This window comes from Hypanus sabinus, chromosome 1 (assembly GCF_030144855.1).
Source record: "Hypanus sabinus isolate sHypSab1 chromosome 1, sHypSab1.hap1, whole genome shotgun sequence".
NCBI lineage: Eukaryota > Metazoa > Chordata > Chondrichthyes > Myliobatiformes > Dasyatidae > Hypanus > Hypanus sabinus.
In genome coordinates, this window is record NC_082706.1 from 168,994,548 (window position 1) to 169,138,726 (window position 144,179).

Genomic DNA, 144,179 nt, shown 5'->3' on the forward strand with positions numbered 1-144,179 from the left:
CAATTCCTTTACTCCATGCTGCCTATATCTATTGTAGACATTCCTCTTTTTCTGAACCAAATTTCTAATATCCCTTGAAAACCATGGTGCTCTCAAACCTTTAACCTTTCCTTTCACCCTAACAGGAACATAAAGATTCTGTACCCTCATAATTTCACCCTTAAATGACCTCCATTTCTCTATTACATCCTTCCCATAAAACAACTTGACCCAATCCACTCTCTCTAAATCCCTTCGCATCCCCTCAAAGTTAGCCTTTCTCCAATCAAAAATCTCAACTCTAGGTCCAGTCCTGTCCTTCTCCATAATTATATTGAAACTAATGCTATTGTGATCACTGGACCCGAAGTGCTCCCCAACACATACATCTGTCAGCTGACCTATCGCATTCCCTAACAGGAGATCCAACACTGCCCCATCCCTAGTCGGTACTTCTATGTATTGTTGCAAAAAACTATCCTGCACACATTTCACAAACTCTAAACCATCTAGCCCTTTTACAGAATGAGCTTCCCAGTCTACGTGTGGAAAATTAAAATCTCCCACAATCACCACCTTGTGTTTGTGTTTGTTTTGAATCTTCCTAACAATTTATGCAGAAAATACAAAATTGGAACTGTTGATGTTGCATATCATTCTAAGTGATGCCACTCCTGACATCTGTTTGGAGGGTTATTGTAGGCTGCAAAGGGACATTGACACGATGCGGAGCTGGGTTGAAAAGTGGCAGGTGAAGTTCAACCCAGAAAAGTGTGAAGAGATGCATTTTAGAAGATCAAATTTTAAGGCAGAATACAGCATTCTTAGCAGTATGGAGGAACAGAGGGATCTTGGGATCCACGCCAATATATCCCTCAAAGTTGCCACACAAGATGATAGGGTTGTTAAGAAAGCATATGGTGGAAAGCCTGTATAGTTGGGGAAGTGAGCTCAAGTGCCGCGAGGTAACGTTGCTATTCTATGAAACTCTGGTAAGATCACGCATGGAGTATTGTGATCAGTTGTCATTACTTCATTACAGAAACCTTTAGAGAGGGCACAGAAGAGATTTACCTGGAAACTGCCTGGACTGGAGGGCATATCTTATAAAGACAGGGCTTTTCTCTTTGGAGTGAAGGAGGAAAAGAAATTATGTAATAGAAATTTACAAGATGATAAGAGGCAGAGGTTGAATGGATAACCGGAGACTTTTTCCCAGGATAGAAATGCCTAATACAAAGGAGCATAATTTTTAAGGTGAGAGGAGGAAAGTATCATGGGGGATGGGGTTGTCAGAGGTATGTTAAGAGTTGTGGATGCATGGAACCTCTTGACAGAAGTGGTGGTAGAGGCAGATACATTAGTGGCATTTAAGAAATTCTTAGATGGGCATATGGCATATGAAAAAATGGTTATGTGGGAGCAAGGGCTGGATTATCTTTGAGTAGTTTGAGGTAGGCACAGCATCTTGGGCCAAAGGGCCTGTACTGTGCTGTTATGTTCCAAATCTCATTGGACTGCAAACAAAGTTGGGTGTTTGTGCATGGACTCCAGTGGGGGAGGGGTGCACAAGAATGAAGCAAGGTGGGTTTGCATTTAGAGTTTGAATCTGCTTGTACTCCACTACCCACAGCAGCATCCTCAACACCACCACAATCAGGAGAACTTCAGTAGCAACAACCGGCAGCATTCCTTTGTCCTGAAAAGAAAACTTCAGGTTGATGAAGTCTGGCATTTGTTCGTTCATTCACTACATGAATTTGCTCACAGAAATTTCCTGTTATCCAGTGGGGACAGTGAATGGCATCTTCCTACTCCAGGAGGAGATCAGAGAAAACCTGGGTGGTATATTGTTGTTCATTTAGAAATGCTCCAGTGTGGTGCTAACCAGAGCTCCAATTTCATCAGGGTGAGAATGCATAGAAGCGGGAAGAATTACCCGGTTTCATCAAAAGCTCCACAACAGCTTTTACCTGCTTCTCCAGAAATTTCTTCTAGAAATTTTGGAGACAGATTTCTCATTTCTCCTTGCTCTGGGTCATCATCTCTTTGTGTATTTGCATTAATATTGTGGATGAAAACATTCAAGTCATACTCTCCATATGACTATGTAGTATGAATCCACAGCCCTTCCCTCTGACACAATTTTCTGTATCAAGAAACGACTGCTGGCCACTAGAGCCTGGCGCATCTCCTTGTGATCAGTGTCCCTCTATGCTAAAGGGTCATTCCTTGTGATCCCCAATGTTCATTCCTTGTGATCCCCAATGTTCATTGCAAGAATACATTTTGGTCATTATCTTCTTTCTCTCACTCCACTCTTGCCTCCTGCTCCAGAAGATAGTGTACTAAAGAGGTAATAACAGCTGATACTTACTTCCTGATACATGTAGACTGCCCCAAACCACCTTTATGGTGTTTTGCTCTCCACTTAGTAATGATGATGTTTGCTTTAGATTAATGGATTACATTATTAGCTGCTAGATTTCTTCTAGGTTCTGCTCATGGAGTGTTTTGGGCCACTGTTGCCCCTTTACTCAGAAGCAGAAGGATGGTTTCTTTTGACTTAGTGAAGTGTTGAGTTTATTAATTCTCCCCTTTATAGGTGTTTTCCCTTCAACATTTTCTGTCATTCAAAATGGAGGAAAAGCCTTGAAGGCTTGTTGTCTGCAGACAGTTGTAGGGGATAAAATTGATAAAGGCAATATATGAGAGATGAAGTGGGTGGGAGCATGGATGTGATTGTTGTAGAGCAAAAGAATCACTCACACAAGTCTGACCTTGAGCCAAACTAGTGTATTTATTCAAGTTCTTGCACCTACCAGAGAAAGATTCAACACAATGACTTATTGGGTGCAGTCCACACACTTTGCTTTGGTACAAAGCATGGTATTTTGGAGATCATGCACATTTGTACCAAAAGATCAGTTGATGTCTTTTAATTAATCCTAAACAAGAAACTGCATGATCAGCTGCTTCTGACATTATTTTTCCTGTATGTTGCACATGTACCTTAGAGACGTTTGCCTCTGATCAATATCCAAGAAATCTCATTTAGTAAAAAACATCTCTTTTACTAAATCAATAAATGTCACCTACATCTATCTCTTCAGAGGTCACTTGAGGTACTTAACAAGTCTGTTATCCTGGGCAAAATTCCACAATCAGAATCAGGTGTAATGTTATTTGCATATACCATTAAATATATTGTTTTGCAACAGCAATACATCTAAAAAAAACTAAAATCTAAAAAAAATCTAAAATCATAAATATATATTTATATACACATATACGTGCAAAAGGAGAGCAAAAACTAAACAATTGAGAGTATACATGGGTTCTTTGTCCTTTCAGAAATCTGATGGCAATGGGGAGGAAACTGTCCCAAAGATGTTGAGTTTGGGTCTTCAGACTCATGGACCTCCTCCTTGATGGTAGCAATGAGAGAAAAGCAGGTCCTGGGTGATGGAGGTCCTTAATGATTGATGCTGCCTTTTTGAGGCATAGCCTTTGAAGGTGTCCTAAATGCTGGGGATGCAGTGCCCATGATGGAGCTGGCTGAGTTTACAACTTTTTGAAGCTTTTTTTCCAATTCTGTGCAGTGACTTCTCCATACCAGACATTATTGTAACCACTTAGAATGATCTCCATGCTACATCTGTAGAAATTTGTGAATCTTTGGTGACGCACCAAGTCTGCTCAAGTTCCTAATGAAATATAACTGCTGTTGTGCCTTTGTATTTGCATCGATAATGTTGGGCCCAGGATAGATATTTAGAGATGTTGACTCCTAGGAACTTGAATCTGCTCATCCTTTTCATCCCTTTTACGACTGCTGTGTGTTTCCTTGAATTCCCCTTCCTGAAGTCCACAATCAATTTCTTGGTGTGGCAACAACATTGTGACACCACTGAATCAGCTGAACTATCTCACTCCTGAATGCCTCCTCTTCTCCATTTGGAATTCTGCCAACAATAGTTGTATCATCAACAAATTTATAAATGATGTTTAAGCTCTGCCTAGCCACACAGTTGTGGGTATAGAGGGAGTAGAGCAGGGTGGCTAAGTATGCATCCTTGAGCTGTGCCAGTGTTGATCGTCAACAAGGTGGTGTTACTTCTGATCTGCATTGACTGTGGTCTCCCGATGAGAAAGTCAAGTATCAAATTGCAGAGGGAGGTACAGGGGCTAAAATTTTGGAGCTTGTTGATTAGTACTGAGGGTGTGATGGAGTTGAATGCTGAGCTGTGATCAACACCATTCAATCAATCTATTAGGTGACCATATAGACCTTTAGAACTATAGTGGATTCCAGTTAATTGGGCCATCAATTAATCGGGGAGGGTGTCTATTTGGGACAAAGAATCAAAACAAATAGAGAAAATAGCAAAAATCTACATTTATTTGGGACACTATACTGTTTAACTGGGACAAAAGACTGTTGCTGAACAGTTTCTAACTTTCGTGCATGTTGTGCGGCTGTTAGACACACCACACTTAGAGCAAAGTTTTTAAGTAGCATCACTTGCGTGTGTTTGCATTCAAAAATTTGTGAATTTTGTCACTGCTAGTTGGCGAATACTAAGCAGCAAGACAATTCAGAACTATTTTGCACACTGCAGTTTCAAGCTTTTGGGCTTGAAATGCTAGAAATGGCCAGGAGTGAAAATAAAACAATTTCAATACTTCAACTTAGGAACTACAAAGAATTTGAAGATATTGACAGTTATCTAGAATGTTACAATGAAAAAACATTTGGAGGATGCAATTGTCAAAAGTGTTTGAAGGCAATCCATTATCTGCACTAGGTGTCTGTGCTGATTTTAATTTACAATCAATCAGAAGAACAAGGCTGCATACACAGGATTAATTTGTGAGTGGACAGCTATTAGGATCTAAAGTTTTTAGTACTGTAGAAGTTTTGGTAGTGTTCTAATTTGTTCTGTATCTCATTAAAATACATAACAGTTATAGCTTGTCTTTTAAAAAAAAAACTTTATTTCCATGAAACTAATTGGGTCACCTGCTTAATTGGAGCAAAATACATTGGTCATGATGTGTCCTAATTAACCAGAATCCATTGTATTTCCAAATAGACAATCTTTTGCAGAGATTGTCTTGGGAACAAGCATGCGACTTTAATTCCCTACGGGGACCATTTATCTCCAGTCCAATTTTGTTTTTTCCATTATTTTATGTGCCTTCTGCCCTTGAAACAGAACATCACTTCAAATTTCTGAAAATATTTTTTGTTAAGTATTTTCGTGAGTTCCACCAGCATTGTTGTGTGTTGCTGTAGATGATAACTTCACTATGCTATCACCTGTTGCTCTATATATCCTCATGCTAATCTGGGTCTCTATTTGGAATATGGTAAAAAAAAATTAATATAATCCTATGACCTCTGGTGAAGATGACATTATCAAGAGAATATTACAGGGATGTTTGAGTCTCATACATACTGCTGCTAAGTCTGCTGGCTACATTACATATGGCAGCTCTAATTTTGGTGGGGCAGATACTTTTTAACTATAAGCGTTTCCATTATACATACTCTGCAATGTTCCATAGTCCATTATGATCAGCAGTTTATGCATATAGAGGCTGTATGTCTGGAAATTACAATATAGGAAGATTTCAGAAAATCTGTAAGGTCCTTCCTGCTCTGAATGGTGGCCATAGTTATGAGTTGCCAGTCTCAGACTTTAAAGGGTGAAGACCATATATTATTGCTGGACAAAACGTTCATTGGGAACTATTCAGAATCCAATTTGACTAATTCTTTGTGTAAATTGGCCACTCGTTTGGGTATCTTTTTGAACACGTTTTCTATTTAATCACTTTTTGCATTTGTGTTGAATGTAGCAATGTTTTAGTGCACAGAGAATAGACGAAACCCAATTTATTGATAGGCTTGCCGACATGCTGACTTTCATTTCTGTATGCTACCCTGATCTTCCTGAACATACTGTAGTTACCTACACAGCCTAAAGTTACCACACTTCAAAGGCATTTAATACATTCATGCAACCTAATAAGTGCTTGTTGAACAGTGAAGTTTATTTTCTGTTCCTGATTATTATTTCATGCTAGCATGACATTTGAAAGAATCAAGACATTACAGATCTTCCCTTGTTTATTCTTTCAATGGGATTTCCTCATAGCTGTCTCATAATAGCTTTGATTTGAATACAGTAAATTTAAATCACACAAGTCTTTCACAGTAGATTGCTTGATCAATGGTTTACAGTGAACAATGGGCAAAATTTGTACTGTTGCTATTGCTGAAGTATGGATGTCCTGGTTTAATGAATGTAGCAATCAGTAAAGTCAAGAATAAACTATTATTAAGATTTCTGAGAAACTGGTGCTCCAAGAACCTTTGAAGAAAGATAGATCTTTATTGATAATTGAAATCTGACTTTTTCTATTTGATTCACTGATCATTTTCAAATTGGATTTTAGATTTATAGTATCAGCGCTATTGTACACCTACATTTAAAACTCAAGCAAAACCTTTTCACTATAGTTTATAAATGGGAGGGAGGAATTTTGATGTGACTTGTTTAAATATACTTTATATTGTTGCCAAGCTTGTCTTCCAATAAGACAGGAAACACATGCAGAAGACCTGAAAGGTGTTTGAAGCTCCCAACCCCAACTGGTTGGCCAGATGCAGCTCAAGCACCATCAATGACACAAATGTTGGCAGAATTTCAGATGGTGATGAGGCATAGAGGAGTGAAAGAGATCAGCTGGTTGAATGGTGTCACAACAACAATTTTGCACACACCATCAGTAAAATCAAGGAATTCATTGTGGATTTCAGGAAGGGTAAGTCAAGGGGACACTCATCAGTCACTTTGATTGATCCACAGTGGAAAGAGTGGGCAGTTTCATCTCTCGAGACTCTGAAGATCTATCCTGGCCCACCATTTTGATGCAAATATATTTTTTAAAAAATGCCACGACAGCAGCTTAAATTCATTAGGTGTTTGAGGAGACATAGTATGTTAGCAAAGACTTACAAATTTCTACATATGTACCATGGAAAGCATTCTAACTGGTTGCATCAGTGTCTGGTACAGAGGAGTCACTGAACAGTATCAGAAACAGGTTGCAAACTCAGCCAGCTCCATCATTAGCACTAACCTCCCGAGCATTGGGGACATCTTCATAAGATGATGCCTCAAAAAGGTGGCGTCTGTCATTAAGGACCCTCCATCACCCAGGACATGATCCCTTCTCATTGCTCCCATGAAGGTAATGATACAGGAGCCTCGCTGCCATCTCTTACTGTGAACTGATGAACACTTAGGTCTTTAGATTATTATTCTCAATGAATACATTAAGTATAATGCTTTTCATGTTATTTAATTAATTGGGTTCTCTTTATCTAGTTTTAGGATTTGGGTGAAGATCTGATCACATTTTAGGTCATATTTATAGAAAGAGAAAATTCTACAGGGTTCACAAACTTACTAGCACCACCATTTTTCCTTTTTTTTAATCTTTGTGCACCACTAATTTAACTTTATATTTCTTATTGTAATTTATAGTTTATGAATGTATTGTTACTGCAAAACATCAAATTTCAAATGACATATGCTAGTGATATTAAACCTGATTCTGATTAAAGTCACCACTAATTATCCAGGACTAATTAAACATCTTGAAACATAACAGTATTTCTGGTGAGGACACTCATACAGTGCTGCTGTTTGACAGGAATTTTGGAAGTTAAACCCAATTTCTAGGAAGGGACAGAGGAATAGAAAGGGGAATGTCATGTTTAGTTTCACTTGTTTGGTGATGTACATACAATTACCATCCCTATTTCAAATTAAATTAATTCAGCCCATCAATCTTACAGAGCAACTCAATGGGCCAAAGGCCCTAATTCTGCTCCTATCTCTTATGGTTCAAATAGATTAATGGATGCACTAAATTGCTGCTACCAACATTTCCATTTGGCTCTTCAATGATAATTATAAATTAAAATAAGGTGCACTAAGCCCGTAACGATACCAGTGTTAGATCAGTATTGAGACTTGGGAAAACCAGTTACCTACAAGCACTGTTCTCTATAAAGCTGCATGTGTGCTCAGCCACACAATGACTGAAATGCTACAGCACACGTAGCCTTTGTTGCCGCAGAGATGGATTTGGATGCAGATAGGAAAAGTGTTTGAAACTTGAATGATTCTTTGTACTGTACTTCATTTTACCCTTCATTTAATAAGATGAATGTATGTGATTTTTCAATTTTCATTCTAAATATTCATAGTATGTATATTACAAAAACATTTAGATTGCCACACAAGACACAAAAATGCTGGAGGAACTCAGCACAGCAGGCAGCATCTATGGAAAACAGTAAACAGTTGACATTCAACAGGACTTCACATCATTTTTTCCAGTCCTATTGAAGGTTCTAAGCCCAAAACGTCGATTGTACTCTTTTCCATAGATGCTGCCTGGCCTGCTGAGTTCCTCCAGCATTTTGTGAGAAAAGGAGTGAGACAGAAAACAGAATGGGGAAGGGAAAAGAGAAAGGGAACACAAACTACACTGCAGATGCTGTGTTCAAATCAACACGTACAAACAAGCTGGATGAACTCAGCAGGTCGGGCAGCACCCGTTGACTGCTCATTTCAACGGATGCTGCCCAACCTGCTGAGTTCATCCAGCTTATTTGTACGTGTTGAAAATAGAAAGCGAGGTGGGCAGTGAGTCATTACTGGAAGTTAGAGAAATCAGTGTTACTCATTCTCTTTAACAAAGCCCAATGCAACATATCTTGCAGCATTTTGACCATGGTAATTCAGAATGCCAAAGATCTCTATAAGTAGCATCCAGTGCACTTGAAGACAACTCCTTTGATTTCAATTCTGGAAAACTATCCTTGGTCTAGTTTGGCAAGCAACATAATTAATATTTTCAACTGTACAACTCATGAACCGATTTCGAGGCAAAATGGGTTCTGAATAAAAAGTCTGGTAGCTGAGGCAGGTAAAGGCCATCTGTTATCTGGACTTCAATAAAGCATAGTGTATTTGTTTCTATGATCCTCAGCAGCCAAACAAGGTGAAATTAATCTAAATGGCCCAGATACATAATACAACTGTCACTCATTTTTAGACTTCTCCATTTGTTTAAAAAAAACAACTTACAAGCAAAATGACAATATACAGGTTCTATAAGTGTGTTCACCAAGTTATTTCAAGCAAAACATAAGCAAAATTCTTCTAGCATTTTTTCTACCTTTAAATAATCAATGTAAAATTATATACTAAACAACTTCCTCCATGTGTTCAAGATTTGTCTTTCAGATTGGTCGTAAAAAAACATTTCCAATAAGTTGTCTTATACATGTCAATCAATGGCATTAATGCAAGTAATATTTATCATTTCCATAGATGCTGCCTATCCAGCTGAGTTCCTCCATTATTTTGTGTGTTGCTTTGGATTTCCAGCATCTGCAGAATTTCTCATGTTTATAATAGTTAACTAGCTCATTATGTTTCTAGGATTTCAAAGATTTAGTCAGAGAAATGCAAGTTTAAATGTTGATTTTTCATTAATAATTTACTGTATTTAAATCTGTGATAATCATCAAGTTACAGACAGCACCAAACATTGATATACAGGTGATAATCTGATGCTATGAAGCGCAGTTACTTTTTACTGAAAGCATTTAGATATCATAGTAACGAACTAATCAAACAGGTCCTTAGGTTACTCAATGTATTTCTGACAAATACAGCAAAACATTTTATTTCACCAGAATCTTTTAACTATATTGCCAAGTACATTGAACTTTACAGAAATGCACCATGCCAACAAATAAAACAATGACATTATATTATATCCTTAATTTAATATATCCAGAGAGATTCCATATACCATAAACAAAGAAAGAACATTTTCAATGCAGATTGCAGAAGTTTTGGTAAGATTCAGCTTCTTGTAGTGACAGTTGGAGCTTGCTCTGACTGTAGCTGTTTTCCAAGATATTCCCTAAAAATAATGGAACACGTTTACTATGTTTTTAAACGAACACACATTATTCATTTAAATACAAGGACTTTATTACAGACAAATGCACTGCTTATTTCCTTCACTATGCTGAAAGCAATTAAACATAAAAAATGGGAGTTTAAGAGAAAACATCTGCTTGATCTACCAATTCACGAACACATCTGTGGTATTACTAAATCATGGACAGAACTGATTGTGGACTTCAGAAAGAACAAGATGAGAGAACACACACCCGTTCTCATTGAGGGATCAGAAGTGAAAAGGGTAAGCAATTTCAAGGTCATAAGAAATAGGAGCAGGAGTAGGCCATCCGGTCCATCGAGCCTGTCCTGCCACTCAATAAGATCATGGCTGATCTGTCCGTAAACTCAGCTTCATCTACCTGCCTTTTCCCCATAATCTTTAATTCGCTTACTATAGAACCATAGAACACGACCACACAGTACAGGCCCTTCAGCCCTCCATGTTGTGTTGATCCATATAATCCTTAAAAAAAGTACTAAACCCACACTACCCCATAACCCTCCATTTTTCTTTCATCCATGTGCCTGTCCAAGAGGCTCTTAAATGCCCCTAATGTTTTAGCCTCCACCACCATCCCTGGCAAGTCATTCCAGGCACTCACAACCCTCTGTGTTTTTTTAAAAAAAACAACTTACCCCTGATGTCTCCCCTAAACTTCCCTCCCTTAATTTTGTACATATGCCCTCTGGTGTTTGCTATTGGTGCCCTGGGAAACAGGTACTGACTATCCACCCTGTCTATGTCTCTCATAATCTTGTAGACCTCTATCAAGTCCCCTCTCACTCTTCTATGCTCCAAAGAGAAAAGTACCAGCTCTGCTAACCTTGCTTCATAGGACTTGTTCTCCAAACCAGGCAACACCCTGGTAAATCTCCTCTGCACCCTCTCCATAGCTTCCACATCCTTCCTATAATGAGGCGACCAGAATTGAACACAATACTCTAAGTGAGGTCTCACCAGAGATTTGTAGAGTTGCAACATGACCTCTCTACTCTTGAACTCAATCTCCCTGTTAATGAAGCCTAGCAACCCATAGGCCTTCTTAACTACCCTATCAACCTGCGCAGCGATCTTGAGAGATGTCTGGATTTGAACCCCAAGGTCCCTTTGTTCACCCACACTCTTAAGTAACTGACCATTAATCCTGTACTCAGTTTTCTGGTTTGTCCTTCCAAAATGCATCACCTCACACTTGTCTGGATTGAACTCCATCTGCCAATTTTCTGCCCAACTCTGCAGCCTGTCTATATCCTCTTGTAACCCTTGACAACCTACAGCTCCATCCACAACTCCTCCAATCTACATGTCATCCGCAAACTTACTCACCCATCCTTCCGCCTCTATATCCAGGTCATTTATAAAAATCACAAATAGTAGGGGTCCCAGGACAGATCTCTGCAGCACTCCACTAGTCACTGACCTCCAGGCAGAATACTTTTGTATTGCCCTTAAGGCATTCGTTTAGTTTATCATATTTTCGCTTTAATTGTTTTCTAGTTAAAGTTAAGGTTGTTGAAAGTAAATTCGTAGTCTGTGATATATCGCGGCATGCGATGACATCACACCCGGTTTCGCTGCATCCTGTGGGAAAATACTGGTTTGGAGAAACGGGAAGGAGGGGGCTTGTGTGTGCAGGATCAGCGTGAGAAAAGTTTTTCTACGCACTAGAAACATCATAGAAGCAACGCCGTAAGTTCATAAGATAATCGATATGTTGAAGTAAAAATGTTAACGTTGATTCTGTTAAAAGTAATGACGGTTGATAAAGTTTATGTTCTTTGTTATTTAAAGAGTTGCGGATAGTTTGTGTTGAAGTGTATTTAAAGCAGTTATTGGCGTAGGTAGATTCTGACTGTTGTACTTTAATGTAATATAGTTTGTTGTAGTTTTATTTTTGCAAGTATTTATGATGTAAATGTGATATCAAGAAGGAAACAAATACTGTATATATTTTGTATTGTTTCATCAACAGTTTTCACCAGAGTGAACAGTAAATGGTTAATCTTACTGGAACCGCACCTCACTGACTACGGTTTATACCTGCTGTTTAGTTCAGAGTTTTTACACCTGTGCGAGAACACTACAACTTTCCTTCCACAACTACCCTCTGTTTTCTTCCTTTAAGCCAATTTTTTATTCAAACAGCCAAGGTTCCACTTATCCCATGCCTCATGACTTTCTGGATGAGTCTCTCATGAGGGCCTTTGTCAAATGCTTTGCTAAAGTCCATGTAGACCACATCCACTGCCCTACCCTCATCAATTCCTTACCTCTTCAAAAAACTCAATCAGGCTTGTGAGGCACGATCTTCCCTTCACAAAGCCATGTTGACTATCCATGAGTAGAATGTACTTCTCCAAATGCTCATAGATCCTATCCTTAAGAATCCTTTCCAGTAGTTTGCGTACCACTGATGTAAGACTCACTGGTCTATAGTTCCCAGGTTTCTCCCTATTACCTTTTTTAAACAAGGGAACTACATTTGTCATTCTCCAGTCCTCCAGCACTTCCCCTGCAGCCAAAGAGGATTCATAGATCACAGCTAATGCTCTTGCAATTTCTTCTCTCCATTCCCACAAGAACCTTTCATATCCGGCCCTGGGGATTTATCAATCTTAATGTTTTTAAGATGATCCAACACTTCTTCCTTAATCTCCACAATGTCCAGTACACAGGCCCGCTCTACTTCGACCTCATCCTGATCAAGATCCTTTTCACTTGTGAATACTGAAGCAAAGTGTTCATTTAGGACCTCCCCAACCTCCTCCACTTCCAGGCACATGTTGCCCTCTTTATCCTTTAGTGGTCCCACCTTCGTTCTTGTCATCCTCCTATTCTTCACATACGCATAGAACGCCTTGGGGTTCTCCTTAATCCTAAATACCAAGGCCTTCTCATTCCCCTTTTGAGCTCTCCTAAGTCCTTTCTTTAGCTCCTTCCTGGCTACCCTATATTTCTCATAAGCCCCTCCTACTTCCTGCTTCTTATATCTAACATACGCTTCCTTTATCCTCTTGACAAGTTGCCTCACATGTTTTATTAGCCACGGTTCCCTTTTCCTACCATTTTTTCCTTGCCTCAGTGGGACAAACCTATCCTGAACCCAGCTCAAGAGGTCCCTAAACCTCTCCCACATTACTTCTGTGCTTTCCCCTTTAAACATCTGTTTCCAATTTACTCTCGCTAGTTCCTGACTCATCCCTTCAAAGTTAGCCCTTCCCCAGTTAAGCTCTTTACCATTTTGTCTGATTTTATCCCTTTCCATAGCTATGCTGAAGCTATGTAAAAACCTATCTAACTTTTTCCTAAATATATTTAGTGAAGAAGCCTCAACTGCTTCCCTGAGCAGAGAATTCCACAGATCCACCACTCTCTGGGGGAAAAACAGATTCTTCTCCCAAATCTTGATACAATGTCCCCTAGTTCTAGTCTCACCTACCAATGGAAACAGCTTTCCTGCTTCTATCTTCTCTGGCCCTTTCAAAATTTTGTATGTTTCTATCAGATCCCTTCTCATTCTTCTGAACTCCAGAGAGTATAGTCCCATGTGACTCAATCGCTCCTCACAGTTTAACCCCTTCATCTCTGGAATCAACCTGGCGAACCTCCTCTGCACTGGCTCCAAAGCCAGTATATCTTTCCTCAAGTATGGAGACCAGAAATGCACACAGTACTCCAGGTGCGGCCTCACCAGTAAGCTGTATAGTTGCAGCATGACCTCCCTACTCTTAGTGCCAACATCTCTAAGGATCAATCCTAGGCACCACATATCGAGGCAGTTACAAAGAAGGAATAACTGCAGCTGTATTTCATTTAGAGGAGATTTGATATGTCACCAAAGACACTTGCAAATTTCTCCACGATACATCAGCAGAATTCTAACTGGCTGCATCACTGTCTGGTATGGGGCAGGACAGCGCTGCACAGGATCAAACTAAGCTGCAGAAAGTTGTGAACTCGGTCAGCTCTATCATGGACACTAGCCTTACCAGCATCCAGGACACCTTCAAGAAGTGATGCCTCAAAAAGGTGGCATCCATCATTAAGGCCTCCCATCACACAGGACACGTTCTTATTGCTACCATCATGGAGGTGGTACAGGAGAATGCAGGCACACACTCAACAATTCAGGAATAGCTTCTTCCCCTTTGCCAACAGATTTATAAAGTCATAGAGAATGGATATTGAACCCATGAACATATATACAAACGCAAAATATATATGAACGCAACCTAAAATATCTGCTTTAGTAGAAACTAATTATCTAGAATTTGCTAGGTAAGCACAATCTTAGCTGTTCAAAAAGATTACAGGCCACCCCTGGGTTAACAGAATCCTAATTTATGGATACCCCCATATCTTTAAAAACTTCCATATTAAATTCAAAAGTTCAACATCTGTTCCAACTATTCGCAAAATTATTTTCTTTCCTTTCTCTACCTTCAGGAAATGCTCTCTCTTCTCAGTCTTTACTGTTTAAGGTATGGTTACCATAATCAAGTGATTTTTGTGCATTTTCTGACATTGGAAAAAAATACACATGGACATCTGTAACAACATAATCCATTTGTTAGCCAGGGTGGTCTGGTTTTAAAATATTCTTTACAAAAAGAAAAATATTTATAGAAATAATTCTAGTTCAATTCATCTGGGTAAAGACTGTCGCTAAGCATCAGCACATTAATATTAAATGGTGCCAAAGGTCAGGGTTACAATTACTATATAGCCTTTACCTGAAAAGTATGAAATGTCTTTTGCTGAAATATGGAACAAATCACTATCAAGTAATCTTGACAAGAAGCCGCATCAAAAGACCGTAATATAACACCACTGTCCAAAACGGGTATTTTTAAAAGGTAAAAGGGAAGGGATAAGATGCTCAGAAGACTGCTAGAGAAGAGCATTGCAGAAACAGTCAAGCTCTTGAAGTTGCTTTATTTTTCATATATTGTTATTTTAATTTGGATTGAAAGGAATTTAAGCTCTTTTTACTTGATGTTATTGTATTGAATGGCAGAACAGTCAGTGATACAGCATAGAAAAGGCACTTCTGTCCACTGAGCAACAACCACCAGTTCATTATACTCCTCTACTAAGTTAATTTAAAAAATTCTCCCTACCATCCCAAATTCCTGCCAAGCTAAACCACTCAACAACAAACTGAAGGTAATTTGCAGTGTCCAACTGTCCTACAATGTCTTGGAACGTAGTAGGAAACCAGAGATCCAGAGAAAATCTAAGGAAACTTAAGTGTGGGCACAGAGAGAACATGCAAACTCCAGCACCCAAAGTCAGGATTAAACCTGGGTCTCTGGTGTCGCGTAGCAGAACATCTACCACTTGTGCTTCAATACTGCCTTTACTCAAAATTTTAAATGGCCTATCTGTACTCCTGAGTCTAACAACAAGCCAGATTCTACAGAACTGAAGAGTAGCCAATCTGCTTGTTTCTTTAAGAAGGGCAATAAGGATAATCCGGAAATTATCGGCTGGTGAAATTTAGGGAAGTTGTTGGAAAGAATTCTTAGGAATACAATTGTCTCACATTTGGAAAAGCATGAGTCTGCATGGGTTGCTTAGGGGCAGTCTGCATGGGTTTGTTATACTTAAAGTTGATTGAACTTTTTGAGATGATGAGGAATGATGATTGATGAGGGTAGGATATTTGATGTTCTTTACATAGACTTTAGTAATGCATTGACAAGATCTGTCATGGTAGAATGATCCAGAAGATTGAGAAGCATGGGATACATAATGACGTGGCAGACTGGATTCAAAATGATGGCCATAAAAGACAGGGTAGTGGAGGGAGGGGTAGTATTATTCTGACTGAAAGTCTGACTTGTGGTGTCTTGCAGGGATCACTGCTGGAACCTCTTGTTTATGATATATATAAGTGACTTGTATGAGTTAGTAAATGGCTGATTAAAAGTTTGTGATGACAGATATTGATGGAGCTGTTGATAATGAAAGTTATAAAAAGACACAACAGGATATAGATCGTTTGCAGATATGAGAGGAGAAAAGACAAGTGGAGTTTAATCCAGGCAAGTATGTAGTGTTACAATTTAGAAGCTGAAATACAAGGAAAAGTCTACAATAAGTAACAGCATCCTTAAGAGCTCTGAGATACAAAGGGATCCTGAGGCCCAAGTCCATAGTTCCCCGAAAACAGCAATACAAGTAGATAGATACAAGCAATAAAGTATATGGCATGTTTACATTCACTGGACACAGCATTGAGTATGAAAGTCAGAAAGTCATACTGCAACTATACAAAACTTGCATTAGGCAACATTATAGGATGCTTTGGTGAGGCTGGACAAATATGGATTGTTTTACTGGAGATCAATGGCTGACAGGAGACTTGATAAGAACATAGAACATAGAATAGTACAGCACATTACAGGCCCTTCGGCCCACAATGTTGTGCCCACCCTCAAACCCTGCCTCCCATATAATCCCCCACCTTAAATTCCTCCATATACCTGTCTAGTAGTCTCTTAAACTTCACTAGTGTATCTGCTTCCACCACTGACTCAGGCAGTGCATTCCACGCACCAACCACTCTCTGAGTGAAAAACCTTCCTCTAATATCCCCCTTGAACTTCCCTCCCCTTACCTTAAAGCCATGTCCTCTTGTACTGAGCAGTGGTGCCCTGGGGAAGAGGTGCTGGCTGTCCACTCTGTCTATTCCTCTTAGTATCTTGTACAACTCTATCATGTCTCCGCTCATCCTCCTCCTCTCCAAAGAGTAAAGCCCTAGCTCCCTTAATCTCTGATCATAATCCATACCCTCTAAACCAGGCAGCATCCTGGTAAATCTCGTCTGTACCCTTTCCAATGCTTCCACATCCTTCCTGAAGTGAGGCGACCAGAACTGGACACAGTACTCCAAGTGTGGCCTAACCAGAGTTTTATAGAGCTGCATCATTACATCGCATCTCTTAAACTCTATCCCTTGACTTATGAAAGCTAACACCCCATAAGCTTTCTTAACTACCCTATCTACCTGTGAGGAAACTTTCAGGGATCAATGGATATGTACCCCCTATCTCTCTGCTCCTCCACACTACCAAGTATCCTGCCATTTACTTTGTACTCTGCCTTGGAGTTTGTCCTTCCAAAGTGTACCACCTCACACTTCTCCGGGTTGAACTCCATCTGCCACTTCTCAGCCCACTTCTGCATCCTATCAATGTCTCTCTGCAATCTTCGACAATCCTCTACACTATCTACAACACCACCGACCTTTGTGTCATCTGCAAACTTGCCAAACCACCCTTCTACCTCCTCATCCAGGTCGTTAATAAAAATCACAAAAAGTAGAGGTCCCAGAACAGATCCTTGTGGGACACCACTAGTCACAACCCTCCAATCTGAATGTACTCCCTCCACCATGACCCTCTGCCTTTTACAGGCAAGCCAATTCTGAATCCACCTGGCCAAACTTCCCTGAATCCCATGCCTTCTGACTTTCTGAATAAGCCTACAGTGTGGAACCTTGCCAAACGCCTTACTAAAATCCATGTAGATCAGATCCACTGCACTACCCTCATCTATATGCCTGGTCACTTCCTCAAAGAACCCTATCAGGCTTGTTAGGCATGATCTGCCCTTCACAAAGCCATGCTGACTGTCCCTGATCAGACCATGATTCTCTAAATGCCCATAGATCCTAACTCTAAGAATCTTTTCCAACAGCTTTCCCACCACAGATGTAACGCTCACTGGTCTATAATTACCTGGACTATTCCTACTACCTTTTTTGAACAAGGGGATAACGCCTCCCTCCAATCCTCCGGTACCATTCCTGTGGACAACAAGGACATAAAGATCCTAGCCAGAGGTTTAGCAATCTCTTCCCTTGCCTCGTGGAGCAGCCTGGGGAATATTCTGTCAGGCCCCGGGGACTTATCCGTCCTAATGTATTTTAACAAATCCAACACCTCCTCTCCCTTAATATCAACATGCTCCAGAACACCAACCTCACTCATATTGTCCTCACCATCATCAAGTTCCCTCTCAGTGGTGAATACCAAAGTATTCATGGAGGACCTCGCTCACTTCCACAGCCTCCAGGCACATCTTCCCACTTTTATCTCTAATCGGTCCTACCTTCACTCCTGTTATCCTTTTGTTCTTCACATAATTGAAGAATGCCTTGGGGTTTTCCTTTACCCTACTCGCCAGGGCCTTCTCATGCCCCCTTCTTGCTCTTCTCAGCCCCTTCTTAAGCTCCTTTCTTGCTACCCTTTATTCCTCAATAGACCCATCTGATCCTTGCTTCCTAAACCTCACGTATGCTGCCTTCTTCCACCTGACTAGATTTCCCAACTCACTTGTCACCCATGGTTCCTTCACCCTACCATTCTTTATCTTCCTCACCGGGACAAATTTATCCCTAACGTCCTGCAAGAGATCCTTAAACATCGACCACATGTCCATAGTACATTTCCCTGCAAAAACATCATCTCGATTCACACCCGCAAGTTCTAGCCTTATAGCCTCATAATTTGCCCTTCCCCAATTAAAAATGTTCCTGTCCTCTCTGATTCTATCCTTTTCCATGATAATGCTAAAGGTCAGGGAGCAGTGATCACTGTCCCCCAGATGCTCACCCACTGACAGATCTGTGACCTGACCCGGTTCGTTACCCAATACTAGATCTAGTATGGCATTCCCCCTAGTCGGCCTGTCAACGTACTGTGACAGGAATCCATCCTGGACGCACTTAACAAACTCTGCCCCATCTAAACCCTTGGAACTAATCAAGTGCCAATCAATATTAGGGAAGTTAAAGTCACCCATGATAACAACCCTGTTATTTTTGCACCTTTCCAAAATCTGCCTCCCAATCTGCTCCTCGGTATCTTTGCTGCTACCAGGCAGCCTATAGAATACCCCCAGTAGAGTAACTGCTCCCTTCCTGTTCCTGACTTCCACCCATACTGACTCAAAAGAGGATCCTGCTACATTACCTACCCTTTCTGCAGCTGTAATAGTATCCCTGACCAGTAATACCACCCCTCCTCCCCTTTCCCCCCCTCTCTATCACTTTTAAAGCACTGAAATCCAGGAATATTGAGAATCCATTCCTGCCCTGGTGCCAGCCAAGTCTCCGTAATGGCCACTACATCATAATTCCATGTATGTATCCAAGCTCTCAGTTCATCACCTTTGTTCCTGATGCTTCTTGCATTGAAGTACACGCACTTTAGCCCTTCTACCTTGCTATCTTTATACCCTTTATTCTGCTGCTCTTTCCTCAAAGCCTCTATGTTAGATCTGGCTTTACTCCATGCACTTCTTTCAGTGCTCTATCGCTCCGGGTCCCATCCCCCTTGCAAATTAGTTTGAACCCTCCCGAACCATGCCAGCAAACCTACCAGCAAGGATATTGCTCCCCCTCGAGTTCAGGTGCAACCCATCCAATCTGTACAGGTCCCACCTTCCCTAGAAGAGATCCCAATGGTCCAAAAATCTAAAACCCTGCCCCCTGCACCAACTCCTCAGCCACGCATTCAACTGCCATCTCCTCCATTTCTTACCATCACTATCATGTAGCAGCAATCCTGAGGTTTATAAAATTATGAGAGGCATCAATAGGTTAAGTAGTCAGAGTCTTTTTACCAGGGTAGAAATGTCAAATACTAAAGGATGTACTGTAGCTTAAAAGTAATAGGGAGATATGAAGTTATTTTTTAAAAAGTCAAATACCTGATGAACAGGCCTGATGAACAGGCATTATATTCAGATAACCTGATGGACGTACAGGGAATGGAAGGATTTGGGTTACCGTCTGTGCAGGCAGAATTTATTAGGTGATAATTAAATAATGGTACCAAAATATGGCTCATTGAAATGCATTTCAATTTGTTGCACAAAATCTGTACTTGTAAGCAACACAAAATATCTCTCAGAAATTAATAATAATCATAAAGGAAACCTACCCTTTGTTTTTACCATTTCTCCACCTCTCTACAAAACACCTTCAAGTACTGAAGCAGGATTAATGATCTCAAATGTTGACTGTTCCTTATTCCACTGATGCCAGCTGTTTCATCATTTTAGTTTTTTAAATTTTTTATCATAATAAATTGTTCCTGAAATAAGTCAACTGTTTATCATTGTCAAATTATGTGTCATATAAATAGGTTTTATTTATTTTTAAAGTTCTAAACCAAGACTAACATGTCAAGGTTGATTTATCAGTATTTTAAAAGTTTTTTGAATCACAACTACAAATCAAATATCTATGTCACACTGGCACAGGTACTCCTTGAAATAACACAATTACTTCTCTGGGCCCATATTCTCAATTTGTCAAGTTATTGCTCTAACAAACAAACTTAATGTTAGAGAGTACAAAGAGATATAGTCAGTTATAGCTAATTGGAACTATTAATAATATAATCATTTGCCAGTCTTGGACTGTTTTCTACTGTAAGAACCACCAGTTCATCTTTAGATTTTATTTTAAATACTAAGCAGCAACTGAAATCATAGGTATAGTTGTGTCAAAGATTGCTATCCATCTGGTAATAGCTGCACCTGTTGAGTCAGATACCTTGAAATTACAGACTGCAGTTATTTGACATGATGGACTTAGAAAGGTAGCATTTGGAAAAGATTAATAGGTGCCTTTAGATTTTGCAGAACATGGAAGGGAGTCTTGTTATTCATATTACTGTATTAGAAACAGACCTCTAATGGCTGCAATAGAAAGTTACCCTGGAAATACATCATGTATTCAGAAGTAAAATAGACCGGATGAAGTGTCATGGGTCATGAATGATAATCTCAGAGCCGGCAGAAATTGCAAAGTACAAATCTCTAATCTAGTATAGTTTATTCTATGTTCACAATGTGCTCCCCTCTACAGTGAAGAAATTAAACACAGACTGGGTGACCACTTTGCAGAGCATTCACACTCACTCCACAGGATGAACTTGAGCTTTCTGTTGTATGCCACTCCCATTCCAACCAGCCTACAGCTCTCTCCACTGGCGTAATGAGATGCAAAGCAGATTAGAAGTTTATCATCTTTCTAGGCATTTTGCCACCTTTTGGAATGAACATCCAACTTTTCAACCAGACAATTTGCTTTAACCTCTTTAATCCACCCAGGATTAGTCACAGAAAAACTCTTGACATCAGTGTTTCAAACTTCAATTCCAAGTTCATCAGCATCACCATAATCTGAACACCAGTCAAAATGCTGCTTTTCAACTTCCCCACAACAGGCAACACAACCACTTGCAGACAAAAGAACAAAATTAGAAGATATTCAGGCAGTAAGACATGATTTCAGAAAACCATTCAGGGAACATATCTTGATGCTTGCATCATGGGCAGAGATAAATTGGGTCGGGAGCCATTATTAAAAGCTTCAGAAAGCTCTATTCTTGCTACCCAGTCTACACCTGGTCTCACTGGTGTCCCCTTTGTCAAGCACTTTCGCTATATCCACTGTGCCAGCCAAGCCTCACTGTGGCCAGCCATTTTAATTCAACTTTACATTCTCACACTAATATACCTGCCTCTAGTCTCCTCCACTGCCAAGTTGAGGCCAAATGAAAATCAGAGGAATGGCACCTCATTTTTCACTTGGGCACTCTCCATATTGGCAGAATGAACACTGAATTCTAAAACATATGATAATCACTCCCATCTGTCCTTGTCCCCCCCTCCCTTTTATTTCACTTCATCCTGATCTACCTGGCCCCCACTGCCCTCTCTTTTGCCTCCCCCACTCTGTCAATCTACCTGACACCCATTCCTCTCTCTTTATTCCCTAGTCCACCTTCCTCACTACCTGAGTCCATCTTCAACCCTTTGTCATTTCCACCTATCATCTCCCAGCTACTAACATCATTCCCACTCTCCAACCTTCCGCAGCTGCTTTTCATGCATTCACCTGGATCCACATATCACCTGCCAATTGTTTACTCCACTCCATCCCTCCACCATTTCATACTGGCCATCTCCTCTCTTTCAGACCTGATGCAGAAGACAAACGAACTCCTTGCTGTCGTATGCACGTGTGAAGCAAGGCATTCCTGATACAAATCCTATCATGCAAAACAAGCCAACATAATAGCCCCAGGGTTGTCATGTTACTGGATAGCTTAGCCTAGGTGTCCAATGCCTTGAATGTACCTGAAATTCAGTAACATTAACTAAAGATTGGCTTTAACATGAAGAAAACCTAAAAATAATTTAAAACAAATTAAAAATTCATGCCTCAGTCCTTTGCAGCAGTTCCTTCTCAATGAAATTAATCGTTACTGATTTAGTTGCAATTTGGACTGCTACTAGTTCAGGCGCCACTTTTTCTACCTCAAATACTATAGGAAGTTCATTCTGAGCTGCTGGACTCTAAGAAAGGGTCAAATAACTGGCAAAGTTCCAGAACATACACTATTAAGGACTTTGCAGTACACATTTCTCAAAGTGAAACATTAAAAATGTATTGGTATGGAAAAGAAGGGAATAACAAGGTTGCTTTGAACAATGCAGAAACATGAGCTGTATCATAAAGAATGGTATTTCCAATGTAAAATTTACTGATTATAGTTCTAATAATTATTAAAATTTCTAAAGCCCTTCGAAGAACTTTCCACTCTTTTTTTAGTCATTTAAGAAAATGCTGCTGTCTCAAAGTGAGGGAGGAAAACACTTAAACCTTGAAAGTGATGAAATGTGCCAAGTGCGTTATTGAGTATTTTAATCACAAAACTATCAAGTTCCTTTACAGATGAGGGACTCTAATGTAAGAGTTTCAAACGTAAAATATCCCAAATTTCATATTAAAGAGATAAATACATACCAGTTGTGGACCATCAGTTTCTGTACTGCCAAAAGAGCATTGTAACGCACTTGCTGATCTTCATGATGCATATGGCTCATTACAAGTTGTTTGCCTCCAAGTTGCTCAATTACACTGAGAAGCAAGCATTCACAATGAATAAAGGTTTGTGATTTTCTTTTCAAATTGTGACTTAACTGTATGTTGCAATCAGGCACCCAGGGCCTTCTAAATCCAAAGAACACAAGTTTAATGAGAGGGAAAAGATTTCAAAAAGGATCTACGGGGTAATTCCCCTTCCACACACAGACTGTATATGAAATGTGCTGCCAGAGAAAGTGGTTGAGGTAGGTACAAAAATGACATTTAAAAGGAATTTTAACAGCTACATGGGTAAGAAAGAATTGGAGATATGGGCCAATTGCCATAAATGAAAAATTGAGATATATTGCAGATTTATCCGAATGATACTGAGACTAAAAGAATTAAATATGAAGTTAGATTAAATGCGTGATGGTTGTGCTCCTTTCAGAAGTGGTAATCCTAAACAAAATAGTCAGGATCTAAGTGGATAGCTTTTCAGAACCACTGAATTGCTTAAGCCTGTTTTTTTTTAAAGAACTCATTTGCTTTAAAATTTAGAGTTACAATTGTACAGCTGAACCAGGAGTGAACAATGCCAACACAGTGGACAAGCAGAAACAAATTTTTTAATCCTTTGGGGTATATACCTTGATCAGTGCAGCAATAATTCAAATTGAAAATTTAATGAAATACAGGAAATAACTTGATAAGGATTATTTTACGTATAAATACGTTATATGCACTAACTGCCCTGTAATGTACTAATACTTCATTGAATTTTAGATGCAGCTGAAGAATGCATACATCTGATGTTGAATTACTGATGAAAGAAATTACCTTTTCAGTTTCATAACAAATATCCACAAAACGATGATAATTTAGAATTACACTGCTTGTAAATTTTAATCAGTGACAATATTTTACCGTTTTCCCCGAGGGTAGTGACGCACATATTCACCAACGTCATGAGCAGCCACTGCCAAGACTTGTGGGTCATCAGAAACTTCCAGAAGTCTTGTTAGAATCCTTCATGAAGCAAAAATAGAGATTAGCATGCATTTTTCACATCATAATCAAAAATTTAATTATTTGAATGCTAGTGAAGTAATTGCAAATACTCGTTAAATTTACTTCAGTAATTCATAATTTTTCTCATTCAATCTTGCAGCATTTTCTCGCCAGAATTTTTCTGATTTGTGAACAGGGCTCCACTCCAGACGTCCTGACTTCAGTTCAGAGCTATATTCATCAAAGGAACTGGAAGCGTAGAATGGCATGATGTGTGAGGGTGGGGAAGGTGGAATGGGAGAACAGAGGAAAAAGATCAATACTGCATCCATGTAAAACAAGAAATGCTTTGAAAATTATTGTATAGAAATTTAAATCTTTTGACCTTGTGAACCAAATGCTTGCATTTCCTTAACTCCATATTTGTTTAGGCTCCTTTTAGTTGAATTCACCTCAATCGTTCTCTGTAGTAGCATGATTCACATTCTCACCACTCTGGATAAAGTTGTTACTTAATATTTTCCTAACTCTCTTGTATTAATGGCTCTTTATTTTAACCTTCATTCACAGCAGAAATACCCAGTCTCTTCAAAACATTTCATGGTTTATCAATATCTATTAGGTCACTGCACAGAGCTCTCATTTTGAAGGAAAGTGCGATTGCTTTTTTCATTCTTTTCTGATATGACCACAGGTTTACTTTATCATCTATCGAATGAGATGCATTTCCTCAGCCTCCAGATGTTATCACAGAAGTTCCATAGGGAACTGCCCTGCCTCCCAGATCCTGCCCCCATCATAAGGAATGCTTGCTGCAGATTGCACATTTTACAATTCCATTTCAATTCCTCAAAAAAATAGTAGCCACCTATGCCTGTATGTCAATTTAAAAATTGCTTGATAAATGGGTAAAAAAAAAGTGGCAGTGTAGGGTAATGAATAGGCATTGTTTAGTCTCGCGAGACCATGGATCTGCGCCTCGAATGGTTTCCAGGGCGCAGATCTGGGCAGGGTTGTATGGAAGACCGGCAGTTGCCCAAGCTGCAAGTCTCCCCTCTCCATGCCACCAACGTTGTCCAGGGAAAGGGCACTAGGCCGATACAGCTCGGCACCAGTGTTGTCGCAGAGCAATGTGTGGTTAAGTGCCTTGCTCAAGGACACAACACGCTGCCTCAGCTGAGGCTCCAACTAGTGATCTTCAGATCACTAGACCAACGCCATAACCACTTGGCCAGCGGCAACACTATGTTGGGTAATGACCATCTCTACATCTAATCTTTGATATTGAATGGCCTCACTCGGCTAAATTCCTCTTTACTACTAACCAGAAACTTAAATGAACCATGAAGAGAAATAGTACACCTACAAGAGCAAGCTAGAAGTTGGGTATCCTGCATTTCATATTTGGAGATGTTCACCAAGATGTTACCTGATTTGGAATGTATTAACTATAAGCAGAGGTTGGGCACACCCAGAGCACTGAAGGCTAAGGGGTGACTTGATGGAAGAATATAAAATTATGAGAGTAAGAATAAAATAGATCGTCCTTTTACCCCAAAGTGGAATTGTTAAACAGTGGAGCGTTCAGGTTTAAGGAGGAGGAAGAAAGTTTAAAGGACTTTTTTTTAATATAAAGTGCTTCATTTCAGAGTGGTACGTGCCAGGAATGTATTACTAGAGAGGTGGAAGTGGATATGATACCAATGTTTAAGTTGTATTTAGACAAACAAAGGAAAAGACATCTCTTCTACCTCTAGAGATGCTGTTTGATTTATATGCAGTTCATTTTGTACAAACTCACTTCCTGTTCATAAGCTTTTTTTTAAAGAAAAGAACATTTCCTGCACAGACGAGGAAATCTGCAGATGCTGGAAAATCAAGCAACACACACAAAATGCTGGTGGAACGCAGGAGGCCAGGCAGCATCTAAAGGCCTTCATCAGGACTAACTGAAAGATAGTAAGAGATTTGAAAGTAGGAGCGGGAGGGGGAAATCTGAAATGATAGAAGACCGGAGGGGGGAGGGATGAAGCTAAGAGCTGGAAAGGTCATTGGCAAAAGGGATACAGAGCTGGAGAAGGGAGAGGATCATGGGATGGGAGGCCTAGGGAGAAAAAAAGGGGGAGGGGAGCACCAGAGGGAGATGGAGAACAGGCAAGGAGTGACTGTGAGAGGGGCAGAGAGGAAAAAATAAGAGAAAAAAGTGGGGGGGGGGATAAATAAATAAGGGATGGAGTAAGAAGGGGAGGAAGGGCATTAACGGAAGTTAGTGAAATCAATGTTAGAGAAACCTGCATGGTTTTATTCAAACTTTGAATTGGAGCAAACATGATAGACAGGCATTGAATGTAATTGCCCATCACCACAGAGATTCATATGAGCAGATAAATACTCTCCACATGAAGAAATAGAAGCATATAACGGCAGTTAAATGTCTTTGCTTTCATCACTTTTACCAGTGTTAATGGCATTACATCAGACCCTCAGTCAAATAACTATGAACTTAACTAACCTAAGATCTTGGACACTTTCTCCAAGCTTTTCCAGTAGAAATTTGATGTCATCAGCAATGTCTTCATCATCGTATTTTTGCTGCTCAAGGTTCTCCAACTGTTTAAGAACTTTGCACTGGATCATTGCAAGTGCATATTCTTGATGCGTTTCTCTTTCCGCAGATTTTTCCAGAAGGTTCTGTTGAAAATGAATCAAAAGTTATCTATATTTTTACATATTTGTCTCCAAGAAAAAAAGCACTCATTTTTATTATTGGCGCTCCTAACGTTTGCCAGTACTCATTTTAAAAAAGGAGCAAATGTAAACACAAGGGACACCAATGCCAAAATGCACATGTACCCCCTGTGGTTACAGGGGGAGTGTGTAAATTACACACAGATAGGACAGGGCTTTAGAGCTGTGAAATTCAATCCTTTCTCAACACTTTCAAGATATGAACAGCATTTGTGCCGAGCTGACAACTGAAAAACATTTTTTCAGACATGTAAGTACAAGACACCCTTTCTATCACAGTACCAAAGCATCATTATCCTATATTTCCTAACATTGAGAGTCACTATTGAAGGTTAACTGGAACAACAGCACAAAGACTGATTAATTTTAACTGTAGCTTGACCACAGAATTTTATTTTAGCCATAATGACTTCTGTGGATTGTCTCAATCTCTAGTAGTCCACATAGGAACTTACCCAAGGATAAAAATTTCCTTAAATTAATCCATTGTGGCAACTCTAGAAAGAGTTGAATTAAAGAATCTGGTCATAACTAACTTGCCATACTAAGCATAATATAGCTCATCATACTCAAAGGTATGGGAGGCAGTGCTCCTTCCACCCTTTACATTGGGCTGAGAGCTCCTGACAAATGACAGTGAACCCAAGGTTCTCAATATCATGCCACATGCTGCAGCTCCTTTTTGAGCAACCATGGGCCAGGTTGGCGCTTACATTACATAACCGTAGTTTAAAAATTGTGATGAGAACATCAGTAAATCTGTTATGTTTCAGATGGAAAAGCCAGACTTACTAAGCTTTCATTAGATTAATATGGAAGAAAACATTCCATCATACATTGAAACTTGGACCAATCTTTACATGCAAATGACATGAATTATACAAACTCAAACCCTTCCACCTGTCACTGTCAATTATTAAATGCTACTTGCAGAAATATCAAATTTCTGATCACTGTTCATGGATTGTGACAAGTATGTTTCGTGCATCTTAACATTAGGACAGAATCAATTTCACTTTAGAAAATAACAGAGCTAGAGCAGCAGGCCATGTGTTTCTGCGATTGATCGTGGTTGATAGTTTGCCATAAATACACTCTGCTAACTAATAACCATTCCCTTTGATTGCTGTCATAACCAGCCCTGAACATTCTCTGAAGTGTGCCCTAACAGCAGCACCATACTGTCATTGACAGTATCCAAATAAAAAAATGCTGGTGCCACGGGAGCTTAGCAGTTAGCGCGACACTACTGCAGCTTGAGGTGCCGGAGTTCAAAATTTAATCCCAGCGTCCTCTTTAAGAGGTCTCTGTACGTCTTTCCCATAGAATGTGTGGGTGCTCCAGTTTGCTCCCAGAGTCTAATGACGCTGTGGGTAGCTAACTGGTCATTGTAAATTGTCCCTTAAGGTAAAATCGGGGTTGTTGAAGGTGCAGTTCAAAGGGCTGGTAGGGAATATTCCGCAAGTTATCTTGAAATAAGTAAATCTTTTAAAAATGCTGATTAATGCAGAATCAATTTTGCTCACTGGCTATAAGGATTGGAATCAACCAACTTTTTGATTGGTTGATCAAGAGTAGAATTACCCAACCTGAAGACTGAAACAATTATAAATGTACAGCAAATGTGCTTCTTCCCAGGTAAATTATTGAATTCTTTAATCTCAGTAATATATGAAAGCTAAACTGCAAATAATTGTATTGATTTTAATGGTTAAAGATTATTGAAATGGAGATATTGCATGATATTAACAGACACTTTCAATTTATTTTCTTACAAAGACAAAAGTGATGACAATAAAATACTCAAAAGATCTACCCTGTAGCATAAACACAATGTTACCTTGTGGCCCATTTTTCAATAAGCACCTTATTCTAGTGACCAAGTAAAATTAGAAGTTCATAAATTTCATACTTGCAAAACCTTCCTTTTCCACCCCATCGTTGTCTAGTAAGAGTTCAATCATTGTCTAATATATAAACACTTCACAAGCTGTCTGATCTACAGTGGCTTAAGTGGATGAAGAGTGGGAGACACAAGAATGTAATTTTGCAGTGGATCCAAGAGTTCAGGCTTTGGACAAGCAAGAAAAGTTAGATGCATTTATTATTTTTTCTGATGTTTGTTCTAAGTTTTATTAAAGCCTGTTGTGTTAAGAAAACAGTGAATAAAACAGCCTACAAGAACTTTAACTGAATGAAGCTTACAGCTTCAGAGGTGAACAAGATAACACGATACCATGGGGGGGGGGGGACATTCTTCACAATTGTCTTCTGATTTTAATGGGGGAAACACTGAGTTATATGCCTGGGTGGGGGGGGGGGGAGTAGCAGATGGAAGGTGCTTTACAAAAAAGAGAGGGCAAGGAAGGGGGACAAAGCACATTTAAGATTATAAAATGCTTTGGGATTTTCCCTAATTGGATTAAGAGCATGAGGGTAACCTAAGAGCTAAACTAATGCTTACATTACGGAGCTTAATACCACTTCAATAGCAAATGCAATTTGTTAATTACTGCATACTTAACTAAGGCACAATATTGCCATAATCAGGCTGAAATGCGTTCCTATTTTAAATTTACAGTGGCCAATTAAACAATCAACCTGCACATCTCTTCAGTGTCAGAAGAAACTGGCATGACAGGAAAAACATACGAACTCCACACTGAACCCAGGTATCTGGTGGTGAGGCAGATCTGTCTTCTTGCCATACCCTTTGATGCTCTGATCAATCAAGAAACTATCAACTTCCACTTTAAATATACCCACAGTTTTGGTCTCCACCATAATCTGGGGCAGAGCACGCCACAGATTCACTACTCTAAAAAAAATTCCTCCTTACCTCTGTTCGAAACAGTTGCCCCTCAATTTTGAGGCGGTGCCCTCTAGTTCTGGATACCCCCACCAGAGGAAACATCCTCTCCACATCCACCTTATCTACTGTTCGAAACAGTTGCCCCTCAATTTTGAGGCGGTGCCCTCTAGTTCTGGATACCCCCACCAGAGGAAACATCCTCTCCACATCCACCTTATCTACAGTTTGAAAAAGTTGCCCCTCAACTTTGAAGCTGTGCCCGCTAGTTCTGGATACCCCCACCTCCATCTTCTCCACATCCACCTTATCTAGTCTTTTCAATATTCAGTAGGTTTCAATGAGATGCCCTTGCATTCATCTGAACTCCAGTGTGTACAGGCCCAGAGTTGCCAAACACCCTTCTTATGTTGACCCCTTCATTCCCAAAATCATCCCTGTTGGGCTAACTGGCCTACAATTTCCTTTCTTTTGTATTCCTCCCTTCTTAAGGACTGGAGTGACATTTGCAATTTTCCAGTCTTCCAGGACCATGCCAGATTCCTGAAAGATCACACCCAATGCATGTTACCTCTTCAGCAACCTCTCTCAGGACTTTGGGATGTAATCCATCTGGTCCAGGTGACTTATCCACCTTAAGACCTTTCAGTTTGCCTAGCACTTTTTCCCTTTGTAATAGCAATGGCACTCACTCCTGTACCCAGCCCCTCACGGATCTCTGGCACACTGCCAGTGTCTTCCACAGTGAAGACTGAAGCAAAGTACTTAGTTCATCTGCTGTTTCTTTGTTCCCTATTACTACCTCACCAGCATCAACTCCCACCTCCCTTTTTATATAACTGAAAAAACTGTTAGTAACCTGCTCTGTATTACTGGCTGGTTTGCCCTCATATTTCATCTTTTCCCTTCTTATAGCTTTTTTAGTTGCCTTTTGTTGGATTCTAAAAGCTTCCCAATCATCCAACTTCCCACTCACTTTTGCTACCTTATATACGTGCTTTCCTTGGCTTTTATGCAGTCCTTAACTTTCCTTGTCAGCCACGGTTGCCTACCCCTGCCTTTTAAGAACTACTACTACTATGGGACACATCTATTCTGGGCCTTGTGAGCTACTCAGCCACCCCTGCTCTGCCATCATCCCCGCCAGTATCCTCCCCAATCCAAAGAGCAAGCTCCTTTCCCATGCCTCTACAATGCCCTTTATTCCATTGCAATAATGATACATCTGATTAATGCTTCTCCCTCTCAAATTGTAATATGTATTAATCATATTATGATTACTGCCTCCCAAGGGTTCCTTTATGTTATGCTCCCTAAAAAATTTGGGTTATTACACAACACCCAATCTAAGATGGCTTTTCCCCAAGTAGGCTCAAGCACAACCATATCAACTCTTTCTAAAGATGTAATTCCATCTCTTACCAATACAGCCACACCACCGCCTATGCTATCCTGCCTGTCTTTTCAATACAAAGTATATCCTTTGATGTTAAGTTCCCAACTATGGCCCTCTTTCAGCCACGACTCAGTGATGCCCACAACATCATACCATCCAATCTCTAATCGTGCCACGAGTTAATCCACTTTATTTCAAATGCTATGCGCATTTAAATACAGCACCTTCAATCCTACATTCTTCGCCTTTTTGAATTTTGCCTCTGCGGTACAATTAAACTCTTTGCTCTGTCTGCATTTGTACCCAATAGCTGGCTTGTCCCTCCTTACATTCATGTTACACCCATCATCTACTTGTAAACCTGCTGGCTCATCCTCAGCTCCATCATCCTGGTTCCCATCCCCCTGCCATATTAGTTGAAACCATCCCAACAGTTCTAGTAAACCTGCTAAAGTCATCTATGTAAAACATGTTGACTTTATGAAGATGACAATGAAAGACATTAAAAAGAAGTCATGAACAGGGAACTGTCATTTTGGTCTCAAAAGTTGCAATAGTTTAAAAAGCAAGTATCAAAATTAATATATTACATCTTTACTGTTTTCCATTAACCAAAGAAATTATTTGTCTTATGGTAATAGTGGTATTATCATTTTGGTATGGGGTGATTCTTGACTCAGACTGCTTTCTGTGGAGAGGGAAATACACGACAACAGCACTGACACTTCAGTAGCTGAAATACAGAGCCAGGACCTTACTGAAGATGACTAATGTTATGCTATTACTTAAACAATAGACAATAGGTGCAGGAGTGGGCCATTCGGCCCTTCTAGCCAGCACCACTATTCACTGTGATCATGGCTGATCATACTCAATCAGTACCCCGTTCCTGCACTCTCCCCATATGCCTTACCCCACTATCTATAAGAGCTCTATCTAATTCTCTTGAATGCATCCAGAGACTTGGCCTCCACTGCCTTCTGGGGCAGAGCATTCCACTTAATAAAGCAAATGATTAGCCAATTCCAAATGAACATCAAAGTAGGTTTTAGAAACTGAGAAAATAGTTAATAAACAAAAAGCAAATGCTTTCCTTTTTAAGATGTTATTGTGTTAACAATGCACCAACATGCTTCAAGCTTCTCTTTCTGCTGGATTCATTCTCCAAACTGGAATACTTTTGTTGTAATTTGTATTCTAAATGGCCAAAGCACAAACAGCTGTTTACATTGTTCACTACAGCTTTGAGAAGTCAAATAATAACCAACTATTCTGAGGTGGTAATTTAATAGCTACTGTGAAACTTCTCCTCCCACCAGATTTTGTACAAGAACTTCATTTCATTTTTGCAATTTCTGTGTTTCCATCAGAATATTTTTAAAAAGAACATTTTCTGCACCAATGTTTCAGACAGCTCTTATTTCCCTGTCTTTGCTGTGCCAGAACAGACAGTATCCTCCATTTTCTGCACTTTTGCCTCACCTCTTTTCTCCTAATCAAACGAGGAAACCTTTCATACTACTGGCCTAGACAATGAATGGAAAATTGTCTTGTTTCTAACAGCTTCAAAATTCTATTACCTTATGCATCTTCCTGCTCTCTTCCAGCATTCTATAAAGAGATTATGCCTTTGGGACTGATTTCTACCACTCTTCTTTCTCCACTGACAGTCCCTTCCTTGCAACATCGTATCATACAAATGCAAAAGGTACAACCTGCCCTTTTATCTTGTTCTTTTGCACCAGTAATCCTGCTAAATCTGCATGTCTTCCAATTTAATATTTTCTTTTGGTGTTCAGAATGTGGTCCTTGGGGAAACAAAGCTTTGGTTTTAGAATACACCTGTAGAATACACCCTTTCAACCCACAAGGGCAACTTGAAATTTCCAACTGCTTGTCAATTTAATTCTCCAAACATGATCTTGTTCAAACAATATAGACAACAATCAGTGCCAATGTTTAACCCAAGTTTAACAATGTAACCTTGAAAGACAGCACCTTCTCTTCTTTCTAAGCAAATTGCATCCCTTGGGACTAAATTAATTCACTTCCAGAAAACCAGCCTCTGTGCTAGAATGAATCAATTCTGATGGATGGTAATCCACCTGTAACTACTTCAGTCTTTCTATTCCACCTTCCCACACTCATCACCTACCTTCCACCAGAAAATACATCTTTCCCTAATCTGTTGGGCATTACCAGCATTCTTTTATTTCAGTTTTCCAGGAAACTGTTGGGTGTTTCACATTTTTCCACATGCCCACTTCTCTAACTATCTTTATTCACTCTCGTTTTATTTTCATTCCACCTAACAGGACGTGCAAGATTAACCAGCATTCCCTTAGTTGTCATCACAATCTATTTTTCATTCAGAAAGTCTTAGGCGTCTATCACATCAAAGACATTTTTTGTGTTCTCTACATCCACCCGAACTGTGCATCTGTGAACAATTATTAAACTGACACATTAAAATTATCTCATTTCACACAGATGTTGCCTGACACAAAATACCCACAAAAAATAGCGGGAATGTTTAGCCTTCTGAGCTTTATTTTGATTTTTTTTGGATTGATTTGTTAACATGAATTCTACATATTTTAAAAAAATGAACTGCAAGTACATGATTAATCAGACTTTTAAATTTGTTCTTCTGATATGAGGCAAATTGGCCAAGCCGAAAAACTGATGCTGTACTACCGTGGGGACCAAAGTAAGGTTTTAAGACTTAATACAATACATGCTGTAAATAAAACTTCCAAACAGATAAAGTTATCTTAAGTATTAAATTCAATCATGAATACACTAGGGGCTTGGTAAGTCATGAATCACCCAAAATGATCAGAAATACCAGAACCAAAATATTCTAGAGTAAACCTTAAAACATAAAATATAAAATTCTCTTAGGAATTACAGAGTGAATTCCTTCAAGGACAGAGAATTCAAAACTTAATTTCAGAATCAAGTTAAGAAAATATGGGTATGCAGTTTGATAAACCATTAGTTTCTTCTGCATAAATTATTGAAAATGCATTTAACTCTTACATTTAAATACAATATTTAACATACAGTATTAAACAAACTTACTATTAACATTAAATGACAGCCAGCCGCTTACTCATTTATCTTCAATGCAGATTAAAAACATCTCAACAGTAATATTTTTATGCAATAGACGGCACAAAGTTCAAAGTAAATTTATTCACAAATTATGTTTATATCACCATATACAGGTGACCCCCATTTTTTGAATGTTCACTTTACGACACCTCGCGGTTACAAAAGACCTCCATTAGTTATCTGTTTTCGCTAACAGAAGGTGGTATCACTGTTACGAAAAAAGGCAGCTCGTGCGCCGAGCAGCCAAGCTCCTCCCCGGAACTGCATCCTCGCCGGCGTTGCTTAAACACGTGCCTGTGAGCATCTGTGCTTTATGTCGGTTTATTTTGTGCATCCATTAGCAAGATGAGTTCTGAGGTATCGGAAAAGCCTAAAAACCGCATAAGGATGTTACACTTAGCAAAAAAACTACACATAATTAAGCGTTTTGATCGTGCTGAAGGCAGTAAGGACATAGTGAGTTTGGCTAAGAAGGATGGGTTTGTGGAAGTTGGTGAAGATGATGTTGAAGAGGTTTTGGCATCCCATGACCAAGAATTGACAGATGAAGAGCTGATGGAGTGGAAAGGATAACAATTGAGACCAAATGCAGTAGCGAATGGCCTGAAAGTGAAGTCATCCAGGAACTGAACGTGAAGCAACTGCAAGAGATTTTTGTTGCAGTTGACAATACCGCAATGATTGTGGAAAAGTACGACTTGAATTTTGAAAGGGTACATAGGTTCAGGGCATATTTGCAGGATGATTTGAGTGCTTACAAAGAACCGTATGATATAAATATGCGTGAGGCTAAGCAGTCAAGCATACTGTCGTTTTTCAAGCCTTCTACATCAGCCACAGCTGACAACGAAACTCGACCTTCGACATCGAGGCAGGCAGACATAGAAGGTGACCTGCCTGCCCTGATGGAAACAGACGACGATGAGATGACGCCCCAGTCTCCCACCACCCCAACCTCCGACGACTCCGCCTAACACACCATCATCAGTGTGCTCGCTGTCTTCCCGATTCCTGTAAGTGAAACTACACTGGACGTACATTATTTCTACTTTATATAAGCTGTGTATTTTTATGTGTTATTTGGTAGCTTCATAGATTAAAGGTTATGGGAGAGAGTGTTTCTGCCGAGAGTGCTTGCACCAAGTGTTTCACTGCGGTGGACAGTGCTGCAGTAATTGCAGAAAAGTATTCCTACTTTATATAGGCTGTGTATTTATCAATCATTCCTGCTTTTACTATATCTTACTATTATTTTAGGTTTTGTGTGTTATTTGGCATGATTTGGTAGGTTATTTTTTGGGTCTGCAAACGCTCACAAATTTTTCCCACATAAATAAATGGTAATTGCTTCTTCACTTTACGACATTCCAGCTTACGAACCATTTCACAGGAATGCTCTACCTTCAGATAGCGGGGGAAACCTGTATATCATTGAGGTTAATTTTCCTGCAGGCATTCATGGTAGAACAAAGAAATACAATAGAATCAATGAAAAACTACACAGAAATAGTGACAAGGAACCAATGTGCAAAAGACAACAAACTGCACAAACACTCAGTAAATAAATCTGAGAACGTATCGTAGAGTCCTTGAAAGTGAGACATGAGTTATAGGGTATTTGAAAGTGACTCACTGCAAGGCATCTGAGCATTAATGAAGACAGAATAAAGTTGCCAACATCTGACCTCTGGAACACTGGTGAAGATGTAGCAACAATACCAACAGATTTCATTCTGTCAGTACACCACTTATCCAAAAACCTCTGAGAACTAGAAGTTTTTGTTTGAGTGCCGACAAGATGCCACTAATAGAAAATTCCACAGGGTGCTGGGAAGGTTCCTGGGTGATGCGCAAGTCTCCGAGCACCACAGACCGCTCTGAGACGTTACCTCAGATACCCTGAGTGGAGCCCAGTTCTTCCTGGAGTCATCACAGCCAGACTTTCATGCATTACTCAGATTACCATGTAAAAATAATGCATATTCTCTGCTGTGTTGTTGAGACATTGTTGAAAATGTCAAAAAGGCCTCATTGGGTAACAGTGAAAAGAAAAAAAGTGTTTATATTTATCGTTAAGACAAAATCAAATTTGGTAAGTGTGAAGCAACTGACAGAGTATGGTGTTAAAATGACCACCATCTACGACCTGAAGAAACAGAAGAACAAATTAATAAAATTTATGCCGTAAGTAATGACCAGAAATTAATGAAAAATAGAAAAGCACTGCATAAGGTGAAAGCTGAAGATCTCGACTTGTATTGAAAGAATGGATTCGTCAGCTTAAGACTGAAGATATGCTGATCTTGAAATAAGATCCATCACGATGAACTGAAGACAAAGTAATTGTGAATATTCAGCAGGCTGGTTGCAGAAATTTAAGAAAAGGCACGGAATTAATTTTTTAAACATTTGTGGTGATACAGCCCTTGTTATTCATGAAACGGCATTGAAATTGGAGGGCTAGAGCAGCGTGCATTTGTAACAGAAATCATGTCATTTATAAAATCAAAGGAAGATTGCTACAAGCAAAAACCATAGTTAATGAGGCATACGAAACAGGAAGAAACATTTTAAAAAGTCACCCAGCGCTGTGCTTCCTCATCCTGAGAGCAGCTGCTTCCAGGTCCCTCATCTGCAACGATGTTCCTCCGCGCAATACTGATAATGACAATGTACTCTCTCTCTCTCGTTTCTCAGACCTGATGTAGTTTGGTGCTACGTTTATCCTCCTTTGTAGGCAAAGATCATCATTTTTTATTGGGCAATTAAAAAACATTATTTTTACATGACTTCTGAAATTTCATCACCACCTAAAATCCCAGGGTTGAGTGCAACATGACCAGTGTTATTATTGCATTAAAAATAAAATGTTGACTTTTTCAGTTTTCATTATACTTGCTTGTATTTACCTATACTGAAATTCCATCTTTTGTTTTTACACCTTACATAAAACCGAAAAATGTGGAATACATTGTACTGCAACCTTTTAATCAAAACACAGTATCGTAGGTGGAGAATGAAAGCCAGCAGTTGATTGTTATTTAACAGCTGATTCAAATATTCTCCTGATGCTGTTGTGCTACTTGTGTTACCCTGCACACATATTTTCATTATATTATATGTAATAATTGTTACATAGACATAGCTAGGGTGCCCAAGACTTTTGCACAGTACTGTATCAACTAAATGTTTACCAATATTAACATAAGACTCACAGATACTGCTGTTTCTAGGGCAAATAAACAGAGAATGGAGATTGATGTCTTTCCGTCATGTGTTTCAGATCGAATCAAAATCAACACGCGCAGGAAACGATATAAAAACATTGCTTACTGTACGGTGCAAGCCTTAGGCACCCTAACTATATATATGTGCTATATGTGCAATGAACAAGTGTAAGACAAATAGTGCTTAGTGGCAGCACATAAATTTAGAGTTGGGAATGACGACAATACCAAACAGCCACTGACCGTCCACCTGGGCGGTGGAAGTAGTGGTAGTTTACCATTCTGATGGTTCAATGTACACATTGGTTCAGGCACAAAATTATTAAAAATTATAAAACACCAGGGTATATCTATAAACTGCATATGTAATGCAAATAGATTTTGTGCTTTCACTTGGGTCTCATTCCCAAACTACTACATTAAACGGATGCAAATATTCCAAAATATGAATAAGTGGTACTAAGCCTGCATCATAAACTTATATGTATATACATACCCTAAATGTTGCCAGGATGATCCTGGTTACTTTTTCTTTCACAGACTCCTGAAGAATATCAGATAAAGCTGGGACAATATTCAGTCTGCGAAGATGTTCACATAATTGTGGACTAAAGGCCAATAACCAGAAGGAGAAGATCAGCTGATACTGTAACTGGAAGCCACATTTACTGTTTATAACAGCTATAATGCTGTGAAGTAGAAAAACAGAAATTAAATAAAAATTTGCATATTTGATGCATAATTGTATGCTTAAATTTAAAAAATCGAAATAGCTTTCAAAAGTCTAATGTAACCTTTTCTTAAAATCTTTAATGCACAAAAAGAAAAACCAATGTGTTACTGAAAATATGATTATTCAATTATTTAAATCATACTCAGACATAGTTTATTTCCTTAAGATGTTTCAGAATGAGAGACACACACACACAGTCAAGCAGCATCTATGGACGGAAATGAACAATTAGCTTTACGGACCGAGAACCTTCAGCAGGATTGGTAGGAGAATCTCTTGTGTCTCAGGTCTATAATCGCTGATGTACTTCGTGAAATTTGCTGTTTTGTGTCAACAGTATCGCACAAGACAAAGACATGAGTTTAAAAAATAAACATTGCAAAAGATGAAGATTTAGATGGTGTTCATGGGTACATAGGCTGTTCAGAATTCTGATGGCAGTGGGGAAAATAATTTCTTAAAACACTGAGTGTGGGTCTTCAGGCACCTGTACCTTCTCCCTAATGGTAGTAATGAGAAGACTGGGATGGTAAGGGAATGCAATGATGAACGTCACCTTCTTGAGGCAGTGCTTTTTGAAGATGTCTTCAATGGTGAAGGTTATGTTCATGATGAAATTGTGAGTCTACAACCCTCTGAGGTCTCTTTTGATCCTGTGCATTTGAAGTTCCATACTAGTCTGTGATGTAACCCATGACATACCAAATCTCCTAAAATGACTAATGAAGTAAAATCACTGGCATGCCTTCTTCATGACTGCATCAACACGTAGGGCCCAGGATAGATCCTCTGAGATGCTGACACCCAGGAACTTGAATTTAAGACAAGCTTGGATAGGTTTGTGCATAGTAGGGGAATTAAGGGTTATGGGGAAAAGGCAGGTAGGTGGAGATGAGTCCATGGCCAGATCAGCCATGATCTTACTGAATGGTGGAGCAGGCTCGACAGGCTTGATAGCCTACTCCTGCTCTGGTTTCTTATGTTCTTACATGTAAACTGCTTACACTTTCCACTACTGAACCCCACAATGAGGACTGCTGTGTGTTCTCCCGATTCCCTCTTCCCGAAGTGCACATTCAGTACCTTGGTCTTGCTGACAGTGAGTGCGAGGTTGTTGTTGCAACGACACTATCTATCTCACTGCTTTATGCCTTCTCATCGCCATCTGTGATTCTGCAAACTACAGTAGTGCCATCTATGTATCTATAGATGAAAGTGGCGCTGTGCCTAGCCATACGGAAGTGAGTTTAGAGAGTAGAGCACTGAGCTGAGCATGCATCGTTAAGGTGGACTTGTGTTGAATTGCCAGTGAGGGGATGTTATTTACTGAACTACACTAACTATAATCTTGTGACAAGGAAGTCTCAGAACAAGTTGCAGAGGGAAGTACAGAGCCCCAGATTTCAGAGCTTGTCAGTTAGTACTAAGAGTACAAAGGTGTTGAATGCTGAAATGTAATAAACTGCAGCCTGATGTAGGTAGTCAATGAGACAGCTCAACCTAATCTTCTTGAGAACTGGTATGACTGATGTTGTTTTGAAGCAGGTTTAACTTGTCTATATGATACACTAATCATTTTTTTTTAAGTGTCCCCTTTGCTGGAATTTTGTTCTAAAAGGAACAACTATTCTGTTTGAGCTAGACGGCTACAAATTATGAAGCAATACTTCAAACAAATGTAAATTAAAATTGACAAGGTGGGAAGTGAGAAACGATTTTGTCGATTTGGAAAATTTAAACTTAATAAGATATACTTTAAGATTTGGACAGAGGCTTTTCAGAAATAGACTTTGTAAATACCTCTATAGAATCTGAACAGTTCTGCAACAATAATTGCTCATTTGAATCCCAAGCTTGATTGTGTTTTAACAAAGGCATTAAAAGGTATAGGAAAAAGTTCCCCAGATCAGGTCATAGATTAAACTGAAGAGCAGAACAGGTTACAAAGTTCATTATGGTTTACTCCTGCGTTTATAAGACAAATAAAAGACACAGGAGCAGAATTCGACCCGTGTAGTCTGCTCCGCCATTCCATCATGGCTGATTTATTATCCTCTCAACCACATTCTTCTTGCTTCTCCCCATAACCTCTGACGCCCTGATTACTCAAGAACCTATCAACCTCCGCTTTAAATATAACCAATGACTTGGCTTTTGTGGCACTGAATTCCACAGATCCATCAACCTCTAGCTACAGAAATTCCATCTCATCTCTTTTCCAAATGGACTTCCCTCTATTCTGAGGCTGTGTCCTCCAGCCGCAGACTCAACCACTATAGGAAACAATCTCTCAACACCTAACTCTATCTATGCCTTTCAATATTCAAGAGGTTTCAATGATATCCGCCCTTCCCAATTCTTCTCACCTCCAGTAAGTACAGGCCCAGAGCCAAAAAAAACACTAACCCTTTCATTCCCAGTAACGTGCCCATGAACGTCCTCTGAACCCTCGACAAAGCCAGCACGTACTTTCATAGATGTGGCCTAAAACTGCTCACAATGCTCCAAGTGTGGTCTGTCTAATGCCTAATAAATTTCAGCCTCAGCAATACATCTTTGCTTTTTTATTCCAGTCCTCTCAAAATGAATGCTAATACTGCTTTTGCCTTCCTCACCACAGACCACTACCTTCAAGTTAGCCTTTTGGGGAATCCTGCAAAATGATTTTTGCACCTGATTTTTGAATTTTCTCCCTGTTCATAAAATAGCCTATGACTTTATTCCTTGACGTGCATGACCATATAGATCCCTGCACTTCTTTGCCCATTCTGCTAAAGTCTGTCCAAGTCCTTCTGCAGACTCCCTCCTTCCTCAACACTACCTGCCCCTCCACCTACCTTTGTATCACCTGCAAACTTGGCCACAAAGCCATCAATTCCAGAATCCAAATCATTGACATATAATGTGAAAAGCAGTGGTTGTAACACCAACCTCCGCAGATCACCATGAATCACTGGCAGCCAACCAGAAAAGGCACCGGTTATTTACACTCTTTGCCTCCTGCCAGTCAGCCAACCTTCTACTCATGTTAGTACCTTTGCTGTAACACCTTGGGCTCCTATCTTGTATAGCAGCAGCTTTTCAAAGGCTTTCTGAAAATCAAATAAACAACATGCACTTATTCTACTTCGTCTATCCTGCCTGCTTCCTCTTCAAATAATTAGACTTGTCGGACAAAGTTTCCAATTAAGGAAACTATGCTGACTTTGGCTTGTTTCATCACGTGCCTCCAAGAATCCCGAAACCTCATTCTTAATAATGGGCGCCAACATGTTCCTAACCACTTAGGTCAGGCTAACAGGCCTATAATTTCCTTTCTTCTGTCTCCCACTCTTCTTAAAGAATGGAGTGACATTTGCAATTTTCCAGTCCTCTGAAACCATTCCAGAATCCAGTCATTCTTGAATGATCACTAATAATGCCTCCAGAATCTCTTTGGTTACCTCCTTCAGAAGCCTGGGGTGTAGTCAATCTGGTCCAGGTGACTTACCTACCTATTAAGTAAGGCTATCAACATCCACAATATAATGTACTAAGTCATGTTCATGAATGATTAGTAACCACAACATACTTAAAAACCAGCAATAACACATAGTTTGAACAATCTGTATGGAACAATTAATGCTCCCACAATTCTTACCAGTTCACTCCATCAGCTTCTACCCAGGCAAAACGGTATTCGTTAACTCTTAGCATCAGTTGCAGACAACCTGCCACACATTGAACATACTGTGAACTCTGAAATGAAAAGAAATTAATATAACCATTTCCAATTATGGCATGAAGAAATTTCCTTGTTTTTTAAAAAAATGTAATCAGCTGGCCAACTCCCAAAGCAGCAAAAGTCAACACCAGCACATCAGTTTTACACATTTTCAATTTGAATTTTCTAAGGTATTATCAATATTCATGGAGAAAAAGAGATTGAATCGGAATATGTCTTTATTCCATGGATGTCAGCTATGAAAGTTGAGACATTTCTGTAACAAACTTTAAATTTGTACAGGATATAATTGTGCACTCAGCACTACTAATCATCCTCATAAAGGTTTCTGTGCATTATGCTGAATAATATAACAAATAAGTAGAAAATTAAATTGATACTGCAATCCACAATCTGCAATAACAACTGTTGATCTGTGTAATGAATTCTGGTCTTACTTTTTGAAAAATTAATGAACACAGTCAAGACAAACTATACCCAATATACACCAATTTAAAATATATAAAATAAACTTGAACAGGAAACGCAGTGATTTTCCCATTTCTAACATTCCTGTAATACCTTAAACTAGTTTAATTTACCATATTATCACTCTGCTGTTCAGCAGAATGCACGCAGTGTTCACTGCCTTTCCCTTGTTTCAATCTTAAATGCACTAGAAATCAAAGTTACACCTAACTTAAAACTTGACTCCTATTGCTCTAGTAGCTCCATTAATATAAAATGGAAAGATAGTGCGTGTTGTTTTGGGAATGAAGTCTTCAGTGCAGCCAAGAAATAAAAACTGATATGCCCATGTGCACGTAAAATGGTTTACTGGAGACAAATCCACTCTAACCTCTCCAATTTGTTCATGCACAATTAATACAGAAATTCATAGGTTTCTGTGATTCCTTGTTAGTCCATGAGGTGTGCTGTAGCAGGTTTCATTAAGGAAATGCAAACAAAATCAGTTATTCAACCAGAACGCACTATAAACCACACACTGAAAAAATTGTGTTTTATGCCTTGAGATAGAATGATTCTGAACAGCCCTGTTTGATACAGCTCCCTGGTGCAGTAAATCCAGTTTTATTGCTAGATTTTCATTCACTCAAATATTTCAAAATTTCTGGTTTTAATAAGTTTGAAATTTTACCATCTTCTTCAGTCTCCATTTTGTTTTATGTTCTATAAATTTAAAATACAGTGGATTCCAGTTAAGTGGGCCAAAGGTTAATCAGAGCAACTGCTTATTTGGGACAACTCTTAAGGTACAAAAACTCGTTGAAAAAATAGCTGAAATTCCTGTTTTTATCTGGGACACTATGCTACTTAATTGGGACAGGAGGTAACATTTCCTGAATAGTTTCAGTTGCTGTTAGACACTACACTGTGCTTACAGTGCACTTTTTTTTTAAAAAAAGCATCAGTTGTGTGTGCTTGTGTTACATTATCCAGCTGGGCCAATGGATGCTGATTCAAAAAAAACAGTAGTTTGTGAACATTTCGTTTTTTCATCTCAAGTTAAAAAGAAATAAATTCAGACCCTTGCCAAGGTGCCACGTAAAGATTTGACACTAGCCTAAAAAAAATCACTGCCGGATGAAGTAAAAAGCCATCCACCTAACACTGCTCATTGTCAGCTGGAGTGCCAGAATCTGCAATGACATGCTTGGTGCATCGACAAGATAAATTGCGAGAAGAATGAGCAGTACACAATCCCAAAAGCAAAAGCATGGGAAGTGGATGAGGTGTTACAAACAAGTCAGAGGAGCTAGCTGATAACTGATCATGAAGATTTTAAAGTAAGACAGTTGGCTGTCTTGATGGATATGTTGGCACCACATTAAATTCAAGAAAGTACATGGTGAGAAAGATAGGGCTGTGCTGTAAGTGCAAGAATATGGAACTCTACAAAACTACTCAAATTGTTTGAAAAATTTTGTACAGAAAATATCTACAATGCCACTGAAAGAGGCCTTTGTTTTTTTTAAATCACACCATGCCAAATGGTTCCCTTGACTACAAACACTCAACACCATCGGGTTCAAAGTCCTTCACTAGGTGCTTGCACAGATTTTTTTCATTTACCAACAATCGAAAGAATGCAGAAACGTACACTGGATGAATTCCTCTGTGGATAAATCTAATGCACAATTTTATAGTACTGTAATAGTATTGCTAGTGTTCTAAATGTATCTGTTTTTCATTTAAAGACAAATCTATTACTCAGTTAAACAACAGTTTGCTCTTTTATTTATACCTTTCTATTTCCATGAAACTGTGGCTAATTGGGGCAGTTGCTTGATCCGCCCAAAATGTTCTGGACCTTATGTATCCCAATTAACAGGAATCCATTGTATTAGAACTATGTAGTTTCTGGAGATGTTTGCCTGAGTTCTCCCATTTAGCGAGCTGGAAGACAATTGAACATAATGGATCCCTAAAGACTGCCACCAAATTTCAATGCTGCAAAGAAAGAATTCTAATTTGACATATATGCTTAGGTACAGTAAAAAACTTGGTTTTGCTTGCCATCCATTGCAAATGTTTTATCACAACAGTGCACTGAGGTAGTACATGGGAAAAGCAATTTAAAAAAATGCAGAAATAATTGCTAATGTTACAGATAACGCACAAAGTAGGCAGCTGATAAAGTACAAGGCCATAACAGAGACCAGTAAATTGCCCTAGCATTTTCCAATTCCAGTTGCAAAAACCATCACTTCAGTTTTGATTGTAAAATAACACTTACAACATGCCTGTGCCTAAGGCGTATTATATTGTCAGAGAAATTGAAACTTGGCTGTACCCTAAACACCTGTTTGTTGTGTATTTCAGGTGTTAGCACCCCCATCCTACTAATTTTCTGAAATAAAAATGTTTTCAATAATTTCTGTTGTCAACTCACCTATCAGACACCACACATTCCTGTTTTATTTTAAAAAAGTCATATTTGTCAACTTAGCAGACACTTACTTATTCAAATTAATTCATTGTACACAAGCCATTTTGCAGCAGCTTCAGATTTAAAAAATGCAACATGTCCTTCACCAAGACTGCTGTTAGAAAGGAATTGTGCCATAAAAGTACTAAATTTACACAAGTTTAGAATTAGTACTGTACTACCTTCTGTAGCATCATCTTTCACTTGATTTACCCTATTTCCTGGAATTAGTACAAAATTGAATGCAATTTACATTGTGAGCAGAAAAGTAGGAAAGTAGCTGGACTACAGAAATGTATATATCACAACACATGTCAGTGATATTAAACTCAATTCTGATTTTGAAATGCAACACACAGCTCTCAAAGACAGATTCAGTAGCTGAAGTTCACATTTGAAGTTTGGCTTAGTAAGGCTTCAACCCAAGATGCTCAGCCTATGCCTTAGGGTCGTAAGATTGCCCAATTGTGTATTTCTAAGCTCTAGTAGTAGAAGATTTAAAAAACTATCATGGAATAAGAGAATGGACACTGAGTTCTGACTTAACTGAAATCCAGAGAAAGCCACATACAAAGACAGTTATTAGTCTGTGAAGTTTTGAGACTGACTTAGGGAATCAGCAGTTTGCCACACTATAGTGGATTCATCTGGAGCAATTCAAAATCAACTGACAGCGGGATTGTGAACAGGAATTATTTATGCCATCACAACAACAATGTGGCATTGATTGTGGAACAGATGCCATGTCATCTAAGCAGCACATGTCAGGGAAATAAAAACCAGAGTGATTTTTTTATGCAATGAAACTGGGGGATCAGTAAGGGCTTCAAAAGAATGACGATGTATTCTTTGTGGACAGCACAAGAACCAAGGACAACACTCAGAAGTAGGGAAACTCTGAATGTTAGATACCACAAGACTTCATGAAACTGACTGCCTCACATATAAACATATAGTATACTGTGCACAATAAGACCAAACACATCTTCACCAATTATCAGTGGTGATCTCCATTGTAATTAAATTTATTTAGGTAATTTGAAAAAGGTACTTCTATAATGCCCTGCTTATTTTTACACCTATCACCTCATCACTTGCATCAGTATAAAATATATTTAGCTTTACAGGATTTAACAAAAAAAAATCTAAAAGTATTTATTTAAAATTTTAAAGCCTTGGCAGAAGATGCAATGTCAACCCCCATCCAACCTTATCTCAGCCCATCAGCCTTTAAAACTCCTATCTCCATTACTCTACACCAGTCCATCTTTATAACCAGCATCCATCGATCAATTTGCCAACAATTAAACTTCAAAACCTTTTCCTATATCTTTCATCTCACAAAATAGCATCCACCCATGGTTACTGATCAGCTTTGGCTCCAATTGGCCATCTCTCCATTTCAATATTCTCATTCATGTTCAACTCTCTCCTTACTCTATGCAACCTTTCGGGCTTGCACAGTAATCTCACTGCCAAGTTTCTGTATCCTCCTCCAGCCTTTCAACAATCAGTGCATTCTTCATGCATCTCATTCCTCTTCTGCTGGTTGTGGTTTCAGGAATACCCTAGTTAATGTTATCCACCTTTCTCAGTTTCTTTTAAAATCCAACCCTTTGGCCAAATATGCGGTCACTTAGTCCAAAAGGACCAATATCACGATTTTGTTTGAAAAGAATTCCGTAAAATACACTGGCATGTTTTGCTATACTGAACAAATAGCAGTAGTGACCTCAGCCTCTGAATAAGAAATAAGTGCATGTTGTTTTCTGTGCAATGGTAGACATCATGTTCATACTAACATTAATCTGGCTCGGTTATTTTTGTCCAACTAGTAGCCAAGGATGGGTATCAAACAACTCCACCAAAACCAGAGACATACAGTACATTTCTGGGTCACCAGATGTGTAAGACTACAGCAAAAATGACAAAATAAACCATTTAAAATTTATATGTCCATGCTATACCACAGTTAAATAGTTCTGAAACAGTGATAACACTTCAAAAGTAATAATTGACTCTAAAGCATTTTGGAAATAAAAGGCAATGTCCAAGCTCATTTAAATAAAAAAGAGATGAGCTAAAAGACGTTAAGGAGTTAAATATTTTACTTGGTTACAGAATTCCCTGCTTCTGATTGAATACTTGTAAAATACAGACACAGCCCCCAATTGCATGGTTTCCAACTGTACTTAATTGTTCCACAGGCAGACAGCTTCTTCACCCAACAGGCATCTGATGAACATGAGATTCTGCAGATGCTAGAAATCCAGAGTAACGCACACAAAGTACTGGATGAACTCAGCAAGTCAGGGATTTCTATGGAGAGGAATAAACAGTTCACATTTCGGGCCAAGACCCTTCATCATGACTGGAAAGGAAGGGAGATGAAGCCAGAATAAAACAGTGGGAGAGGCGAAGGAGTACAAGCTGGCAGTAAGTGACCGGGGGGGGGGGGGCGGTTGGAGGGTTTGAAGTGAAAAGCTGGGAGGCGATGAGGTAGAAAACATAAAGGGCTTCAGAAAGAATCTCATAACAGAGAGTGTGCTATGGGAGAAAGGGAAGGAGGTGGCTGCCCATGGCTACACCTTTAGTTTGAAGTGGGAAGAGCTGAAAGAGAAATAGTTGAGTGTGAGTACGAATTTGCCAGACAAAGTTGGGTGATGGTGGAGGGGAACTGGTTAGGTCAGTTGTTTAGAAAGCAACCGCGAGCTTTAAGGCCTTTCTTAGGGGTTAGAAGCCTACTGAAAATCCATAGGGACTGAACACGTCTATTGTGAAAATAAGGCGATCAGAACCCGGAACGAAAAGTGGTTGAAGAGACTGAGAACATGTGAAATGTCACAGATTAAGTGAAAAGGAACTGAACCTAAGGGATTAAAATGGAGTCAAGCTATGCGGACACGCGTTCAGTGGGGCAGGAGTGGGCAGAAACAAATGGCTATCTGGACAGTCAGGTTTGTGGATCTTTGGTAGGTTTAAAAAAAAAGACCAATTTGGAGTGGGGGGGGGGGGTAAAGAAACTCATATGGATGGTTTCAGTGGATGGGAGACTGAGAGTTGATGAGGTTAGGGATGGTGTAGGACAAAGTGAGCTGAATGGGGTCCTTTGCAAGGGGTAAGAGGCAGTGTCTAAGCGTTGCCACTTGGCCTCAGCCAGACTAAAACTGCACCCCCCCTCCCTTTTGACTGTGGGTTTGATGGTGGGGTTGGGATTGGTGTGTAGAATGGACTGGGTGAGACAGTAGAGGCCTTAAGTATTTTAACCTAACAGGTCGCCTAGTCTGTGATACTAAAAACTTTGAAACAGATTTAATTCAAGATTCAAAATTCTTCAATGTCATTTTGCAATATACACATGTAAAGGCGAATTAAACGATTGTTACTCCAGATCTGATGCAGCACAAAAAAAGCACAAGATAAAGAACACAATAAATATAAATACATAAGACAGCCTGCATTATGATTGTATATTCATTAAGTGACACTAGGCATAGGAGTATCTGTACACAAGGGGACTGACAGGAAATAATAAAGTAGTAGTGCTGGGGTGTGGAGGGGATTGAGTTAGTGGGTGGAGGTGTTGATCAATCTTACTGCTCGGGGAAAGTTACTGTTTTTGAGTCTAATGGTCCTGACGCAGATGTTACGTAGCCTCTTTCCCAATAGGAGTTGGACAAGCAGTCCATGAGCAGGGTGGATGAGATCTTTCATGAGCATGATAATTATTAAATTTAATATTTCTAACACTGAAATATCAATAAATTGAACTAATTCGATTCAATAACCCCATTTATTCACATATCATCCTTCCCCAAAGTCAAAATGTTAAAGGCATCCCGATCTTCTCTTCCGGATTCACCATCCTGACATTGCACTCAGTGCAGGAGCTGACAGTGGGATGTGCTGGCAAGTAAACACTAACTCGTTTCGAACTTCACCCATTGATAGCACAAGTCCAAAATATGAGCTGTCAATGGCCAAAAAACTAGTGGTTCCTCAACCCATTAAGGTTCATTTATAAATAACACTCCCTGACATAGGCACTCCAATAGGTTTTGAACCGAACAACTGGCAGAAAACAAACAGTATTGGACAAATATGCCTGGGCTTCAGGAGATTTTCTGCACACAACACATTTTTAATTTTAAAAGGGTAATGTCGTTATTGTAAAACAACTTGAAATTCATGAAGTACCAAACCTTGGGCTTGTTAACGAAATTAAATTAATTAGAATTAAAGAAAAGTGACAGCAGTATTACAAAATTAGCTAAAAGACTAAATGTAGAGCAGAAGAAAATGACTGTCATTTAAGACCCGAGGGAAATATCTTCCCCACTGATTTGTTTTTGAGATTATTATTCTTGTTATTACATAATAATGACTTGGAATGGGCACCGAAAGCATAAATTGAAAGCCTGCAGATGATTTTAAACTGAAATGTGATAAGCAGAAGAACTGATAGTGACAATTCAGGAGGAGACAATTGAAAAAAAAGCTGAAAACACAGGGAATTCTGCTCCCATGGATGCTGCACGATCTGAGTATATCTGACTTGCTCTGATTTTATTTCAGGAGAAGTTCTGGGGCTCCTTGGACCATAGAGATAATCTAGATAGGTAGGGGCCAATAAGCCTGGCAACAGTGGAAGGGAAGTTAGTGGAAAGAATTCTTAGGGTTATGAATCATGCACCTCTGGAAAAACTTGGCTTGATCAGGGAATGTCAGCATGGCTTTTTGCAAGGCAAATCACATTTTACAAACCTTACCAGTGCCTTATAAAGCGCCAACATTACATCTTTGCTTTTATATTTTTATTTCCTATTCCTCTCAAAATGAACGCTAACATCACATTTGCTTCCTCACCACTGACTTACCCTGCAAGTTAACCTTTCTGATTCAGAACTGACTTGCCCATAGAAGTCTCACTGGGGATCTGTGATGAATGCCTTTCCTCAAGCATTGGTGTTGGGATTTCACGAAAATGTTTGAAAGTTTGATGATGACAACACAAAGATCGGTGAAGTTGTAGAGAGTGTAGATGACTGTCAAGGGGTACAGCAGGATATAGGGAAACGACAGATGCAGCTTAATCTAAGGAAATGTGAGGTGCTGCACTTCCGAAGGTCAAATGAGTTAATGGCAGGACCTTTAATAGCACTGATGTACAGGGGAACCTTGGGGTTCAAGTACATAGCTCCCTTAATGTGACCAAGATAGGAGTGACAAACAAAATGTTGGAGGAACTCAGCAAGTTATCAGCATCTGTGGAGGGGAATAAACAGACAATGTTTCAGGCCGAAACAATTCATTTGCAAATAGCTTTATAAAATTTGGTTAAGCCACACTTGGAGTATTGTGTGCATTTCTGGTCACCCCAAAGGAGGCTTTAGAAAGTGTACAGGATATGCTAACCAGTATCCTGCATAGATTAAGGGTTCTGAGCTGTAAGGAGACATTGGAAGCATGGGCTGTTTTTTCTGGAGCAAAGAGGCTGAGTGGAACCCTTAGAAAAGTTTATAAAATTGAAGCATAAATAGTAGGGTAGGTTGCTAGAACATTTTCCTGGAGGTAGAAATGCCAAATAGTATGCACTAAATCTTTCTCTCTCTCTCTCTTGCTTTGAAAGAAGATGTGCAGGCCAAGTGTTTTGTGTTTCTTTTTAAAACAGACTGTTATGTGCTTGGAATAGGCTGCCAGGGCACTGTGAAAGCAGGTACGACAGTGGTGTATAAGAGGCCTTTTGGACAGACATGAATATGCAAGGAATGCAGGGATATGTATCATGAACAGACAGAAGAGATCTAGTTAAACTTGGCGTCATGTTCAGCAGAGACATCTGGGTCAGGTGATCATAATTTCAAGCCCCACTCAATCATTTGAGGATATCTCAATTCAGTAATGAGGGTGGCTGTACTGCTTGGCTTGTCTTCCTTTAGCTACAATATGTACCTTAGTTTGGCCATTCCGATGGTATAAAGGATCCTCTACCTCTTCAAAGAAGAGGAGCATTTTCCTGGCATCTCAGCCAAGAGCTCAAAGCAGAGCACTGAAGAGGTAGCCCACACAAAAACAGAGCAAGTCAAAAAGATTATTAATACAGGTAACCAAAGATTTGATCAAAGACAGTGCTGCTTCACAGTACCAAAGATCAGGATTCAATCCTGACTCAAGCCTCAGGATTCACACCACCAAGTTCAGAATCAGTTATCTTCCCTCAACCATTATGCTCTAGAACCAATGGGGGCAACTTCACTCATCCTATCACTGGAATGTTCCCACAACTCATGGACTTACTTTCAAGGGCTTTTCATCTCATGTTCTGGATATTTATTGCTTACTTATGATAATCATTTCTTCTTTTTGTATTTGCACACAGGTTAAAAGCCCAAGTTGATGTGGTCTTTCACTGATTCTATTATGTAGTTACTACTCTATTATGGATTTATTGAACATGAAAATGAATCTCAAAGTTGTATGCGACATACATGTACTTTGATAATAAATTTACTTTGGTGTTGGCTTCAGTCAGTTTACGTGGTCTCTGTAATTGCTCAAGTTTCCTCCAGGTGTTCCGGTTTCCTTCCACACTTGTGAATTAGTAGGTTAATAGACTATTATAAGTTGCTGTTAGTGAATGGTCTAATCTTGAGTTAATAAGATAGTTAGGAGAATGAAAATAATAAAGGATTAATGGAAGATTGATGTATCTAGGTTTTTGATGGTAGGCCTAGATTTGGTGAGCTGAAGTCCTGATTTCTTGCTTGCCCTATGAGAATAATTAGTGAGAATTAAGGAGCATGTATCATCAAATGTGTAACCCAAATAGCAGAATGAAGAATATTTATGATGTACAAAAGTATCAAGCAAAGTGAACACTGTTTTAAGAGTTGTGAAACTGTGGGATGTCCATATTTCCAGGAATTAGAATTTAACATAATGATAACAATCTTAAAGTCAATAAGCTAAGCACAGGCATCTAATATGAGCTGTAGACACAAATGAATTGGCTTTGGGATTTACCATAAAAATTACATCTCTGACTTCTCAGAGGTTTACAAGACTCGGACATTATTGAAAACTCCCAATGATAATTAATAATTTTAAAATATAATTCCTAGAAATGGGAATTCAATCCATTTACAAATGATATCCGCATTAAAATGGGAACCAGGAGTGTATATAATACTCCTGATTTAATCTCAAAACAAAAAGTTTGCCAGGTATTAGTAAGAATAGTCTCGGTTACAAAATTTCCTCATTATCCTTTTCCACCATCACTGCATCAGCTTAAAATACTTACAAGTTTGATTTACAGGTAATGCATTTAAACAGAATGTTCTGAAGTTTCTCAAAATAAATTTATAATTCACATTTCTCAGCATTTATCACGCAGGAAGCTAAAAAAAATGCAACTTTCCATTTTCTATTCCCAATTTTTACACTTCATCTTACCTCACTGGGAGAAACAGTTCCTGCTTCAGACCCTACTGCACGCAACTTCTACCAAGGAAATAAAAATGACATGTTTCGTATAAATTGGAATCGAAAGTAACATGCATTAAAATTTCAACTGCATGATGACAATCGCAGTTTTAAAATAAATGTATATATACTGCATCACTGCAGAGATAATCAGATGCTAATTTAAATCGTAAGAGTTACAAAATAAAACTTTTGCACAAAGCAATAATTAAAGAAATTTGTTTAAAAAAAATGCCAAACTGAGGCCAGGATATTTAACAGCAAGTACAATATATCCATTTGTGATCTTTTATGTTTAAGTAGAAATAATGTATGGAAATTACATATGCAATTAGTTAACAAAGTAAGAGAGCTCTTCCTTCAAGTACCAGAATCACTAAAATGTATACAATACGGCAATACAAATTATGCAAAATAACGATTAAAATAATAGGGAAAATTTTAAACTTAGTATAATTCTACCACTTAGTGATTATATATCATCTTACTAACCTGCTGTGTAAAAATTGGGTATAGGTAATAAACTAACAGTGATACACATCAGAAAAATATTAATTGACCGTGAAGACCTTCATCTTGGAACAGGATGTTTGGGAGAATGAAGCCATGCAGAGCAACACAAAGCTTTCCAAAAACAGAGCAATGTTAGAGAAAAGACCTTGGCAGGAAGCGATATCCACTGAGGGTCTTTAGAGAACAGTTGAACCTCAACAAGGACCTACGGGAAAGTGCAGGAGATTGGAGTTGAGAGGGATAATAAATCAACCACAATAGAATGGCAGAGCCCAATTCTGCTCCCTTGTCTTATGAGCAATTCTTGAAAAAATAATACATAAATGAAATTATTTGTAAAGCAGAACTACCAAGAACTACAACCACAAAGCATGGCAAAGGTAGCTTTGCCCATGCAAGGTAACCTCAGTTTTTATATCATCTGTATTTTCCCCATCCAGGGGATTAAGTTATACCTTGGTTTAACGTTCCATCACTCAGCCCCTCTATAATCTCATTCTCTCACTCATCTGCAACAAGTAGTTGTGACAGCACAAGAGTGAGGCTTTCGGGCTTCTCCATGTGCCACATAGCCAAGTCCACAAGATCCAAATAAGGCAACGTTCACACAAAATACAGCTAATAGCGAAACTTGATACCAAGTCACACTTACTTCATTATGATAATCCTCTATGCCACTGGCTGAATGGTACCGTTGATGCAGTGAGTCAAAGTACCATCTACTAAAAACTTGGCTCTTTCTTTCACCGAGAACTGCTGCATGCAGAATGTCTCTCATTGTGTGCTTGCCAGGACCAATACAAAGAACATCATGGAGGACAGAATCACAACACATAGCCTGTTGGGGACACCAAACTCACTGTTCCTGTTTGGCGAGCCAAAGTAAGCCACCATTCCCTTCACCACCGTTATCTAGAGAATATGGGTCTTCCAACCCTATCTTGGTTCAACATAATAAACAACAAGCCTACTCAAGAAAAACTTTAATAGCTAGTTAAGTTTCACCATAGACAGAGCACTTGACAAGATTTTCACATCTGAAATGCTAGCAAAAGCATAGACCATAATAAGGCATAGAAACAGAATTAAGCCATTTTCAATTCGAGTCTGCCCTACCACTGGATCATGGCATATTTATTTTCCCTTTCACCCTCATTCTCCTACCTTCTCCTCATAACCTTTGATGCCCTTATTAATTAAGAACCTATCAACCTCCAATTTAAATATATCCAATAACTTAGCCTCCCCAAACATCTGTGATAATAAATTCCACAAATTCACTACGCTCTGGCTGAAGAAATTTTCATTTCTGTTCTAGAAGGATGAAATTCTTCAAAGATTCAAAATGAATCATTCTTTATTTTATAAGCACTACAAAACACTAAAGACTGCAGGTGCTGGAAATCTGATAGAAAAACATACTGACTGACAGGACAGATTGTTGCTTCAGTTGAGAGAAAAATGAAGACCTGTAAACTAGAGAGTATTTGTATGGTGATGCAAATATAAAATTGGGATCAAAGGGAAAGGAATAAAATTTCCTGGAAGGGCAAGACAGGGAAGTCTGCATTTGCTAGAAATCTTCTTAAAAAAAAAGGCAGAGAAAAGAGTATTAATGTTACATATTGATAACCTTCCATGAGAACTATGAAATAAAGTAATTTTACAGGTAGGTAGCATCAAAGAGAGGTTTTGTCACATCGGCCATAAATCAGAGTTGACTGATAATAGCTGGTAGGTGATTGGTGAAGATTATACAGGACAAATTTCCAGCATCTGAAGAATTTTGTGTCCTTGGTGTTATATTTCAAATTTGCTGGAGGTGGCACAAACACTACAAATGGTAAGGTCAACATCTCTACTCATTTTCTCTGAACATCCTGTCCGTTCTCCCGTTTAAGTCTTCTAAGCTGAAACAACTGCTTCTCCTTCTCCCTACAATCAATCCATATGCACATGATAGTCTCACTGTTTTCACTCTGAGTTTATTCCTTCCTGTTCTGAATCTTTCCCTACATCTTGCCTAATATCTTCACACCTATAACAGTTAACTTCACACCTATCCTCATCCCAACCAGTTTATTTTCACCATGAATATTCAATTCCACTTATCTCCATCCCTCAAGTGAGTAACTCAAGGTCTCATCACTTTATCCTGGAAAAGAGCCTCACCTCACTCTTCTCCGCTACTACCAATCTCCTTAGTAACACTGAACTCATTTGCACATCAAAGAACTTCTCCTTTGACTCTATGAAATATGTAGTAATGGGAACACACATGGGTACAAGCTATGTAATATCTGTTCCTTTGTATAATGGACAGAATAGTCATTTTACTCCTGTTTAGGCCCCTCTATTAGTTTGTCCCCAGTACATTAGCAACTGTATCTGAGCTGTTTCCTGCACTCACACAGGATTCACAATTTCATTATCTCAGCCATATACTTCCACTCTAATTTCACTTTCACGTCATGCATTTAATTTTTTTTAAATCATCCTCTCTACTTCTATCTCAATTTGCAATCAATTCATATAATAAGCCTAGACTCTCACAGTCATCTTGACCCTGCCATGTGTCACCCAGCTTCTCACGAGAACACAATTCCTTATAATGCTATAACTGTTCCGATTACTATATCTTCCAAACCTGTGCTTCCGAGATGGTTTTTTCCCTAATCATGGTTTTCCCTTAACCATGCTTCATGAAACTTGCAACCGTGCTGGTTCCATTATCCTCACTTCAACTCTAAACCTCACTCCTCCCACTCAGACTAGGTACTCCCTAATCTTCACCACCTACACTACCAGCCTCCACATGGTATCTACAATTTCAATGTTAGTTCCCATCTCCCTCCTTCCCATTTAGCATTTCAGAAACCATTCCCACTGCAAGTATCTTGCTCACTCTAAGTTCCTTTTCTCAATGCAAAGCAAAAGACCACAAGGCTATAAAACACAGGAGCAGAATTAGGCTATTCGACCCATCAAGACTGCTCCGCCATTCCACCATGACCCTATTCCCCTGCATCCTCCCCATAATCTTTGACACCCTTACTGATTAAGATCCTATGAACCTCCGCTTTAAGTAAACCCAATGACTTGGCCTCCACAGCAATCTGCGGCAGTGAGTTGCACAGATTCACCACTCTCCGGTTAAAGAAATTCCGCCTCATCTCTGCTCTAATGGGATATTTGTCTATTCTGAGGTTGTGACTTCTGGTGCTAGACACACATGCTCTCCATGTCCACTCTACCAAGGCCTATCAATGTTCAATAACTTTCTATGAGATCCTCTCATTTTTCTAAACTCCAGGGAGCACAAGCTCAGAGCCATCAAAGGCTCCTCATACATTAACCCTGTCATTCCCAGGCCATTCTCATTAATCTCCTCTGGAACCTCTCAAATGGCAACACATTCTTTTTTGGGCCCAAAGTTGCTCACAGTTCTCTGACTAATGCCTTATAAAGCCTCAGAAAGCCATTTCAAGACTGGACAACTCTGATGAGAGATCATCAACCTATGACAGCATTTCTATTCCCCCCAGATGCTGTATTTGTAATACATGTACCCATGTATTTCATTCAGATGTGCAACTGCAGTTTTATAAGTCAGCTCCACCATTAGCTGTTTTCCCTAGTTTTCATTCAGTTTTATTTCACTGCAATTAGTAAGCCTTCCTTTCTGAGCCAACATCTTCACCTCATGGCCAGTCTCTCTCTTCCTATCACAGGCATTTTCTTTTAACACACCACAATTCACTTTCTTTACAACTTAAACATTTAAACTTTTTCTGCTATAACGAAAGGTCATCTACCTGACATACTAATTCTGTTTTGTTCTCTACAGATGCTGCCAACATTGAGTATTTCTTGTAGCCTTAAAGACATTCAGTGGTTGCCGATAGAAAGGACTTGGAAGCACATAAACAGAGGGTTATTAAAATGGCAATTGCACTACATAGCAACAGGATGCCCAACAGCAAGGAAATAGCATAGACCATAAATATTAGGGCAGGTCTGAAGTACTTGGATATGCCATCATTTTAAATACACTCAAACACAACCAGAACCACTCCAGCTAAAACCATTTCTGGGATCTCCCACCATAGCAGCTCCAATGAAATCAATAGGAAGAAACAGTTATCCACAAGATGAGGATTTTAAAAAAAAAGCATCCTTACTTTTTGAAAGCACTTGAGTGTTTCTGAACATTTGGAATAGTGGAAGAATTCACTTTCATTACAAACGTCAGCTTTGACAGACAATGAGCATGGGGATTGGCTTCACCGCCTATTAAAGGCATCCCTGGAGCTACACGCAGAAGGGCCTTGCAGTTCTCTTTGGCTGGGAGCCAGCAGAAGCAGACTGCCCAGGTTCTATGCTGGACCTCAGATCATGGCTTAGAAACAAACAATGAGCAAGCTCAAGCAACCTGCTAATTAGCAGGATATTCAGCCAAACTTCTCTAAGACTGCAGGTTTCTTAAGGAAAGACAGCACACAAGATCAGCATTCAGAGACAGAACTGTATATGCTAATATGTAAGCATATTGATAAGAGTCTGAATAAAAAAGAGTAAGCGGTGTTATTTTCGAAAAGCAAGAAGAGGATAAGACAGCCAAAAATTAGTGAAGTACAAAGAAATATATCATTTAGCTACTCATTTAACTAAGCCTTTGCTAATAAACTTATTCCAAAATACTCTTCGTGCTACTTTGTTTACACTTTGTTAACAAAATATTCTCAAATTTGAAAACTGAACCATCATCAACTGTTGCCTGCCAGATCGTTCCAAACTTCCATTCTATTTTTACAAGAATTAGCTCCCAACTTCAGTCCTGAAGGGCATAGTTCGAATTTTTAGCCCATGATGACTGGACTCTTAACCACCTTACAGGTCCCCTTTAGTACCTGATCAGTGAACAAAGTAAGTCTTTAATCCTTTGTCCTAGGAATAGAGCTTTAGTTTTCATAATTCCCCCAACACAATTAATCTATGGTATTATTCTGGTTAATTATTGCAGAGAACTTCCACGAATAGTGTATTTTTCTCAAGCTACAGTGAACTAAACTACTCTTAGCACTAAACAATATGATTAACCAAGGGTTATAAAGCCGTAGTAACATTTCTGTCCCTTCAATTCTAGAAGACCTACAGTGCCTTGAACAAGTATTCAGCCCCCACAACTCTTTTCACATTTAAAGTCTCATTTTCTAAGTTTAAAATAAATTTAAGTAGGATTTTTGGAGCTAATCCACAGAACATTGTGCATCATGTCAAATCAAAAGAAAAATTCCAAACCCTGTCAACAATTTATGGAAATTAAAAATCACAATTGAGGATGAAAACGTATTCATACCCTCCATAATAACACCAACTTTGCTCAGATGCAATATTACCTTACCAACTCACCCAAATTGGAGGATCACCGGTTTTCAATTAATTCAAAGGGAATAAATACTTCCTTTCTCTGCAAGGTCCAACAGTATGAGTTTCAACAGACCAAACAAAAGTGAAGACAAAGGAGTATTTAACACAAGTCAGGGAATTTGTATTGCTCATGTGGTTCCATTGTTTAAAAAGGGTACTAAGAGTAAACCTAACAATTATAGATCTGTCAGTTTGACGTCAGAGGTGGGTAAATTAATGGAAAGTATTCTTAGAGATAGTATATAAAATTATCTGGATAGACAGGGTCTGATTAGGAACAGTCAACATGGATTTGTGCATGGAAGGTCATGTTTGACAAATCTTATTGAATTCTTTGAAGAGGTTACGAGGAAAGTTGATGAGGGTAAAGCAGCGGATGTTGTCTATATGGACTTCAGTAAGGCCTTTGACAAGGTTCTGCATGGAAGGTTAGTTAGGCTCAATCGTTAGGTATTAATATTGAAGTAGTAAAATGGATTCAACAGTGGCTGGATGGTAGATGCCAGAGAGTAGTGGTGGATAACTGTTTGTCAGGTTGGAGGCCAGTGACTAGTGGTGTGTCTCAGGGATCTGTACTGGGTCAAATGTTGTTTGTCATATATACTAATGATCTGGATGATGGGGTGGTAAATTGGATTAGTAAGTATGCAGATGATACTGAGGTAGGTGGCATTGTGGATAATGAAGTAGGTTTTCAAAGCTTGCAGAGAGATTTAGGCCAGTTAGAAGAGTGGGCTGAACGATGGCAGATGGAGTTCAATGCTGATAAGTGTGAGGTGCTACATTTTGGTAGGAATAATCCAAATAGGACATACAGGGTAAATGGTAGGGCATTGAAGAATGCAGTAGAACAGAGTGATCTAGGAATAAAGGTGCATAGTTCCCTAAAGGTGGAATCTCATGTGGATAAAGTGGTGAAGAAAGCTTTTGGTATATTGGCCTTTATAAATCAGAGCATTGAGTATAGGAGTTGGGATGTAATGATAAAATTGTACAAGGCATTGGTAAGGCCGAATTTGGAGTATTGTGAACAGTTCTGGTCACCGAATTATAGGAAAGATATCAACAAAATGGAGAGTACCGAGAAGATTTACTAGAATGTTACCTGGGTTTCAGCACCTAAGTTACAGGGAAAGGTTGAACAAGTTAGGTCTTTATTTTTTGGAGCCTAGAAGGTTGAGGGGGGACTTGATAGAGGTATTTAAAACTATGAGGGGGATAGGCTTTTTCCATTGAGAGTAGGGGAGATTCGAACAAGAGGACATGAGTTGAGAGTTGGGGGCGAAAGTTTAAGGGTAACACGAGGGGGAATTTCTTTATTCAGAGAGTGGTAGCTGTGTGGAATGAGCTTCCTGTAGAAGTAGTAGAGGCCAGTTCAGTTGTGTCATTTAAGGTAAAATTGGATAGGTATATGGACAGGAAAGGAATGGAGGGTTATGGGCTGAGTGCGGGTCAGTGGGACTAGGTGAGAGTAAGAGTTTGGCACGGACTAGAAGGGCCGAGATGGCCTGTTTCCGTGCTGTAATTGTTATATGGTTATATGGAAATGATAATAGATTAGCACAAATCTGAGGAAGGGTATAAGACCGTCTCAATGACACTGAACATACCTCACAGCTCAGTGCAGTCCATTGGGAAAATGTGGGGTAAAAAATGAAACCACAGCCACACTGCAATAGGTCAAGCTGCCCCACCAAACTGAGTCACTGGAGAAGAATGGAACTTGTAAGAGAGGCTACTGTGATGCCAACAATTATTGAGAGGAAGCTGCAGGTGAATAGCTGTAACTGGAGATGAAATTCATGGCTCCAGAATCTCCAAAGCCTTGCACAAAGAGTACTTATGAAAGAATGACAAGGAAGAAGCCCTGAAAAAAAACCAGCTCATCTTTGCCTGTCAAGACTTTGCAAAGTATCACTTAAATGATACTATAAAGATGTGAAGGAGGTCTTGTGTTTGGATGAGACTAAAGTGAAACTTTTTGGCCTCAACACAGCTGTATATGTGGCATAAATTTAATACTGCACATCAGCCAGATAACACCATCCCTACTGTAAAGTATGGTGGAGATAGCATCATGCTTTGGGAATGCTTTTTAGCAGCAGGGTCTAGAAATCTGGTCAGGTTTGATGGGAAATTTTGCTAAATAGAGAGATCCTGGATAAAAACATGCTAGCCTCTGCAGAAAGCTTAAACTGGGGAGGAAGTTCACCTTTCGGTAGAACAATGGCTGAAAGCACACTGCCAGACCAACCCACACAAAACAGTGGTGGAACGCAGACCAAGCAGCATCCACAGGAAATGATCCACAGCATCATTTGGGAAATCCCAAATAACAGGAGAAGACCGGAGGGGGTGCGGTGAAGCTAAGAGCTGGAAAGGTGATTGGTGAAAGTGATACAGAGCTGGAGAAGGGAAAGGATCATGGGACAGGAGGCCTCAGGAGAAAGAAAGGGGGGGGGGGAGCACCAGAGGGAGATGGAGAACAGGCAGAGTGATGGGCAGAGAGAGAAAAAAAACAAGGGGGGGAATAAATAAATCAGGGATGGGGTAAGAAGAGGAGGAGGGGCATTAACAAAAGTTAGAGAAATCAGTGTTCGTGCCATCAGGTTGGAGGCTACCCAGATGGAATATAAGATGTTGTTCCTCCAACCTGAGTGTTCCTCCATCATCTTGGCTTCACCCCACCCCCTCCAGTCTTCTCCTATCATTCTGGATCTCCCCCTCCCCCTCCTACTTTCAAATCTCTTACTATCTTTTCTTTCAGTTAGTCCTGACGAAGGGTCTCGGCCCGAAACGTCAAAAGTGCTTGTTCCTATAGATGCTGCCTGGCTTGCTGCATTCCACCAGCATTTTGCGTGTGCTGCTTGAATTTCCAGCATCTGCAGATTTCCTCGTGCTTGCCAGAGCAACCATGCTGTGGCAATAAAGAAAACCAGTTGTCCAGTCAGAGTCCTGACCTTAACCTGAACAAGTATTTCTGGCAAGACCTGAAGATTGCTGTCTACCACCACTCCCCAGACAACCTGGCACAGCTTGAGCAACTTTGCAAGGAGGAATGAGCAAATGAAGCTCCATCACATTGTGCAAAGCTAACAGACATCCAAAAAGGCTAATGGCTGTAATAGCTGTGAGAGGTGGTTCAACTATGTACTGAGCAAAGGGGATGAATACATTTGAACTGGTGACATTTCAGTTTTTCTGCTTTACAATTTTCCCTGTTTTTTGGGCTCTATTCTGAACAAGGAGCAAAGTGATTCACAAATAAAAATTCTCCATTAAGTTGATCAAAATCTTAGGTGTAATACTCATTTATGTGGGAAAAATAGGGCTGGAGGCTAAATACTTTGACAAGGCACATCTGCTCATCCCATTTTACTTTTATTGTCGTTTCTATTACAATGATGGTCACTTGCTTGAACTTTTACTGCTGCAGTCTTTCATGACAATGTATTCTGTTTCATCCTTCTAAGACTGAAGTGGATGGTCCTTATCAAAATACATTTACCACAAAAATTCAATCTCTGTGAGAAGCCATTCAATTAAGATATTTAACTTAGATAATGGGATAGAAACTATGAATAGTAAAAAGTTAAGGCCTCAAATTGTTGCAGATAAAACTGCAATCTGCAAATTAAACTACCTATTTATCAATGTCTTTGTCTCCTTGGGCAGTTAATTTCCCAACATGTCTAATGACTTGCATCCAGCTTTTGCTGATAGTACTTTATTAAATGCTTTCTACAGATTCATATAAAGGGAATCAATGAACATTTTTTCCCAAATTAACCACCATTTCAAGGAAAAATGCAAGGTATGACTTTACCTTTGTTTATCTAAGGTTGCTCTTTCATTTTATAAATTTAAATACTTCAGTAGATTAAACCACAATTTTCAAAATATACAATTACATTATTTGTAATCAATTTTTAATCTATAAATTGGTATTTATTTAACCTGCAAGGGATGCCAGTTTTCCAGATTCAAATTCTAACAAGTTCTAGCTAAAACGTGTTTGCTTTCATGGGGGCTACATCTTGCAGGATGCAAGTCATCTGGGTCAGTGGACTAATCAGCTTTCAGTCCCATTCATTTCCCAAATACCAGTTCTCATTAATATTCAGTATTAATGGAATGCTTGTAATATCGTCTACAATAAAGATAAATGCAGAGTATTTAACTCCTGATTTTCTTTCTGCCCCTATCAATTTTCCCAGCCTTTTTCTCTGAGGAATTGATTACTTGAACCCTATATACTCAGACTTATTGTGCTTTTTTTATATCCCTCATTGCTTCCCTACACTTTCTTTCTAAAGACTGATTTTGGTTCTTCTTTATTCTAAATTTATACCAATCTATAGGTCTATCTATAAATTTTGCCGCATTTTTTGAGGTTCACCTTTCCACTTTATACCCTAATTGACTTGGTTAGTCATAGTTGATGTCTCTCTCTCCCTCTCTCTCTCAAGAGTATGTCTTCTTTATTGGGATACGGTTTTGCTGAGTTCCTTGAATTATCTTCTTAAACAATTGCCATTCCTTGCCTAGCGTTTTTCCTACTCGTCTATTGGTCCACTCCACCCCGTGTCTTTTGTAACATCCTTTACATGAGTCAAAATATAAGTATAAAATGAAGATTTCAGAATGGTCAAGCATATTGCAGTTGACTTATGCTATTACATTCACCAACTGCATCTGTAATATCTTGCAAAAATGGAAACAGTACTGTCATTCAGCCCCCTTCAATATCCTTCAGTGTAAATGTACTCATGAGCCAATCTACTGCTTGCATCAAAAACATTAAAATGCTAAAATGAAGCTTCATTGTTCAACTTAATTTATGTAAGTTTAAAGGAAAGTTACCTGGGAACTCAACTGAGTTTTAATCCAGTTGAAATAATAGTTCAGATCACTTCCTTCCATCAATTCACGGCCCCAAGCAGCCAACTTCGCTATGATTCTTGCTGCCTGTGGACACAAAATGCAAAACTTCTCTCACTACATTTGGAATCTCTAAAAATCTATACCACCTTAGCAACTGAAGACACATTTTAAAAGCAATCAACAAGACCACAAAATGGGAGTGCCAAAATTTGTTCTGGCAACAGTTAAGTTAACTTGTCTATTTACTCTTAATGACATCATTTCTATGTCGGCAGGCTAATACAACAAATATCACAATTATATTAATAATTTCCTGTTAATATAGCAGAGCAAGAGGCTACTAGTGAAAGCAAGAAGAAATTTGAAAGCAAAACGTCATTTCCAGAAGTTGATCTGAAATGATGAATACCAAGTCAGTTTTTATTGTCATTTCGACCATGACTGCGGGTACAGTACACAGTAAAAACGAGAAAACATTTTTCAGGACCAGGGGGCTACATGAAACAATACAAAAACTACACTGAACTATGTAAAAACAACACAGACAAAAAAAAACTACACTAGACTACAGACCTACCCAGGACTGCATAAAATGCACAAAACAGTGCAGGCATTACAATAAATAACAAACAGGACAATAGGTACAGTAGAGGGCAGTAAGCTGGAGTCAGTCCAGACTCTGGGTATTGAGGAGTCTGATAACTTGGGGGAAGAAACTGTTACATAGTCTGGTCGTGAGAGCCCGAATGCTTCGGTGCCTTTTCCCAGATGGCAGGAGGGAGAAGAGTTTGTATGAGGGGTGTGTGGGCTCCTTCGTAATGCCGATTTCTTTGCGGATGCAGCGTATGGTGTAAATGTCTGTAATGGTGGGAAGAGAGACCCTGATGATCTTTCTCAGCTGACCTCACTACTTGCTGCAGGGACTTGCGATCCGAGATGGTGCAATTTCCAAACCAGGCAGTGATGCAGCTGCTCAGGATGCCCTCAATACAACCCCTATAGAATGTGATGAGGATGGTGGGTGGGAGATGGACTTTCCTCAGCCTTCGCAGAAAGTAGAGACGCTTTCTTTGCTATGGAACTGGTGTTGAGGGACCGGGTGAGGTTCTCCGTCAAGTGAACAAGAAATCTGGTGCTCTTAACGATCTCTACCGAGGAGCCGTCGATGTTCAGTGGAGAGTGGTCGCTCCTTGCCCTCCTAAAGTCAAAAACCATCTCTTTTGTTTTGTTCACATTCAGAGACAGGTCCGTTAGCCGCTGCACCTTCTCCGTGTGTTGGGTCTCATCTGCAATGCAAACTAGCTTTTCTGCAAATTGTTTCTATTTAACTCAAAACAATTGTGCTTTCTGCAGATATTTAAAGACTGACAATTTGTTGCAGATGTTGAAAAATGAGTTAATGCCATTTCTCGATACCAAAAAAATGGCTGAATACCTTCGACAAAACAAGCGAAAGAACCTGCTTCCGAAGTGCACTTAATGAAATACAAATATTACTGTAATTTAACAAGGAGTTACACCTTGTTATCAAAAATAAAACCCTAGGAATCGAGAGAAATTACATGTGAGCTGACAAAAGAAAAAGAGAAGGTAAATCAGGAAAATAAATGGAGAGAACTCGAAGGAAGAAAACAGTGAGCTGCAATCAGCACGAGAGATCATTTGTTGGTGATGCAGTGCAAGTTTAAACAGAGTTTGGGTGGTTTCGAGACTTTTCAGTGTGCTATAATCATAATGCACTCGAAAGGGGCCAATAAAAAGTGAGATGCAAGTGGAGCAGCCATTGTGAGAGAGGCCAGGCTCTGGCTCAACAAGCTTAGGCAAGAATAAGTTTGGGCAAGCACAAGAGGATGTTCAAACTAATTTCCTAGCAAGTTTATTTTTTCTGTTAGGACATAGCTGGGATGCCAAGTATAGGTCCAGAGTTAGTGGTATGTTCCTTGTGCGAGATACGGGAGCTTCAGTCTCTGATAACTACAGCGACATGAAGTGCGACGTGCTGTTGCTCAGTAGATACCCTGTTAATGAACTGGAGATACAGCTCATATGGGAAAATGAGGTGTTAGATAAGATCTACAGGGAGGTAGTCACCCCTAAGTTGCAGGAGGCAGGTACCTGAAAGATACACCCAGCTGTTATGTTGCCAACAAGGAACCAGGGCCAGGATCAGATCCACAGCATTCAAAAAGAGAGAGGATGAACAGCCAGAAGACATGGTACATGTTGGTACCAACAGCACAAGAAGGGATAGTCCTGAAGAAAGAACATAGGGATTTTTTTTTTCCTTACAGAAACATCTGATTGATGCTAAGCTAGGGAACATCATCAGTCATGTTACCTGGGGTTGTCAGGCGTTTCAGGTCTTTCAGCATCATACACCCTCACCCAGGTGACCCGTCCAGGGTTGATCAGACCCCGGCCTGTGCCCGAGCAGCAGCCACGGGTCTGCCCTCTTTATCCAGAGCCATCTTGACATTCTCTCTGCTGCATCTGTGGTGGTAGAAATGGCTCTCCTTCCTCTCTCTCCCCCGTGATTCCAAGTGCAGTGTATACTTTGCAGAGCGACTGGCCCACAAAACCACAACACCCGACCTCCACGGGCCAACACTTTGCTCTCCAGTCTCTTCTTTGGCAGTTGTTTTTCAGATCTTATATACTTGGCTCTTTTCCACTCGTAGGCCTCCTCCATGCGTTCTTCCCACGGCACGGTAAGCTCAAGCATTAAGAGCGTGCTTCAATGAGTTGGACAACAACACCATGTCGGGCTGCAATGTAGTCTCTGTGATGTGGGGAGGGAACTGCAGCTGTTTTAGCTTCCAGTCCTGCGCAGTGAAGAGCAACCTGGTTGCTTTCCGGTGTTCTGTTGGTCTTTCCCCCTTCTGACAAAGCAGATGGTATTCTCGACTGGCCTTGTTTTCTGGCAGATGTTAAGGGTGCTGCAGATTATCTTAGTAGTTGTCCCAGAAAAGCAGCTCAGAATATGCTCTAGCATACCAGGCTTCTCACAGAGGGGGCAAGCTAGTCGTTCTGCAAGACCCCAGCAGCATAGGTTGGATGGACTAGAAAGGACGTCATAAACAGGCTGGATAAGGAACTTGATGTGGTGTGGATCCAACATACAGAGATCGTCCCATGTGATCTTTCGCTCGATCACCTGCTGTTTCATTGCCACTGCTCTGCTGGTCCTCTCCTCCTCCACAGCTGCCCTTACTTTATTCTGGACCAGTCATCGACACTCTTTCCCTTGTACTTTGTCAAAATGGGGGACTTCAAGCCTTCCAAGTCCAACTCTTCCCTTGGCGACAGCCCCCACCAGCACTTTGTTGCGCAGTCGCGCCTCAGCTTCTTCCACTGCAGCCTCTGCTCTCCACTTTCTTACCATTCTCACTGCCACTCTTCCTCCGGCAACCTTTGGATCTGAAGATTCCCGGAACCGCAGCACCTCTCTTGCTCGCAACTCATCCTCGATGGATTTCAGGGGGAGCCTCAGTTTGCAGTTATTCCCATACAGAGCGGTGCTGCTGATGTTCCTTGGTAAACCCAGCCATCTTCGCAGGAACCGGCTGACTACCCTCTCTAATTCAGCAGCAGTGGGAATTGGAAACTCACAGAGAAGCAGTGGCCAGAGGATTCTTGGTAATATACCGTGCTGGTAAATCCATGCCTTAAACCACCCTGGAAGGCCAGTCTCGTCAACCTCTTGCAACCATTGTTTAAACTCCCCACAGGTGTTTCTTATTGCCACCTTATCTCTGACTGTTGCATCAAACATCTTCCCAAGACTTTTAACGGGGTTCTCTGTGATGGTAGGAATTAGAATGTCCTCAATAGAGAAACAAAATTTCTCCTGTACTCTCCCCCTTCTTCAGCACTACAGATCTTGATTTAGCAGGCTTAAAGGACATCCTTGCCCACCTCATCAACCTCTCCAGCCCCTTAAGAATCTACCTAGCCCCAGGCATCGACTCCGTACTGATAGTCAGATCATCCATGAAGGCTCATATTGGTGGTTGGCAGATCCCAGATCTTGATTTCAAGCATCAACACTCTGGCTCTGCAGATTATACCAGCATGTTCATTGCCAGGGTGAAAAGGATGACTGAAATGGTGCAGCCTGTGATGATATCAATCTCCAGACTCACCAGTCTGATGGTGGAATTAGGTGGAAAGCTGAAGTGTGACCTCTAGGTAGTCTTCTCTGGATTGAGCCTGTGGAATGAGCCAGTGAGGGTAAGAACAGAATGATTTGGTGCATGGGGCAGGGTTTTAGAGTCCTGGATCACTATGATCTCTTCTAGGAAAGATATGACCTGTACAAAAAGGACAGGTTACACTTGAATCTGAGGGGTGACCAATATTCTTGTGGGTATGTTTCCTGGAGCTGTTGGGGAGGGTTTGAACTAATTAGGCAGGGTGATGGGAACCAGAGTGATAGGGCAGAGAATGGGGCAGTTGGTATACAACTAGCTGCAGTGTGTTGTGAGACGGTGAAGGACAGGCAGATGATAGGGCAAAATTGAAGTCAGTGGGAAGAGTTAAGGTAGAGCCAAAAATCAAAAAGGGTAACGAATAAACGACTGAAGGCATTATATTTGAATGCACGCAGTGTACGGAATAATTTCTATGATCTTGTAGCACAGTTAGAGACTGGTAGGTATGATGTAGGTACTGCTGAGTCATGGCTGAAAGGAGATCATAATTGAGAGCTTAGTATCCAAGGTTACATATTGTATCAGAAGGATAGGCAGAAAAGGTGGGGAGGCTCCATTGCTTAAGAAAAATTAAATCAAATCCTTAGAAGGAAATGACATAGCATCAGAAAATGTAGAATCCTTGGTGATAGAGTTAAGAAACTGCCAGGGTAAAAAGAGCCTGATGGAAGTTACATACAGCCCTCCAACAGTAGCCTGAATGTGGGCTACTAACTGCAACTCAAGATAGAAAAGACATGAAAAAGGGCAACGTTGTGATGGTCAAGGGGATTTCAAAATGCATTACATTTGGAAAAATCAGATTGGTGCTGGATCCCAAGAAAGGGAATTTGTAGAATGCCCATGAGATGGCTTTTTCAGAGCAGCTTGAGGTTAAGCCCACCAGGGGAAATGACAATTCTGGATTGGTGTTGAGTAATGACCCAGGGCATACCCTTTCCTCACTGTTACCTTCACGTAGGAGATACAGAAGCCTGAAGAAACACACTCAGTGATTCAGGAACAACTTCTTCCCCTCTGCCATCTGATTCCTAAATGGACATTGAAGCTTTGGACACTACCTCACTTTTTTTTTTAAATATACAGTATTTCTGTTGTTGCACTTGTTAAAAAAATCTATTCAATATACGTAATTGATTTTCTTGTTTATTTATTATGTTTTAAATTATTTATTTTTTTCTCTCTGTTAGATTATGTATTGCATTGAACTGCAGCTGCTAAATTAATAAATTTCACGTCACTTGCTGGTGATAATTAATCTGATTCTGATTAGGAAGCTTAAGATAAAGGAACTCTTGGGAGACACTGATCATTACATGATCGATTTCACCTTGCAATTTGAGAGGGAGAAGATAAGGTAAAATGTATCAGTATTACAGTGGAGTAAAGGGAATTACAGAGGCATGAGAGAGGAGGGGGCCAAAGTTGATTGGGAGAGGACACTATCAGGGATGATAGCAGAACAGCAATGGCTGGAGTTTCTGTGAGCAATTCAGAAGGCGCAAAAAAGATGCATCCCAAAGAGAGTGGATGCCAGAAGTTCTATCCACTATCCCAAAGATGAAGTATAACTCATCTTCTTCTACCTTAGGCCACGAACTTATCAATCACCCATCTGTGGACACTTTCTGGAGGTCCAAGATCCATATGCTCCACAACCGCTGGACTAAGTGTGTAAATGTAGGAGGGGACTATGTTGAAAAATAAATGTGCTAGGTTTTCTAAAATAGGCTTCTTCTAACTTAGGCCACGAACATATCAATCACCACTCGTACGTGTAATGCCTTGATTAAGATTTCTACTACTCTGCTGTAGGTATTTCATTTTAGCAGTTCTCTGTAAAAGCAGCATGTTCTGCTGGTTGAATATTTTGGTTTTAGCTGAAGATAAGAAGACCTGCAGTTCAACTTAGGAATGTAATGTCAGCCAATCAGGATGGTGGGATCTGGAGACAGTTCTTGAGAGAGAGTGGGCAAAGAGAGTTTTGTGACAGACAAAAGTCTGGTTTGGGGTCTGTTGGCAGGAGCTGCGAAGTGGGACAGAAGGGAAGATGCAGCAGAATGCTGTTGAAAGGAGAGTCCCTGTTGCAAGAAATGCAAATGAATGGCTCCGAGGAGGAAAGGCAATACTCCTGAAAGAGAGAGCCAGTTCACTTGAGATAGAGAAGTTCGAAAATGTGGTGGGTGCTTTTATGAAGACCGTGGGTCCAGCGTGTGATTAAGAGATACATCCCTGAATACCAAGTTTAGGAAGAGATGAGTTCCAATGGTTACATGGACATTGGATTGGTTTAAATGTAATGGGCCTGTTTTTATTTTTCCTAGTAACTGTTTGATAAAGCTGAAATTAGTAAATATACTCATATTTATAATTCAATGCGGAGTATGACCTGTTAATAATTGCTGACCAATAATTATATATGGGCAGTATTTACAAAGCATTCACTCAAATTGAGCTTTCTTTAATAATTGGAACATAAAGACATTCCTGTTTGGTTGAACCCCAAATCATAATGACCCTAGACATCTATTCTTTATGAAACGTCACCTCATCATTGCAGAGTCACGTGAGGGTTAGCAGTGTAATTAACGAGCCAAGTTTGCATACAAACCCAGTGAGGGGGGTACATACATCAATGATTTTGATGAATGAGTAATAGATTAGTGGACAAGTTTGCAGATGATATGGAGGTAGGTAGAGGGGCAAGGAGTGCTGAGGAGGCAGGAAGTCTGCACAAGGACTTAAACAGAGAATGGGAAAAGAAGTGGCAGATGGAATACAGTGCAGGGAAGTGCATATCATGTGCTTTGATAGAAGGAATAAGGGCATAGACTATTGTCTAAATGGGGAGAAAATTCCTAAATTCTGATGTGTAAAGGGAGTCTCATGCAGGATTCCCTAAAGATTAACTTACAGGTTGAGTCAGTGGTAAGAAAGGCAAATGCAACGTTAGCATTCAGCTCAAGAGGACTGGTATACTTAAGTAAGACATTCTATTACAGGAAAGATACTAGCATGGATAGAAGATTGGCTGACAGGCAGGAAGCAAAAAGTGGGAATACAGGGGGCCTTGCCTGGTTGACTGTGGTCAACCTAGGAATGCTGAGATTTGATAAGGCATTGGTCAGACCACACTTGGAGCATTGAGAGATTTGGGCCACCTCTCAAAAAAAAACTGGCATTTTAGAAGATCCAGAGGAGGATCAAGAGAATGATCCCAAGGATGGGTAGCAGAGCAGTGTTTGACGACTCAGGGCTGGAGTTTAGAGGAATGATGGGGGATCTGATTGAAAACTATGGAATATTGAAAGGCCTAGACAAAGTGGAGAAGATGTTTCCTATGGTGGAGGAATCTAGCTCCAGAGGACACAGCCTCAGAATAGAGGGACATCTATTTAGAACAGAAATGAGGAAAAAATTTATTCAGCCAGAGTGTGGGGAATCTGTGAAATGCACCAAAACAGACAGCTGTTCAGGCCAGGTCATTGGGTATATTTAAGATAGATGATGACAAGCTCTTTATTAATCAGGGTGTCAAAGGTTACGAAAAGAAGGCAGGAGAATGAGTTTGACGTAAGATGAATCAGCCATGATGTAACGATGGAGCAGATTCAAAAGGCCAAATGGCCTAATTCTGCTCATTTGGCTTATGGAAACGAAAGCTTCCCAGAATGTATGCCAGAAACCAGACCTTCAAGAAAAAAGATAAAATTTCTATCTTTCAGAATGTGAACAATCTTCCAAGCAAATGGCAGTTTGTTTTTATAATTTAAAACAGGAAGCTGCTGATGCTCTAACTTTTGCATAAGAACACTGCCCATCGTTTATCCAAATACTTTTTGTTCTTCAAGCCAACACTATACAAATAATTTAAAATAATTATATGTATTGAAGCCTCCTCTCCTCCTGATTTTTCTTAATTATTACTTAGAGTTCAGCATCATGTCCTTTCAATGTACCAAGCAGTGAAAATAAATGTTCAATGAAACTCATTTATATTACTTAATTTGGTGGTATATCCTTTAATTTCCCAACCCTGGCTTGCTACTATTATGGTAACTTTTCTATGACTTTAATGGGATCTAGATTTATAGGGAGTGAAGCAACTGGAGGAACCTGGATGTTACGGTACAGCCAAATATAGTAGCATAACCATTCCCACCACAATGTCATTAGCATTGGGGAAGTGTTAAGGGCTGCATCCAGGGACAGCTGCCAAACAGGATCATTGGACAGCTAACGATCTCTGGAATGGGGGTTATTTCTGAAGCACTGTTCCCTCTAAGCTGCACAGTAACAGAAATGCTCCCATGCATATAACTTCTGTTGCTGTGCAGCTGAACTTTTCTTTTATATAAAGTTTTATTAACTGCAGCATAGTTTTCAGACTGTTTAAAAATTCCTGCTCAGAGCAATGGTTAGTCCATGTAACTAGACACATAGAAAACCTACAGCACAATACAGGCCCTTCGGCCCACAAAGCTGTGCCGAATATGTCCTTACCTTAGAACTACCTAGGCTTACCCATAGCCCTCTATTTTTCAAAACTCCATGTATCCATCCAGGAGTCTCTTAAAAGACCCGATCGTTTCTGCCCCCACTGCCGCTGCCAGCAGCCCATTCCACGCACTCACCATTCTCTGTGTAAAAAAAACTTACCCCTGACATCTCCTCTGAACCTACTTCCAAGCATCTTAAAACTATGCCCTCTTGTGCTAGTCATTTCAACCCTGGGGAAAAGCCTCTGACTATCCTCTCATTATTTTATATACCTCTATCAGGTCACCTCTCATCCTCCATCACTCCAAGGAGAAAAGGCCAAGTTCACTCAACCTATTCTCATGAGGCATGCTCCCCAATCCAGGTAACTGTAAAATAAAATCGGGGGCACATTGTTTTGAAGTATCAGCACAAGCTCCTGTGCTCAATTATCTTAAATGGAACAAACTCAACCAACATCTCAGACAGATGACAAATCTAGCATTTCCTCAAACTGACTGCTGTAGTAAGTCACTTTTACAAATTTATTCTGACTAATCACAGACAGCTTTTGTGGAAAAAGTAAACAGATCAACTTGACATATGGATTACAAATGCAAATTGTCTTGCCTGTCCTCTCTGTATTGCTAGGTATCTCCATTGTTCTGCTTTCATTTCTGTACTACAGATTGAATTCATCTGTTGCCAAAGCACTGAACATCTCCTGTTACTTTTAATCATTTACAGTGCAGTTGATAAAATTGAAGATATTTCATTTATGTTTAGTTTGATTTATAAATTTATTACTGGTGGAGCAGCTGGATTCATCCTCCCCCTGTGGGAATCATTTTGTATTCATTGAATGGATAGCTTAATAATTCTGTTTCCACTTTCTTAGGGAATATTGGCTTCTGGAAAACTGGCTAAAAATTAAGTGTCAAGATGCACCTGGCTTGTCTAATAAATCAATTTGACATGTTTCAAGCTAATTATTTTTTATTAAAAACATCCAAGGATAATGTGAGCATTTCTCATGTCTGTCCACAGTAGAAGATATAGAAACTGCAGGAGAAGATGGGTTTCCAATTACTAACTTCAAACTAGGATAAGCTGTTTCGGAGACCTACTGGTTTTTCCAAACGGATCTGCACAACACTGCACAAACCTCAAACATAAAAGAATTTTCAAGGAGATCAAGCCCCTATAGTTTGTGTTGATTGTTCAAGTCATACAAGTGGGTACACTGGAGTCATGCAAGAAGTTCATCTAACACAAAGCCTTCCTATACCGGACATAAAATAACTTAAGCAAGGCAAAATTATGAAAGACAAAAAAAAAATCAACTCGCAAGTTCTCAAATCTAATATTTGGGAACAACTTCTCAACAGAAATAGTATAACTCTTCTTACTCACCATATGAACAGTAAATAGGTCCTGTCGATTTAACATCGGTAAGAAGTAGGACCAAGCAGTGTTCTTAGTTTTTTTGGCGTAATCAAAGAAAATGTTGACTCGTTGATGGTTTTCCTGTTTAAAGTGAGCACTATAACCATTAATGCCATGAAATATTTACTTTCAAAGTGAAAATGATTTATGTATTCTCTATATCCTGTTTAAACACACTCAGCATACATCTCAAAAAAGTTAGCCACTTACATTATTTGAAATTGGTAAAAAGATATACATTATGTTACCAAAGTCCACGGCAGCAGAACCTCACATTTTCTCACAGATACCAAATATTTAAACTGGCAATGGCAAAAGACACAAGTGACTGCAGATGCAGGAACCGACAGCAACAGCCTGCTAACGGAATTCAACAGGCCAAGCAGCATCGATAGGGCAGGGAAGGAATTATCGAAGTTTTAGACTGAAACTCTGCATCAGGACTAAGAGTGCAGATGGAAGGTAAGCAGTATAAAAAGAGAAATGGTGAAATGAGTAAAAAGGGATGTGCACCTCTTCTAACTTTGTCTACTGCATTCAGTGCTGTCAGCATGCTCTCCTCTTACATCAGCAGGACAAAGTGCAACACTAGGCAATCAATTCACAGAGCGCCTGTGCTCTGCCCTCAATAGCCAACCCGAGCTCCTAGCTGTGTGCTAATTTAATTCCCCTTCCCATTTTCACACCAATCTGCTTATCTCTGGCCTTCACCATCACCAGACTGAGGCCCAATACAAACTAAAGGAATAATATCTCATCTTCTGCCTGGGTACTCAATGATATGAACACTGTTGTGTCCTGTTTCATCTAATCCCCCACCTCCGGTTCTACCCCACCACCACCCATCTCTCTTACCTCACCTCCTCCCGTCTCCCTATTTTTGTTTCTTTTCCCAAACTCCAGGTCAAGTACATTGCCCTTTTTGTCTCCTTTTCCCTCCCAGTTCCATCCACCTACTATCCACACATTTCACACACCAGTTCTTACATGTTTATTCCAGGTTGCAACTGCTATCACCCCTCTCCTAATGTTTTCCATTATCATTTTCCTCTGCAGCACAAATAGCCTTTTGTATTCCTGCACATCACACTCACCATCTCCACCTTCAACTTTTCATCCCCTCTCCTGGTTCTATTGTCCTTTTGTTTTTGCTTGCCTCCATCTATCATTAACCTACCTGTTTGCCAACTGACCCATCACCCTACATCTGCCAGTCATCCTTCATGATCAGGATGTCAATCACCTCAGGCCTCTGTCAGACCACTCCCTCTATTTTCTATATACTGACCATTTTCCTGTTCCACTGATCCCTGTCAGAGTGGGGATGAGGAATTATCAAAACTCATGTTACCCACCACCCCCTGCCCATCTGCCAAAATGCTGCTCAACCTGTTGGGTTTAATCTAGATTATCTGTTGATGTAAACCGACAATGCATCTACAGTACCATTTTCGCAGTATTAAATGTTTTTTTTAAAATGTGAAGTGACAGTGTTACAAGAGGAGAGAGAGGAGCATATGTAGTCAAGTCTTGTTAGCAGAGCATTCAGAAATAAGTGATGGAGCACAAGAGGGCTGATAGTTTAAGTGTATTTACTTTACTGCAGGTAGGAGAACTGAGAATGTGGGATTATAATAGTGTGACAGGAAACATGGCTGAGAGAATGGCAGCTCGGTTAGAGTACATTTTTTCAACGGTGATGTGGGGAAGGGGTTCAAATACAGAGCTCCTATTGCACTGCTGACTAGGGAGGGCATTACAGAATCAGTTATTATTACTGACGCACAATGTGAAATTAGATTACAGGAGTAAATCAGGAGGATATCCTGGAGGGACTGGCTAATGACACTATAAAGATAAAACTTAAGAAATAAGAAAGGAACAAATCACTCTAATGGAATTGTACCATAGGACTCCAAATTGTCAGCAGAATTCGGAAGGAAAAAAATGCATAAACAAGTGCAGCAGGATATTAAAGTAGCAGAGATATAGTAAAAGGTAATGTTAACTTTCCCAGTACTGACTCGTGATGTCTTAATGCGAGGGACTAGATAGGGTGGAGTTTGTTAAAGGCAATCTGGGAAGGTTTTAAAAGCAGAAAGCAGAGATTCCAACGCTTGGGGGGGGGGGGGGGCACGAGTTCAACCATAATGCTGAGGGTAACATGCTTTTTCCATATCCCAGAAGGGAAGTAGGGAAATCCAAGGAAAGGGGCTTTATGCCAGTAGTAGGGCATCTAGTATGGGGAAAAATAAATCTAAAGGATAAGATTCACAAGAGCCAATCTGAGAGACTCAACATGGTTTTAAACATGGGAAATCCTGCCTCAAATCCGACTGACTTTCTTTTTGAGGAAGCTACCAAGAAGATTATGAAGACAAAGCAACAGCAGTGGTATGCATGAACATCTGAAATCATCCCACACAGTAGTCTGGTACAGAACGTTCAAGCATATGGGATCCAAAGTGGTTTCAGCAAACAGGATCAAAAACTCCCTTAGAGCTTAGGGGGCAGAATACGATAGCAGAGTTGCTTCTCTGACTGGAAGTCTATGGCCAGTGGTGTGCCATAGGGATCAGTGCTGGGGCTCTTGTTTGCCATTAGACTGGATGAGTATGCCTACGTTCTGATGGACAAGTTTGCTAATGCCACAAAAATGGTGGATTTATAGATAGAGAGGACAGCTACCCAAGAATACCAAGACATCAAATGAAAAGTTAGCCACAGCAGTGGTAGATAGCTTAATTATCATTCAACTCCTTTAACATCCTAACACCTGCCCACCACAGCAAAGACCACACTCAAGGAATGAGCATCCACAAGTTACTGAAACTATAAACTTACGAATATCCTCTTCTCCAGATTCCAGCTGGGTACAGGTATCGATTTTAACCGATGTTTCAATGACACACTCTGCTATCTTCATCATGATGCCTAGCACATCTAGTCTGGTGGTATATACCCATCATCCGTCCCTCCTGACTGGTTAGTTCTCATCCGTTCAGGTTTCCGCTCTCCCATCTTGTTTACAATCGAATTCCAGCTTTTTTTCTTAGAGGGAGATCTTCCTCTTTGTTAAAGTTCTTTTCTTCAAGTTCTATTTCAATGGCTTCCTTCACCAGGCAGTTCCAAAAGCCATTGGCACGGCACAGTAGTTTTGTTTCAAAGTCAATCCTATGAACACTCTGCTCTGCTACCGTTGATTTCTCTAGGTAACCCAACAGATACACCTCATATGCTCCTAGATGCTGGTTTGCACTGTGCATCCCATCTGGCCGATATACATTGCTCTGCATTCACAGGGAATCCTGTAAACATCAACCGTCCTAAGTCCCAGGTCATCTTTGACCCACATAAGCTGTGATTTGAGCTTCCTTATGGGTTTGTGGATGGTATTAATCCGGTATTTCTTCAGGATCCCGGCAATCCTTCCAGAAACCGTTGAAATATAGGGAAGACAGACGGTAGTAACAATTTCCTCCTCATTATTCGGTTTCCTGGTTTTTCTGTTGGCCCTTTTAAGGGCCCACTTGATTTCCTTCACATTCTAGCCATTCTGTAGGAGTGTCATCCATAATCATCTTATTTCCTCCTGGAAACCCTTCAGGTCCAAAATAGTGAAAATTCCAGAGGTAAATGAATTTTAACAAAGATTAAGGTCTCACTCTAAATAAGAACTGGAATTCATTTGTAAACAAGATGGCACAGCAGAAACCTGATTGGATGAGGACTAACCAATCAGGAGAGACGGATGGATAACAGGGATATATATACCACTGAATTAGACAGGCCGGGCATCATTCCTAATGAAGACGGCAGAGTGCGTCATCTGGCTGAAAGCCAGAGAAGAGTTTATTTGTCATACACACTGGGAAAGCACTAGATTCTTTCTTAAATATAACTTCTCCCAAAGTTGATATATTTACACTCTAGGTATTTCTGGCTAGACTTTAAAACATAGAGAAAAAGAAACTTTCCTTGCTATTTAAGTATGATCAGAAAAACTTTCAGTGGAGTGGAGGGAGTTTTAAAGGTGGAAAGCATAAGGGTTCAATTATCAACATGCCAGTACTGGAAAAGAAAGCAACAGTGGCAAAAGTCGAACAGAAGTATATTCCTTGACCACATTGCTGGACAAGGTCTCTACTTTTCTTTAGTAGTTGTTCAGTATAAGTCTTCTGAAACTGTGTGTCTAAAATGGTATTTTGAACTATGAAACTGATATTGAATAGAGTCAGGTGTTTAAGAGAGAAAAGATGAACAGTAACAGTGTCAAATCAAATGTCCAAGTTCAATTGTTTATCCATACTGATATTAAACAGGATTGAGATCATACAATTGATCAATTTCAAGTTTAAACAATATAACTTCCTCAATAAAACTGACACAACATGGATGTTATGAGCTAATTTAGAGAAAACATACAAAGCTTATCCTTAGATTCAAAGAAATGAATGGATTATTTTTTCCAACCTTGAAATGAGACAAGGTAGAGTTAATCATACGTTTAAATATTGTTAACAGCAGAGGTCCAACCAAAAAAATGGCATTTTATACTGGTGCAGAACAAAAATAACAAAAAGTTGTGTAAGGGATCAATACACAATGATAGCGGATGATTAAAGAATCATTTTATAAACAAGTGCTTACTGCACACTTCAAAATTTTCAATTAATGCTAGGCATTCCTGCAGGCCCAGAACAAACATATTCCTCTTTATTAAACATTTCAGCAATGACAATGTTGACATTATGCTTGTGATTCATTATTCTCATGGGAGACAAATATACAATGATCACACCCCACAAATACCATCATAACTGGATCTTTTATGTAAATATAATCAGCATTATATCCGACCCTATTCACGTCTTATGCTGTGATATATCCACATCTAATATTTATGACAAAGCTATTAAATCTTTTCATGTGTTCACTATAAAAACTACCTTTTGCTCGAGTTCAGAAGGTACCATTCCAGTAGGGCATACTGTAGTTCAGGCAAATACACCTTACATTATCCTAAATGGGGCAATGACTGGAATTTTCAATGGCAATCAGAAAAACATTGCAATTCAACAAAGCTCCCATCGAATAAGAAATAGTTCAGTTTCATGGAAAAATGTATACTTCAATTGCGGAAATGGAGTATACACCTCTCTTCCATGAAATTAGTTAGGATCTTGTTATTTTAGGTATGTTTTTCCCGCAATGAGGCATACACACGTCTTGAAGTTACCTCCCAGGAGTTAAAGTAAACTAGACATTTTGGAAGGAAATTGTTTTGCATCAATTTTATTCCCATTTTTATGGAGTTGCAAGGAGTATAGGAGATTAAAAATGGTGCTGCAGCTTTAAAGAGGATAAGCAGTCAAACTGATGATGTCTTGGGAAAAGTAACAACAGAAATGGTCACCATGTGTAAGATGGTTCTTCAAAATCATATGGCATTACATCTTCTCTTGGCAGTTGGGGGGGCGGGGGGGGGGGGGGGGGAGACCTGTGCAGTTTATTTCTTTAAAGAAGTTTGGGTAAAGATACATGATCATACATATGCATTCAAAACCTGTGCCAAAGAGAAATGAGAATTTAAGAAGTCAGAAATTTATTCTGAATAAACTATCACACAACTCTCCTGAACTAAAACATGAATATCTCAACTCAGGTTCAATTGTTTCTGAAGTGAACAATTGGCTTTAATTTTATCCAGTGTTATACCTCTATGCTTTCTACATTCAAAGTAAATCCTCCCCATTTACACAGTAATTTTTCAAAACCAGAACAATTTTAAGAATGCCTCAGAAAACAGAGACATGGTTTCAAATAGTGTCACTTATACAATGTTATCTTGCAATTGCATACATACCTGCAGCATGTCATCAATCATCGTCAGAATGTACTGCACAGTTTGCTCCTTGGAAATGTGGGCCATTAAATTCAAAAAAGTTTTGGCACACTAAAAGAAATAAACAAATCCTTAAAGCAATAGTACAAAATAGTTCCAAAAATGACACTGAAACTGTACATTTGTAAACATCTAAAAATACACAATACATAAATATCATGCTACCTACAAGACTAGTCCCCATGACTGATGGGCAGTATTACACAAATTAGTTCTTTTTATATCAAACTAAGGTTTACTAAACTTTAGTATCAAGTACTAAAGAATTAAGCTGATCAACATCTGGCTGAAGTGTTCACTGAGATCTTTAACCTCTCACTTCATCAGTCTGAGGTATCCATCTGCTTCAAGAAGGCTTCAATTATACTGGTGCCTAAGAAGAATGTGGTAATCAGCCTCAATGACAATCCTCTGGTAGCACTTACATCCATTGTGATTAAGTGCTTTGAGAGGTTGGTGATGAAACATATCAACCACTACCTGAGCAGCAACTTGGGTCTGCTCTAATTTGTCTATGGCACAACAGTTCCACAGAAGATGCCACTTCATTACCTCTTCACTCAACCCTAGAACAGCCTTGATGCATACACCAGGATGCTTTTCATTGATTACAACTTGGCATTCAGTATCACCACCCCTGAAAAACTAATCAATGAGCTTCAAGACCTTGGCCTTAATACCTCCTTGTGCAATTGGATCCTCAATTTTTTCACTTGCAGGACCCAGTTCAGATTGGCAACAACATCTCCTCCACAATCAGCAGAAGTGTCCACGAGGTAGTGTGCTTAGCCTCCTGCTCCATTTGCTTTTCACTTATGACTGTGAAGCTAAGCACAGCTGCTATGCCATACTTGAGTTTGCTGACAACACTACTGCCATTGGCCGAATCAAGAGTTGTGCTGAATCAGAACAAAGGGGGGAGTTTGAGTGGTGTCACAACAACAACCTCTCGCCCAATGTCAGCAAGACCAAGGAGATGATTATTGACTTCAGTTGGAGGAAACCAGAGGTCCATGAACTAGCCCTCATCAGGAGATCAAAGGTGTAGAGGGTCGTCAATGTTAAAATTCTTCACTGGTATCATTTCAGAAGATTTACTCTGGGCCTGGGACGCAAATGCAGTTTTAAAGAAAGCACAGCATGACCACTATTTCCTTAGAAGTTTACAAAGATTTGGCATGACGTCTAAAACTTTGACAATGTTCTGTAGGTGAGAAGTAGTGAGAATATTGAGTTGTTGCATCATGGCCTGGTATGGCAACACCAATGACTTTGTATGGAAGCACCTACAAGAAGCAGTGGAAATGGACCAGGTAAAGCCCTCCACACCATTGAGCACTGTTGCTAGAAAGCAACATCCATTATCAGGGACCCCTACCACCCAGGTCATGTTCTCTCATGCTGCTGCCATCAGGAAGGAGGTACAGGAGCCTCAGGATTCACACCACCAGGTACAGGGACAGTTATTACCCTTCAATCAACAGGCCCTTAAACCAAAGGGGAAACCACTCAGATTCACTTGCCCCATCACTGAAATGCTCGCACTGAACTGGGCTCACTTTAAAGGACTCTTTACCTCACTCTTCATTTTTTTTCCTCCAATCTTTTTCTATTTACAGTTTTTTTTTCTTGCATGATGGTTGGTGTCCACCCTGTTGGATGTGGTCTTTCATTGATTCTATTGTGTTTCTTGTACTTACTGTGATTGTACACAAGAAATGGAATCTCAGGGTTGTATATGGTGACAAACATGTACTTTGATGACAAATTTACTTTGATACTGTTTTCCCTCAACACTGAGGCCAAGAGACTGAAATCTTCTGTAAAATAAAAAGTCTGATGTTTGTCTCAGATGAAGGAATGGTCGCATTGCTCTCTGGTTTCCTCTGAGAACGTAACAGAAACATAGAAAACCTACAGCACAATACAGGCCCTTCGACCCACAAAGCTGTGCCGAACATGCCCTTACCTTAGAGATTACCTAGAGTTACCAATAGCCCTCTACTTTTATGAGCTCCATAGTACGTATCCAGGAGTCTCTTAAAGGACACTATCGTATCCGCCTCCACCACCGTCACTGGCAGCCTATTCCACACACTCACCACTGTCTGCATAAAAAAACTTACCCCGATATCTCCTCTGTACCTACTTCCAAGCAACTTAAAACTATGCCCTTTCGTGCTAGCCATTTCAGCCCTGGGATAAAGCCTCTGACTACACACACAATTAATGCCTCTCATCATCTTACATACCTCTATCAGGTCACCTCTCATCCTCCGTTGCTCCAAGGAAAAAAGGGCGAGTTCACTCAACCTATTCTCATAGGGCATGCTCCCCCAATCCATGCAACATTGTTGTAAATCTCCTCTGCACCTTTTCTATGGTTTCCACATCCTTCCTGTAATGAGGTGACCAGAACTGAGCACAGTACTCCAAGTGGAGTCTGACTATGGTCCTTTATAGCTGCATCATTACCTCTCGGCTCCTAAACTCAATCCCACAATTGATGAAGACCAATGCACAGCATGCTTTCTTACAGCATACAGTGTATTTCTTACGTAATACTGTATTCCCAAAGAACTCTTCCACTTACTCTAAATTCCTTCCACCATCACCACACTCTATTAACTTAACATTGGATTACTACCCTGCTACTCCCTCACATAGCAACACCTTATCCTAATTACCAATTTCAGGTCTTTTAGTACTACTGTCTACCAAAGAAAGTAACTAAACTATTACTACAAAGGCAAAATTAAAATTATGCTAATAACAAAATATTTTGCATTAAAGGCGATCAACTCACAACGAACAAAAAGGTACAACATATTAAAGTCACCTACGTGGTATATGCTGTTCTTAAAGTTGTAGTTGTATCATTTAAGAACAATATATCACATGTATTTCAATATTAAGTTAAAAACTAAAAGGATATTCTATACATCAACGTGGAGTTTCGGCCAAGATAAGTCTAAGTTATAATGATAAACTGAAAATATAATGCACGCTGTCCTGATTTTACCTGGTGACCTTCATTATCCAGGATACGCTGTTTATCTTCTGCACGAGCAGCCTCAAACTTTTTAATGAACTCACAATCTTCACTGGAAATCATCTGGCCCCTGAGAAGAACAGAGTTTTTAATAATTGATAAAACAAATATATCTGCTGTAGGAAAAGGATTATTAAGAGGTTTACACTGATCAAATGCAAACAAAATCACTTCAATGGAGACACGACACAGCAGATGCTGGAAATCTGGAGCAACACATACAGGAGTGAGGAATTCAGCAAATCAGGCATCATCCACTGAACCTAGATTGAGCAAAAAGAGACAGATTCTAACATGGGCTGACCATAAAGATCTGTTTTGTGGATGGGTGGCAATCAGGGAAGCAAGGAAATCCTGACTTTTTTTTGCATTGTCTTCAGCAAATTTACTTAGCATTTTTACCTAGAATTCATATAATCTTTGGCCCACGTTAGTTTTTGTTTCCCCAAATATGGTCCAAGTGTATTCTGGTACTCCAATGCTCAGGTAATCTACTGCCACTTATAAACAAGGAACAAACAAACACAAACGTATCTTGTACCAGCATGGTCCACTTCCCATTGCTTCAGTGATGAACAAATTGTCGATTTAAATTTTAAAATTAAGCTTTCATAGCGCAAACACGGGGAAATCTGCAGATGCTGTTTAAATTTTCATAGCTTTTTTTTTAATTTTCAGATGTCAAACTTGCATATTGGAAGTTTCTAGTTTTAAAAATACTTAATAATGTGGCTAGACTGATGAGCATGATGACCAGCTATCAAAGTTTATTCATCTTTTTTTTTAATTTGATACCTTTCATAGCTTAAAAAGGTAAAATCTAGAATTAAAACAAAGTAAAATCATTTTAAATAAACATAATTCCCTCTACACTGATCCAGTGTTAAATCTGTATCTCCTTCTACTGATGCAGCTTGACCCGTTGAATACCCCCTATTACGTATTTTCTGGTTTCATCTCAAATTTCTTGCATCTGCATTTTTTTTTTTGCTTTTCACTTATCTTCCTTTCCTACTTCTAGATCCTTGCTCAATCACCCACCCCAAATTGTTCGCATTCTGTAATCATAACTGAACTGGTACAAAATTCAAGAGGCAGTTCGCATTTCACGTGGACTCCAGCGGTAACTCTTCGGACCCATCAGCAGTCCCAAACTTCAGCCAATGCACTGGGAAGTGCAATCTTCAGACATTAACCAGGATACACACTGATGAATAATCAAACTTTGCTGGAATTCTTCAAACATCTCATGTTTTGTACCAGTTCTGATTCCAATGAGCAGCAAATACGTTCTAGGATTTTGTCTCCAATTACTGAAAGAAATGATGGGAGCTTGAGTCCAAAACAAGAATTCAATGGATGCCAAAGGCAAAGAAGAAAGCACAAAATTGCCCTTTAATTAATTATTGGATTGCTATTCATTATCCACAGATTTCATTTTGCATAGTAAATGGGGGAGGGGTGGTGTTTATTCCACTGAATTTTTTTCACCTTTGGAAATTTTCCCAATAAAATTATATACATTATGTGCCCTTCTGAATATTTATAAAATGTTATGAACTATTTGACCAGGTACCTATATGGCCATTTCATTTTAATTCTGTATTGCTACTACTTTCAACAAGTTACTTGTAAAAGACTAAAGCTAAAATGCCAATTTAGTTAGCTTCATAAAACTGCAGACAGGTATCAAATTTTATGCAGCAGTTAAATACTTAAATTAGACCTGAATGTCACTCCATAAGTTAGTGTATAGCTAATTAATCTAATCTTCGACAGTACCGAGTGAAATAGCATGTCTGAATTTTTAAAAATCTTTTCAGTTTGCATGATATGTAGATACGATAATTTAGACAGTTAAAATATTAGTTATCCTTTTACAATTAAAATTAGACAGATTAATTATTACTATTACTGTCAAAGCCCAATCTTTCCAGTTTTCTAGCTGTGACCCCGCTTGGGAAGTATTTTACAGATATTGGTCCATTTTCTTTTAGCTAGGGTGTTACCATTATAATGACATTATGCAGCATGATGAGGAGTCTTTGAGTATGCCCATAATTGTTGGGGGAACTCAGTGGGTCAAGCAGCATCTGTGGACACAAAGTAATTTTTGATGTTTTGGGTTGTAAACTTACATCAACACTGAGTGCAGAGGATAGCCAATATAGACAGGTGAAAGAGAGGGATGACACTGCGGCTGGTAGGCATTGGTGGAATGGGAGAAGATTTGAGATCAAGATTCAAGATTGTTTAATGCCATTTCCAATACAAAATATAAAGGAGAACGAAATAATTGTTACTCTGAATCCGATGCAGCACAAAAAAAAAGATAAAGAACACAATATTTATTTTTTATTACACATACATAAGATAGATTATATATACATAGACTGATTGCATATCCATAAAATGACACTGGGCACAGGAGTGTCTGTATACAAGGTGACTGATAGGAAATAATAAAGCAGTAGTGGTGTGGGATGTGGAGAGGGGGGGTGGTTAGTAAGTAAATGTGTTGATTAGCCTTACAGCTGGAAAAAGTAGCTATTTGAGAGCCTGTTAATCCTGGCATGGATGCTTGCTAAATAGCCTTCTCCCTGATAGGAGTGGGGCAAACAGTCCATGAGCAGGGTGGATGGGATCTTTTCTGATACTGGCCTTTTCTGCATACATGTGTTTGCTGACAGGTAGGCTGGTGCTGGTGATGTACTAGACAGCTTTGACTACCTGCTGTAGGACCTTCTTGTCTGTCGCAGTGCAGTTTCCATACCAGGCAGCGATGCAGCATATTAGGATGCGCATCTGTAGAATAACGCAAGTATAAACACGCAAATTCCAGCTCTCGTCAGCCTCCACAGAAAGCAGCTTTGGTGAACTTATCTAATTGTGTAAAATGTGTCTGGATCCTAAGAGCTTGTGTGTGATGTGCACTCCTAGAAGTCTGAAACTGCTTGCCAACTTGAAGGGGGTATGAGTGTTGCAAGTTCTCCTGAAATTGGCAACCAGCCCCTGTGTCTTGTTGACATTAAGGAAAAGGTAATTTGTCGGGGACCAGGCTAGAGCTCTTCCACCACCTCTCTGTAGGCCATCTCTTCATTGTTGGTGATGAGCCCCATCAGCGAACTTGTCAACGTGATCAACGGGTGTTTGGTCATGCATGCAGTCATGGGTGAGCACAGTCTACAGCAATGAGCTCAGCAATGCTAGGGGCATGCATGTTGATGACGATGGGAAGAGAGGAGCAGTTGTGAATCCTGACTATCTGAGGTCTTCTGGTTACGCACATTTGCACAGAGGTGTATTTAGACCAAAAGTGGGGAATGTTGGGAAGATGGAACCAGATCTGGTGTGTGTGAAAGTGGGTAGGAAGATTGCTCAGAGAGAGGGGCTGGAAGAGTGACTAAATGACTTTCTGTGATATGATACAACATAAACATCAAATGAAATGTCTTTAAGATCAACGGAAAACAATTTAACTACTGGAGAAATAAACAAAATGAACCATCACAAAAAGATTATTACAGCAAAATTCAAATGCAAATACTTATAAAATGGCTACTAAATTCAACAACACACACAAAATGCTGGAGGAACTCGGCAAGCCAGGCAGCATCTGTGGAACAGAATACAGTCGATGTTTCACGCCAAGGTCCTTCATCAAATACCACTGTTGTTGACCAAATCAAAGTTGATGATGAATAGGCATAGAGAGATTGAAAAGATGGTTAACAACCTCTCACTCAACACCAGCAAAACTAAAGAGCTGATTATTGCCTACTGCAGGAAGAAACCAGAGGTCCACGAGCCTGTTCTCATCAGGGGATCAGAGGTGGAGGTCAGTAACTTTAAATTCGTCAATGTCATCATATCAGAGAATCTGACATGGGCCCAGCACACAATCGCCATTATCAAAGTCAAATTCAAAGGAAATTTATTCTCAAAGTCACCTGAGATACATTTTCTTGTGGGCATTCACAATAAATACAAAGAAATACAACAGAATCAATGAAAAATTGTATACATCAGGGGTAGGCAACCTGAAGCACAAATGATTTTCTAGAATGCGTTATTCATTAATTTGAGGCACCAGGTGTATTTAAATGGATAATTCCCATATTTCAAGTTTTTTTTTATGGTATTTATCTGGCCCACCATCCACTCATTAATACACGATCTGGCTCAGAGGCAAAAAAGGGTTGCCAACCCCTGGCATACAACAACAGATAAACAACCAATATGCAGAAGACAATAAACTGTGCAAACACAAAAAGAAAACAAAGTAATAATAATAATAAACAATAAATATCAAGAACATGAGATGAAGAGTCCTTGAAAACAAGACCATAGGTTGTGGGAACAGTTTAGTGTTAGGGACAGTGAAGTTAGCTACTCTGGTTCAAGAACCTGATGGCTTCGCGCTTGTGGATCCACTTTCATGAACCAGTTCTGAATGTTATTTGCTGACTTTTATTGCCTGCACGATTTTTTTCTGCACAATGGGTATTTGATGTTTTTTTTAAATTATTAAAATAATTTCTATTGGGTTTCTTTGTTTTGTGACTGCCCTTAAAGTGATAAATCTCAACGTTGCATTCAGTATGCATATTTTGATAATAAATGTACTTCGAACATTGAGGGTTAACAAATGTTCCTGAACTTGGTGGTGTGGGTCCAAAGGCTCCTTCCAGTACCTCCTTCTCAATGATAGCAGTGAGAAGAGAGCATGGTCTAGATGGTGGGGGACCTGAACGGAGGGAGATTCAAAAATCTGACTGACTGTGCCACAACAGTAACCTATCACTAGATATCAGCAAAACCAAGGAGCTGATTGACCACGGGAGCAAACTGGAGGTCCATGGGCTAGTCATCAACAGGGGATCGATCAGAAGAGGAGCGGGTCAGCAACTTTAAATTCCTCAGCATTATCAGAGCACCAGCATGTTCAGTTCAAAAAAGGCACAACAGCACCTGGACTTCCTCTGAAGTTTGCGTAGATTTGTCATTTTATCTAAAACTTTGACAATCCAGTCCAACATAGGTAAATCCCTCCCTTTCATTGAGCAAGGAGAATGGCAACAGGAAAGCAGCATCTATCCAGGCCATGCTCTTTTCTTGCTGCTGCCATCAGGAAGGAGACTGAAAACTTGGCTGAGTGGTGTAATAACAACAACCTTTCACTCAATGTCAGTAAGACCAAGGAACTGATTGTAGACTTCAGAAGAGGGAAACCAGTAATCCAAGGATCAGAGGTAGAAAGGGTCAGTAACTTTAAATTCTTGGGAGTCACTATCTCAAGGGGACCTGTCCTGGACCCATCATTATTGAGAAGAAAGTACAACAGTGTTTCTACTTCATGAGGAGTCTGCAAAGGTTTGCCATGTCATCAAAAATCCTGGCAATCTTCTGTAGATGTGTGGTGGAATGTGTGTTTACTGGCTACATTATTGCCTGGTATGGGAACACCAATGACTTTGAGAGGAAAATTCTACCAAAGGTAGTAGATTTGGCCCCATACATCACGGGTAAAACCCTCCCAACCATTGAGCACATCTCCATGAAACATTGCTGTAGGAGAGCAGCATCCATCATCAAAGATTGTCACCACCCAGGCCATGCTCCTTCTTGCTGCTGCCATCAGGTAGAAGGTACAGGTAGGTACCTCGGGACTCGCACCGTCAGGTTCAACCCTCAACCATCAGGCTCTTGAACAAAAAGGGATTGCTACACTCATTTAAAGACGCTGTAATATTGTTATTTCATGCTCATTATTTATTTATATTTGCATTTGCACAATTTGTTTAGTTTAAAGTTACCATTCTATGGACTTGCTAAGTATATCTGCAGAAAAGGAATCTCAAGGGTTGTATGTTGTGACATTTATGTACTCTAATAATAAATCTGACTTAGAACTTTGATCTACAAGAGCTTTAGGTCCCTCACAACCAGGTTCAGGAACAGTTACCACCCTTCAGTCATCAAGCTCTTGATCCAATGTGGATAACTTATTTACCTCAACCCCTAACTGTTTCCGTAACCCTTTTCACTTTCACTTTCAAGAGCTTTACAACACAGGTTCTCAGTATTATTTGTTTATTTATTATTTGAAGTTTGCCTTTGTCTTTAAATATGCAGGTTGTTTGTCAGACTTCATGAGTAATTTTTCATTCATTCTATTGTATTTCTTTGTTCTACTGTGAATACCTGCAACAATAGGAACCTGAGAATAAGGGGGTGGAGTTTCAAGATGGCGACGTAAACATCTGCCTTTTAGGCGCTCTTCACTTTTCTAACTATAATCACCCTTTAATCAAATCTTTTCGAATTTAATCAAATGAGTTGATATTTTCGATTGACTTTTTTTTTCTTAAAACTATATTTGATCTAACTTTGCCGAACTTAAAATGGCTACAAGTAAGAAATCGTCTAAGGAGCCTTTATCTATCGATGCAATTTCTAATCTTCTGGACATTAAACTTGCAAGTTTGGAAAGCAAGCTGGAAAGTAAAATGGCAAGTTTGGAAAGTAAAATGGCAAGTTTGGAAAACATGTTTACCACGAAAATGTCTGAACTTGAAGGAGCTGTTAAATCGCTTGATACTAAGTTTCAGTTGCAGGCAACGGATATTCAGCGGCATGAAGATAAGTTGGAGACTCTTGAAAAATTAATTGTTGAAAAAGCATGTACACTTGAGGAGTTGGATAAGAAGGTACAATCGACTCTTAAAGTTGTAAATCAGTATAAGTTTAAAATTACTGATCTTGAAAATCGATCTCGCAGACAGAATTTGCGAATTATCGGGTTTTCCGAAAAAGTTGAGTCCGGTGATTTAACTGAATTTTTCTCTAAATTACTGTGGGAAATTTTCGGTGATGAAGGTTTGCAAACTAAACCTGTTATCGACCGCGCTCACAGAGTTGCGAGGTTTTCGTCTATGACTGATAAACCACGAGCGGTGATTGTTCGCCTTCATTATCCTCGTGAGAAAGAGCTTTTAATTCGATTAGCTCGTAAAAAAGGTATGATTTCTTACAATAACTTCCAATTTCGAATTGTTGAGGATTATTCTTATGAGGTTATGAGAGCCAGAATCGCTTTTAAACCAGTGATGGCAGAGATTCACTCGATTGGACTTAAACAAGCTTTAATGTATCCAGCGAAGCTTAGAATTGTGCTGAACGACAACAGTCAACGATTTTTCAACACTCCGGAAGAAGCGAAGAAATTTGTTGAAGAATTTCGATATCTTCTACTGCAACTTGAACTATGTGTTATGTGGAAGATTTTTCGGAGAGAGGATATCTTTCTATTTTAAGTTTTAACCTATGAAGCTGGGTTATAACTTTTTATTTTTTGATCTATGGGTCGGGTTTTTTTTTACTATCATCATTGTTTATAGATGTTCTTTTTAATTTTTATAATATCTTTTTTTCTTTCTGTTTTGGTTATATACGTTTATATTTTGCAATAATGATTTACCTTTTTTTAAGATGTCGTTTCTTTTTCCCGTAAGATTCTGTTTTTTGTAAGCATTTATTTGTTTGCCTGTACTCAGATATGGGACGAATGTTTTGGATTTTTGGTTTTTGTTTATATATATTGTACTGTTTATTATATCCCTTTTTTTTAAATCTTATTTTGTCTTTTAATAGATTGCTGAACTCACATTTGTATTTAGTAATATGGCTTTTTCAAAATGGCGTTTCTTCTTCCCATAAGTCTTTGCTTTTGAAACGTCATCTTGTATTTGAACACGGGATTTTTTTTTAAAGGTATATTACACTTTTAAATTTTGACGTTTATACTTTTTTTTATTAATGATTGTTGTATTATATTAGTTTTCTTTTATTTTGATTGATATATATATTTTTTTTGCAAGTCTATATCTTAATTTGGGTGTTATATAGTTTTCTTTTAATCTTTTTTATAGAGCTGCCATCTTGAAATGGGGGTAATATTAGTATTAGATTATGCGCCTGCCGCTTGGCTTTTTTTCGAAGGGTGGGGGGAGGGGATAGGGATCTTTTTTCACACTTTTGCTTTTTATTTTTTTGCTTTTAGTTTATGGGCCGACTTTAAACTATTAATATTGTTGAGGTATCATGTTCTCCGGTTGCTCCTGAATCAATTTTCCTCCTTCCTGAATTGTGGGTTATGTGTCTTTCTAACCTTTTATGATACACACAACTAATATTAGTATGATGGATAAATCTGTTAACTTTATCTCCTGGAATACTAATGGTTTAAATCATCCGATTAAACGTAAAAAAATATTTAAAGTATTCCATAGACTGAATGCTAGTATTATCTTTGCACAGGAGACCCATATCAGGAGGGAGGATAATCAACGTTTTTTTAGGTTCTGGCAGGGTCAACAATTTCACTCGAATTGTACCGCTAAAATTAGGGGTGTGTCTATTTTTATAGACCCCTCAATATCGTTTACACATCATGAAATTATCTCTGACCCACAGGGTAGATTTTTGTTGATAACTGGCTTACTTTTCTATCGGAAAGTTGTTCTAGTTAATATTTTTGCTCCAAACTTTGACTGCCCTGAATTTTTTAAAGGTTTATTTACTTCCCTTCCTAATCTAAATGAATATATGTTGATAATGGGTGGAGATTTTAATTGTTGTTTGAATCCTTCGATGGATAGATCTAAACCTATTCGTACTCTTCCGAACAGATCAGCCCTACTTATTAATTCATTTATGGTTGACTTGGGAATTACAGAAATATGGTGGTTTTTGAACCCTAAAGATAAAGAATTTTCATTTTTTTCACATGTATATCATAGCTATTCTAGAATTGACTATTTTCTTATTGATCATCAGTTATTAACGGATGTTATTGATTGTAAATATGATTCTATTACTATTTCGGATCATACACCTTTGAAGTTATCTATTAAGATTTCGGACTATTCCAATAATATCAGATCTTGGAGGCTTAACGCTACTTTGCTTCAAGACCCAGAATTTATCACTTATATAAAACAGCAAATTGACTTGTTCTTCTCAACAAACTGTACTGAAGAAATCGACAGAGGAATACTTTGGGACTCTTTTAAGGTTTTTATTCGTGGACAAATTATCTCGTATTCTGCTGGTAAAAGAAAACAAAGATATTTAGATATTGCTTTATTAGTGAATAAAATCAAGGAAATTGATAAGATTTATTCCGTGACTCCTACCAAAGAACTTTATAAGAAGAGAGTTGAGCTTCAAATGGAACATAGTTTACTATTATCTTCTTCAATTGAAAATCAATTAATTAGGACCAGGGCTCAATTTTATATTCACAGTGATCGTACTGGTAAACTGTTAGCTAATCAATTAAAGGCTATCTCGACTAAGCAACAAATTATTAAAATTCGCAAACAAGACGGTAATTTAACTACTGATCATAAAGAAATTAATAATACCTTTCAAGATTTTTATAAATCTTTATATCAATCAGAATTTGATGGTGACCAGTCCATGATAGATAATTTTTTTAACAATTTGAATATTCCTAAACTGATTGATGAAGACCATAGCCTGTTAGATGATCCTATTTCTATGGTGGAAATAGGAGAGGCTATCTCATCAATGAATTCAGGGAAAGCTCCTGGTCCTGATGGTTATATAGTAGAATTTTTTAAAACTTTTTCTTCTTTGCTCTCTCCTTGGTTATGTGAAATTTTTAATGATGCGTTTGCTAAGAAGAGATTACCTCAATCTTTTTATGAAGCTAATATCTCTCTAATTCTTAAAAAAGATAAAGATCCTACTTTATGTACATCTTATCGCCCTATATCACTATTAAATGTAGACTCTAAGATTCTTACATAAATTTTAGCTATTAGATTAGAAAAAGTACTATCACAGATTATTTCAGAAGATCAAACTGGTTTTATGAGGAATCGGTATTCCTTTTTTAATGTTAGAAAATTGATTAATATAATTCATACTTCACCACCCACAATCCCAGAATGTGTTATTTCATTAGATGCTGAAAAAGCTTTTGATAGAGTTGAATGGATATATTTATTTAATACATTGAGAAATTTTAATTTTAGTCCTAACTTTATATCATGGATTAAATTAATATATCATAAACCTGTTGCTTCTGTTCTTACAAATAACTATAGATCCTCTTTTTTTCAATTATCTCGTGGTACAAGACAAGGCTGTCCCTTAAGTCCTTTATTATTTAATATTGCATTAGAACCTTTAGCTTTTGCTATTCGTGAATCTCCTAATATTTTTGGTATTACCCGTAATGAGAAGTTATACAAATTATCACTTTATGCTGATGATTTGCTGTTATATATTTCTGACCCTGATAGGTCTATTCCCGCTATTTTATCCTTGTTGGTTCAATTTGGTACTTTTTCTGGTTATAAACTAAATTTAGATAAGAGTGAATTATTTCCTTTAAATGCACAAACTTTATTGAGTGATAGGATACCATTTAAAGTTGTTACTGATAACTTTACCTATTTAGGTATAAAAATTACCAAGAAATATAAAGATTTATTTAGACTGAATTTTTTACCTATGCTTCATCAAATTCATCAACTTACTACAAGATGGTCTCCTTTGTTTTTATCATTAATTGGTCGGATTAATGCTATTAAAATGATGATTTTACCGAAATTTTTATACTTATTTCAAGCCCTACCAGTTTTTATTTCTAAATCTTTCTTTGATAACATTGATTCAAAAATTTCCTCATTTGTGTGGCAAAATAAAAACCCTAGGTTAAGTAAAAAGCAATTACAAAAATCTAAAAAAGATGGTGGTTTAGCTTTACCCAATTTTAGATTTTATTATTGGGCAAATAATATTCGTAATTTAATGTATTGGAAACTAGATTTGGATTCACCACTGTGCCCACAGTGGGTAAATTTGGAATGTAATGAGGTAAAGGGATATTCTCTATTCTCTGTTCTTGGTTCTTGTCTTCCTGCTGATTTAGTTAAATTTAATAAACAAATATCTAATCCTGTTATTAAACATACATTACGAATTTGGTTTCAATTTCGTAAGTTTTTTACTTTGAAAAACTTTGTTCTTGATAGCCCTATTTTACTTAATTTCTTTTTCAAACCCTCTTGGACAGATCAAGCTTTTAACATATGGAAAAGGAAAGGTATAAAATGTTTTTGTGATCTCTTTTTTGAAGATACTTTGATGTCATTTGACCAACTTTCCAACAAATTTGAATTACCTAAATCTAATTTTTTCAGATATTTACAAATTAGAAATTTCTTACATAAAGTTTTACCATCTTTTCCTAATTCAACTTTGGTGGACTTTACAGATTTGATTTTTACCTTAAATCCTTGTCAGAAGGGATTAGTAGCTTTTATTTATAATATGATTATGAAGATACAACCAGAAATATCAGTTAGAATTAAACAAGAATGGGAAAAAGAACTTCGATATAATATATCAACAGATAAATGGGAAAAAATTTTGCAAATGGTTAATTCTTCTTCTATATGTGCTAAACATGCTTTAATACAATTTAAAATTGTACATAGAGCTCATATGTCTAAAGATAAACTTGCTCGATTCTATTCTCATATTAACCCTCAATGTGACAGATGTCATTCAGAAGTGGCCTCATTGACCCATATGTTTTGGTCATGTCCCACTTTACATAATTACTGCAAGGACATATTTACTACTATTTCCTCAATTTGGAATATAGATTTACAACCTCATTTTATTACTGCAATTTTTGGCATACCAAATGAAGATGGTAATCAGTTTTCCCCCTCAATCAGACGAATGATTGCTTTTGTAACATTAATGGCCAGAAGGTCTATATTACAAAATTGGAAAGAAGTAAATCCTCCTACCACGTTTCAATGGCTTTCTCAAACTATTTCTTATTTGAGCCTGGAAAAAATTAGAAGCACTATTTTTGACTCATCAATTAAATTTGAAGAAACTTGGAGACCGTTTATTCGACATTTTCATATGAATTAATTTGGCCCTTTCCAGACCTTCTTTCTGCTTATTCATGTTCAAGTATGGAGTTCTGGAGTTTGTTGACACTATCATATACTTGTAAACTATTATTGTTGCCCATGTTAGTTTAGTTTAGAATTTTATTTTTCTTAATATATACTTTTTTTTCACATACTTTCAAATTTTTTTTTTCTCTTTTTTAATGGTTGTTTTTTTTTCATATATAATTATATGGACTTGATTGATTAAGGTATTTTCTTCTGTTGATGTTTAATAGGATATTGTTATCTTATTATTAACGTGATTTCAAGTCTATTGTATTCATAATTTACTCATTATTATGTTATGTTTTTTTGTGTATATGTGAAAATTAATAAAAAGATTGAAAAAGAAAGAAAGAAAGGAACCTAAAAGGAAATATATGGTGACATATATATACTTTGATTAAAAAAATTACTTTAAACTTTGAGTGCTGAAACCTCTGACTCAATTCATTATTTACACAAATACAATTTACAGCTTATCATTGACAGCATCTATACTCCACGGTCCATTCATTCCTAACTGCTTAAAATGCAACTTTGCCTAAACTGTCCTTCATTAAGTTATGCTAAATCAGCTCCACCATCTTCCTTGAGCTGACTACATCTCAATCTTCCAAATTTAAATTACTTCCATAGCAATAACCCCTGTAGCATCCTCAATCATTTTCTTCCGCACACTTTCTGAAATTTTAAAGTCTGATATTTTTGCATTCTCTTCGCTCGACCTACCAAGATTCCAGTAGATAAGTCATATTCTCTGCAATTTACTTTTCTACCTGACATAGAGTTAAAACAAAATGGATTCTGTGACCAAGATTTTATCCACTTCTACATTTTAGGGTGGGATGACTGACAAATTACTAGAGGAGCAGCATATAAATAGTTGAAGGAATGGCAAAACAAAAATAAAGTCAAAGACTTGCTCTTTAGATGTCACGTATAGGAAAAGAACAAGCAATGCAAATGAGATCAAATGGAACCCAGCAAGGACAAGGTTTTTTTGTTTTACGGGGAAGCAAAGCAGAGCTACTTGGTGAGACAGTGAGCTGCAGAAACAGAAAACAGCAAGTCTTAACAGAGAAAAGCTGCTAATTTCCTCCAATTCTCAAATACATCTGCACAGAAGTATCCTCATTTTAAAAAGCACACTAGGTGACCAATTTATCTTCCTTAGCAATGAGTAAGTTACTTTTCATTTTGAAAGCTGGTGCTCACTTGCACACTTACAAACTGGACCTTGTCAGAAAAGCCAGTTTGAAATGATAATGCAAACAGTTGAGGTGCAGCAGGAAAAAGTAAAAGCAAATTAAGTCCTGGATAACAATTTTTAAAATATTCATCCCCATTTACCACGTGGAGCTTTTGGTAAGCCATTTGTTTTTTTTTCCCCCGCAAATAAAGCATTTTCGGAAAACTGCTTCACTGAAAAAATACACTTAGGAAGAATAAAATATTTTGAGCAAATGCAATCAAAAAATCAAGCTTGTAATAGGCAATAATAAAAAGACTGAGGTGAATAGTTATGTCTTCAGGGCTGCATTTCCAGTGCAATTTTTATTGACTCAGCTGTACTTTACCAACTAAAAGCAGTTGTTTAAGAGACTAAACAGTCACTAAGAAAACAGCTAGAGATCATAGAAAAATAGCCATATTCCACATTCTTCAAGAGGTCAAAATGTCCACAATACATTGTTGAGGATAATTATTGGGTCTGATATAAAAATAGAGTAGAGGGCCCTTCACCCCATCACATCCACAACAGTCATCGAGTATCTGTGTTCTACACTAATTGCACTTCCTAACAGTTGGCCTGTCGCCTACAATGCCATAGCATTTGAAGTACTTAACTATTGCTAGACTACTTTCTCCACCATCTCCTTGGGAAGCGCCTTCCAGATTTCAACCACCAAACACATCCATGTTTCCCAAATAGCCACCCACCTGCAATACAAAAACTACACTAGTTCTTCCAACCAATGCATATTCCATTGACACAAATATATACTTAAGATGATTGAGTCATTTATGTCAAAACCTTCCAAGAAAATTTAATCATGGGATGAAGCAAATCAAAGCAGGACTGCCAATGTCATTAAATTGTCCTTAAAAACAGTCAAATTGGGTGTATTTTTAGAAGGGAAAGATGAGGGTGATACAACAGGAAGCTGTGGCCCTTGGAGGACAATGATCGGATCATAATTAGAAATATACTCACTGAAGGTAAGATTGCCAGTTGACCTTATTTGCTCGAACTTCAGCTGCCTTTGCAGCAATAATGTTGGTAGGAACTGCAGCATCTACAGCACCTCTGATGTCCATTTTCTTCAGCTACCTATTACCAAAATAGCCTAAAAGAAAACAAAAAGATATTTACTGAATATTAACCACCAGGGAATCTAGCTGTAACTAAAATCATTCAAAATGTCCTTGTCGGTCCTCCCAGAAATGCAAAATGTACCATTTTATTACCTGGACAAGAAACAAAAGGGGATTCAGAGGGTGAGGAGAGAGAAGCAGCAGCTTTAAAAAAAAAGTCCTAACCAATTAATACATCTGCTATTCTGCTCATTGAAGGCTCATAGTCCTACTGTTTTAGTATTTAAGATAATACAATCCAGCGATAGTACAATTCAAGGGTAAGCAAGTGTGTCCCACAGTTCCAGCTGCTTCCAAATTGAACACTGGATATCAACAATCATCCAAACAGTAACAGTATAGCAACAATCATCCAGACAAACTCACTGATCAATAACACCAATTAGTTCTGATTTCCCAATGAACACATAATACTCAAGCAAAAGTTAACACAGACTGTTTTCTACCATGATCTATTTAATAACTTGTACCAAACCCTGTATAGAAAGTGATTGTACATTATCAGAGCTTAAACAAGTGCCATTAAAACATATGGGCAAATTTAATTATTAGACCAGCAATTCGCCAAAATCCGTACTGTTTTACATTAACTAAAATGTAACTACTACTACTGGGAGTTTAATTATTAAACCATCTGATATGAAGTTTTGAGTGCTTTCAATCCTATCCTCAATCCTAAAACTTGTGAAAAAATACAATGTCAAAAACATCTTCTTTAAAATGTGTTTGTATTTTGTCTTAATTACAATGAAAAGCACTCCACAGGGTACATATATATGCCTATAGAATACATGTATATGAACAACTAATCCAGAAAGAAAACATGTTATTTGCAATTAACACAAAACCAATGATCTTTGTAGGAACAAATTGCAGTCATCTTTTTCATTAATATTTGTAACAAATTCTTATACTTCTTGATCTGGAATTAGTTTTACATAAAGAATTAGATTTCATTTAGCACTGTCAAACATAAAATTTATTAATGAAGAATCTATTTCTCACTTTTTATCAAGCTCCCTTCCTGTCATGCTAATTATTTGACATGTTTTAGCAAACATGTTAGTTCTGTAAAATGTTACATATGCAATACCACTGCAACATACAGGACCAAACAACAAGTTGTTTCGAGTACACCAGATAATATGAACAACTATCTTCCACAAAAAGGAAGACTCCATTTGTCCACTCTTAATTATCAAAGGGACAGAAGCTGTCATCAGCACTTCTATCAGTTGGCACTAGCCATGACCAGCGCACAATTTCCCATTTTAGGTTACACTAGGACAACAGAGTTCCAGACCTTATTACAGTTATGCTCAAAACCAAGATCAAAGAACCAAATTTCAAAGGCAATACCACATTTGTCATCAAAATTCCCCTTGACAGAGTAGGGCATCGAGGATCCCGGCATAAGTCAGTGGGGAATCCTGAGGAAATCCAATCCACTGTTTGGAGACGAGCCTCACACAAACTAAGAGTTGTTAAAGACCAGCTATCTCAGCTCAACTGCTACAACTGCACCTCCAACCAACATCTTCATTACACTCAGTGATATTGCCTTTGTTAACAATTGTACTTCATAAACTACTGTAACTGGGCAGATGGTGGAACAAGATGGATAAGGACAGCCAAAAATGCTGGCCTTGTGAGTAATGCTCATAAGTCAAATTAATAAAAATATTCTACCAGTATAATTTTGAAGTTTATAAATAGCAGAGAAGAATCTGTGCTATAATCTAGAAAACTGAAGAGACAAACTTCTGAATATAAGTGGGGTGTACTCTAGTTGGCATGGAAAACAGCAATGCCCAGGAACAAAAAAAAGTCCTACAAAAAGTGGTGGATACAGCCCAGTAGAGAGGCAAAGCCTTCCCCACCATCAAGCACAACTGCAGGGAGCTCTGCCACAAGAAAGCAGCACCTATCATCAAGGTGTTTATTCGGCTTTGTGATGAACTGTGGCTGTAACCTGCTCCAAATACAGTGATGCCTGACTTTGGGTCTTCCATAAAGCTTCAGTTCTGAAGCTATTTCCTTACTTTAATAGTCTGCATGATTTGTTTTTTCTTTCCCCACTCTCTGCACTCTGGGTGCTTGATGGATTTCTTTATTACGGGCGCTTTTGCAACGTCTTTGCTTTGTGTCTGCCAGTAAAGAGATGAATCTCAAGATTGCATAATGTACTGCATTGAAGTAACCCCTCCATCCGGGCCATGCTCTTTTCTTGCTGTTGCCATCGGGGAGGAGAAACATGAGCTTCAGGACCTACATCACCTGCTTAACAAGATAAATTCCTATGGTGTCACAGGAAATATACTGGCATGGATAGAGGAATGGCTGACAGACAGGAGGCAGCGAGTGGGAATAAAGAGGCCTTTCCAGTGACTAGTGGTGTTCCTCACCACTAAGCACATCTTTCCTTCCCCCACTCTTTCTGCTTTCCGCAGGGATCGCTCCCTACCCGACTCCCTTGACCATTTGTCCCCCCCATCCCTTCCCATCGATCCCCTTCCCAGCACTTGTAAGCGGAACAAGTGCTACACCTGCTCTTACACATCCTCCCTCTCCACCATTCAGGGCCCAGAACAGTCCTTCCAGGTGAGGCGACACTTCACCTGTGAGTCGACTGGTGTGGTATACTGCGTCCGGTGCTCCTGGTGTGGCCTTTTATATATTGTTGAGACCCGACGCAGACTGGGAGACCATTTTGCTGAACACCTTTCTCCGCCGAAAGCAGGATCTTCCAGTGGCCACACATTTTAATTCCACGTCCCATTCCCATTCTGATATGTCTATCCATGGCCTCCTCTACTGTCAAGATGAAGCCACACTCAGGTTGGAGGAACAACACCTTATATACCGGCTGGGTAGCCTCCAATCTGATGGCTTGAACATTGATTTCTCTAACTTCCGTTAATGCCCCCCTCCCCTTCTTACCCCATCCTTTATTTATTATTCTCTCTCCCCTCTCTTCTTTCGTCTCTCTCTGTCCCTCTCACAATCACTCCTTGCCTGTTCTCCATTCCCCTCTCGTGCTCCCCTCCCCCCTTCTTTCTCCCGAGGCCTCCCGTCCCGTGATCCTTTCCTTTCTCAAGCTGGGTATTCCTTTTGCCAATCACCTTTCCAGCTCTTAGCTTCATCCCTCCCCCTCCTGTCTTCTGCTATCATTTCAGATCTCCCCCTCCCATTTTTAAATCTCTTACTATCTTTTCTTTCAGTTAGTCCTGACGAAGGGTCTCGGCCCAAAACATTGACTGTACTTCTCCCTATAGATGCTGCCTGGCCTGCTGCGTTCCACCAGCAGTTTGTGTGTGTTGCTTGAATTTTCAGCATCTGCAAATATCCTCGTGTTTGGCATTCCTCAGGGATCAGTTTTGGGACCATTGCTTTTCACATTGTTTGTCAATGATTTGGATAATGGAATAGTTGGCTTTGTGGCAAAGTTTGCAGATGATAGGAAGACGGGTGGAGGGGTATGTAGTGCTGTGAAAGCCATGCACTTGAAGCAGGACTTAAGACATCTTGGGCACTAGCCTACAAAGTACCCAGGACATCTTCAGGGAGCAGTGTCTCAGAAAGGCAGCGTCCATTATTAAAGACCTCCAGCACCCAGGTCATGCCCTTTTCTCACTGTTACCATCAGTTAGGAGATACAGAAGCCTGAACTCACACACTCAGCGATTCAGGAACAGCTTCTTCCTCTCTGCCATCCAATTCCTAAATGGACATTGAATCTTTGGACACTACCTCACTTTTTTAATATACAGTATTTCTGTTTTTGTATATTTTCTTAAATAATGTATTCAATATACATAATTAATTTACTGTTTATTTATTATGTTTTATGCTATTATTTTTCACTCTCTCTGCTAGATTATGTATTGCATTGAACTGCTGCTGCTAGGTTAACAAATTTCACATCACATGCCAGTGATAATAAACCTGATTCTGATTCTGAAATTGGAAGAATGGACAAAAAGGTGGCAGATGGAATACAATGTTGGAAAATGTATGATAACAGATTTTGGTAAAAGGAACAATACTACAGGATGTTATCTAAATGGGGAGAAAATTCAAACATCAAGGTGCAGGGGACCTGGGAGTCCTCATGCAAGACTCTCAGAGGTTAATTCGTAGGTTGAGTCTAGTAAAGAAGGTAAGTGCAATTTTGACACTTATTTAAAGAATAGAATAAAAAGACAAGGAGATAATGCTGACACTTTACAAGACAAGGCGGAACTTGGAATATTGTCAACAGTTTTGGGCTCCTTTATCTCAGGAAGGATGTACTGTCATTGGAGAGAGTCCAGAGGAGTTTCACAAGGATGATTCTGGGGAAGAGGGAGTTAACATGAGAAATGTTTGGCAGCTTTGAGCCTGTACTCACTGGAATTTAGAAGAATGTAGGGGGATCTCATTGAAACCTACCAAATGTTGAAAAGACTAGATAAGGTGAATTTGGAGAGAAAATTTCCTCAGATGGGGGTATCTAGAATTGGAGGGGCACAACCTCAAAATTGAGGGATGACCTTTTATAACAGAAGTAACGAGGAATTTTTTTAGCCAAAGAGTGGTGATTCTGTGGAATGCTCTGCCACAGGCTGCGGTGTAGGCCAAGTCCATGGGGATATTAAAAGAAGTTGATGGATTCCTGGTTGGTTGGGGCACCAAGGGAAATGGTGAGAAGGTCTGTGGGGTTGAATGGGATGTGGGATCAGCCATTAAGCCAAACTTATTGGACTGAATAGCCTAATTCTGCTCCTATGTCTTATGGTGTTATGATTTAGTAGTAGTTATTGCCCTTCAACCATCAGGCTCCTAAACTAGTGAGGATAACTTCTCTCACCTCAACTCTGAACTGATTCCACAAACTATGGATCCACTCTCAAGCACTCTAACTCAGTCTCAGTAGCACGGACTTACTTATTGTTAGTACAGTCGGCCCTCCTTATCCACTTGGGACTGGTTCTGAGACCCCCCCCCGCGGATGCTCAAGTCCCTTATTTAACCTGGCTCAGTAGGTGGACATTAGGACCTGGCGGTGCAGCTCTGAATCTGCAGTGTTTCTGTTCACGAAAATAATCACGATCACGATTGAAAATAAGGTGGAAGTAACAAAGCGATCAGAAAGAGGTGAAACACCATCGGTCATTGGAAAAGCGTTAGGCTACAGTCGGTCAACGATCGGAACAATTTTAATGGAGCATGTGAAAGGCAATGCCTGGATGAAAGCTACAATTATTACTAAGCAACACAGTGGTTTAATTATTGAAAAACATACACTTCTGAAGTGTTTTATATGCATAGAAAGGTAAAAATATATACTATATATACTAAGAAAAAGGTTTGACTAACTTACGCTAAATAATACCAGATGTACCTGTTCCTTCAAATCCGACTTAAAAGATGGACTCAGGAACGGAACTCATTCATAACCCGGGGACCGCCTGTACTTTTAAGTCATTTCTAGATTATTTATAACACCTAATACAATGTAAATGCTATGTAAATAGTTGTTATACTGTATTGTTTAGGGAATAATAACAAGAAAAAATAGTCTGTACATGCTCAAACGACGAGTGCTGGAGAGAGAACTTCGGGGTTTTCCCGATCCACGGTTGGTTGAATCCGCGGATAAGGAGGGCCGACTGTATTTGTTTTATTTTGTATTTTCACAGCCTGTCTTTTGCACATTTCATGTTTGTCAGTATTTGTGTCATTTTTGCACTGACTCTCACATTTGTCTTACTATGAATGCCTGCAAGAAAATGAAACTTAAGGTGACATATGCAATTTTATAATAAATTTACTTTGATCTTGAACTTTGAGGTAACAAGTTAGAACAAATATAAAAAAAACCCAATAGCATTACTGGTCTTACCAACAGAAAGCTAGCTAGCCAGCAGTGACTAATATGGCACTACTTTAGGGTGCTATATTTGGGGAATGAGAGGAGAAATTTATTTTCATTCACCTAATTCATCAGTTGCCCATCGTACATTATATCAAAGGTATTCAAAAGTATAGCAAATACGTGCATATTTTTGACCATACAACTATAATACAGTTTTAGTACTGTAGTGCTATTGATAATGTTCTGATTTGTTTTGTATTTCATTTAAATACATAATCTGTTACTCAGAACTTGGCCCTGATGTGTCCCAATGAACAAAAATTGATAATGTGCATACAACCGATGCCGAATTTCCAATCTGCGCCTGGATTTTGATTTAAAAAAACTTTCAATGCAATAATCCACATTTATTTTTAATAAATATAATTCAGATCTTTCCATTTCCTTCACCTGAATTCGGAATTCTGACACAACTGTTGTCATAACATTAACATGCAAAACAAAAGACTTTCCAGTGCATCTCTGAGCTGTGCTAATAATAAACCAATTTGTAAGGATTTACTGGATTTTTAACCACTGGTTAATGGTAGTACTTTGACTTTTGGACATACTGATTTACAGGGCATACAAGGCTGCTTCCTGCCTCAGTTATTGTAGTTCAGCAAGTTATGCTTTTGGTTCAGTGCTACTTGTGGGAAGGAAGTTCCCGATCCCAAACCAAAGTTGAGTTATGCTTGCCTTTCACCACCAAATACAATATTCGAGAAACTCCTGTGTTGATTGTTTCCTCTGGTGGTCCGATTATATTAACGAATTTGTTTATGCCTCCCATAACATCGGATATTTCAATTATGCTAAATTCTAGCAAATAGGGAATAATCAGTAACCAAATAAAACAAGAACATAATGCATAATGTCAATACACTGAAATGAAAGGTTAAACTAAAACTTCTCATGTTTTTAAAGTCGTGAATGCAATTCATTGCGAAATTAGGGAAGGAAAAGGGGGTGGAAATCACAAGGACAATCAGCGAATGATTACTAATCAAAAGGCATTTGGATGTGCACCTTGAAACTAATTTGGTGCATCCGTGGGAATCAGGTGCACCGTTATAACCTTCGGGACAACACTGTTGACAAAACACACGGGAGATGAACCAGGCAACAGAAAGCGAGTTGCAGCAGGTTGAGGGGAGCGAGGGCTCGCACAGAGGCCCAACTCCGGACTGCATCGGCGCTGACAGGAGGGCGGGCCGGGCACCCCCTCACTGCACACCGCCGCACCGAGAACCGGAACCAGGCAGAGAAAGAGCTGGAGCATCCCGTGCTTACACCGAGAGAGACAGTGACGCCAGCCGAGGCCACGGGACGGGACGGCGCGGACCGCAGACCGACCGCCGCCCGGACCCGTCTCGCCCCTCCGGGAGATCGGCTCCGTGACGGGAGGACACGCGCGGAGCCCTCCGTTTTCAAATAAAAGCCGAATCGGGGCTCAAACCTCACCTCGGAACAAGCGTAGCGTCACTCTGATACACTCCAAACGCGCTGAGTCATGTGATCGATCACATGATCCGGCGGCTCTTAAAGGGGCAGGGTCGCGGTCAGGTCGAGCTCTATCTGGAAGAAGCTGGTTTCTAACTTGCTCTCTAACACAGAAACAGGCTTTCAACTCTTCCTGGATGTCTTTTAACCATTTCCTAACTCACGTGGACGAAGGACAGCGGGGAAATACACGGTTTTCTTAAAATCGCGTGTGTAATATTCTTATTAATTGACTAGGTACGTGACAACAGAGATAAGGTAACATTCCACCCCAAAAATATACTTTATTCATAAATTACACGACTGTAAACTATAACTTTTGTTGGTATATTGACAGTATGTCAAACGGCATAGGTTCTAGCGTCTTCCCCTTTCCAATCCTATTGAAGAGCCTCAGTCCGAAACGTCGAAAAGTTCAAAGTAAATTTATTATCGAAGTACATGTATGTCACTATATACAGTACAACCCTGAGATTCATTTCCTTGTAGGTATACATAATAAATTCAATAACCATAATCGAACCAATTAAAGACCTGCTATGCAAAAGATCGCAAACTATACAAATAGAAAAAAAACATAAATAAGCAATAAATATCAAGAACATAAGATGAAGAGTCTTTAAAAGTATCCGTAGGTTGTGGGAGCAGTTCAGTAATGGGATGAGTGAAGTTTCTCCCCTCTGGTTCAGTAGACTAGCGGGTTGAGGGGTAATAACTGTGCCTGAACTTGGTGTTGTGAGTCCTGAGGCTCCTATACCTTCTTCCTGGTGGCAGCAGCAAGAACAGGTCATCTCCTGGGTGGTGGGAATCCCTGATGATGGATGCTGCTTTCCAGCAACAGCTTTTCATGTAGATGTGCTCAGTGGTGGAGAGGGCCTTAGGGGTGATCAGCTGGGCTATATCCACTGCTTCCTGTTGGAGTTTTCATTCAAGGGCATTGGTGTTTCATACCAGGCTGTGATGCAGCGGGTCATTATACTCTCTACTACACATCTATAGAAGTTTGTCAATGTGTAGATGCCATTCCAAACCTTTATAAACTCCTAAGGAAGTAGAGGCACTGCAGTGCTTTCTTCATAATTGCACTTACATGCTGGGTCCAGAACAGGTCCTCTGAAATAATAACACTAAGAAATTTAAAGTTGCTGACCCTCTCCCACCTCTGATCCCCTGATGAAGACTCCTCCTGAAATGAGTAATCAGCTCCTTGGTCTTGCTGACATTGAGTGAGAGGTGGTTCTTCTGATGCCACTCAGCCAGAGTTTCAATCTCCTTCCTATATGCTGATTTGATACCACCTTTGATTCAGCCGACTTCAACCGACCTGCTCAGTTGTGTGTGTTACTCTGGATTTTCAGCATCTACTGTTTTTCCATCCCCAAGCATTCCATGGGTATGCAAAATGCTGCATAACTACCAGTGTTGAAATATACTGACCTTCTTGGTTCAGCTATGTATTCTTAACTGGGCTTTCTTTCCATATCCTTTCCATCCCTTTCATTTTGTTGTTTATTTTGTCATTCATAATGTCATAGAGTATCCTTTTCACTGCATGAGGAACAAGTACTGGTATCTATCTGGTCCTTCTGTTTTCTGTCACTCATCAGAGGGTCTTTCATTATTTTGATTTTTTTTTTCATTTTCTCCTTCTTCACCAACTGCCTTCATCTGCTTGTTTCTCTGCTGCCTCCCCTTTTGCTAACTATGGAGGTGGGAGACTGCCAAATGCTAAGACCAAACTTTCCTTTGGCTGTTCATGTTCTTGGTGAAACTAGGGTACTGTATTCATTGTCCTTTGTGGAAGAATTGGTACAACTTCCCCTTTTGTGTGGGAACATTTGAGGAGGGAACTGTGGAGGTGGCTTGCCTACCCTGATAATTTTTTGGCATTTGCTCTCCTTGCAATGTTTTGGCTTCCTGCTTGCAGTTTCTGCAAATGATTGCAGTGCCGACTGCTGCCCATTACTGTAGATGTGACATACCCTAGTTTCTCCTGCATAGACCACGTAACCTCAAAGTATTATCATTACAATGCTAGGTCTACAAGACTATGAGGGGCATAGATAGGGTTGATAGTCAGCACCTGTTTCCCATGGCATGAATAGCAAACACCAGTGGGCATATGTACAAAGTTAAGGGAGGGAAGTTTAGGGGATTCATCAGGGGTGAGTTTTTTACACAGAGAGTGCCTGGAATGACTTGCCAGGGATGGTGGTGGAGGCTAAAACAGGGGTATTTAAGAGCCTCTTGGACAGGCACATGGATGGAAGTAAAATAGAGGGTTACGGGGTAGTGTGGATTTAGTACTTTTTTTTAAGGAATATATGGGCCGGTACAACATCGAGGGCTGAAGGGCCTGTACTGTGCTGTAGTATTCTAGTGTTCTAGTAAAGATCAATAATGGTTCCTTTTCCATTTATTTTAATCATAACCTTGGCCTGATGTTTGCTTGTCAAGATTCTGAAGAGGTTGTTAATACTGGTGGAGTTTCATGTTCCCTTAACATACAAAATGAAGCATTTGTTTCTTTTGTTTGGTTGTGACCATTTTCCAACATGAAAACAGAATGTACACCATCCAAAATAAATCATTTTCTATATGTGCACTGTCACACTTAAGGTTCTTTGAGGTGTGAGACTTCATAGACTTCTGTTATTTCTCCTAGAAGACCTACATCTTCAGCTGCCTTACATTATTCTAATTATCACACTTATCTGAGTATCCTTCAGAGAAAACATATTGTGGTTTGAATACACAGCAGACAAGGAGCACCTCAATGGGCTAGTCTTCCTTCCTGTTTTTAACCATCACTCTAAGATATTGGGCACCTCCCTGGTTTTCTATCATGGCCAAATGAAAGATCAGGCTACTGTTACTGAAGAAAGGAGTTAGATTAGTGTCTGACCAGCATTGAGGTCCTTTTTTATAACAGTAAATGAATTCAATCCACAATCGAGGAAAAGAACAGAAACCTACACAATTCTCAGATAAAGTTCCAAGGATTTCAAGGGTGCCAATACAATTTGTTGGCATTCTGTTGGGGGATTATTTGAAGCAATTTGCTGAACATTCAATGCCAAGGTGTTTCTTCTCGCTGACTGGATAATGTGGACTAACCAATGTGTAGTCTGAGATCTCTCAAAGTAGCATTAAATGTGAGTGAATATTGTAAGCCACTGAGAGATTAATGAAACCAGCACCAGTGATAATGGCATCTCCCAAAACGATCCTCAATACTTTGGATGAACTACTGGTATCTACGTAAATCTAAGATTTACAATAAAACTGTTAAATCATCATTTCCCCCAGAAACAACTCAAGAAAGTCAGTTGTCACCATTTTCTCAAGAGTGCTGAAGAACATAATAAATTTGGATAATGTTGATTTTCCATACATAAAGTTAAACATCCTACAGAGTTAAAACCATAATGCTGAGAAGTGTAAGGTAGGACTAATTTTGGTAGGACTAATCAAAATAGGACATGCATGGTAAATGGTAGGGCATTGAGGAATGCAGTAGAACAGAGTGATCTAGGAATAATGGTGCATAGTTCCCTGAAGGTGGAATCTCATGTGGATAGGGTGGTGAAGTAAGTTTTTGGTATGTTGGCCTTTATAAATCAGAGCATTGAGTATAGGAGTTGGAATGTAATGTTATAATTGTACAAGGCATAGGTGAGGCCAAATTTGGAGTATTGTGTACAGTTCTGGTCACCAAATTATAGGAAAGATGTCAACAAAATAGAGAGAGTACAGAGGAGATTTACTAAAAAGTTACCTGGGTTTCAGCACCTAAGTTACAGAGAAAGGTTGAACAAGTTAGGCCTTTACTCTTTGGAGCGTAGAAGGTTCAGAGGGGACTTGACAGAAGTATTTAAAATTATGAGGGGTATAGATAGAATTGACATGGATAGGCTTTTTCCGTTGAGAGTAAGGGAGATTCAAACAAAAGGACATGAGTTGAGAGTTAGGGGGCAAAAGTTTAAGGGTAACACGAGGGGGAACTTCTTTACTCAGAGAGTGGTAGCTGTGTGGACCGAGCTTCCAGTAGAAGTGGTAGAGGCAGGTTCAATTTTGTCATTTAAAAAACAATTAGATAGGTATATGGACAGGAAAGGAATGGAGGGTTAGGGGCTGAGTGCGGGCCAGTGGGACTAAGTGAGAGTAAGCGTTCGGCACTGATTAGAAGGGCCAAGATGGCCTGCTTCCATGCTGTAATTGTTATATACGATTATAATATTCTGCAGATGTCAGAAATCCAGAGAGTTAAATGCAAAATATTGGAGGAACAGAACAGATCAAGTAGCATCTATGGAAAGGAATAAATAGAGGGTATTTTGATCTGAAATCCTTCATCAATACGGGAAAGAAAGGGGGAAGAATAAGAGGTGGAAGAGGGCAATGAGAACAAGCCAGACTGTGATAGGTGAAGCTAGGTGAGGGGCAAGTTAGGTGGGTAGGGTTGGGAGGAATGAAGTGAGAATCTGAGAGGTAAATGAAAGGGCTGAAGAAGGGAAAAACTGGTAAGAGAGGAGAGTAGACCACAGGAGGAAGGGAAGGAGGAGGGGCACCAGGGGTAGTTGATAGGCAGGTGAGAAGAAGAGAAGAGGTAAGAGGCAATCCAATCACAATCAAGAGAAATCTGCAGATGCTGGAAATCCAGGCAACGCACACAAAATGCTGGAGGAACTCAGCAGGCCAGGCAACATCTATGGAAAAGAGTACAGCTGACATTTCAAGTGAGACCCTTTGGCACCAAAGCGTTTCAGCCTGAAACGTCAACTGTACTTTTTTCCATAGATGCTGCCTGGCCTGCTGAGTTCCTCCAGCATTTTGTGTGTGTTGCGAGGTAAGAGGTGAGTTAGAGTAGGTGTGGAGAAAAATTAAGCTTGAAAATTAATGATTAACATTAAGGAATTAAGTTCTTTTGGTATTGAAGAACTAATAACCCATGGATGTTGTGCATCAGGAGGAACCCTTAGCCCTCAAGTCTAGTGACTAATGACTTTGTTTCTTCTAATTAATGGGGAACTGATTGTAATGGGGACGTTCCTTCTGTCTTCAAGGCTACAGCACCAACGGCTTGGTTTATTCTGATTAATAGGTGTCTAATTGTGGATGTGGGGATGCTATATGTCTAATTTTGTGTCAGGTATGGAAGCATCCCGAACTTGTTGATAAGATCTAACCAGGAACTCTTGACCCCTGAAAACTGATCAACAGTATCTCTTTTAAGATATAAAAGACCATGCTTGTGTTCATTTTAGGATAGTCTTAGTGAGCAAATCATGGAGAGAGAAATCCTGCAGAAAGTGGAGAGTAGAGGTAAAGATTGTTTCATGGTAGGGTCCCGTTGAAGATGGTGGAAGCTGCGGAGAATAATGTGTTGGATGCTGAGGTTCATGAGGCGCTAGGTAAGGACAAGAGGACGTCTATGCCTGTTAAATTGGCAGGATGATTGGGTGTGGACGGATGTCCAAGAAATGAGGGAGAAGCTGGTGAGGGCAGTATCAATGGTGGAAGAAGGGAAACCCCGTTCTTTGAAGAAGTAGGATATCTCTGATGTTCTGGAGTTAAAATCCTTTAACAGATTTCACCATTTTAAAACCAATTATCATTACACATTGTTCTAATTCAGTCTGAACATTGAAGAGAAGGACATTCAGGAAAGTCATTGTGTTCTCTTTTAGTAATTCGTAATTTGTAATTGACTTATTATTGTCACATGTACCAAGATAAATGAAAAACTTGGTGTTACATGCATCTAGATGGATGATACCAAACATGACATTGAGATAGTACAAAAGGAAAACCAATAACAAAGAACATATTGTTACAGTTATGGAGAAACTACAGCACCAATCAACAAAATCAGATGCAAGAACTATGATGAAGCTGATTGAAAACTCAAGAGCTTATCTTCTCATACAAGAGGTCTTTTCAGGAGTCTTAGAACAGCAGATAGAAGCTAATCTTGGAACTACAGACATATTAACTTTGAGGAAACCAGAAATAAGAAAAAAACAAACGATCCTTATATGGGATGACCAACAATTTCCATGACCCTTTCAGGACACTCACTAATCCAAGAAACATCACCTTTCACTGTCACCAAGTCAATAAACTAGAACTGTTACCAAGGAACAATGTGGGAATTGCATCATTGGTTTTATGTGCTGTAGCTTTGGATCAGCTTATCTCAAGTTAAGGCAATTAATTTAAGCTTTAGAATATTATATAAATGACTAAGAAAGATTTCCAGTTTTCCTAAATTGGGTTGTATCATCCGGATTGATGTTGGCGAACATAGAACATCAAACAGTACAGCACACGAACAGAAACTTTGGCTCACCATGTCTGCACTGAACACAATGCCGAATTAAACTACATCTCTTCTGCTTGTGATTATGCTCTTCAGATTGCAAAGAAGATTACTTTGCAACCTCAAGATCCTGTAGCACATTAATCAAGAACTTTAATTAGTTTTGCCTGGTTCATTTGTTAAATTGTAATTTGCACATTAATTAAGTTAAAAATTATTGTGAAGCAAGACAAGGCCTGATGATGGCTGAGGAACAGAAGGAAACATGGCAATCACCCAGAACTTTGCCTCCACCTTCCCCTCCGAAGGAACATTTAAACTTATTGAAATATTTGTAAATGCTGTGATTTAGCATTTGGTTTTAAAGAATAGTAAGTGATAGTGATGTCACAGAAGTTATGTTTCTGAAATCATTAAGTCTGCAATTGTAACATAATTAGCTAAGATATTCTTGTCATCCTTGCCGAGATGCACTTACAGGAATTAAAAATCTCTATTGGACAGTCATTACGAACTTTACAACAGAATTATTTAGGAAGCAGCTATTAAATATTACACTAGGTTTCACAGACATAGTGAAATGATGAGTAGAGAACTAGAGAGAGATTAGTGCCACTGTGTTCCAAATCAGACAGAATAAGGAGGAAGAAGGGGAGTAAATGCAGGCAAATTTTGAAGCGTTGGTTCATTGAATTATATTTTGTACAAATCCAGAACTTTTCTTGGTTTGGCAGATTGTCAAATATGCTTTTGTAATATGAGGAAATGGCAAAGTGTAGCTTAATTTCAGTGTTATAGTTGGTCTCACAGAATGATAAATCATGTAATTTATTCATATTATAAAATGGACTGACATTTCAGAATGCAGAACTATTTCACAATTGTAAAGAGCTGCCTCAGGGAATGTGTAAGTATGCAATAGAGCTAGGTCTCAGGTTTTCTGGTTCAAGCTACCACCTCTGTATTTACTGCTCCTGCTGTGTTGGAAACTGCTGGTTAGATGTAGTTACACCTGGGGAAAGTCATGACACCATAAAACCTGAGACAAGCAAATGTGAAAGGACTGACAAAGATGGACCAAAGATGACAAAATATTATGAGGTGCAATTGCAAAGAGGAGCTTAATCACAGCAGGACAGACTGCAATGACAGCATGCAATAGTCTTATGGGTTTGCAAGAGAGAGGGGAGGAGTTTTACTGTGCCCAGAAGCTCAATCAAATTAAAAGACCATAATGAAGTGATTGTGGGCTCGGCTGGACGGTGGTCAGCAGGACAGCATTGCTCATATATAATTCACTTCCCATATCACAACTCTCCCTTGTTCTACTTCTACTTTACAAAATCCTGATGGCTGAAACATTTACCTGCCTTCTCCTTTTCCATGGTCATAACCTTACAACTTTCCCATTTCTGTTTACACAATACATACCTGTTTTGAACAGCCCCGAGGTTCAAAGAAGGAAGAAAACATGTAGTCATTGCACGTTTTGCTGTCATCCACCAGCTTGATCCTGGCAGTTCACATACAGATGAGTGGAGATTAAAGACAGGATGTGCATATAAATCATCAGGTATATGTATTGTTTCTCAAGATGGCAATGAGCAGCAATCTCTGTTGAGACTGTGGCTCAGACTTAGTTGATTTTTAGGTTTGTAGGGATGGTTTGGGACAGAGAGGGGAGTTAGAATTCAGATTAGTGTTTATGGAATGAGGAGGAGTTAGGGGGTCAGGCCTGCACTTTACGTTCAAAGAACAGCAATGTAGATGAGCAGTGAAGGGCATCTGTTGTCCAGTACCCGAGACCAGGATTGAACCTGGATCGCTAGAGTTGTGAGTCAGTGCACTAAGAGGAATAACTTACAGAAGCTGATTAAGCTACCAACATACTTTTGAGATGTGGAAGCAAACTGAAGCACTCTCGGTGGAAATTTAAGCAGTACAAGCCCCGCACAGTCAAGACCCAAGGTCCCTTGAGCTATAAGGCAATAGCAATGACATTTCATGCTATATGCACTGATCAAACTCCTAATATTTTGTTTATTTAATGTTATTTTTTATCTTTAATTTTCTTAAGTTGACTTCTTCCACTTAATAGTTTGTTCAAATTTATTTTGTAAAGCAAAGTCATGAGTTGACCACTTCCTTTTGGAAAAAAATTATGGTTAACTTGTGCAATAATTATTTTGAAATACTTGAAGGCTGAATCATTGCAATTGTGCTGAAGCAAGATGGTCCTATATTTATGCCCATTTAGGAAAAGACCATTATACACTCAGTGGTCACTTTATTAGGTACCTCCTGTAGTTAATAACGTGGCCATTGTGCATATGTTCATGGTTTTCCTCTGCACTATCCACTTCAAAGTTCAATGTGTCATTCATTCAGAGATGCTTTTCTGCACACCGCTGTTCTACCGTTTGGTTATTTGAGTTATTGTGGCCTTCATGTGGTTATAGCCTATCAACTTCTGCACATGAAGGTTGTAATGTGTGGTTCTTTGAGTTACTGCTGTCTTCCTGTCAGCATGAACCAGTCTGGCTCTTCTGATCTCTCTCATGATGTTTTTTTTTTGGGCGGGTGGGCTGTTGAACATTAGAGGCTGTTGTATGCGAAAATCCCAGCATATCAGCAGTGTCTGAGATACTCAAACCATCCTGTCCAGCACCAACAATCATTCCACAGCCAAAGTCACTTAGATCACATTTTTTCCTTATTCTGATGTTTGATCTGAACAACAACTGAAACTCTTGACCATGTCAGAATGTTTTTATGCATTGAGTTGCTGCCACATGATTGGGTGATAAGATATTTGCATCAACGAGCAGGTGTACTTAATAAAGTGGCTACTGAGTGTAAGTTATTATTTTAAGTAATAATAATCTATTGATGAAATGTCCATCAATATTATATAAATTGATAACTTGATTCATGGTTGGGTTTACTGTATTAATAAGTATAAGCTGCCATGACCTTTCATGTCTCCAAGATCACTTGAAGAAAATGGATTTTCTCTAGTCTTGGACAGAAAATGATACATTTTCATTTTGAAACTCCAATTAGGCAGCTCCAGAGTGTTGCAATATATAGAAGCTAAACAGTAAGTTGGAAGCACTGATTAGTTGAAAATTCTCAAAAATGTTAAAAGTAATTTGCTACCTCATTACTGCTATTCAGAATCAGAATTAGATTTAATATCACTGGCATATGTCATGAAATGTGTAGTTATGCAGCAGCAGCAGCACATTGCATAATATAATGATAAGAACCATAAATTACAAAAAGAATATATAGATTGAAAATTATATTAAATAAGCAGGGCAAAAAGAGAGATACCAGGTAGTGATGTAGGGTTTGTAAGTTCATTGTCCATTCAGAAATATTATGCTGGAGGGAAGGAAGTTATTCCTGAAATGTCGAGCCTGTTGAAGATGTCCTGGATTCCTGGGGAGGTTAGTGCCCATAATTTGAATAGCAGAGTTAAAACTTTTTTATAGCTTTTTATATCCTCTGCATTGGCCCCTCCATTCCAGACAATGATGGAGTCAATTAGAATGTTCTCCATGGCAATCTTTTGAAATTTGTGAGTACCTTTGGCGCCATACCAATTCTCCTCCTAATGGAGTTAAGCTGCCACCTGCCTTCTTTGTAATTGCATCAGTATGTTGGGCTCAGGAGAGATTCTCAGTGACGTTGACACCCAAGAACTTGTAACTTCTAATCTTTTCCACTTCTGATCTCTCAGTGAGGATTGGTGTGTGTTCCCTCGACTTCCCATTCCAAAGTCCACAATTATATCCTTGGTCTTAGGGACATTCAGTGCCAGTTTGTTGTTGCAGCACCACTCAATCAGTTGATTTATCTCCCTCCTGTATGCCTCCTCATCACCATCAGAAATTCTCCCAGCAATAGTTATGTCATCAGCAAATTTATAGTTGGCATTTGAGCCCACTGTATGGCAATCTCATAAGACATTCAACTATAGTAATAATGAAAGATGTAGATTACTTACAACTCATAATTATAATTAAAAATTGTCATATCTGTCAATTCAAAGCCAACATCAAAGCTAGCATCACAAATTCAGATTATAATGCTGCAGCCTGCATGTAGATGAGAAAGGAGTCGAACATTGTTATAAAAGGATGTGAAGTTATTGAGGGAGTTATTGGGTGAGGACCATGTTATCAATTGTGTGTCCAAGGTCAAAATGGGGTGAAGAAAATATTTATATAATGGAGACAGTGACAGAAAATTGTATTACTAATTATAGCAATTTGGAGCCAACAGGTAGAAACTTGACTCTAGTCGGCATTATCAGCAAGGTTTAGTATAGATTTTAAGAAGAGTCTTTATGAGTATTGTTTTGAATTTTAAGAACTTCATAGACTACGTGGTAAAAGCTAAGTAAAATAGAAAACTAAGGTAATGTGGGTGGTTAAAGTTTAATAGAAGGCATTTGACATCCATGGTAGTATGTGTCTTGACTTTGAACTTGGAGATAATGGGAGACATTAATTTAACACCAAAAATCAACTACAGAATGGGAGGAGGTCTGAGAAGACACAACTTAATTAGCATAGAATAGCCCCTGTCTTACAAATGAAAAAAATCAATTTTTTCAGCAGTTTTTAGAAAGAAAGAAGATGGATATAAAGGAAAATACTAATACAGAAAGATGGTCTGCAGCTATGTTTAGTCACATGATTTTGGACAAGAGGATTATTTTTGTTAAGTAGAATGCAATATTTTCTGGGTGTCTGTGATAGTGGATACCTAAACCACTTATCCACAGTTATGAGCATACTTATTAACACTTAAGCAAAGAAAATGATTTCCATCACAGGACTGATTAGATTGGCTGAGAGTTGAGGTTTTGGCATTTATATGGATATCAAAAGATATGATTAAGTAAGTTATCAACTGTAATGGTAGGTTTATGGTTAGGGTTAGCATGGTGAATGAAATCAAAGTCTAGTGATAGAGAATTAATGTTTGGTTATATGTGACAGGGAAGTATTTTCTCAGAAGCAAATATGGAAGAAAAAATAGCATTGACATTGATGAAGGATTTATAAGGTCACTGGAGAGTTTGAAGAAGGATATTGTTTTGAAATGGTTTGGTGAATTTATATGAAGGGAGAAGTGCACAGTATATAAGGTAATGGGTCAAAGTATAAAGGGAGATGAGATGAAGATTGAAATCATTGAAGTTGAGAAGTTGATTGAACAAGAAATTGAGTAAACAAGTAAGTGAAGATGCTGCAGGCATGGCAATACTTGTGGGCTGCCCTGAGCACACCCTGGGACTGTGTTGGTTATTGACACCAACAATGTATTTCACAGTCTGCCTCAATATTTCAATGTACACAGGACAAATAAAGCTAATCTTTATAAAACACTGGAATCTCACCTCTAATAAGTAAACTACAGTGGTAAACTTTGAGGTAAGTTAACCATCAGACATATCAACTCTGATTATCGATTAATTTATAACAGTAATTGTGTCACTGTTTAGCTTGCTGAAAGCAGTAATACTTAAGCAATGATTTAATTTCAGATGTGTAAGGAATACACAGCTAGCAGAGAGCAAAGATTCGAATTTCACTCGAGTGGCTTGAGCTATGAGCTCCTCAATGCTGTGTGACTGGACACACCGGACTACAAATGAGCAACTAAATGGAAGCAGAGCTGTCAGTACAATTGTTTGCTCAGGAACTACAGGATTAGCTGAAGTCCAGGGGGAGATAAATATGTGGTATTTATTCCTTCATTAACATCTACTTCTGAAAATCTGCAGACCATGCAATGCCCAAATTGGCTACTATTCTTTGCCCGCTTGGCTTTGTAATTAGCTAATTAAAATACGAGAGATACTTGGTATTTGCAATTTCTTTATTTTTCATATTTCCAAAATTATTTCCTAATTTATAACAAGTGCAAAATAAGCATCTGAATGTTAAATGGCTCCTTTATAAATTAATTTATAATTTGACAAATATCATTTTATTGCAAACTGTTATATTTATTAATGATTAAAATTATATAAACATACTTTAATCTGTAAAAACTATATAAAGTGATGAATTGGCAATACTATCCAATCTCCTCGATAAGCGCCACAAAGCTTAAAACCAGGCTCATAGATGGGCTTCATTTCAGTGAGCATTGAGAGCTGCAGGCACTATAAGCTCACTGCCGAGACAGAAAACATAATGACTGTGCAGGACATAATAAAATAAAATGCTGAAGCAATGTAGAAGACAGTGCTTGGGCAAATAGGCAGGCAAAGAAAGCGTATTCATGTTTAACATGAAACTGTAGGAATAATTTTCTTAAGCAACCTGCAGCAGTCTTTAAGGACCACTGAGTAGACTGCACCACACCCAGCAGCAATGGATGAATCGCAGACAGAATTCAATTCTGATCATTTGTAACTTAAAATTACTTTGGATTCCTTCAATGTTAGAGGATCCCATATGATTAATAGCAAACAAGCTTCAACATGTAATAATTGGAGGTTTAGTTTGCCATCGTGAAGATTCTGATGAGCAAAATGGCAGGTGAAGGAATATGATGAGGAAGTGTTACAAGTTCAGTCCAAACCTTTAGGAGAAAGTAATCCCATGAAGCTTTGATAATTCATTACCTTATTTTTCTAAAATACCGAGGGTTTGAAATGTGGCTCATCAGAGCTCAATTCCCCACACTGGAGCTCTAGTTTCCATGATTTCTTTAAACCTTTTAATTCACTGAGCTTACTGTGCATTTTATTAAGCTACTGTTTAATATTTATTGATTATACTACTCAATAACATCTTTAAAATGAACTGACGTGCATTGGGGTATTGGTAGGAATCCAATTCATTAGACTGAAAAATCTGCCAGTTCTTAGAGGGTGTCAGATGATCAAAGTTTTACTGTGAATTGGGTGTCTTTAAGAAATGCATTGTCAATGGTAACCTGACAATGGAGTTCACTCTTCAATAAAAGATGTTGTATTTTAGCTCTACTTCAGTTTGATTGCCTTGGTTTGTAACACTTCAGAAGAAACCCACAGAGAGAACCAGCATTAAGAATGTGATGTTGGTAGTTACAAGAGTAGGAAGACAGAAGTTCAGTCAGAAATTTGAAGAATGGAGCTTTCTGTATTGGAGAAAATAAAATAAAAATAGCAGATGCTGGAAATAGGAGATAAAATTAGAACATGCTGAAAATACCCAGCAAGTCAGGCAACGTTTGTGGACAGTGTAACAGTGACAAGATGGTGCAGACCTGTGGCCTCCGGTGAAGTCGCAGCTCTGATTTAGACTTTTTTTATGTTCATAAGCATGGTTTTAGGGAGAGAGAGAGAGAGAGAGAGAGAGGAATTAGACTTCAGGTTAGGATTTAGGGGAAGGGATGTGGGGGAATTAGAAGTCAGGCTGGAGTTGAAGTTTCTGCTCCGTGTTCGAAGGCCAAGGGCACCCAGCGGGCTGGCAGATCAGCACAGACAAGGGCTGGTGCCCCTTTCTCCCAGGGTCAGCGATTTGTTGGTGGGTACCGGAGTCAGTTCCTTGCGGGTAGGAGGAACAACATCTGACAGCCACCTGGATTTGTGAATTGTCGGGACCAGTGTTTGCAGTCCAATGTTCGGGATCCTGTCAGCAATGTCTCTGGAGCTTGAGGCCTAGTGTTCGGTGATTGGCAGGCCCTGAGCTGATTCCGAGAATTGACACCTGAGAATCGAATCAGAAGTCTGGAAGTCATGGTCTGTTGGCTGGAGCCCCAAGCCTGCAAATCTACGTGAATCTACTGAGAATTTGAAGTCCAGTGTCAGTGAGGTTAAGTACAAGCCTGATTGAACGGAGGAAAGAGACCAAAGGAGATGGCTTGTCCTCGGGGCTAGACGACTGTGTATGGGAGGGAGAAACAGGGCTTGTTTTGTTGTTGCTGCTTTGGCACTTATGTCCTGGGTCCTGGGTTGTTCTGCCAAGCATTGTGGGCATGCTATGCTGGCACTGGAATGTGTCGTGACACTTGTGGGCAGCCCCAGGATACCTCAGATGTTTTGGTTGTTAACGTAAATGACAATTCACTGAATGTTTGATGCACATGTGATAAATAAACAAATCTTGATTCTTGAAATGTCTCATTTCAGAGACCCCACTTCAGAACTGGAAAAAGAAGAAAAATAACTTCATATTAAGTCACAGATATAGTAGTAAAGAGAAATACACAGGAGACAGCAATAGATGGAGGCCACATTGTGAACTATGAATGCAGTATTCCAGATTGGAGAAAATCTTAGCGAATTGCTACTTTACCTGGAAAGTTCATTTGACTCCCTGGATGGTGGGAAGGTAAGAGGAGTAAGGACAGGTGTTGCACCCCCTTGTGGTTGCAAGGAAAATATCATGATTTGTAGAGTGATTGGTTGGAATGGAAAAATGGATCAGAGCACTAGAAAGGGAAAAGTCCTTTTGAAATGTTGAAAGAGGAGGTGAGGGAAGATGTGAATAATGGTGAATTTGTAGTAGAACCCGTAGATCATAAACACAAGAGATCTTGAGCAACACATACAAAATGCTGGAGGAACTCAGCAAGTCCAGCACAGACTACGGATATATCCCTCCATGGAGACAGAAGAGCTGGGAAAATGGAGTGTAGTTCTAACAGGTGGCACAATAGGAGGAGGTATAGTCAAGATCTTTTTGGTAGTATGTGTGATTCTACAAGATGTTTGTGGTTAGCTTATTTTCTGATGTGATGTTGGACAAATTAAGAAAAGGAAGGGAAGGGTCAGATTTGGATAACGTAAAGATGGGAACCAAGTGGAGATTATTGGCAAAAGTAAAGAACATTTTCAAGTTCTACAAGACTCCAGAAAGCAGCATCAATGCAATTGCTGATGTACTGAGAGAAAAGTTAAGGGTGTGGTCCAAATGGACTGTAAAGAAAAATGTTACATCTGTCCTATAAAAAGTCAGGCTTAGCTTGGCCCCATGTGAATCTCCGTTACTGCACCCTTGATTAGGAAAAAGTGAATGCAGTTGGAGGAAAACTTGTTTAACATGAGAATGAGTCCATTAAAGTGAATAAGTCTGATGATTAGGGGATTCTGGTTGGGCTGTTGTTGGACAAAGAAGCAGAAGGCCTTCAGACCCTCCTGACGTGGGATGAAGATGTAGAGGAACTTGTGTTGTTCTTCGTGCCTTGTGGCACATCGGGTGGCTTTTATTGTCATTTCCTTAGCATTCACCTGTATTTTATGAGGCTGCATTGCTAGCTCAACACTCAATCCAGCATGGACCAAAGGTGTGATCATTTGCCTCGAAGTTCAGTGCTGATGCCACTTCACCACCAGGCGGTTAGAGGGACTTTACTTTCAAGATAATAATGAATCAGTTAGGACCATGGAATTGGAAATAGTTGGAATGCCAGGGAATATCATGGGTTTCACAAATAACCAGATTTTTTTGTGTCGGTTTTCATGGTGGAGGGCACGTCTGACATGCTGAAGAGAAATTATATGGATGCAACGGAAGGTAAGGACCACGATACAATAGCTATCACTAAAGACGTAGTGCCGAGCAAACTTGTGGGCCTGAAGGTAGACAAGTTTCCTGGTTCTGATCGAATGCATCCCAGGGTACTGAAAGAAATGTTAAAGGTTGTAGTTGAGGTGTTGATGATAATTTACCAATATTTTCTGTATTCTGGGTAGGATCCAATGGATTGGAAGAAGGCAAATGTCACACAAATATTCAAAAAAGGATGTAGGCAAAAGGCAGGTAACTATAAGCCAGTTAGTTTAACAACTGTAGTTGGGAAAATGCTTGAAGCTATCATTAAAGAAGAAATGTCGAGGCATCCGGAAAGTAATGGATCTATCTGGCAGATGCAGCATGGATTCGGCAAAGGCAGGTCCTGTTTGACAAACTTACTGGATTTCTTTGAGGATATAATGAGTTCAGTGGATAGAGGGGAACAGATGGATGTTATTTACTTGAATTTCAAGACTTTGTTCAATAAGGTGCCACATAAAAGTTCTCCATGAGATAAGGATGCATAGAGTTGGAGGTGATGTATTAGCATGGATAGAAGATTGGTTAACCAATAGAAAGTGGAGAGTTGGGATACATGGGTGTTACTCTGGTTGGCAATCAGTGGAGAGTGGTGTGCCGCATGGGTCGGTGCTGGTCCCGCAACTATTCACGATATACATTAATGATCAGAAGAGGGGACAGTGTGTAATGTATCTAAGTTTGCTGATGACATTAAATTAAGTGGAAAAGCAAATTGTGCAGAGGATATGGAGAGTCTGCAGAGAGATATAGGTAGGTTAAGTGAGTGGGCAATTGGTCTGGCAGATGGAGTACAATGTCGGCAAATGTAAGGTTACACAATTTGGAAGGAAAAATGGAAGATCAGATTATTATTTAAATGGTAAAGAATTGCAGTGTGCTGCTGTGCAGAGCGACTTGGGAGTGCTTGTACATGAATCACAAAAGGTTGTTTTGCAGGTGCAGCAGTCTATCAAGGCAAATGGAATATTAGCCTTCATTGCTAGAGGGATTGAATTTAAGAGCAGTGAGGTTATGCTGCAACTGTATAGATTACTGGTGAGGCTGCACCTGGAGTACTGCGTGCAGTTCTGGTCTCCTTACTTGAGGAAGGATATACCGGCTTTGGAAGCACTGCAGAGGAGGTTCACCAGGTTGATTCCAGAGATGAGGGGGTTAGACAATGAGATTTAGTTACCTGGGACTGTACTCAATGGAATTCAGAAGGATGAGAGATCTTATGGAAACATATAAAATTATGAAAGGGATAGATAAGATAAAGGCAGGAAAGTTGTTTCCACTGGTAGGTGAGACATAGCCTCAAGATTCCGGGGAGTGATGAGATGAGAATGGCGATGAGGAGCAACTGATTTTACTAAAGAGTGGTGAATCTGTGGAGTCTGTGGAATTCTCTGCCCAGTGAAGCAGTGGAGACTACCTCAGTAAATATATTTAAGACAAGGTTGGATAGATTTCTGCATAGTAGGGGAATTAAGGGTTCTGGGAAAAAAGGCAGGTAGGTCGAGATGAGTCCATGGCCAGATCAGCCATGATCTTATTGAATGGCAGAGCAGGCTTGAGGTGCCAGATGACCTACTCCTGCTCCTATTTCTTATGTTCTTATGAGTCAATGGCCACAAGATAACTACTTGAAAATAATGTTCAGGTAGAGAACAGTCACTCCAGAGGAAATGGACCAAGAGATCATGAGAGTGGACAAAACCTACTGATACAGAATTTCACTGAAAAGAAATATGAAATGGAAAGAGCTTGGAGAAGTTGTAGGAAACCCAATCTATGCGACTGAGTATGGTGAAAGGAACAGACAGTGACACATGGAAGATGGCAGAAGGCCAACTGTGAAAGCTCAACTGAGAAAAAGCAAAGGAGGTTGATGCGAGACTTTTCCTGAGGAGGAGAAAGTTATTTGGTTGAGATTTGCACATCAACAAAACCAAAGTTTTGTGGTATAGAACTAAGGATAAATTGAAACAAATGAAGCAGGTTAACTAATGGATACAGATCTTCTACTGAAAGTAGACAGCATAAAGAAAATACCTTTGTGGACATAAAGAATATATTGAGGACCTTCTTTGAGAATTGTGCATCTACTATGTTGGCTGTTCGGATGAGAGACAGAAAAAGTTGGGTCTTTGTATATTTTGAAGCTAATCAACAAATATAGCAGTGAAATAGCAGGACAAAGAGCACTAATTACAAAGGCCCTGAGTTTAAAAAAAGAAACTGCAAAGCAAAATAACAAGCTGTCAGCAAATAATGCCATGGTGAAACATCTTGGAGTAAAAATACACTGAGTACAGGACAGTGAAAGACAATCTATAATCAGTAGCTCAAGTTGTAGATGTCACTTCCACAGAGGCTTAACTGTTTTAGAACAACAGGACTATTAGCTATCTTAAAAGACAGACTGTTCAGATGTAAAGTTCTTTAATTATTTTTGAATGGAATTTGCAAGGATCTAGGAATACAAGTATGCCTTTACAAGTAACTACAAACAAAATGAGTTCAAGGAGCTCAGTACAAGCTGCCACAGTGAAATGGTATTGATTGAATCTGACAAAGGCAATGCAAATGGACAAGATGCTGTTGTTGAAGTTCTTTGGAAGAATCTGTGTCTCTCGCTATCTACATATGTAGTTCATAAATATATTGCATCAAATGCAGATTTACTTGGATGCATTCAGAGAAGATTGCATTGAACTACGAAGATGATCTCAATGCTATGAAAATCCTCAGAAGGATCTTGCAACAGATGTGGAAGTTAATGTCAGCCTAGTACAACAACGTCAGAGTGTCCCAACAGAGATGAGAACCTTGTCATAGAGACGACTTAGTAGCATAAAATATGATGGCAAGAAAGAGAAAAGATCCAGTGTCTACTAAGACAGCGTATAGGCAAGAGCAGTAAGAAATCAGCGGGACTAAGATGGTGGGTCTTAAGGAGTAATCAGAGATTGTGCCATTCAGTTCATGGGATCCAGTAATTTACAAAATACGGAATATACCTGTAGTTCATACAGAGCCCATGAGGAATGATGGTGTCTAATGGCGACTCCTTTGCTTGCATCTTCAGAAACAACTCTATTTCTACCTTTATCTTTATTGTTTTTCCTTTCAGGGTTCTTTTGAAGACCCTGACCTGGAGTTACATGCAGGTTTTGGTTCTTTGTGGGAATGCGACACTTTCTCGGGATTCCACGATTGGTCATTATTCGACGTGCCAAGGGTTTGGTCTGAGAATCTCGATCGTGTTCGGAAGCCTAAGATCTCAGGACTCTGAAGACTGGCGGATCGGTGTCATGGCAGGAGACTCGTGTGTCATCAGGGACTCCAGAAAATCTTTCTCTTTGGGCCCGAAGACCCGAGGTCTTTGCGCTCTTCAGACACAGAGCTCAAAAAAATGATGAAACAGACTTTTAAGATCGTAAACCAGCGGGTTGTTATGTCTCCTGCTTGCTGTGAAAACTGGGGACACCTCCCTCTCCCTTGCCAGGGAGAGAGAGAACCTGTGGGTTGTCGAATTCAGATGAAATGCGAAGCTTTTGGTGTAACTTTGGTCTGTGTCTATGCTATTGCTTAGCACACGCTTGGGCTCAGTGATTGTACCAATGTGCTTTTACTTTTGCTAGTGGAGGGAGGGGGAATCGTTGCTTGCTGCCTCTTACGCGCTGGAGGGGGAGCTAGGGGGGACTTTGAAGTTCTCACGTTTAACTGGTGTTCATTCTTTGGGGCCTTTCTCTGTTTTCATGGATGTTTTGAAAAGAAAAAGAATTTCAGGATGTACTTTGTACACATTTCTCTAACATTAAACTTGACCTTTGAACCTTGATTAGTGTTTTAACTCTATAGTTCCTTTCTAAACTAAAACTATAGAATATCTTTAAAACTATTTTGTATCACACAGTATGATTCTGAAGTATTGTTATACTCTGTCACTGCAGTTCAATTGAGAGTTACTGCCTTCAATGTTTCTTTACAGCTTTACCTCAATCAAAGTGCCTATGTTGGCAGCAATATAAATGAAGCTCAAAGGACACCGCAAATAACCGGAACCCTAATGCTAACTATTGGCCATGAAAAGCAGTCTCTATCATCCAGTGACAATCTCCACAGCAAGCACAAATGGATTGAAAGTGTAGAAGTAACAGGGCAACAGTGACCATATTGGAAGAGATATTCACTTGAAAATAAAGGACAGATCACCTTGAATGGCAACTGCAACAAGAAGAAACATTAAAAGGGAAATGGAAGCAACTGATAAATATCAGATCATAATGAGATTAATTTCTGGAGAGAATATAGGCAGGTCAGAAATTAATTCAAATTAATTTAGGAATCAAAGAGAAATAATGAGAGAAGATTAGTGGGTAATATTACATAGAATTTAAAAAACTTTCATAAATATTGTGTCTAGGCATTTAAAGTTAGTTCTGTATCATCTTCTATTATGAGTGCTGTGGGTGCCAAAGTTAGCACATTTCCAGTTTATAATACATTGGAAGCTTTATTGTTAAATCTCGCATCTAAACGTGCATGGTGGTCAGCTTATCACATACAATATTGATTTGATGTCAGCACTGATAAGCTGATATTCTACACTTCAGTCTTTCAGAGCAGCAGTAAGAGGCCAGATCTTCCATAATTGTCTAAAATTGTCCTCCAAGACCAAACACAGTTTCCTCTGCTAGAAATCAGTAAATTGCTACTAGACTGTGGCTGTTAGGATAGCACTGCATTCAACACCCAGACAAAGAAATAGGATTATGATGCAAATATCAGACTGCAAATTCCTCCTCAGTTAAGGCTCCCAGAAGGTTAATTTATAGGTTGAATCTGTGGCAAAGAAGGCAAATGCAATGTTAGCATTTATTTCGATGAGAATAGAATATAAAAGCATGGAGACAATGCTGAGCATTTATAAGACACTAGTCAGTCTGCGCTTAGAGTATTGTCAACAGTTTTGGGCCCCATATTTCAGAAAGGATGTGTTGTTATTGGAGAGAGTTCAGAGGAAGTTCACAAGGATGATTCCAGGAATGAAGGGATTAACATATGAGGAGTGTTTGGCAGCTTTGGGCCTGTACTCACTGGAATTTAGAAGAATGAGGGGAAGGGGGATCTCATTGAAACCTACCGAATGTTGAAAGGACTAGATAGGGTGAATGTGGAGAGGATGTTTCCTATGGTAGGGGTATCCAGAACTAGAGGGCACAGCCTCCGAATTGAAGGACTACCTTTTAGAACAGAGGTAAGAAGATTTTTTTTTAGCCAGAGAGTAGTGAATCTATGAAATGCTTTGCCACTGCAGTGGAGGCCAAGTCCATGAGTATATTTAAGCCGGAAGTTGATCATTTCCTGATTGGTCAGGGCATCAAAGTATATGGTGCGGAGGCAGGTGTATGGGGTTGAGTGGAATCCCGGATCAGCCATGATGGAATGGGCTGAATAGCCTAATTTTGCTCCTATGTATTATGGTCTCATCCCTGCATTGTGCCACAGGCTAAAAGACTCAACCAGACCCAAAGGGGTCATTAATCTGCTGTACATGCCAGCAAGTGACAGAATGACTCTTGATATGCACAGTATGCTCATTCATTTGGTCACAGGCTGAAGCCATGACCCAAGAATGTGGAGGGTTGCCTGTGGTTTGTTACAAATCAAACTGACATAAGAGCATAAGCGCTGGAGTGGGTCATCATACCCATTGAGCCTGATCTGCCCTTCAATAAGATCAAGGCTGTTCATGGACTCACCTCCACCTACTTGCCTTTTACCCATAATCTTAATTTCCTACTATGAAAAAACTATCCGATTGCATCTAAAATATAATTAATGAGAGAGCCTCTACTGAAAACAGAACACAAGCAGATTAGCACAACATAGAAACACTATGAACTAGAGAAAATCTGCAGATGTTGGAAATCCAAGCAACACACACAAAATGCTGGAGGAGTTCTACAGGCCAGGCAGCTTCTATGGAAAGAAGTACAGTCAAAATTTCGTGCCGATACTGAGGGTTTCTTTTTCCATAGAGATTGCCTAGCTTGTGTGTGTTTCGTAGAAGCACTGTGATGCTTCTTTGATGCTGGACAATGTCTGAGATGGTGTAATAATATAGCTGCTTACTAGCTTCACATACAGGAGTGGAATCCCTTACAAATACATTAATTCAGGATTTATACTTTGAACATGAATAAAAAGGCAGAAGTAGATCAACATCATTTAATGAGATCATGGCTGCTTCAACTGTGACCTCAACTCTGTATTCCCATGTAACACACACAAAATGCTGGAACAACTCAGCAGGTCAGTCAGCATCTATGGAGAGGAATAAAGAGATGACATTTCCAGTCATGACCCTACATCTTTATTCCACTCCATAGATGCTGCCTGACCTGCTGAGTTCCTCCAGCATGTTGTGTGTATTACTCTGGATTTCTAGCATCTGCAGAGTACCTTGTGACTATATTCGCATCTTCACATATATCTACAGCTAGTTTTTTTTAAAGTATCATGGAAACTTATTTTGCCTTTATATTTGTTAATTGCTTCCATCATACTTTAAGAAAGAAAAGTTTAAATATACAAGATCTTTCAAGGAACTAAAGCCACAACATCTTTGCCTTAACTGGAAAAGCACTTTTTTATTGGAACCCCTGATTTTGGGTTCTTCAGTAAGATTGTTGGTAGAATCTCAGGTGGTGACGAGAGGGTGTACAGGAGTGAGATATGCCAACTGGTGGAATGGTGTCGCAGCAACAACCTGACATTCGATGTTAGTAAGACAAAAGAGCTGATTGTGGACTTAAGGAAGGGTAAGACAAAGCAACACATACCAATCCTCATAGAGGGATCAGAAGTGGAGAGAGTGAGCAGCTTCAAGTTCCTGGGTGTCAAGATCTCTGAGGATCTAACCTGCTCCCAACATATTGATGTAGTTATAAAAAAGCAAGACAGCGTCTATACTTTATTAGGAGTTTGAAGAGATTTGGCATGTCAACAAACACACTCAAAAACTTCCATAGTTGTACTGTGGAGAGCATTCTGATAGGCTGCATCACTGTCTGGTATGGAGGGGCTACTGCACAGGACTGAAAGAAGCTGCAGAAGGTTGTAAATCTAGTCAGCTCCATCTTGGGCACTAGACTACAAAGTACCTAGGACATCTTTAGGGAGCAGTGTCTCAGAAAGGCAGCATCCATTATTAAGGACCTCCAGCACCCAGGGCATGCCCTTTTCTCACTGTTACCTTCAGGTAGGAGGTACAGAAGCTTGAAGGCACACGTTCAATGATTCAGGAACAGCTTCTTCCCCTCCACCATCAGATTCCTAAATGGACATTAAAGCTTTGGACACTACCTCACTTTTTAAAATATACAATATTTCTGTTTTTGCACTTTTTAAAATCTATTCAATATATGTAATTGATTTACATGTTTTACTATTTTTTTATTTTATTTATTATTATCATTTTTCTCTCTGCTAGATTATGTATTCCATTGAACTGCTGCTAAGTTAACAATTTTCATGTCACATGCTGGTGATAATAAACCTGATTCTGATTCTCTCTAAATACATTTGCTAAGACTCCTCAGAATGTTATATATCAAGTAGATTCAAGCCAACTTGTGCCTATTTTCCTCATAAGAGAACCTATCCATTACACTGGACAACAAAGACTTCACTTCCTGAGTACTTTTGGGTGGTGGAGCAGACTCGATGGGGTGAATAGCCCAGTTCTGCTCCTATTATCTAATGGATTTTGGGCTGATGATTATGAAAATCACCATGAATTTTCCCTCTCATGCACCATTTTTTTTGGAATTGCCTATACTTGTTTCAATTCATAATTCAAGTCAATTAAAATGTTGCCCACAATGTTAGCTGAAAAGTTTTCTGCCTTGTCCGGGCGTCAGTGGGCATTTTTTGGATTGCCAGCATAACTCCCAATAATGGTGTCTTTTTATTGATTCTTCAGTGTTAAGCTGTGCTGTTACCTAATGGCAATGTCCATCCTTCAACACCAATCGGCTATGTAATGCACATGAAATTAAACTACTGAAACATATACAACAGAGCAACTAGATCTGGAACAGCTGTGGTGATCAGAAAGCAGTAGCACTACTACTAGGAATGCAACTCGGTAAACAATGTACTGTTGTTTCTTTTGCGGATGGGCCAGCCATGTTAAAGAATCTCATTACATTAAAGGAAGATTGGCTACTCCATACGCAGTTAGTTTCAATGAAGCAAAGTGTGGCATGTAAGCCACTTGCAGACCCAACAAGCATATCTTTGCACCTTCTTTATATAAAACTGGGGCTTATGAAATCTTAGTGAAAGTGATGAACAAAGAAGGTGATGGATTTTGATTTTTGAGACAGATGTGTCCCAGAATAACTGATGCCAAGATTAAGGAAGGTATTTTTGTTGGTTCACAAATCAAACAGGTCATCAATCAAAGAACTTCTCTGGGACCAAAGAAAATTGCATGGAAGACATTCTAGTATGTCGTTGCCAATTTTTCTGGGGACTACAGAGCACCAAACTATATGCAGCTGGTTGCCAACATGCTTCAAGAAAACAAAAACATGATGTACAACATATCCTTAAAGGTTCATTGTCTGCATTCCCAAGCAAATCTTGGCACCGTCAGTGATGAGCATGGTGAAAGATTTCGCTAGGAAATTGCAGTCATGGAGAAACAGTATCGGGCAACTGAAATCATTCAATGCAGGCTGATTATGTTGGACACTTAAGCAAGAAGCCTCATACATTGAGTACAAATGAAAATCATGAACAAATCATTCATACCTTAGTTGATATGGCAAAGCATCAACACTGTTATGCCATTAAATGCATTATATTCAATAAAAAATAATTTATTGTTTCTCCACATTCCTTCGTGATACTAGTAGTCTGAAATGAATATTTATGTTCAGCTTCAAGTGATCTGTCATAGCCACCAAAATCTACTGAAGAAGCAAATTTGCTGTCCAGTGTTATAGCTAAACCTCTTCTGATGTGCTCTCAATGCATTAGCATTCTTCCTCAACTAAGGGATCAAATACAGTACCTGGAATTCAAATCTGTATTCTCTAGTGCACAATATAATTTAAGTATAATCTTCTTATATTTGTATTGGCTTCTTCCAGAAATAGGCAATAACTTACTGTTAGCTTTACTAACCACATTCATCCTTGCCTTTGGCAAATTGTATACAAGACATTCATATCTTACTGCATTCAGTAATTTATCACCATTTAGAGAATATGCATTATTTCTAGACTCCAGTTTCTGCTAAAATGGACAATTTCTTATTTTCCCATGTTATTCTCCATTTTCAGACCTTTTCTGCTCATGATACCTGTAGTGTTCTCGCACAGGTGTAAAAGAACTCTGAACTAAACACCAAGCATAAACCAATCAATGAGGCGGTCCCAGTAAGATTAACCGTTTACTGTTCACTCTTCCACATTAATGTATGGTGAAAACTGTTGATAAAACAATACAAAATTTACACAGTATTTGTTTCCTTTTTGACATCACATTTACATCATAAATACTTGCAAAAGTAAAACTACAACAACTATATTACATTAAAGTGCAACATACAGTCAGAATCTACCTACGCCATCGACTGGCTTTAAATACACTTCAACACAAATTATCCACAACTCCTTAAATAACAAAAAACATAAACTTATCAACCATCATTACTTTTAACAGAATCAGCGTTAACATTTTTAATTCAACATATCGGTTATCTCATGAACTTACAGCGTTGCTTCACTAATGTTTCTAGTGCGTAGAAAGAAAACTTTTCTCGCGCTGATCCTGCACACATAAGCCCCCTCCTTCTCATTTCTCCAAGCCGGTATTTTCCCACAAAACGCAGCGAAACCGTGTGTGACGTTATCGCATGCCGTGATATATCACAGACAGCGAATTTACTTTAAACAACCTTAACTTTAACTAGAAAATGATAACAAACAAATTACTAAAGTGAAAATATAATAAACTAAACAAATGCCTTAAAGGCAACACAACACCCTTCTTATGACTCCTACTTATTTTAAATTCATGAACAAATTTAGCAATCATATCTTTGGTGTCTTCATCAAAGTCCTTTAAATCTGCTGTTAAAAGATAAGACCCAGCATCAATCCCTATGGCAATCCATCTCTGATAAATATAAAAAGACCTTTTTATAAACATGAGAAAGTCTGCAAATGCTGTAAATCCAAAGCAACACACACAAAATGCTGGAGGAATTCAGCAGGTCAGGCAGCATCTATGGAAATGAATAAACAAACAATGTTTTGGGTAAAAATGCTTCCTAGGGACTGTAAAGGAAGGGGGAAGACACCAGAATTAAAAGATGTGGGGGAGGGTAAAGGGGCAAGCTGGAAGGTGATAGGTGAAACCAGATTGGTGGGAAAGGTAAAGGGCTGGAGAAGAAGGAATCCAATAGGAGAGGTGAGAGGACCATAGAAGAAATGAAAGGAGGAAAGGACCAAGGAGGAAGTGATAGGCAGGTGAGAAGAGGTAAAAGCCAGAGTGGGAACTAGAGGAAGAGGGAAGGAATTAGTTTTTACCAGAACGAGAAATTGATAGTCATGCCATCAGGTTGGAGGCTACGCAGACGGAATATAAAGTGTTGCTCCTGGACCACGGCCGTGGGCCATGGACTGACATATTGGAACTGGAATGGGAATCAGAATTAAAATAGTTGGCTCCCGGGAAGTTCCACCTGTGGCAGATGGAGCAGACGTTTTTGACAAAGCAGTCTCCCAATTTATGACAGATCTCATCAATGAAGACGACTGCATCAGGAGCACCGAACACAATAGACAACCCCAACAGATTTTCAGGTGAAGTGTTGCCTCATCTGATAGGACAGTTTGGGGCCCTAGATGAAAATGAAGGTGAGGGAGGAGGTGAATGGGCAGGTGTAGCACTTAGGCCAATTGCAGCGGTAAAAGCTGGGAGTGAAGAATGGTCAAGCGAATTGTGAGGCAGGCAATCTCTACAGAATGCGGTGGGGGGGGGGAAGAATCCCATTCTTTGTAGAAGGTGAACATCTCAGATGTCCTGGAAAGGGGAGCTGCATCCTGAGAACAGATGAGGCAGAGATGAAGGAACTGAGAAAAGGGTATAGCAATCTTACAGGTAATAGGGTGGGAAGAGATATAGCCAAGATAACTGTGGAAAATGGTAGGTTTATAAAGATTCAAGATTCAAAAACTTTATTGTCATTCTAACCATACATCAGCTCTGCAGGGCAGAATGAGACAGCGTTTCCCAGGTGATGCACCATCAATAACTCTTGGAGACGTGAGTCGAGATAGGCTTTTATTAGCTGGAAGAAAGCACAGTCAGCAGTATCAGCAGCAAGAGTCCACCACACAACATCATGGAGACTGAGGGAGGAGCAGTGCCTCCAATCACCTTTATACAGGGGTCTGTGGGAGGAGCCACAGGAGCAGTTAGCGGTGGGGGGGGGGGGGTGTCCAGACAGGTATATGTAGTTCACCGCACCAGGAGTAGTGCAATCATAACATAACAAACGCAACAGTTCATAATAAACATAACAATAATAGTAAAACACAACAGCTACATGTCAGTTAAAAACAAGTTATCAGTGTCCAATGCAAGTTAAAAGTGTCCAAAGCAGAGTCAGGTAGAGCAACTATTTAGCAGTCTGACTGCCTGTGGGAGGAAGCTGTTTAGTAGCCTTGTGGTTTTAGCTTTGATGCTCCTGTAACGTTTACCTGATGGCAGAAAGTTTTGAATGTGAAGCAACTCTGAGGGGCCAAAGGGTACAAAGTCGCCCCCTCCTTTTTGAGAATCGCAAGATCGCTATTACTTCGGGTCTGGGACCCAGGAAATGAGAGAGAGAGACACACACACATGGAATACACAAGGTTTGGAATGTGTCCTGGCCTCAGCGGAACAGAGCCACTGATAACGGCCATTGTCTCTTGGAGACGGAATTGTGTATTGAGTACTGTACTATTCATTGAAGCCCTCAGGGGACGACCAGAGTGGGCTGCTTGAGGGATTGCGTCATCCCAACCTGATTGACATCTGAGACCCCGTGAGTAAGGATTAAAGAAGGGTCTGGGGAACAACCCCTTTAGACGCACCAGGAGAAACTCTGGAAATCCAGTGACAGCGTTTTATAGCAAAAGCCGGTGGGGGCTCGTGTGCGTCCTCCCTTGCCAGGGTGGCGGGCTCATCACGGAAGAATGGTTTAGCTAAAGGAGAGGCCACGACAACGAGACTCCTGACAGATCGAAATCATAAAAGGAAAGTCGGCAAGTTTTTCTCCAAATCTCTCTCTCTCTCCAACCATTGCAAACACAGCGGTCCCCACCAGCTGCAGCCTGCAGGAAATGAGTGAACTTTATATTTCCATCATACAATACATTATCCCCGAGACAACGATAGAGCGTATTTCTTATTGATTATTATTATACCCGCACTTTTAGATTTAGTATTGACGACGTATATTATCTGTATATTTGCATTGATATTATTTTTGTGTATTTTTACTAATAAATACTGTTAAAATAGTATCATCACACTTCAATGGACATCTCTATCTTTGCTGATAAGTGACCCAGTTACGGGGTTCGTAACAAGAAGAACAAACAGTTCATGGAGAGGGTGTGAGGGGTCTTTAATGATGTACCATGTCTTCTGGAGGCATCGACTCTGAAAGAGGTCTTGGACAGAAGGTAGGGAGACCCCAATAACCTTCTCTGCTCCCCTAACCACCCTCTGTAAGGCTTTTTTGTCAGCAGCACTGCAGCTGGTGTACCAGGTTGTGATGCAAAAGGTCAGCACACTCTCAACCACGCCTCTGTAGAATGTAGTTAAGAGGTTAGTGGGGAGTGATGCTTGTTTAAACTTACTCAGAAAGTGCAATCTCTGCTGGGCTCGTTTCACAATCCCACTGGTGTTCCTGGACCAGGTGAGATTGTCCGAGATCTGCACCCCAAGGAACTTGATGTTTTCCACTCTCTCCACTGTGGAGCTGCTGATACTGAGGGGTGTGTGCTCAGGCTGAGACCGTCTGAAATCGACGATCATCTCCTTCATTTTGGTGACATTAAGCATCAAGTGTAGGCCCTTTTCGCTTTCCTGATCCCTAGTGAAAGCGCAGACCTGGCTGAGCAAAGTGCACTCCTGTCCCCTGATCTGTAGGCTGTGTCACAGGCCTTCTGTAGTGAACGCACCTCTGTTGTCATCCATGGCTTTTTATAACCACGTGCGGTGAAGGTTTTCATCACAGTGACATCCTCCGTGCATTTGGCTATGTAGCTGATTACTGCCTCTGCATACTCCTCAATGTCTGTGTGGTCATCATAGGAGGCTGCTGTCTTGAATATGTCCCAGTCTGTGTGCAAAAAACAGTCTTGTAGTGCTGAGGCTGTTCCTCTTGGCCAGACCCTTATCTGTCTTTTCTCTGCTCTCACGCGTTTAAGCAGTGGTTTATATGCTGGTGTTAACATGACAGATATGTGGTCAGAGTGGCCAAGAAGGGGGCGGGGGGCTGTTTTGTATGTCTGTGGTGTGTTTGTATAAACCAAGTCCAGTGTGTTGTTTCCCCTGGTTTTGAAGTCCACATATTGCAGGAATTTGGGGAACACAGTGTTTAAGCTGGTGTGGTTAAAGTCCCCAGCAATCATAACAAAGCTGTCAGGATGTGCAGTCAGTAGCTCACTGATGGCTTCATGTAGGCCTCCCAGTGCTTCTTTAGCATTAGCCTCAGCATTGGCACTGGGAGCTACGTAAACAGCTGCCACAAGCAAGATGGTGAATTCCCTCGGCAGGTAGAACGGCCGGCATTTCACAATGAGAAATTCAGCCAGCCGTGATCAGTGTTTAGCAGCTACTGTAGCTAAAAGATGTCAGTTGACAGTTTGTCTCCAGAAATGGAGACAGAGAGATTGAAAAAGGAGCAGGAGGTGTCAGAAATGGACCAAGTGAATTTAAATGAAGGAAGAGGCAAAATTGGTGAAATTAATGAGTTCAGCATGGGTGCATTAAGCTTCACCGATGCAATCATCAATGTAACAGTGGAAGAGTTAGGGGGTATTACTGGGGAGGGATTAGAGCATGGACTGTTCTACATAACCAACAAAAAAGCAGGCATAACAGGAGCCCATGTGGGTGCCCATAGCTACTTTTAAAGTCCGGAGAAAGTGGGAGGAGCTGAAGAAAAAATTGTTGAGGGTCAGGACTAAAGGACCATAAGACACAGGAGCAGAATTAGGCCATTTGGCCCATCCAGTCTGCTCTGCCATTTAATCATGGTTGATCCTTCTTTCCCCTCCTCAGCCCCATTCCCTGGCTTTCTTCCTGGAACCTTTGATGCCATGTCCAATCAAGAACCTATCAATCTCTGCCTTACATATATGCAATGACCTGGCCTACACAGCTGCCTGTGGTAACAAACTCCACAAATTCACCACCCTCTGACTCAAGAAATGTTTCCGCATCTCTGTTTTAAATAGGTCCCCCTCTATCCTGAGGCTGTGCCCTCTTGTCTTACACTCCCTCACCATGGTAGACATACTTGCCACTTCTACTCTGTCTAAGCCTTTTAACATTCAAAAGGTTTCAATGAGATCACCCTCATCCTTCAAAATTCCAGTGAGTACAGACCCAGAGACATCAAACGTTCCTCATATGATAACCCTTTCATTCTCAGAACCATCCTTGTGAACTGCCTCTGGACTTTCTCCAATGCCAGAACATTTTTTTCATTTGAGCCTAAAACTGTTCACAGTTGCCTTATAAAGCCTCAGCATCACATCCCTACCCTTGTATTCAAGACCTCTTGAAATGAATGCTCACATGGCATCTGCCTTCCTCACCACCGACTCGACCCGCAAGTTAACCTTCAGGGTGTTCTGCACAAGGACTTCCAAGTCCCTTTGCATCTCAGATTTATGGATTTTTTCCCCATTTAGAAAATGGTCTGTACATTTATTTCTACTACCAAAGTGCATGACCATGCATTTTCCAACATTGTATTTCATTTGCCACTTTCTTGCCTATTCTCCTAATCTGTTCTAGGACCAGTTCTATCAGTCAGAATAGGTGGTGATGGAGGGGAGTTGGTTGTTTTTTTTGTCGAGAAAGAAGCAGAGAGCTTTGAGCTCTTCTTGATGAGGGGTAGAAGTGTATTGGGAGTGAACATCCATGGTGAAAATTAGGCGGTCAGGGCAGAAAATTGAAAGTTACGGAGAAGACTGAGAGCATGAGAAATGTCACTGATGTAGGTGGGTAGGGCCTAAATCAAGGTACCTATTGATGGTTACTCTCTGTTTCCTGTTAGCCAGTCGATCTTCTATCCACAACAATATGTTACTTCTTCTGCATCAGTTTTTATTTTGCCAGAATATCTGAATTTTCCTTAACATGTTGCATACATAGTGGTGCAGACAATAAAATTCTTTTGTGTGTGTATATAGGACTTTTCTCAAGTCTGGTCAAAATACACAATACTGATTTTTACTACTTCACTCCCTGTAGACTTCAGGAAGTACCTTATAGTCTAAAAAAACACTTACTCTCACTGTGCATTAACACCTCAGAGGATCTATCCTGGCCCTAACACATGATGCAATAACAAAGAAGAGAAGCCAGAAACTTTAAATCATTAAATTATTTTTTAAATTTGCTAAGTGTAGTGCATGTTCTTACATTCTCACTACAACTGTTCCATGGATTCATCCCTCTGACTGAAATACAATGAATTTTTACATTTGTTCTTATCCTTTGTTTTTGAAATATACACATTTCTCTCAAATCATATTGACTTTCTCTCATTTTAAACCATTTTTTGGATACATTGTGGTAACTGTCCAATTTTTACTTTTGACATAATTTGTATTATTTTTAAATCTACAAAACCTCTGAATTTTAAAGTGTTTAGTTGAATGAATAGTGGCTTGGTTGACTCAAAATAACTTGTCTGATTTACAATTCGTATAACTTTCTTTTGGAGTAGAAAAAAATTGAGTTTGTTTTGTATGTATTTCCCCATACCTCTACACAATAAGTCGTGTATGGGACTATAATTGAACAGTATAATGTATACAAAGATTCCTGATTTAAGAAATCTTGCGCTTTGTACAGTATTGCAATAGACGTTGACATTTTTGCTTTGACATGATTTATTTGTGGTTTCCAGCTTAATTTATTATCTATTTCCACTCCTAAAAATTCTGTTTCAGATACCTTATCAATTTCAACATCATTTATTCTAAGTTTACTCTATGAGTTTGGTACATGGTTTCCAAATATTAAGAATTTAGTTTTACTGAGATTCAGTGATAATTTGTTAGTATCAAACCATTTCTTTATAATTTTTAGTTCTTTCTCCACTGTATCCAAAATTGTTTCAGATGTTCCCCACTGCAAAATATAGTTGTTTCATCAGCAAATAATACACATTTTAATGTTTGTGAAATCATACATATATCGTTTATATACAAAATGAACAGCAATAGACCAAGCACTGAACCTTGTGGAACCCCACAAGTTACCCTCACAAGTTTTGAATTTAAGTTGTTTATATGTACATACTGATACCTGTCTTCCAAATAACTACTTAACCAGTCATGTGCCACTCCTCTAATACCATATCTTTCTAATTTTGTTAAAAATAATTTATGGTCAATGGTGTCAAAAAGCTTTTTTTGAAGATCACAGAATATTCCCACTGTGTATTCATTTATTTCTATAGTGTTTGATATTTCTTCTACAAAATCTATTAATGCTATTGTAGTGGTTCTGTTTTTTCTGAAACCACATTGCCATTCACAGAGTATATTATGTTTTGTTATAAAAACATTTAACCTTCTTACAAATATTTTGGAAAACTGTGAGAGCAAAGAAACTGGTTTATAATTTGAAAAATACATGTTTGTTTCCAACTTTGTATAGTAGAATGATCTTGGCTTTTATCATTTTATTGGGAAATTTTCCAGCAATCCAAAACTGATTACAGATATGAGTCAGTGGTTTCACTAAACAGTCAATGACGTTTTAATTAAAGACATATCATATCCATTCCAATCTGTTTATTTTTTGCTCTTTGATTTATATACTATATCAATTATTTCTTTTTAACTTGCTGGTTGGCAAATGCCAAGTTAGCATTCATTTCAAGAGGTCTATCATACAAGAGCAGAGATATGATGCTGAGGCTTTATAAAGCACTGGTGAGTCCTCACCTTGAGTATTGTGAACAGTTTTGGGCCCCTCATCTTAGAAAAGATGTGCTAGAATTGGAGAGGGTCCCGAGGAGGTTCACAGGATGATTCCAGGAATGAAAAGGTTATCATATGAGAAACGTTTGATAGCTCTGGTTCTGTACTCACTGGAATTCAGAAGGATGAGGGGGATCTCAATGAAACCTTGCAAATGTTGAAAAGCCTCGACGGATGTTTCCCATTGTGGGTGAGTTTAGGACAAGAGGGCACAGCCTCAGGATAGAGGGGTGCCCTTTCAAAACAGATGCAGAGAAATTTCTTCAGCCAAAGGGTGGTGAATTTGTGGAATTTGTTGCCACATTCAACTGTGGAGGCCAGGATGTTGGGTCTATTTAAGGCAAAGATTGATAGGTTCTTGATTGGACATGGCATCAAAGGTTATGGGGAGAAGGCTGGGAACTGGGGTTGAGTTGGAGATAGAAAAAAAAGGATCAGCTATGATTGAATGGAGGAGCAGACTCAATGGGCCGGATGACCTTATTCTGCTCCTATGTCTTATGGTCTTATAATCTTATTTGACAGTGTTGACATTGCCAAGGAATGATGAAATAAACTGCTTTCTCTGCATTTGCCTTACATCTATTTTAACTCTCCTCCCTCTTATCTTGCATTGGTGCCCTCAATGTTTGAACTCCCCAATCCTGAAGAAAAGACTATGACTGTCTATATTTCTGGACCTCCGTCTATCCTTTAGAAACTTCTATGTGGTCACCTTTCATTCTCCTACACCCTAAGGGATAAAAGTCCAGCATGGTGAACCTCTACCTATAACTTAAGCCTTCTAACATAGTCAGCATCCTTGTAAATCTCTTCTGCATCCTCTCCATTTTAACAATTTTTTCTTTAAAAGAGTTGCCAATGTACACAGTGCTCCAAATGCAGTTTCACCAATGACATAAGCTCTTCCCTACTCCTAAACTCTGAATGATAAAGGTCAGTATGCTTAACACCATCTTCACCACCCTGTCTACTTTCATAGCCTCTTTTAGTGAACTGTGCACTTGTACTTCCAGGTTCCTCTCTCTACAACACTCGCCAGTCCCCTGTTGTCCACTGTGCAGGTCCTGCCCTGGTTTGAATGTCCAAAATGCATCACCTCACACATAGCTAAATTGAAATCCATTTGCCATTCCTCAGCCTATTTCACTAACTAATCAAGATTGCTTTACAATTCATTGTAACCTGCTTCACTATCAATAACACACTGAAGTTTAGTATCATTAGCAAACTTTCTAATAATGCTTTATACATTCACATCCATATCATTTACATAAATAATGATTAACAGAGTTCCCAACACTGACCCCTGGGGCAACCCATACATCACAGCTCTCCAGCTGGAGAACCGACCTTTAACCATCACCCTCTGCTTCCTGTCATCAAGCCAGTTCTGAATCCAATTTGCTAGTTTCCGTAAATTCCATGTAACCTAATCTTCCAGACCAGTCTGCCCTGTGGGACCTTGTCAAATGCCTTACTAAATTCTAGATACACAACATTCACTGCCCTCCCTTCATGCATCCTCTTAGTAAGCTCTGATAAACTGTCATAAAATTCATCAGATCTCATCTCAAATACATAAAACCTGGCTGACAATTCCTGACTATTCCTGATGGCAGATCAATATAATGGAACTAATTCATTGACCAAAAAGCCCAAAACTTGTGAGCTGTGGAATCAAATTTTACTGCAAAGGAAGAACCAACAACATCAACTTAATTTTATGAAAGTTTTGAAAAGTTTATCACAACAAGTATATCCTTATTTTTTTGTGAATTGATGTGTTAAATTGCCTCACCACATTTGCAAAATTATAGAGGTGAGCATATCAGCACTATATCAATTTGCCACAAAGTTATTTTAAGTATCAGCTTTGATTACTAATAAACTAAAGAGCAAGAGATATACCAGGAAACAGATCTATTAACAAAACAGTTTGCACAATCAGAGAATATATAAACATTTTTCCAATTTATCTTTTAATATTAAAAGCTTAAAATAGAATCATAATATGATAATTAATGTAGATTCATAGAATCATAGAACACTACATCAAAGAAACAAGCCCTTCAGCCCATCTAGTCCATGCTGACCTATTAATCTGCCCATTGACATGCATCTGCACCATAGCCCTGCATACCCCTCCATCCACGTACCTATCCAAATTTCTCTTAATTGTTGAAATTGAACCCACATAAGAACATAAGATATTGGAACAGGAGTAGGTTATTTGACCCATCGAGTCTGCTCCAATTCTTCCAGTTATCCTCATTCCCCTGTCTTCTCCCCATACCCTTTGATGCCTCAGCTAAAACAGAAACCATCTATCTCTGCCTTAAAAGCACCCAATGATTTGGTCTGCTCCGCCACATGTGGCAACAAATTTCACAGATTTACCACCTGCTGACTAATGTAATTTCTTCACATTTCTGTTCTAAATGGACATCCTTCAATCCTGAAGTCATGCCCTCTTGTCCTAGACTCCACTACCATGGGAAATAACTTTGCCATATCTAATCTGTTCAGACCTTTTAACATTCGGAATGCTTCTATGAGATCCCCCCTCATTCTCCTGAACTCCAGGGAATAGAGCCGAAGAGCTGTAAGATATTCCTCATATGGTAACCTTTTATTCCTGGAATCATTTTCTTGAATCTCCTCTGAACCCTCTCCAATGTCAGTATATCCGTTCTAAAATAAGGAGCCCAAAACTGCGCACAATACTCCAAGTGTGATCTCACGAGCACCTTATACAGCCTCAAAATCACATCCCTGCTCTTATATTCTATACCTCTAGAAATGAATGCCAACATTGCAGTCTCCTTCTTCAACACCGACTCAACCTGGACGTTAACCTTTAGGGAATCCTGCACAAGGATTCACAAGTCCCTTTGCATCTCTGCATTTTGAATTTTCTCCCCATCTATATAGTCTTCTGTTTATTTCTTCCACCGAAGTGCATGACCATACAATTTCCAACATTGTATTTCATTTGCAACTTCTTTGCCCATTTCCCTAAACTATCTAAGTCTCTCTGCAGGCTCCCTGTTTCCTCAACACAACCCGCTCCTGAATCTATCTTTGTATCATCGACAAATTTACCCACAAATCCTTTAATCCCATTGTCCAAATCATTTACATTCATTGTAAAAAGCAGTGGTCCCAACACCGACCCCTGTGGAACTCCACTGGTAACCAGCAACCAGCCAGAATAGGATCCCTTTATTCCCACTCTCTGCTTTCTGCTGATCAACCAATGCTCCACCCATGCTGATAACTCCCCTGTAATTCCATGGGATCTTATCTTACTAAGCAGCCTCATGTGCAACACCTTGTCAAAGGCCTTCTGAAAATCCAAGTACACCATGTCTACTGCATCTCCTTATCTACTCTGCTTGTAATTTCCTCAAAAAATTGCAGTAGATTAGTCAGGCAGGATTTTCCCTTCAGGAAACCATGCTGGCTTTGGCCTATCTTGTCATGTACCTCCAGGTACTTGGTAATCTCATCCCAAGTAATCAGTTCCAACAACTTCCCAATCACTGATGTCAGACTAACAGGTCTATAGTTTTCTTACTGCTGCCTCCCACCCTTCTTAAATAGCGGAGTAACATTTGCAATTTCCCAGTCATCCAGTAAAATGCCAGAACCTATTGATCCTTGAAAGATCATTGTTAGTGCCTCTGCAATCTCTCCAGCTACTTCCGTCAGAATCCGAGGGTGCATTCCATCAGGTCCAGAAGATTTATCCATCCTCAGACCATTAACCTTCCTGAGCTCCTTCTCACTCGTAATTTTCACTGCCCATTCTTCACTTTCCTGACAGTCTTGAATGTGCGGTATACTGCAGATGACTTCCATGCATTCATTTCCTCTGCCAACTCTGCATCACTCATTACAATATCTCCAGCATCATTTTCTATTGGTCCAATATCCTTGTGGGAAGGTTTGCTAAGGCTTTTGGAAGAGTTTAAACTAGAATTGTTGAGGGGTGGGAACGAAACTGACATGGCGGAGGAAAGGGAGGTTGGCTCACAAATAGAGAAAGCATGGAGACAGTGTGAGAGGGAGGATAGGCAGGTGATAGAGAAGGGACATGCTCAGTCCGATGGTTTGAGATGTGTCTATTTTAATGCGAGGAGTATCATGAATAAAGCGCGTGAGCTTAGAACGTGGATCAGTACTTGGAGCTATGATGTCGTGACCATTAGAGAGACTTGGATGGTGCAGGGGCAGGAATGGCTACTTCAAGTGCCAGGCTTTAGATGTTTCAGAAAGGATAAGGAGGGAGGCAAAAGAGATGGGGGTGTGGCACTGTTGATCAGAGATAGTGTCACGGATGCAGAAAGGGAGAAAATCATGGAGGGTTTGTCTACGGAGTCTCTGTGGGTGGAAATTAGGAATAGAAATGGGTCAATAACTCTACTTGGTGTTTTTTATACGCCACCCAATAGTAACAGGGACATTGAGGAGCAGATAGGGAGACAGATTCTGGAAAGCAGTAATAATAATAGGGTTATTGTGGTGGGAGAATTTAATTTCCCAAATACTGATTGGCATCTCCCTGGAGTGAGGGGTTTAGATGGGGTAGAGTTTGTTAGGTGTGTTCAGGAAGGTTTCTTGACATAATCTGTAGATAGGCCTGCAAGAGGAGAGGCTGTACTTGATCTGGTTTTGGGAAATGAACCTGCTCAGGTGTCAAGTCTCTCAGTGGGAGAGCATTTTGGAGATAGTGATCACAATTCTATCTCCTTTACCACAGCATTGGAGAAGGATAGGAACAGACAAGTTAGGGAAACGTTTAATTGGACTAAGGGGAAATATGAGGCTATTGGGCAGGAACTTGGAAGCATAGATTGGATAGAGATGTTCTCATGGAAACGTACGGAAGAAATGTGGCAAATGTTCACGGGATATTTGCTTGGGGTTCTGAGTGGGAATGTTCCAATGAGACATCGAAAGGATGGTAGGATACAGGAACTGTGGTGTACAAAGGTTGTTGTAAATCTAGTCAAGAAGAAGAGAAGAGCATTTGAAAGGTTAAAAAAAATCTAGGTAATGATAGGAATCTAGAAGATTATAAGACTAGCAGGAAGGAGTTTAAGAATGAAATCAGGAGAGCCAGAAGGGGCCATGAGAACGCATTGGCGGACTGGATTAAGGAAAACCCCTAGACATTCTACAAGTATGTGAAGAGCAAGAGGATAAGATGTGAGAGAACAGGACCAATCAAGTGTGACAGTGGAGAAGTGTGTATGGAACCAGAGGAAATAGCGAAGGTTCATAATGAATACCTTGCTTCAGTATTCACTACGGAAAAATATCTTGGCAATTGTAGGGATGACTTGCAGTGGACTGAAAAGCTTGAGCATGTAGATATTAAGGAAGAGGATGTGCTGGAGCTTTTGGAAAACTTAAGTTAGGCAGGTCACCGGAACCAAATAGGATCTACCCCAAGCTATTGTGGGAAGTGAGGGAGGAGATTGCTGAGACTCTGGCAATGATCTTTGCATCATCAATGAGGACAGGAGAGTTTCCGGAGGATTGGAGGGTTGTGGATGTTGTTCCCTTATTCAAGAAAGGGAGTAGGGATAGCTCAGGAAATAATAGGCCAGTGAGTCTTACTTCTGTGGTTGGTAAGTTGATGGAGAAGATCCTGAGAGGCAGGATTTATGAACATTTTGAGAGGCATAATATGATTAGGAATAGACAGCATGGTTGATTGGTCCTGTTCTCTCACATCTTATCCTCTTGCTCTTCACATAATTGTCAAAGGCAGATTGTGCCTTGCGCGCCTGATTGGATTGTTTGAGGATGTGACTAAACACATTGATGAAGGTAGAGCCATAGATGTAGTGTAAATGGATTATAGCAAGGCATTTGATAAGGTACCCCATGCAAGGCTTATTGAGAAAGTAAGGAGGCATGGGATGCAAGGGGACATTGCTTTATGGATCCAGAACTGGCCTGCCCACAGAAGGCAATGAGTGGTTGTAGATGGGTCATATTCTGCATGGAGGCCAGTGACCTGTGGTGTGCCTCAGGGATCTGTTTTGGGATCCTTACCCTTCATGATTTTTATAAATGACTTGAATGAGGAAGTGGAGGGATGAGTTAGTAAATTTGCTGATGACATAGAGGTTGGCGGTGCTGTGGATAGTGTGGAGGGGTGTCAGAGTTTACAGTGGGACATTGATGGGATGCAAAACTGGGCTGAGAAGTGGCAGAAGGAGTTCAACCCAGATAAGTGTGAGGTGGTTCATTTTGGTAGGTCAAATATGATGGGAGAATATGGTATTAATGGTAAGACTCTTGGCAGCGTGGAGGATCAGAGAGATCTTGGGGTTCGAGTCCATCAGACACTCAAAGCTGCTATGCAGGTTGAATCTATGGATAAGAAGGCTCATTATGGGATTGAATTTAAGAGCCGAGAAGTAATGTTGCAGCTATATAGGATCCTGGTCAGACACCACTTGGCGTACTGTGTTCAATTCTGGTCGTCTCACTCCAGGAAGGACGTGGAAACCATAGAAAGGGTACAGAGAAGATTTACAAGGATGTTGCCTGGATTGGGGAGCATGCCTTATGAGAATAGGTCGAGTGAGCTCGGCCTTTTCTCCTTGGAGCAATGGAGGATAAGTGGTGACCTGATAGAGGTCCACAAGATAATGAGAAGCATGGATCATGTGTCTAGTCAGAGGCTTTTCCCCGGGGCTGAAATGGCTAGCATGAGAAGGCATAGTTTTAAGGCGCTTGGAAGTATGTACAGAGGAGATGTCAGGGGTAAGTTTTTTATGCAGAGAATGGTGAGTGCATGGAATGGGCTGCCAGCAGCAGTGGTGGAGGCAGAAACGATAGGGTCTTTTAAGAGACTCCTGGATGGTTACATGGAGCTCAGAAAAATAGAGGACTATGGGTAAAGCCTAGGTAGTTCTAAGGTAGGGACACGTTCAGCACAGCTTTGTGGGTCGAAGGGCCTGTATTGTGCTGCATGTTTTCTATGTTTCTTTCTATGTTTCTGTATCTACCCTCAACTCTCTGTTACCCTTTATAAAAAAAGCTTTCTTCTTTGATACTAATTGTCAGCTCCCTTTCATAATTCATCTTTCCCTTCCTATGACCTTCTTTGCTTTCTTCTGCAAGTTTTTAAAAGCCTTCCAATCCTCGATCTTCCCA

At 39.5% G+C, this 144,179-nt stretch overlaps 1 protein-coding gene across 2 annotated transcripts; it reads right to left on the reverse strand.

Annotated features, from left to right (window-relative positions):
- Positions 1–8,992: 8,992 nt before the first annotated feature.
- On the reverse strand, positions 8,993–103,922 carry atp6v1h (ATPase H+ transporting V1 subunit H). Of its 2 annotated transcripts, XM_059980994.1 has the most exons (14): positions 103,783–103,922; positions 96,262–96,394; positions 82,006–82,105; positions 78,945–79,034; positions 73,046–73,159; positions 62,922–63,026; positions 52,086–52,133; positions 41,618–41,715; positions 37,741–37,933; positions 26,460–26,638; positions 24,071–24,196; positions 23,864–23,965; positions 22,877–22,990; positions 8,993–9,999 (listed from the first exon to the last, which is right to left on the reverse strand). In XM_059980994.1, the coding sequence occupies exons 2-14, from the start codon at positions 96,363–96,365 to the stop codon at positions 9,939–9,941; spliced, it is 1,434 nt and encodes a 477-aa protein (XP_059836977.1). In that variant the 5' UTR covers positions 96,366–96,394; positions 103,783–103,922; the 3' UTR covers positions 8,993–9,938. The 2 variants fall into 2 exon arrangements, with proteins under 2 accessions (XP_059836977.1, XP_059836985.1); XM_059981002.1 differs by lacking the exon at positions 52,086–52,133.
- Between the last annotated feature and the right edge of the window lie 40,257 nt (positions 103,923–144,179).

Excerpts from the sequence above, each read along its gene's own strand:
- atp6v1h (XM_059980994.1), bottom strand. The coding sequence starts at position 96,365 with ATGGACATCAGAGGTGCTGTAGATGCTGCAGTTCCTACCAACATTATT. Across the intron at positions 24,197-26,459 it reads GAAAGTGTCCAAGATCTTAG|TTCCTTTGATGAATATAGCT; the intron begins GTTAGTTAAGTT and ends CTACGCTTCCAG. Across the intron at positions 10,000-22,876 it reads AAACTGATGGTCCACAACTG|GGAATATCTTGGAAAACAGC; the intron begins GTATGTATTTAT and ends CATTATTTTTAG.